This window comes from Physella acuta, unplaced genomic scaffold (genome assembly GCF_028476545.2).
Source record: "Physella acuta isolate Inbredline_101_S28 unplaced genomic scaffold, ASM2847654v3 ptg000934l, whole genome shotgun sequence".
Classification (NCBI taxonomy): Eukaryota; Metazoa; Mollusca; class Gastropoda; family Physidae; genus Physella; species Physella acuta.
Genome location: NW_026732451.1, coordinates 57209 through 201387, shown reverse-complemented (window position 1 = coordinate 201387; position 144179 = coordinate 57209). Strand labels below are relative to the sequence as shown.

At 43.0% G+C, this 144179-nt stretch overlaps 5 protein-coding genes across 8 annotated transcripts; 3 read left to right on the top strand and 2 right to left on the bottom strand.

The window, feature by feature from the left end:
* Positions 1-3401: 3401 nt before the first annotated feature.
* Positions 3402-19134, bottom strand: LOC131953632 (uncharacterized). The gene is made up of 4 exons (XM_059316912.1): positions 19002-19134; positions 18021-18083; positions 16698-16779; positions 3402-3678 (listed from the first exon to the last, which is right to left on the bottom strand). The coding sequence occupies exons 1-4, from the start codon at positions 19032-19034 to the stop codon at positions 3494-3496; spliced, it is 363 nt and encodes a 120-aa protein (XP_059172895.1). The 5' UTR covers positions 19035-19134; the 3' UTR covers positions 3402-3493.
* Positions 19135-21110: 1976 nt separating this feature from the next.
* LOC131953617 (organic cation transporter protein-like) lies at positions 21111-42417 on the bottom strand. The gene is made up of 14 exons (XM_059316885.1): positions 42348-42417; positions 39440-39729; positions 37810-37917; positions 35597-35720; positions 35294-35397; positions 34395-34549; positions 25220-25388; positions 24718-24856; positions 24114-24229; positions 22999-23221; positions 22952-22967; positions 22468-22643; positions 21770-21909; positions 21111-21270 (listed from the first exon to the last, which is right to left on the bottom strand). The coding sequence occupies exons 2-14, from the start codon at positions 39598-39600 to the stop codon at positions 21111-21113; spliced, it is 1791 nt and encodes a 596-aa protein (XP_059172868.1). The 5' UTR covers positions 39601-39729; positions 42348-42417.
* Positions 42418-43316: 899 nt separating this feature from the next.
* Positions 43317-45995, top strand: LOC131953624 (palmitoyltransferase ZDHHC15). Its single transcript, XM_059316894.1, has 2 exons — positions 43317-43737; positions 45162-45995. Exons 1-2 carry the CDS (start codon positions 43392-43394, stop codon positions 45755-45757), a joined length of 942 nt encoding a protein of 313 aa, XP_059172877.1. The 5' UTR covers positions 43317-43391; the 3' UTR covers positions 45758-45995.
* A 14949-nt stretch (positions 45996-60944) lies between these two features.
* LOC131953625 (uncharacterized) lies at positions 60945-120901 on the top strand. 4 transcript variants are annotated; one of them, XM_059316897.1, is made up of 10 exons: positions 60945-61096; positions 87733-87982; positions 110749-110920; positions 112118-112326; positions 112639-112781; positions 116363-116594; positions 117970-118185; positions 118828-118909; positions 119799-120771; positions 120852-120901. In XM_059316897.1, the coding sequence occupies exons 2-9, from the start codon at positions 87892-87894 to the stop codon at positions 120766-120768; spliced, it is 2115 nt and encodes a 704-aa protein (XP_059172880.1). In that variant the 5' UTR covers positions 60945-61096; positions 87733-87891; the 3' UTR covers positions 120769-120771; positions 120852-120901. The 4 variants fall into 4 exon arrangements, with proteins under 4 accessions (XP_059172880.1, XP_059172881.1, XP_059172878.1 ...); XM_059316898.1 differs by lacking the exon at positions 120852-120901 and having other exon boundaries at positions 119925-120809; XM_059316895.1 differs by lacking the exon at positions 120852-120901 and having other exon boundaries at positions 119799-120809.
* A 10105-nt stretch (positions 120902-131006) lies between these two features.
* On the top strand, positions 131007-141521 carry LOC131953633 (uncharacterized). Its single transcript, XM_059316913.1, has 8 exons — positions 131007-131131; positions 131624-131841; positions 132320-132489; positions 136366-136522; positions 137096-137467; positions 138767-138851; positions 139983-140141; positions 141076-141521. The coding sequence occupies exons 2-8, from the start codon at positions 131724-131726 to the stop codon at positions 141272-141274; spliced, it is 1260 nt and encodes a 419-aa protein (XP_059172896.1). The 5' UTR covers positions 131007-131131; positions 131624-131723; the 3' UTR covers positions 141275-141521.
* The last annotated feature ends 2658 nt before the right edge of the window (positions 141522-144179 follow it).

Here is a 144179-nt window from a genome sequence, read left to right as displayed (position 1 = left end):
CCCTCTCTTCCACGCACACACACGCACACACACACACACACACATACACATACACACACACACACCTTGCCGGGTTTTGTCAATTGGTACCTAAAAAGACTATTTAGCTTAAAGTTATGATTAATTAAACTGGAAATAGCATTTGTCCTCTTTATATTTAGCTATGTTTTGTCTTGGTGTCAATCTCCTTAATGTTGTCACCCGGTACAGTTCGCATTCCTGTACCCCCTCGCGACGCCATCTGTATAAGGGCAAGGGTTTAGTTCAATCAGAGATTTTGAAAGTAAGGAAATAGAAGTAGCATAAGACAGTAGTACATCGCAGCTACGATGTCTTATGTTCACCTACCCGGGCTGGAGTTTTACCGTTAAACCTGACACAGTTTCGTTACAGTTACAGTTTCACTGATGGAGTGTTACAGAACACGTAACACCAGCATCACGTAATTGTACACAGATAAATTGATGGCACACCAAAACAGGATGTTGAAATACTAGTTAAACTAGATTCACCATGTATTATGATAACTGCAATATTTATTTTGAATCGTACAGCTACGAGCACATACACGTTGCTTTGTTTGTCTAACAAGTGGTCAATCTATAACAGTAGGGTTCTACTACAGTGGAAACAAAATATCATACTTAACTGCGGCATACAATGTTTTATAATCTAGTTCTGTTCCTAGGCTTCAGACCTCTGACCATTGGTCAACCTGGCTCTGATTGGTGGACTTGAGTTTGGGTGATATTCAAGGTGCTGACCACACATCAAGGTGCTGACCACACATCAAGGTGCTGACCACACTACAAGGTGCTGAGCACACATCAAGGTGCTGACCACACATCAAGGTGCTGACCACACATCAAGGTGCTGACCACACATCAAGGTGCTGACCACACTACAAGGTGCTGAGCACACATCAAGGTGCTGACCACACATCAAGGTGCTGACCACACTACAAGGTGCTGAGCACACATCAAGGTGCTGACCACACATCAAGGTGCTGACCACACATCAAGGTGCTGACCACACAAGAAGGTGCTGACCACACTACAAGGTGCTGACCACACATCAAGGTGCTGACCACACTACAAGGTGCTGAGCACACTACAAGGTGCTGAGCACACATCAAGGTGCTGACCACACATCAAGGTGCTGACCACACATCAAGGTGCTGACCACACTACAAGGTGCTGACCACACTACAAGGTGCTGACCACACTACAAGGTGCTGACCACAATACAAGGTGCTGACCACACTACAAGGTGCTGACCACACTACAAGGTGCTGACCACACATCAAGGTGCTGAACACACTACACGGTGCTGACCACACTACAAGGTGCTGACCACACTACAAGGTGCTGACCACACTACAAGGTGCTGACCACACATCAAGGTGCTGACCACACATCAAGGTGCTGAACACACTACACGGTGCTGACCACACTACAAGGTGCTGACCACACATCAAGGTGCTGACCACACTACAAGGTGCTGACCACACTACAAGGTGCTGACCACACTACACGGTGCTGACCACACTACAAGGTGCTGACCACACTACACGGTGCTGACCACACTACAAGGTGCTGACCACACATCAAGGTGCTGACCACACATCAAGGTGCTGACCACACTACAAGGTGCTGACCACACATCAAGGTGCTGACCACACTACAAGGTGCTGACCACACATCAAGGTGCTGAACACACTACACGGTGCTGACCACACTAGAAGGTGCTGACCACACTACAAGGTGCTGACCACACATCAAGGTGCTGACCACACTACAAGGTGCTGACCACAATACAAGGTGCTGACCACAATACAAGGTGCTGACCACACATCAAGGTGCTGACCACACAAGAAGGTGCTGACCACACTACAAGGTGCTGACCACACATCAAGGTGCTGACCACACTACAAGGTGCTGAGCACACATCAAGGTGCTGACCACACATCAAGGTGCTGACCACACATCAAGGTGCTGACCACACTACAAGGTGCTGACCACACTACAAGGTGCTGACCACACTACAAGGTGCTGACCACAATACAAGGTGCTGACCACAATACAAGGTGCTGACCACACTACAAGGTGCTGACCACACTACAAGGTGCTGACCACACTACAAGGTGCTGACCACACTACAAGGTGCTGACCACACATCAAGGTGCTGACCACACATCAAGGTGCTGACCACACTAGAAGGTGCTGACCACACTACACGGTGCTGACCACACTACAAGGTGCTGACCACACATCAAGGTGCTGACCACACTACAAGGTGCTGACCACACATCAAGGTGCTGACCACACTACAAGGTGCTGACCACACTACAAGGTGCTGACCACACTACAAGGTGCTGACCACACTACAAGGTGCTGACCACACATCAAGGTGCTGACCACACATCAAGGTGCTGACCACACTAGAAGGTGCTGACCACACTACACGGTGCTGACCACACTACAAGGTGCTGACCACACATCAAGGTGCTGACCACACTACAAGGTGCTGACCACACATCAAGGTGCTGACCACACTACAAGGTGCTGACCACACATCAAGGTGCTGAACACACTACACGGTGCTGACCACACTAGAAGGTGCTGACCACACTACAAGGTGCTGACCACACATCAAGGTGCTGACCACACTACAAGGTGCTGACCACAATACAAGGTGCTGACCACAATACAAGGTGCTGACCACAATACAAGGTGCTGACCACACATCAAGGTGCTGACCACACAAGAAGGTGCTGACCACACTTCAAGGTGCTGACCACACATCAAGGTGCTGACCACACTACAAGGTGCTGACCACACATCAAGGTGCTGACCACACTACAAGGCGCTGACCACACATCAAGGTGCTGACCACACATCAAGGTGCTGACCACACTACAAGGTGCTGAGCACACATCAAGGTGCTGACCACACTACAAGGTGCTGACCACACATCAAGGTGCTGACCACACTACAAGGTGCTGACCACACTACAAGGTGCTGACCACACTAGAAGGTGCTGACCACACTACAAGGTGCTGACCACACTACAAGGTGCTGACCACACATCAAGGTCCTGACCACACTACAAGGTGCTGACCACAATACAAGGTGCTGACCACAATACAAGGTGCTGACCACACATCAAGGTGCTGACCACGCTTTAATGTGCTGACCACACTACAAGGTGCTGACCGTCGTGTAAACAGATGCACACAGCTTCATCTATCGAATAAACCGTTTCACTGTAGTAAAAATATACCACTGTGTTTTACTGCTTCCATTATAACAAAACACCTCTGTAATTCTTTATGTTGTTTTTTGATTTATGTAATAATCCTCCCCATCCCCTTTACCTTCTTATGTGTATATGATGTATTAACACACGCAAAACAAAATGTTCAAAAATAAATTTTAATGGACAATAATTAGCACAATTGTGGAATTGGTTATTTTGTGTCTCTGTGTAACTGTCAGTCGTAGCAACAGTTGTCAAAAATACAAACAGAACCTTCTGGACACTCGGTCATGTCCAGACACGTCATAGCCTCCATGTCGTCATACTGGTCAAGTCTCGTGCTCTTGAGGGGTGGGGCAGCCGCTGGGGCAAGCACAGCTAGGGTGGTATTGGGACACTGCTCGTCCACATACGGCCAGACTAGGGGGGGGGGGGCAGAAATATGGCATCGTAATTATTAAGGCCGTTTTAGTTTGTTCTGTTCATGCAAAATATGTAAAAATCGCTTTCATACAAACATACAACTATCACTTGCATACAAGTACAAAAATCACTTTCATACAAACATGCAACAATCACTTTCATACATTTACAACTATCACTTTTATACAAATATTCAACAATCCTTTTCTTACAAATATGTAACAATAACGTTCATGCAACAGTTCCTTTCTTACAAACATACAACAGACTCGTTTCAAAGAGTGTTTCTTCCAGACTTTTTTCTCCGGGGGGGGGGGGGGGGCACTTGCAATCTTCGGGGGGGGGGGGCGGACACTGTTAAAAGTATATATTTTCTATATAAATTATATAGAGATGCCTGGAAGAAACTCTGGTTTCAAACACACAACAATCATATGCATACGAACATACACCAATCACTTAAAAATAAAAACTTTCACTTTCCTGCTATCACTTTAATATGAAAGCATCAAATGACATTCACATGCATGTATACACAAACAGAAAACAATCCTGTTTTTACAACAAAAAATGACATTTCTATCAGTAAATGGTTGCATTCATTCATAAGTAAATTGATTGACCTATTACCTTTAGCAAAAAATGACATTTCTATCAGTAAATGGTTGCATTTATTCATAAGTAAATTGATTGACCTATTACCTTTAGCAAAAAATGACATTTCTATCAGTAAATGGTTGCATTTATTCATAAGTAAATTGATTGACCTATTACCTTTAGCAAAAAATGACATTTCTATCAGTAAATGGTTGCATTTATTCATAAGTAAATTGATTGACCTATTACCTTTAGCAAAAAATGACATTTCTATCAGTAAATGGTTGCATTTATTCATAAGTAAATTGATTGACCTATTACCTTTAGCAAAAAATGACATTTCTATCAGTAAATGGTTACATTTATTCATAAGTAAATTGATTGACCTATTACCTTTAGCAAAATATGACATTTCTATCAGTAAATGGTTGCATTTATTCATAAGTAAATTGATTGACCTATTACCTTTAGCAAAAAATGACATTTCTATCAGTAAATGGTTGCATTTATTCATAAGTAAATTGATTGACCTATTACCTTTAGCAAAAAATGACATTTCTATCAGTAAATGGTTGCATTTATTCATAAGTAAATTGATTGACCTATTACCTTTAGCAAAAAATGACATTTCTATCAGTAAATGGTTGCATTTATTCATAAGTAAATTGATTGACCTATTACCTTTAGCAAAAAATGACATTTCTATCAGTAAATGGTTGCATTTATTCATAAGTAAATTGATTGACCTATTACCTTTAGCAAAAAATGACATTTCTATCAGTAAATGGTTGCATTTATTCATAAGTAAATTGATTGACCTATTACCTTTAGCAAAAAATGACATTTCTATCAGTAAATGGTTGCATTTATTCATAAGTAAATTGATTGACCTATTACCTTTAGCAAAAAATGACATTTCTATCAGTAAATGGTTGCATTTATTCATAAGTAAATTGATTGACCTATTACCTTTAGCAAAAAATGACATTTCTATCAGTAAATGGTTACATTTATTCATAAGTAAATTGATTGACCTATTACCTTTAGCAAAATATGACATTTCTATCAGTAAATGGTTGCATTTATTCATAAGTAAATTGATTGACCTATTACCTTTAGCAAAAAATGACATTTCTATCAGTAAATGGTTGCATTTATTCATAAGTAAATTGATTGACCTATTACCTTTAGCAAAAAATGACATTTCTATCAGTAAATGGTTGCATTTATTCATAAGTAAATTGATTGACCTATTACCTTTAGCAAAAAATGACATTTCTATCAGTAAATGGTTGCATTTATTCATAAGTAAATTGATTGACCTATTACCTTTAGCAAAAAATGACATTTCTATCAGTAAATGGTTGCATTTATTCATAAGTAAATTGATTGACCTATTACCTTTAGCAAAAAATGACATTTCTATCAGTAAATGGTTGCATTTATTCATAAGTAAATTGATTGACGTATTACCTTTAGCAAAAAATGACATTTCTATCAGTAAATGGTTGCATTTATTCATAAGTAAATTGATTGACCTATTACCTTTAGCAAAAAATGACATTTCTATCAGTAAATGGTTGCATTTATTCATAAGTAAATTGATTGACCTATTACCTTTAGCAAAAAATGACATTTCTATCAGTAAATGGTTGCATTTATTCATAAGTAAATTGATTGACCTATTACCTTTAGCAAAAAATGACATTTCTATCAGTAAAATGGTTGCATTTATTCATAAGTAAATTGATTGACCTATTACCTTTAGCAAAAAATGACATTTCTATCAGTAAATGGTTGCATTTATTCATAAGTAAATTGATTGACCTATTACCTTTAGCAAAAAATGACATTTCTATCAGTAAATGGTTGCATTTATTCATAAGTAAATTGATTGACCTATTACCTTTAGCAAAAAATGACATTTCTATCAGTAAATGGTTGCATTTATTCATAAGTAAATTGATTGACCTATTACCTTTAGCAAAAAATGACATTTCTATCAGTAAATGGTTGCATTTATTCATAAGTAAATTGATTGACCTATTACCTTTAGCAAAAAATGACATTTCTATCAGTAAATGGTTGCATTTATTCATAAGTAAATTGATTGACCTATTACCTTTAGCAAAAAATGACATTTCTATCAGTAAATGGTTGCATTTATTCATAAGTAAATTGATTGACCTATTACCTTTAGCAAAAAATGACATTTCTATCAGTAAATGGTTGCATTTATTCATAAGTAAATTGATTGACCTATTACCTTTAGCAAAAAATGACATTTCTATCAGTAAATGGTTGCATTTATTCATAAGTAAATTGATTGACCTATTACCTTTAGCAAAAAATGACATTTCTATCAGTAAATGGTTGCATTTATTCATAAGTAAATTGATTGACCTATTACCTTTAGCAAAAAATGACATTTCTATCAGTAAATGGTTGCATTTATTCATAAGTAAATTGATTGACCTATTACCTTTAGCAAAAAATGACATTTCTATCAGTAAATGGTTGCATTTATTCATAAGTAAATTGATTGACCTATTACCTTTAGCAAAAAATGACATTTCTATCAGTAAATGGTTGCATTTATTCATAAGTAAATTGATTGACCTATTACCTTTAGCAAAAAATGACATTTCTATCAGTAAATGGTTGCATTTATTCATAAGTAAATTGATTGACCTATTACCTTTAGCAAAAAATGACATTTCTATCAGTAAATGGTTGCATTTATTCATAAGTAAATTGATTGACCTATTACCTTTAGCAAAAAATGACATTTCTATCAGTAAATGGTTGCATTTATTCATAAGTAAATTGATTGACCTATTACCTTTAGCAAAAAATGACATTTCTATCAGTAAATGGTTGCATTTATTCATAAGTAAATTGATTGACCTATTACCTTTAGCAAAAAATGACATTTCTATCAGTAAATGGTTGCATTTATTCATAAGTAAATTGATTGACCTATTACCTTTAGCAAAAAATGACATTTCTATCAGTAAATGGTTGCATTTATTCATAAGTAAATTGATTGACCTATTAACCTTTAGCAAAAAATGACATTTCTATCAGTAAATGGTTGCATTTATTCATAAGTAAATTGATTGACCTATTACCTTTAGCAAAAAATGACATTTCTATCAGTAAATGGTTGCATTTATTCATAAGTAAATTGATTGACCTATTACCTTTAGCAAAAAATGACATTTCTATCAGTAAATGGTTGCATTTATTCATAAGTAAATTGATTGACCTATTACCTTTAGCAAAAAATGACATTTCTATCAGTAAATGGTTGCATTTATTCATAAGTAAATTGATTGACCTATTACCTTTAGCAAAAAATGACATTTCTATCAGTAAATGGTTGCATTTATTCATAAGTAAATTGATTGACCTATTACCTTTAGCAAAAAATGACATTTCTATCAGTAAATGGTTGCATTTATTCATAAGTAAATTGATTGACCTATTACCTTTAGCAAAAAATGACATTTCTATCAGTAAATGGTTGCATTTATTCATAAGTAAATTGATTGACCTATTACCTTTAGCAAAAAATGACATTTCTATCAGTAAATGGTTGCATTTATTCATAAGTAAATTGATTGACCTATTACCTTTAGCAAAAAATGACATTTCTATCAGTAAATGGTTGCATTTATTCATAAGTAAATTGATTGACCTATTACCTTTAGCAAAAAATGACATTTCTATCAGTAAATGGTTGCATTTATTCATAAGTAAATTGATTGACCTATTACCTTTAGCAAAAAATGACATTTCTATCAGTAAATGGTTGCATTTATTCATAAGTAAATTGATTGACCTATTACCTTTAGCAAAAAATGACATTTCTATCAGTAAATGGTTGCATTTATTCATAAGTAAATTGATTGACCTATTACCTTTAGCAAAAAATGACATTTCTATCAGTAAATGGTTGCATTTATTCATAAGTAAATTGATTGACCTATTACCTTTAGCAAAAAATGACATTTCTATCAGTAAATGGTTGCATTTATTCATAAGTAAATTGATTGACCTATTACCTTTAGCAAAAAATGACATTTCTATCAGTAAATGGTTGCATTTATTCATAAGTAAATTGATTGACCTATTACCTTTAGCAAAAAATGACATTTCTATCAGTAAATGGTTGCATTTATTCATAAGTAAATTGATTGACCTATTACCTTTAGCAAAAAATGACATTTCTATCAGTAAATGGTTGCATTTATTCATAAGTAAATTGATTGACCTATTACCTTTAGCAAAAAATGACATTTCTATCAGTAAATGGTTGCATTTATTCATAAGTAAATTGATTGACCTATTACCTTTAGCAAAAAATGACATTTCTATCAGTAAATGGTTGCATTTATTCATAAGTAAATTGATTGACCTATTACCTTTAGCAAAAAATGACATTTCTATCAGTAAATGGTTGCATTTATTCATAAGTAAATTGATTGACCTATTACCTTTAGCAAAAAATGACATTTCTATCAGTAAATGGTTGCATTTATTCATAAGTAAATTGATTGACCTATTACCTTTAGCAAAAAATGACATTTCTATCAGTAAATGGTTGCATTTATTCATAAGTAAATTGATTGACCTATTACCTTTAGCAAAAAATGACATTTCTATCAGTAAATGGTTGCATTTATTCATAAGTAAATTGATTGACCTATTACCTTTAGCAAAAAATGACATTTCTATCAGTAAATGGTTGCATTTATTCATAAGTAAATTGATTGACCTATTACCTTTAGCAAAAAATGACATTTCTATCAGTAAATGGTTGCATTTATTCATAAGTAAATTGATTGACCTATTACCTTTAGCAAAAAATGACATTTCTATCAGTAAATGGTTGCATTTATTCATAAGTAAATTGATTGACCTATTACCTTTAGCAAAAAATGACATTTCTATCAGTAAATGGTTGCATTTATTCATAAGTAAATTGATTGACCTATTACCTTTAGCAAAAAATGACATTTCTATCAGTAAATGGTTGCATTTATTCATAAGTAAATTGATTGACCTATTACCTTTAGCAAAAAATGACATTTCTATCAGTAAATGGTTGCATTTATTCATAAGTAAATTGATTGACCTATTACCTTTAGCAAAAAATGACATTTCTATCAGTAAATGGTTGCATTTATTCATAAGTAAATTGATTGACCTATTACCTTTAGCAAAAAATGACATTTCTATCAGTAAATGGTTGCATTTATTCATAAGTAAATTGATTGACCTATTACCTTTAGCAAAAAATGACATTTCTATCAGTAAATGGTTGCATTTATTCATAAGTAAATTGATTGACCTATTACCTTTAGCAAAAAATGACATTTCTATCAGTAAATGGTTGCATTTATTCATAAGTAAATTGATTGACCTATTACCTTTAGCAAAAAATGACATTTCTATCAGTAAATGGTTGCATTTATTCATAAGTAAATTGATTGACCTATTACCTTTAGCAAAAAATGACATTTCTATCAGTAAATGGTTGCATTTATTCATAAGTAAATTGATTGACCTATTACCTTTAGCAAAAAAATGACATTTCTATCAGTAAATGGTTGCATTTATTCATAAGTAAATTGATTGACCTATTACCTTTAGCAAAAAATGACATTTCTATCAGTAAATGGTTGCATTTATTCATAAGTAAATTGATTGACCTATTACCTTTAGCAAAAAATGACATTTCTATCAGTAAATGGTTGCATTTATTCATAAGTAAATTGATTGACCTATTACCTTTAGCAAAAAATGACATTTCTATCAGTAAATGGTTGCATTTATTCATAAGTAAATTGATTGACCTATTACCTTTAGCAAAAAATGACATTTCTATCAGTAAATGGTTGCATTTATTCATAAGTAAATTGATTGACCTATTACCTTTAGCAAAAAATGACATTTCTATCAGTAAATGGTTGCATTTATTCATAAGTAAATTGATTGACCTATTACCTTTAGCAAAAAATGACATTTCTATCAGTAAATGGTTGCATTTATTCATAAGTAAATTGATTGACCTATTACCTTTAGCAAAAAATGACATTTCTATCAGTAAATGGTTGCATTTATTCATAAGTAAATTGATTGACCTATTACCTTTAGCAAAAAATGACATTTCTATCAGTAAATGGTTGCATTTATTCATAAGTAAATTGATTGACCTATTACCTTTAGCAAAAAATGACATTTCTATCAGTAAATGGTTGCATTTATTCATAAGTAAATTGATTGACCTATTACCTTTAGCAAAAAATGACATTTCTATCAGTAAATGGTTGCATTTATTCATAAGTAAATTGATTGACCTATTACCTTTAGCAAAAAATGACATTTCTATCAGTAAATGGTTGCATTTATTCATAAGTAAATTGATTGACCTATTACCTTTAGCAAAAAATGACATTTCTATCAGTAAATGGTTGCATTTATTCATAAGTAAATTGATTGACCTATTACCTTTAGCAAAAAATGACATTTCTATCAGTAAATGGTTGCATTTATTCATAAGTAAATTGATTGACCTATTACCTTTAGCAAAAAATGACATTTCTATCAGTAAATGGTTGCATTTATTCATAAGTAAATTGATTGACCTATTACCTTTAGCAAAAAATGACATTTCTATCAGTAAATGGTTGCATTTATTCATAAGTAAATTGATTGACCTATTACCTTTAGCAAAAAATGACATTTCTATCAGTAAATGGTTGCATTTATTCATAAGTAAATTGATTGACCTATTACCTTTAGCAAAAAATGACATTTCTATCAGTAAATGGTTGCATTTATTCATAAGTAAATTGATTGACCTATTACCTTTAGCAAAAAATGACATTTCTATCAGTAAATGGTTGCATTTATTCATAAGTAAATTGATTGACCTATTACCTTTAGCAAAAAATGACATTTCTATCAGTAAATGGTTGCATTTATTCATAAGTAAATTGATTGACCTATTACCTTTAGCAAAAAATGACATTTCTATCAGTAAATGGTTGCATTTATTCATAAGTAAATTGATTGACCTATTACCTTTAGCAAAAAATGACATTTCTATCAGTAAATGGTTGCATTTATTCATAAGTAAATTGATTGACCTATTACCTTTAGCAAAAAATGACATTTCTATCAGTAAATGGTTGCATTTATTCATAAGTAAATTGATTGACCTATTACCTTTAGCAAAAAATGACATTTCTATCAGTAAATGGTTGCATTTATTCATAAGTAAATTGATTGACCTATTACCTTTAGCAAAAAATGACATTTCTATCAGTAAATGGTTGCATTTATTCATAAGTAAATTGATTGACCTATTACCTTTAGCAAAAAATGACATTTCTATCAGTAAATGGTTGCATTTATTCATAAGTAAATTGATTGACCTATTACCTTTAGCAAAAAATGACATTTCTATCAGTAAATGGTTGCATTTATTCATAAGTAAATTGATTGACCTATTACCTTTAGCAAAAAATGACATTTCTATCAGTAAATGGTTGCATTTATTCATAAGTAAATTGATTGACCTATTACCTTTAGCAAAAAATGACATTTCTATCAGTAAATTGGTTGCATTTATTCATAAGTAAATTGATTGACCTATTCTTTAGCAAAAAATGACATTTCTATCAGTAAATGGTTGCATTTATTCATAAGTAAATTGATTGACCTATTACCTTTAGCAAAAAATGACATTTCTATCAGTAAATGGTTGCATTTATTCATAAGTAAATTGATTGACCTATTACCTTTAGCAAAAAATGACATTTCTATCAGTAAATGGTTGCATTTATTCATAAGTAAATTGATTGACCTATTACCTTTAGCAAAAAATGACATTTCTATCAGTAAATGGTTGCATTTATTCATAAGTAAATTGATTGACCTATTACCTTTAGCAAAAAATGACATTTCTATCAGTAAATGGTTGCATTTATTCATAAGTAAATTGATTGACCTATTACCTTTAGCAAAAAATGACATTTCTATCAGTAAATGGTTGCATTTATTCATAAGTAAATTGATTGACCTATTACCTTTAGCAAAAAATGACATTTCTATCAGTAAATGGTTGCATTTATTCATAAGTAAATTGATTGACCTATTACCTTTAGCAAAAAATGACATTTCTATCAGTAAATGGTTGCATTTATTCATAAGTAAATTGATTGACCTATTACCTTTAGCAAAAAATGACATTTCTATCAGTAAATGGTTGCATTTATTCATAAGTAAATTGATTGACCTATTACCTTTAGCAAAAAATGACATTTCTATCAGTAAATGGTTGCATTTATTCATAAGTAAATTGATTGACCTATTACCTTTAGCAAAAAATGACATTTCTATCAGTAAATGGTTGCATTTATTCATAAGTAAATTGATTGACCTATTACCTTTAGCAAAAAATGACATTTCTATCAGTAAATGGTTGCATTTATTCATAAGTAAATTGATTGACCTATTACCTTTAGCAAAAAATGACATTTCTATCAGTAAATGGTTGCATTTATTCATAAGTAAATTGATTGACCTATTACCTTTAGCAAAAAATGACATTTCTATCAGTAAATGGTTGCATTTATTCATAAGTAAATTGATTGACCTATTACCTTTAGCAAAAAATGACATTTCTATCAGTAAATGGTTGCATTTATTCATAAGTAAATTGATTGACCTATTACCTTTAGCAAAAAATGACATTTCTATCAGTAAATGGTTGCATTTATTCATAAGTAAATTGATTGACCTATTACCTTTAGCAAAAAATGACATTTCTATCAGTAAATGGTTGCATTTATTCATAAGTAAATTGATTGACCTATTACCTTTAGCAAAAAATGACATTTCTATCAGTAAATGGTTGCATTTATTCATAAGTAAATTGATTGACCTATTACCTTTAGCAAAAAATGACATTTCTATCAGTAAATGGTTGCATTTATTCATAAGTAAATTGATTGACCTATTACCTTTAGCAAAAAATGACATTTCTATCAGTAAATGGTTGCATTTATTCATAAGTAAATTGATTGACCTATTACCTTTAGCAAAAAATGACATTTCTATCAGTAAATGGTTGCATTTATTCATAAGTAAATTGATTGACCTATTACCTTTAGCAAAAAATGACATTTCTATCAGTAAATGGTTGCATTTATTCATAAGTAAATTGATTGACCTATTACCTTTAGCAAAAAATGACATTTCTATCAGTAAATGGTTGCATTTATTCATAAGTAAATTGATTGACCTATTACCTTTAGCAAAAAATGACATTTCTATCAGTAAATGGTTGCATTTATTCATAAGTAAATTGATTGACCTATTACCTTTAGCAAAAAATGACATTTCTATCAGTAAATGGTTGCATTTATTCATAAGTAAATTGATTGACCTATTACCTTTAGCAAAAAATGACATTTCTATCAGTAAATGGTTGCATTTATTCATAAGTAAATTGATTGACCTATTACCTTTAGCAAAAAATGACATTTCTATCAGTAAATGGTTGCATTTATTCATAAGTAAATTGATTGACCTATTACCTTTAGCAAAAAATGACATTTCTATCAGTAAATGGTTGCATTTATTCATAAGTAAATTGATTGACCTATTACCTTTAGCAAAAAATGACATTTCTATCAGTAAATGGTTGCATTTATTCATAAGTAAATTGATTGACCTATTACCTTTAGCAAAAAATGACATTTCTATCAGTAAATGGTTGCATTTATTCATAAGTAAATTGATTGACCTATTACCTTTAGCAAAAAATGACATTTCTATCAGTAAATGGTTGCATTTATTCATAAGTAAATTGATTGACCTATTACCTTTAGCAAAAAATGACATTTCTATCAGTAAATGGTTGCATTTATTCATAAGTAAATTGATTGACCTATTACCTTTAGCAAAAAATGACATTTCTATCAGTAAATGGTTGCATTTATTCATAAGTAAATTGATTGACCTATTACCTTTAGCAAAAAATGACATTTCTATCAGTAAATGGTTGCATTTATTCATAAGTAAATTGATTGACCTATTACCTTTAGCAAAAAATGACATTTCTATCAGTAAATGGTTGCATTTATTCATAAGTAAATTGATTGACCTATTACCTTTAGCAAAAAATGACATTTCTATCAGTAAATGGTTGCATTTATTCATAAGTAAATTGATTGACCTATTACCTTTAGCAAAAAATGACATTTCTATCAGTAAATGGTTGCATTTATTCATAAGTAAATTGATTGACCTATTACCTTTAGCAAAAAATGACATTTCTATCAGTAAATGGTTGCATTTATTCATAAGTAAATTGATTGACCTATTACCTTTAGCAAAAAATGACATTTCTATCAGTAAATGGTTGCATTTATTCATAAGTAAATTGATTGACCTATTACCTTTAGCAAAAAATGACATTTCTATCAGTAAATGGTTGCATTTATTCATAAGTAAATTGATTGACCTATTACCTTTAGCAAAAAATGACATTTCTATCAGTAAATGGTTGCATTTATTCATAAGTAAATTGATTGACCTATTACCTTTAGCAAAAAATGACATTTCTATCAGTAAATGGTTGCATTTATTCATAAGTAAATTGATTGACCTATTACCTTTAGCAAAAAATGACATTTCTATCAGTAAATGGTTGCATTTATTCATAAGTAAATTGATTGACCTATTACCTTTAGCAAAAAATGACATTTCTATCAGTAAATGGTTGCATTTATTCATAAGTAAATTGATTGACCTATTACCTTTAGCAAAAAATGACATTTCTATCAGTAAATGGTTGCATTTATTCATAAGTAAATTGATTGACCTATTACCTTTAGCAAAAAATGACATTTCTATCAGTAAATGGTTGCATTTATTCATAAGTAAATTGATTGACCTATTACCTTTAGCAAAAAATGACATTTCTATCAGTAAATGGTTGCATTTATTCATAAGTAAATTGATTGACCTATTACCTTTAGCAAAAAATGACATTTCTATCAGTAAATGGTTGCATTTATTCATAAGTAAATTGATTGACCTATTACCTTTAGCAAAAAATGACATTTCTATCAGTAAATGGTTGCATTTATTCATAAGTAAATTGATTGACCTATTACCTTTAGCAAAAAATGACATTTCTATCAGTAAATGGTTGCATTTATTCATAAGTAAATTGATTGACCTATTACCTTTAGCAAAATATGACATTTCTATCAGTAAATGGTTGCATTTATTCATAAGTAAATTGATTGACCTATTACCTTTAGCAAAAAATGACATTTCTATCAGTAAATGGTTGCATTTATTCATAAGTAAATTGATTGACCTATTACCTTTAGCAAAAAATGACATTTCTATCAGTAAATGGTTGCATTTATTCATAAGTAAATTGATTGACCTATTACCTTTAGCAAAAAATGACATTTCTATCAGTAAATGGTTGCATTTATTCATAAGTAAATTGATTGACCTATTACCTTTAGCAAAAAATGACATTTCTATCAGTAAATGGTTGCATTTATTCATAAGTAAATTGATTGACCTATTACCTTTAGCAAAAAATGACATTTCTATCAGTAAATGGTTGCATTTATTCATAAGTAAATTGATTGACCTATTACCTTTAGCAAAAAATGACATTTCTATCAGTAAATGGTTGCATTTATTCATAAGTAAATTGATTGACCTATTACCTTTAGCAAAAAATGACATTTCTATCAGTAAATGGTTGCATTTATTCATAAGTAAATTGATTGACCTATTACCTTTAGCAAAAAATGACATTTCTATCAGTAAATGGTTGCATTTATTCATAAGTAAATTGATTGACCTATTACCTTTAGCAAAAAATGACATTTCTATCAGTAAATGGTTGCATTTATTCATAAGTAAATTGATTGACCTATTACCTTTAGCAAAAAATGACATTTCTATCAGTAAATGGTTGCATTTATTCATAAGTAAATTGATTGACCTATTACCTTTAGCAAAAAATGACATTTCTATCAGTAAATGGTTGCATTTATTCATAAGTAAATTGATTGACCTATTACCTTTAGCAAAAAATGACATTTCTATCAGTAAATGGTTGCATTTATTCATAAGTAAATTGATTGACCTATTACCTTTAGCAAAAAATGACATTTCTATCAGTAAATGGTTGCATTTATTCATAAGTAAATTGATTGACCTATTACCTTTAGCAAAAAATGACATTTCTATCAGTAAATGGTTGCATTTATTCATAAGTAAATTGATTGACCTATTACCTTTAGCAAAAAATGACATTTCTATCAGTAAATGGTTGCATTTATTCATAAGTAAATTGATTGACCTATTACCTTTAGCACAGACTGGTTTGGGTAAACAACCTTGACCTACACAGGTCACAGCGACCCGACATTCTTGCCCGTCAGCACACACCTAGGGGAGACAAACACGTTTTTCTCAGGCGACAAGAAAACAAGTTCAAAAACACTCAAGAAACGTAACTCAGAGGAACATTAAATAGCTCTTGTTATGTCCCTTTATGAGCTCAAATCATGTTCTATTCGTCAAACCAGTGAATGATAATATAAATTTACGAACAGAATCACTTTCAACCTACGAACAAAAAGTAACAACTCGCAACTTACACAACTTATACATAGCTACAGCCAACTTAGAACTTTTACACAACTACAGCAACTTACAACTTATACACAACTACAGCCAACTTACAACTTATACAATTACAGCCAACTTACAACTTATACACAACTACAGCAAACTTACAACTTATACACACCTACAGCAAACTTACAACTTATACACAACTACAGCCAACTTACAACTTATACAACTACAATCAACTTACAACTTATACGCAATTACAGCCAACTTACAACTTATACAATTACAGCCAACTTACAACTTATACGCAATTACAGCCAACTTACAACTTATACAATTACAGCCAACTTACAACTTATACAATTACAGCCAACGTCCAACTTATACACAACTACAACAAACTTACAACTTATATACAACTACAACCAACTTACAACTTATACAATTACAGCCAACTTACAACTTATACAATTACAGCCAACTTACAACTTATACACAACTACAACCAACTTACAACTTATACAATAACACCCCAACTTACAACTTATACAATTACAGCCAACTTACAACTTATACAATTAAAGCCAACTTACAACTTTTACACAACTACAGCCAACTTACAACTTATACACAACTACAGCCAACTTACAACTTATACAACTACAACCAACTTACAAGTTACACAACTACAACCAACTTACCACTTATACACAATTACAGACAACTTACAATTTAAACACAGCTATTGCCAACTTACAACTTAAACACAACTATTGCCAATTTACAATTTATACACAGCTATCGCCAACTTACAACTTATACACATCTATTGCCAACTTACAACTTATACACAACTACAACTAACTTATAACGTATACAACTACAGCCAACTTACACCTTATACAACTACAACCAACTTACAACTTATACAACTACAGCCAACTTACACCTTATACAACTACAGCCAACTTACAACTTATACACAACTACAACCAACTTACAACTTATACACAACAACAGACAACTTACAACGTATACTAGAGCCAACTTACAACTTTGCTACATTGAGTTCGGACATCTCGAGACTTGTGTGAGTTGATCACGTGACCATTGACCTGTTGTCAGAGACAGGTTAAACAAGTTATGACAGTCATACAAACGTTATGACAGTCATACAAGTCATGACAGTCATACAAACGTTATTACAGTCATACAAGTCATGACAGTCATACAAGCGTTATGACAGTCATACAAGCGTCATGACAGTCATACAAACGTTATGACAGTCATACAATCGTTATGACAGTCATACAAGTCATGACAGTCATACAAGCGTTATGACAGTCATACAAGTCATGACAGTCATACAAGTCATGACAGTCATACAAATGTCATGACAGTCATACAAACGTTATGACAGTCATACAAACGTTATGACAGTCATACAAATGTCATGACAGTCATACAAACGTTATGACAGTCATACAAACGTTATGACAGTCATACAAAAGTCATGACAGTAATACAAACGTTATGACAGTCGTACAAACGTTATGGCAGTCATACAAGTCTTGACAGTAATACACACGTTATGACAGTCATACAAACGTTATGACAGTCATACAAACGTTATGACAGTCATATAAAAGTTATGATAGTCATACAAAAATCATTACAGTCATACAAAAGTCATTAAAGTTATACACAAGTCATGACAGTCCTTCAAAAGTTGTGACGCTCATACAACAGTCATGACAGTCATACAGCAGTTATGCCAATCCAACAAAAGTTATGGCAGTCATACATACCATGAGACTCGTGCAATTAATCACAAATCCTGACGTTTACAAGTTTATAAAAGTCTAACATAAAAGTCTAACATAAAAGTCTAACATAAAAGTCTAACATAAAAGTCTAAAAAAAAATATTACATAAAAGTCTAACATAAAAGTCTGACGTATAAAATCATAAAATATGTAATATGTCAAAACTTACCTAAGAGATATATAGACCAACTCATGTTGACAACTTACCATAGACATAGAGACAAGTAGAAAGAAAAACATAGTAGTAGATCACATCCATTCACATGAAACGAAATGTGTTTTTCTGGCTCTGTTGAATAAACCAGCCATATTTCACAGGATGACAGAGACGGCTAATCTACCCTGGCTTTATGGCTGTTAATTATGTTAATTGGTGGCCTAAGATAAAGGCGTGTTGCACACGTCACTGTTTGATTGCTATATTTTTACAGAAAGTCGACATGTTTTCAGTTATTACACTTTTAATTTCAAGAGAAGATTTTAACTTAAACAACAGATACTTATTAGGTACAAAAAAATTAATCAGTTTTAGTGAAATAGAGTCATGATTTGTTTTGTTTAAAAATTATGCAATGATGCTTAATTTTTAAAGGGCAAGCTATAAGTCGCATGACACTCTTTAAAGGCTCGTCAAATGGTTGTTAAAGGTGCGCCAAATGGTTCGTTAAAGGTGCGCCAAATGGTTGTTAAAGGTGCGCCAAATGGTTGTTAAAGGTGCGCCAAATAGTTGTTAAAGGTGCGCCAAATGGTTGTTAAAGGTGCGCCAAATAGTTGTTAAAGGTGCGCCAAATGGTTGTTAAAGGTGCGCCAAATAGTTGTTAAAGGTGTGCCAAATGGTTGTTAAAGGTGCGCCAAATGGTTGTTAGAGGTGCGCCAAATGGTTGTTAAAGGTGCGCCAAATGGTTGTTAGAGGTGTGCCTAATGGTTGTTAAAGGTGCACCAAATGGATGTTAAAGGTGCGCTTCAAAAGTCTATGTAATCGTACTAAAAATAAATTCTTTAAATCTTTTTTAAAAAAATGGCAAGCGATAAAATTGTATGTACATTTTTTTAAATTAAAGCCGTTTAACTATCGATTACACTCATTTTCATAATTGTGAATTGAATAGAAGCCGTTGAAAAGCCGTTTAGAACTATTTTATCGATTCAAATATTTTTTAAAACCGCTCTCAACCCTTCCTTGAAGTTAATTTTACGCAGTTGACTTTTTTCTCCGGAGGGGGGGGGGGGGGGGAGGGGGGCACTTGAAACTTTCGGGGGGGGGGGGGGGGGGAATCGGTAGATTTTCTTCGGGGAAGGAGGGGCGGATAATGTTAAATGTATGTATTTTCTATATAAATTCCATTTCGTTCGTTAAATATACCAATAAAAAGTAACATCTTACAACTTATACATAGCTACAGCCAACTTACAACACCCCCCTCCCCCCCCCCCCCCCCAGAAGAGATGCCTGGAAGAAACTCTGATTATACGTATCCATCCAATATTTTACCAAGTGTGCCAATTATGGCATTTCTTCTCTAATAGTCTCACACTGATTATCATGACGTATAGATCAACTCTTAGATTTGTATAAAACCATGTCTTTGATCTTTTGATTTTAGTTTTATTGTCTCACAGATTGTACAATACCAATATCATTTTTATAAAGATTATATCAAACATTTACCATTATATCACATATATAACAGTTATATCAAACACTCCAACAATATATCACAAATATAACAGTTATATCAAACACTCCACCAATATATCACATGTACACCAGTTATATCAAACACTCCACCAATATATCACATGTACACCAGTTATATCAAACACTCCACCAATATATCATATGAATATAAAAAACATAAAACAACTCGTCATAATAATACAATTAAAGACAATAATTAAAATACAACTAAGTAGCTTATAACTGCGATATCCAAATATTTTTTTTAAATTTACATTTGTGTAATCAATATTATTATTAACAAGAATAACCTTAACTACGATACACTGACAAGTTTACATCATATACACATATCTAACACGATACTTGTCCAAGGATATGCTTTTCCTCCATGTTAACTGCTGTCTCCCTTATATTTAAACAACATACTCCCTAGTATGTTTTGACTACAAAGGCGTTTATGATCTAGTTATTTATCATATAACTTTGACCTTTTGTGAATTAGAATCTCATTCAGATAAATCAATAATTAATTATGTTGATTCTAATTTAACTGATCAATAAATAATAGCGTTAATTCTAATTAGTCATCCATAATTAACTATAGATCCTGATTTGACTGCTACTAATCAGCCTGATCAATAAATGACAGCATCTTGTATGGTTGTAGATCGTGGCGGCCTTGTATTATCTCTCTGCTTGGGAAACAGGAGGCAGTCATCCTCCCATGGTGTTGTCTCTTCTGTACTCCCATAATTGGTGGGATGTGTCGTCTTCAGTACACTCACATCTGGGCACCTGTTGAAGGTCAAGGTCATTCTAGAGATTTCTGTCGGCATGTGGGGTGGGGACATAGGGACGGGAGATTTCTGTCGGCATGTGGGGTGGGGAGTGGGGACATAGAGACGGGAGATTTCTATCGGCATGTGGGGTGGGGACATAGGGACGGGAGATTTCTGTCGGCATGTGGGGTGGGGAGTGGGGACATAGAGACGGCAGATTTCTGTCGGCATGTGGGGTGGGGACATAGGGACGGCAGATTTCTGTCGACATGTGGGGTGGGGACATAGGGACGGGAGATTTCTGTCGGCATGTGGGGTGGGGACATAGGGACGGGAGATTTCTGTCGACATGTGGGGTGGGGACATAGAGACGGGAGATTTCTGTCGGCATGTGGGGTGGGGACATAGGGACGGGAGATTTCTGTCGGCATGTGTGCCTGATTAGTTAAACACAAATCTAACATACTAGGTAAACACTGCACCAACTTACCTGGCTAGGTACTCTACTAACCTACCTGGCGAAGTTAAGAGCCTCGGCTATGGTGTCTGGCAGCGCTCGTCTGTTGGTCTCAGGTAAAGCCAGGTCCAAGATGAATGCCAGAAATGTCGCCCCACACACCGTCACAAACGGTAGAGCGCCCCCTAGGTTTGTTGTCTGTAGGGACATGGACAGGCAGGGATTTATACCAGGTTAATGTATGCTAGGAATATGTGGTCTCGCCATATTCTTGTATTGTAGTTGGCCTTAATTTATGTTATATGAGTAAATGTATGACGTCAATAAGGATTGCATAGGACGGCGTGATCGAAAGTCAGAACGTAAAACTACTAGCCCATATATCTTGAGATCGATTCGGGCTTGAGTCAATGGAATGACTTAAGGTTACAGATTTATGATAGTACCTAACTTAGCAGGTGACTTATCCACAGGGATACGAACTCAAGACTTCCTGGCTAGTGGCTGTTTGCCGTACTATCAGACCACGCCGTACCATTGTGTGCTAATAAAGTTTGTAACTGCATTGCTTTAATGCTGTCTGTTTATGTGTGTATATGCCTGTGTATATGTTTATGAGTGTATATGCCTGTGTATGTGTGTATATGTGTATATGCCTGTGTATGTGTGTATATGTGTATATGCCTGTGTATGTGTGTATATGTGTATATGCCTGTGTATGTCTGCACGTGGTGACAGGGTTGGGGCAGGACTCACCATCCCCACCACGTAAGGTGCGACAATGGCCCCGGCACGAGCGCAGGACGAGCCTATCCCGAGGCCGGTGCTCCTGACCGAGGTGGGCCAGAGTTCTGTCATCCACAGGAAGCTGGTGCCCATCAGACCGGCAGCGCCAAACTTGCCCACCATTGCCAGGACTGTCACTGTCAGCTCTGGAACAAACACGTCAAGCCGTGGTCCTAACGTGGTCCTAACATGGTCCTAACATGGTCCTAACATGGTCCTAACATGGTCCTAACTTGGTCCTAACATGGAATTCTTTAGCCATATCTTAATGTAAACACCAGTTCACGTGTTTATATTTAGTGATACATACGCTTTATTACTATTGAATAACGAGACTTAGAATAATATGGTTAAAACACTGGAAATGAATAAGGCGACAGAGAATTTTAAAAACACACAAAACACACAGGCCGCACCTGATTTAACCTTGACTGACACAAAACACAGGTCACACCTGATTTGACCTTGACTGACACAAAACACACAAGCCACACCTGATTTGACCTTGACCGACACGCCTACAGCAGCACCTGAGGTCAGTGCTGCCAGCATGAGGTAGCCCAGGTGCACGGGTTTCCTGCCCACCTTGTCGACCAGCAGCAAGCTGACCAGGTGGGCGGGGACCTCCACGCATGCGCCGATGATGAAGGTGATGAAGACGTTACCTGCCCGTAGGTGTGCGGAGTTCAAGACAAACACGTAGAAGACGAAGTTGACCACCAGCCTGTTGATACACGACATGAATCTAGTTAGTTTGTTAATCAATTTATGACATCATTCCCTACCTCTCTCACCAGCATAACAAAATAATGACAATCCCTCCCCCCCCCCCCTCATGACAAATCAATGCCCCCCACAACCCTCGTAAAAAGTAAGTGACCACCCCCCACCCCCAAAAAACAATGACCGCCTCCATGACAAAACATGACCCCACTCACCAACAAGAAAAAACAATGACCCCCCCACACCATGACCTGACCTACACACCATGACCTGACCAACACAGCATGACCTAACACCATGACCTGACCTACACACCATGACCTGACCTACACACCATGACCTGACCAACACAGCATGACCTAACACCATGACCTGACCTACACACCATGACCTGACCTACACACCATAACCTGACCTACTCACCATGTTCTAACCTACACACCATGACCTAACCTACTCACCATGACCTGACCTACATACCATGACCTAACCTACACACCATGACCTGATCTACACACCATGACCTGACCTACACACCATGACCTGACCTACACACCATGACCTGACCTACACACCATGACCTGACCTACACACCATGACCTGACCTACAAACCATGACCTGACCTACACACCATGACCTGATCTACACACCATGACCTGACCTACACACCATGACCTGACCTACACACCATGACCTGACCTACACACCATGACCTGACCTACACACCATGACCTGACCTACAAACCATGACCTGACCTACACACCATGACCTAACCTACACACCATGACCTGACCTACACACCATGACCTAACCTACACACCATGACCTGACCTACACACCATTACCTAACCTACACACCATGACCTGACCTACACACCATGACCTACTCACCAGTTGAAGCATATGATAAAGGATCTCAGACACAACACTCGAGACTTGAACAGATCCAGAAACGTGTCGTGTGACGTCACACGCTGGGTGTGACCTTCACCTTCTGTTTCATAACTCTAAGCAGAAATAAAGCAAAAATGTTTATTTAACACGCGACACAACACAGTATAGCTATAACATAACACAAGTATAACTATAACACAAGCCAGTATAGCTATAACACAACACAGTATAGCTATAACACAACCAAGTATAGCTATAACACAAGGCAGTATAGCTATAACACAAGGCAGTATAGCTATAACACAAGCCAGTATAGCTATAACACAACACAGTATAGCTATAACACAAGCCAATATAGCTATAACCATAGCCAATAGAGCTATAACACAACACAGTTTAGCTATAACACTAGCCAGAATAGCTATAACACAAGCCAATATAGCTATGCCACAAGTCAGTATATCTATAACACAAGCCAGTATAGCTATAGCACAACCAAGTATAACAACCCACTATCCCATGTTGTTACAACATCAAAGTTTACTTCCCATCCCAAAGCAAACATGGGCGTGGCCTAGAAGAAACCACGTGACAGATATACCTGTAGAAGGTCGGACGTTGAACTCTCATAATCCACATCGAGATGCACGCCATTTGTAGCCGCTATACGCGCTAAAACTTTGGAAACTTGGTCGTATTTTTTCATGGTGATCAGCCATCTTAAAGATTCTGGCACTAACCTGTGTTGTAGGGGGGGGGGGCATATTAAACAAAGAACTTTGTTGAAGGAGGCTATCTAAAATAAAGAACTATGTTGTAGAGTAGCATGTTAAGTAAAGACTCGAGGCCTATGATTGATTAATAAGATTCTTTGATGCCATGGTACCATTCTACATCAGCATCAACAACAACTACAAAATACAAACCACTTGTTTTATTTTAAAAGTTGATACGTTTGTTAGTGATATGGAATTGCACAATTTTTTTTTTCTTTTTTTTTTTTTTTTTTGCGACCCAAAAAGAAAGTTAACAAAAATACACACGACGTAGAATGTGTTTAAAACGAAAACAAAGAAAGTTTATAAAACTAAACCGTAACAGACCAGTAATAAAGGAGGAACACGGCAGCAGGGGCGGTAATGACGACATTCACCCATCGCCAGTCTCTCAGCCCGTAGAAGGCGGCGGCCATGATGACCTCACCAGACGTAAAGAACACCTGGATGGTCAGACCTGGAATCTTCCTGTGTTTGCTGGTCACAAGTTCTAGAGCTGGTTACAGAAGGGGGGGTGTGAGGATTTTTGTATGTTCATTTTAACATAATCAAGTCTACAGCGCTAATGTAAAATCATTGAATACACTCCGACAATCATACACTCAATACAGGCGTAAACTATAACAATCACAACAACGATCCACACTGAGTGAAGATCTATACTACAATGGTACAACAAATTAGGTTACTTAAAATAGTTGAAACTGTTTTTATAAGGTTAAGGAGTGGTTAAAAGAATAACAAATTGCACAAACATTAAACGCTTGCTATTTAGGAATTATTCTATTTATTGTAAACATACAAAAAAGTGTACCAAAGGTAGGCTGTAAAAAGGGAGTCTTAACCAAGACTGTACTACACATAATCAAAATCTGCACCAATCATACACCAAAACTCTACCGAAAATACAGAAAATTGTACCACACATACACCAGACTGTACCTAACACGTGTTCTCACCTACCACCAAGACTGTACCACACATACATCAGACCAAGAATGTACCACACATACATCAGACCAAGAATGTACCACATATACACCACTCCAAGAATGTACCACACATACATCAGACCAAGACTGTACCACACATACACCACACCAAGAATGTACCACACATACATCACACCAAGAATGTACCACACATACACCACACCAAGAATGTACCACACATACAACACATCAAGAATGTACCACATATCAACTTCACCAAGACTGTACCACACATACACCACACTAAGACTGTACCACACATACACCACACCAAGAAATTACCACACATACACCACACCAAGAATGTACCACACATACACCACACCAAGAATGTACCCCACATACACCACATCAAGAATGTACCACATATCAACTTCACAAAGACTGTACTACACATACACCACACCAAGAATGTACCCACATACACCACATCAAGAATGTACCACATATCAACTTCACAAAGACTGTACCACACATACACCACACCAAGAATGTACCACACATACACCACATCAAGAATGTACCACATATCAACTTCACAAAGACTGTACCACACATACACCACACCAAGAATGTACCACACATACACCACACCAAGAATGTACCACACATACATCACAATGAGAATGTACCACAATACAACAATACTGTATTACACATACACCAAGACTGTTCCACAAAAACATCACATATACACCACACCAGAATGTACTCACACATACACACCAAGACTCTACTCACACACACCAGACTGTACTCACACACACACCAGACTGTACTCACACACACACCAGACTGTACACACACACACCAGACTGTACTCACACACACACCAGACTGTACTCACACACACACACCAGACTGTACTCACACACACCAGACTGTACTCACACACACACCAGACTGTACTCACACACACACACCAGACTGTACTCACACACACACACCAGACTGTACTCACACACACACACCAGACTGTACTCACACACACACCAGACTGTACTCACACACACACACACCAGACTGTACTCACACACACACCAGACTGTACTCACACACACACCAGACTGTACGCACACACACACCAGACTGTACTCACACACACCAGACTGTACTCACATACACCAGACTGTACTCACACACACACCAGACTGTACTCACACACACACCAAGACTGTACTCACACACACACACCAGACTGTACTCACACACACACCAGACTGTACTCACACACACACACACCAGACTGTACTCACACACACACCAGACTGTACTCACACACACACCAGACTGTACTCACACACACACCAGACTGTACTCACACACACACACCAAACTGTACTCACACACACACACCAGACTGTACTCACACACACACCAAACTGTACTCACACACACCAGACTGTACTCACACACACACACCAGACTGTACTCACACACACACACACCAGACTGTACTCACACACACACACCAGACTGTACTCACACACACACCAGACTGTACTCACACACACACACCAAGACTGTACTCACACACACACACCAGACTGTACTCACACACACACCAGACTGTACTCACACACACACACACCAGACTGTACTCACACACACACACCAGACTGTACTCACACACACACACACACCAGACTGTACTCACACACACACACCAGACTGTACTCACACACACACACACCAGACTGTACTCACACACACACACACCAGACTGTACTCACACACACACACCATACTGTACTCACACACACCAGACTGTACTCACACACACACCAGACTGTACTCACACACACACCAGACTGTACTCACACACTCACCAGACTGTACTCACACACACCAGACTGTACTCACACACACACCAGACTGTACTCACACACACACACACAAGACTGTACTCACACACACACCAGACTGTACTCACGCACACACACACACCAGACTGTACTCACACACACACCAGACTGTACTCACACACACACACCAGACTGTACTCACACACACCAGACTGTACTCACACACACACCAGACTGTACTCACACACACCAGACTGTACTCACACACACACCAGACTGTACTCACACACACACCAGACTGTACTCACACACACACCAGACTGTACTCACACACACACCAGACTGTACTCACACACACACACCAGACTGTACTCACACACACCAGACTGTACTCACACACACACCAGACTGTACTCACATACACACCAGACTGTACTCACACACACCAGACTGTACTCACACACACACACCAGACTGTACTCACACACACACACAAGACTGTACTCACACACACACCAGACTGTACTCACACACACACCAGACTGTACTCACACACACACACAAGACTGTACTCACACACACACCAGACTGTACTATAACACACACCAAACTGTACTCACACACACACACACAAGACTGTACTCACACACACACACCAGACTGTACTCACACACACACACCAGACTGTACTCACACACACACCAGAATGTACTCACACACACACACCAGACTGTACTCACACACACACACCAGACTGTACTCACACACACCAGACTGTACTCACACACACACACACCAGACTGTACTCACACACACACCAGACTGTACTCACACACACACACACCAGACTGTACTCACACACACACCAGACTGTACTCACACACACACCAGACTGTACTCACACACACACCAGACTGTACTCACACACACACACCAAACTGTACTCACACACACACACCAGACTGTACTCACACACACACCAAACTGTACTCACACACACACCAGACTGTACTCACACACACACACCAGACTGTACTCACACACACACACACCAGACTGTACTCACACACACACACCAGACTGTACTCACACACACACCAGACTGTACTCACACACACACACCAAGACTGTACTCACACACACACACCAGACTGTACTCACACACACACCAGACTGTACTCACACACACACACACCAGACTGTACTCACACACACACACCAGACTGTACTCACACACACACACACACCAGACTGTACTCACACACACACACCAGACTGTACTCACACACACACACACCAGACTGTACTCACACACACACACACCAGACTGTACTCACACACACACACCATACTGTACTCACACACACCAGACTGTACTCACACACACACCAGACTGTACTCACACACACACCAGACTGTACTCACACACTCACCAGACTGTACTCACACACACCAGACTGTACTCACACACACACCAGACTGTACTCACACACACACACACAAGACTGTACTCACACACACACCAGACTGTACTCACGCACACACACACACCAGACTGTACTCACACACACACCAGACTGTACTCACACACACACACCAGACTGTACTCACACACACCAGACTGTACTCACACACACACCAGACTGTACTCACACACACCAGACTGTACTCACACACACACCAGACTGTACTCACACACACACCAGACTGTACTCACACACACACCAGACTGTACTCTCACACACACCAGACTGTACTCACACACACACCAGACTGTACTCACACACACACCAGACTGTACTCACACACACACCAGACTGTACTCACACACACACCAGACTGTACTCACACACACCAGACTGTACTCACACACACACCAGACTGTACTCACACACACACCAGACTGTACTCACACACACACACCAGACTGTACTCACACACACCAGACTGTACTCACACACACACACACACCAGACTGTACTCACACACACACACCAGACTGTACTCACACACACACCAGACTGTACTCACACACACACCAGACTGTACTCACACACACACACACAAGACTGTACTCACACACACACCAGACTGTACTCACACACACACCAGACTGTACTCACACACACACCAGACTGTACTCACACACACACACAAGACTGTACTCACACACACACCAGACTGTACTCACACACACACCAAACTGTACTCACACACACACACAAGACTGTACTCACACACACACACCAGACTGTACTCACACACACACCAGACTGTACTCACACACACACACCAGACTGTACTCACACACACACCAGACTGTACTCACACACACACCAGACTGTACTCACACACACACCAGACTGTACTCACACACACACACCAGACTGTACTCACACACACACCAGACTGTACTCACACACACACCAGACTGTACTCACACACACCAGACTGTACTCACACACACACCAGACTGTACTCACACACACACCAAGACTGTACTCACACACACACACACACACCAGACTGTACTCACACACACACACACCAGACTGTACTCATACACACACCAGACTGTACTCACACACACACCAAGACTGTACTCACACACACACACCAGACTGTACTCACACACACACACCAGACTGTACTCTCACACACACACACACACCAGACTGTACTCACACACACACACCAGACTGTACTCACACACACACACCAGACTGTACTCACACACACACACCAGACTGTACTCACACACACACACCAGACTGTACTCACACACACACCAGACTGTACTCACACACACACACCAGACTGTACTCACACACACACCAGACTGTAATCACACACACACCAGACTGTTCTCACACACACACCAGACTGTACTCACACACTCACCAGACTGTACTCACACACACCAGACTGTACTCACACACACACCAGACTGTACTCACACACACACCAGACTGTACTCACACACACACACCAGACTGTACTCACACACACACACCAGACTGTACTCACACACACACACTAGACTGTACTCACACACACACCAGACTGTACTCACACACACACACCAGACTGTACTCACACACACACCAGACTATACTCACACACACACACCAGACTGTACTCACACACACACCAGACTGTACTCACACACACACACACCAGACTGTACTCACACACACACCAGACTGTACTCACACACACACACACACCAGACTGTACTCACACAAACACCAGACTCTGTACTCACACACACACCAGACTGTACTTACACACACCAGACTGTACTCACACACACACACACCAGACTGTACTCACACACACCAGACTGTACTCACACACACACCAGACTGTACTCACACACACACCAGACTGTACTCACACACACACACATCAGACTGTACTCACACACACACCAGACTGTACTCACACACACACCAGACTGTACTCACACACACACACACCAGACTGTACTCACACACACCAGACTGTACTCACACACACACCAGACTGTACTCACACACACACCAGACTGTACTCACACACACACACCAGACTGTACTCACACACACCAGACTGTACTCACACACACACACCAGACTGTACTCACACACACACCAGACTGTACTCACACACACACCAGACTGTACTCACACACACACACACACAAGACTGTACTCACACACACACACCAGACTGTACTCACACACACACCAGACTGTACTCACACACACACACAAGACCGTACTCACACACACACCAGACTGTACTCACACACACACCAAACTGTACTCACACACACACACAAGACTGTACTCACACACACACACCAGACTGTACTCACACACACACACACCAGACTGTACTCACACACACACACCAGACTGTACTCACACACACACCAGACTGTACTCACACACACCAGACTGTACTCACACACACACCAGACTGTACTCACACACACACCAGACTGTACTCACACACACCAGACTGTACTCACACACACACCAGACTGTACTCACACACACCAGACTGTACTCACACACACACACACCAGATTGTACTCACACACACACCAGACTGTACTCACACACACACACACCAGACTGTACTCACACACACACCAGACTGTACTCACACACACACCGGACTGTACTCACACACACACCAGACTGTACTCACACACACACACCAAGACTGTACTCACACACACACCAGACTGTACTCACACACACACCAGACTGTACTCACACACACACCAGACTGTACTCACACACACACCAGACTGTACTCACACACACACCAGACTGTACTCACACACACACACACCAGACTGTACTCACACACACACCAGACTGTACTCACACACACACCAGACTGTACTCACACACACACCAGACTGTACTCACACACACCAGACTGTACTCACACACACACCAGACTGTACTCACACATACACCAAGACTGTACTCACACACACACACACCAGACTGTACTCACACACACACCAGACTGTACTCACACACACACACACCAGACTGTACTCACACACACTCCAGACTGTACTCACACACACACCGGACTGTACTCACACACACACCAGACTGTACTCACACACACACACCAAGACTGTACTCACACACACACCAGACTGTACTCACACACACACACCAAGACTGTACTCACACACACACACCAGACTGTACTCACACACACACCAGACTGTACTCACACACACACCAGACTGTACTCACACACACACACACCAGACTGTACTCACACACACACACCAGACTGTACTCACACACACACCAAGACTGTACTCACACACACACACCAGACTGTACTCACACACACACCAGACTGTACTCACACACACACACACCAGACTGTACTCACACACACACCAGACTGTACTCACACACACACCAGACTGTACTCACACACACACCAGACTGTACTCACACACACACCAGACTGTACTCACACACACACACTAGACTGTACTCACACACACACACCAGACTGTACTCACACACACACACCAGACTGTACTCACACACACACCAGACTGTACTCACACACACACACCAGACTGTACTCACACACACACACCAGACTATACTCACACACACACACACCAGACTGTACTCACACACACACCAGACTGTACTCACACACACACACACCAGACTGTACTCACACACACACCAGACTGTACTCACACACACACACACACCAGACTGTACTCACACACACACCAGACTGTACACACACACTTCAGACTGTACTCACACACCAGACTGTACTCACACACACCAGACTGTACTCTCACACACACCAGACTGTACTCACACACACCAGACTGCACTCACACACACCAGACTGTACTCACACACACACACCAGACTGTACTCACACACACCAGACTGTACTCACACACACACCAGACTGTACTCACACACACACCAGACTGTACTCACACACACACACACACCAGACTGTACTCACACGCACCAGACTGTACTCTCACACACACCAGACTGTACTCACACACACACCAGACTGTACTCACACACACACCAGACTGTACTCACACACACACCAGACTGTACTCACACACACACACACCAGACTGTACTCACACACACCAGACTGTACTCTCACACACACCAGACTGTACTCATACACACACCAGACTGTACTCACACACACACCAGACTGTACTCACACACACACACACCAGACTGTACTCACACACACACCAGACTGTACTCACACACACACACCAGACTTTACTCACACACACACCAGACTGTACTCACACACACTTCAGACTGTACTCACACACACACACCAGACTGTACTCACACACACCAGACTGTACTCTCACACACACCAGACTGTACTCACACACACCAGACTGTACTCACACACACCAGACTGTACTCACACACACACACCAGACTGTACTCACACACACCAGACTGTACTCACACACACACCAGACTGTACTCACACACACCCAGACTGTACTCACACACACACACCAGACTGTACTCACACACACACACCAGACTGTACTCACACACACACCAGACTGTACTCTCACACACACCAGACTGTACTCACACACACACCAGACTGTACTCACACACACACCAGACTGTACTCACACACACACACCAGACTGTACTCACACACACCAGACTGTACTCACACACACACACACCAGACTGTACTCACACACACACCAGACTGTACTCACACACACACACCAGACTGTACTCACACACACACACCAGACTGTACTCACACACACCAAACTGTACTCACACACACACACACCAGACTGTACTCACACACACCAGACTGTACTCACACACACACACAAGACTGTACTCACACACACACCAGACTGTACTCACACACACACCAGACTGTACTCACACACACCAGACTGTACTCACACACACCAGACTGTACTCACACACACACCAGACTGTACTCACACACACCAGACTGTACTCACACACACACCAGACTGTTCTCACACACACACACCAGACTGTACTCACACACACCAGACTGTACTCACACACACACACCAGACTGTACTCACACACACACCAGACTGTACTCACACACACACCAGACTGTACTCACACACACACACCAGACTGTACTCACACATAACAAAGGCCGAAGCGAACATGCCAGTTGACGCCCCACCAACCAGGAACTGAAGAATCCCCAGGACATAGAAGACGTTTGACCAGGGCAGTGCCAGACCTGAGGCTAGCAAGATGAGTACAGAGAGGAGAAAACACAACTTCCGGCCAAATCTGCTGAGTCGACAATTTAATGGGTACATATGGCTGGCTCATGGTGGAGGGGGGGGGGTGACGGGGGAGGATGGGGTAATCGGCGAAGTACGCCGTTGACACTACGCAAAAAAAAACGTTGACACTCTGTATTAGGATGTTTTCAGTAATCAAAAGAATCCATGGTAGCTTTACAATGATAGAAACATTTGGTAAAGTGCGAATCAGACTATGTACAACTTTTATTCAGAAAATAAATCAAATAACAAAATTATTAACCTAAACAGCTGTTTCTAAATACATTTAAAAAAATTCTTGATTGTTCCAATCACTTGACTATATGTACACGTAGAATTATCATTTAGGTGCACATAACATTCAGGTAACAGAGGTTATATGAGGTAAATACGAAGGTAACCTGCAGGTAGTGCATCAAACTTACCTGTCTTGACACCTGCAGGTAGTGCATCAAACGTACCTGTCTTGACACCTGCAGGTAGTGCATCAAACGTACCTGTCTTGACACCTGCAGGCAGTGCATCAAACGTACCTGTCTTGACACCTGCAGGCAGTGCATCAAACGTACCTGTCTGAGACCTACAGGTAGTGCATCAAACGTACCTGTCTTGACACCTGCAGGCAGTGCATCAAACGTACCTGTCTTGACACATACAGGTAGTGCATCAAACGTACCTGTCTTGACACATACAGGTAGTGCATCAAACGTACCTGTCTTGATACCTACAGGTAATGCATCAAACGTACCTGTCTGAGACTAGGCCCAATAACGTGCTGCCCACCAGCGAGCCCACATAGATCAACATGGAGCCATGTGATCTGTATATCCGTCTGTCACACACTAGGTCCAGCTGGGGACAGAACATTTAGACTTAGGACAAACCTGTTACCTGGGACCTTATGGACATTTACATGAAAGTTAGCTAACTCCAGGGTTTAGTTAACTGAGATTAATATTCACTGAAAAAGAAAGTATAGCAACTTGCCAGAAAGTGTTCCTGAGCGTAAAATGCTGAGAGTAAAGTTACAGTAGAGTTGCCTCAGACTTACCTGAGTCAGCGCGTTCATGCGTATCAGCGACTTGTCGTAGACCCATCCGTTGGTGCAGGGCTGAATGTAATGCGAGCCGTTGATTGGTCGGTTGTACTCATCGTACTCAAAACTCTTGTTCAGACTGGCAACAAGAATAATTGATTCAAGTGACAGAAAGGTCATGTCAACAAGAATAATTGGTTCAAGTGACAGAAAGGTCATGTCAACAAGAATAATTGGTTCAAGTGACAGAAAGGTCATGTCAACAAGAATAATTGATTCAAGTGACAGAAAGGTCAGATTATGTCAACAAGAATAATTGGTTCAAGTGACAGAAAGGTCAGATTATGTCAACAAGAATAATTGGTTCAAGTGACAGAAAGGTCATGTCAACAAGAATAATTGGATCAAGTTACAGGAAGGTCAGATTATGTCAACAAGAATAATTGGATCAAGTTACAGAAAGGTCAGATTATGTCAACAACAATAATTGGTTCAAGTGACAGAAAGGTCATGTCAACAAGAATAATTGGATCAAGTTACAGAAAGGTCAGATTATGTCAACAAGAATAATTGGATCAAGTTACAGAAAGGTCAGATTATGTCAACAACAATAATTGGTTCAAGTGACAGAAAGGTCATGTCAACAAGAATAATTGGATCAAGTTACAGAAAGGTCAGATTATGTCAACAAGAATAATTGGATCAAGTTACAGAAAGGTCAGATTATGTCAACAACAATAATTGGATCAAGTTACAGAAAGGTCAGATTATGTCAACAAGAATAATTGGATCAAGTTACAGAAAGGTCAGATTATGTCAACAACAATAATTGGTTCAAGTGACAGAAAGGTCATGTCAACAAGAATAATTGGATCAAGTTACAGAAAGGTCAGATTATGTCAACAAGAATAATTGGATCAAGTTACAGAAAGGTCAGATTATGTCAACAAGAATAATTGGATCAAGTTACAGAAAGGTCAGATTATGTCAACAACAATAATTGGATCAAGTTACAGAAAGGTCAGATTATGTCAACAACAATAATTGGATCAAGTTACAGAAAGGTCAGATTATGTCAACAACAATAATTGGTTCAAGTGACAGAAAGGTCATGTCAACAAGAATAATTGGATCAAGTTACAGAAAGGTCAGATTATGTCAACAAGAATAATTGGATCAAGTTACAGAAAGGTCAGATTATGTCAACAAGAATAATTGGATCAAGTTACAGAAAGGTCAGATTATGTCAACAAGAATAATTGGTTCAAGTTACAGAAAGGTCAGATTATGTCAACAAGAATAATTGGTTCGACAGAAAGGTCATGTCAACAAGAATAATTGGATCAAGTTACAGAAAGGTCTGATTATGTCAACAAGAATAATTGGTTCAAGTTACAGAAAGGTCAGATTATGTCAACAAGAATAATTGGTTCGACAGAAAGGTCATGTCAACAAGAATAATTGGATCAAGTTACAGAAAGGTCAGATTATGTCAACAAGAATAATTGGTTCGACAGAAAGGTCAGATTATGTCAACAAGAATAATTGGTTCAAGTTACAGAAAGGTCAGATTATGTCAACAAGAATAATTGGTTCGACAGAAAGGTCAGATTATGTCAACAAGAATAATTGGTTCAAGTTACAGAAAGGTCATGTCAACAAGAATAATTGGTTCGACAGAAAGGAGCAATGACAACTCATTTAAATATACACAGGAAAGCCTCTAATGAGCGAAAGGGAGGGGGGGGTGGTTCTGCTTGGCTTATGGAGAGTGGAACAAGTTTGGTGCTGTATGAACAGAAGGTAACTACGGCGTTCTCTGTCCATGTTTATTAGAATACATGTACTGTATGATACATTCTATGTTTTTATTGAAGTAGTTGTGGCAAGTCCTTAACTAGGACTTTATCTGTAACAATGGCATTACCTGTAAACATTACCCGTGAATTTGACATTACCTGTAAATATGACATAACCTGTAAACATGACATAACCTGTAAACATAACATTACCTGTAAACATGACATTACCTGTAAACACGACATTACCTGTAAACATGACGTTACCTGTAAACATAACATTACCTGTAAACATGACATTACCTGTAAACATGACATTACCTGTAAACATGACATTACCTGTAAACATGACATTACCTGTAAACATGACATTACCTGTAAACATGACATTACCTGTAAACATGACATTACCTGTAAACATGACATTACCTGTAAACATGACACTGGTCGTCTGCTGGGATGGATCTGTTGACGGCTATCTGATGGTCCGTGGCTCTCACGTCAAACGTGTCGTTCACCCACCCCGGCAGAGCACATCTGTAGCATGAGACAATACATTACAGATACTTTCTTACTTTGTACTATCACGATTTAATACATTAACTGTGTTATCACAGGCTACTTATTTGATCTACAACCCACATGTGTTATCGACAACCTACCCGTGTTATCGACAACCTACCTGTGTTATCGACAACCTACATGTGTTATCGACAACCTACCTGTGTTATCGACAACCTACCCGTGTTATCGACAACCTACCCGTGTTATCGACAACCTACCTGTGTTATCGACAACCTACATGTGTTATCGACAACCTACCTGTGTTATCGACAACCTACCTGTGTTATCGACAACCTACCTGTGTTACCGACAACCTACCTGTGTTACCGACAACCTACCTGTGTTACCCTCAACCTACCCGTGTTATCGACAACCTACCTATGTTATCGACAACCTACCTGTGTTACCGACAACCTACCTGTGTTACCGACAACCTACCTGTGTTATCGCAGCCTACCTATTTGATCTACAACCTACCTGTGTTATCGACAACCTACTTGTGTTATCGACAACCTACCTGTGTTATCGACAACCTGTGTTACCGACAACCTACCTGTGTTATCGACAACCTACCTGTGTTATCTATAACCTACCTGTGTTACCGACAACCTACCTGTGTTATCGACAACCTACCTGTGTTACCGACAACCTACCCGTGTTATCGACAACCTACCTGTGTTACCGACAACCTACCCGTGTTACCGACAACCTACCTGAGTTACCGACAACCTGTGTTACCGACAACCTACCTGTGTTACCGACAACCTACCTGTGTTACCGACAACCTACCTGTGTTACCGACAACCTACATGTGTTACCGACAACCTACCTGTGTTACCGACAACCTGTGTTACCGACAACCTACCTGTGTTACCGACAACCTACATGTGTTACCGACAACCTACATGTGTTACCGACAACCTACCTGTGTTACAGACAACCTACCTGTGTTACCGACAACCTGTGTTATCGACAACCTACCTGTGTTACCGACAACCTGTGTTACCGACAACCTACCTGTGTTACCGACAACCTACCTGTGTTATCTACAACCTACCTGTGTTATCTACAACCTACCTGTGTTACCGACAACCTACCTGTTACCGACAACCTACCTGTGTTACCGACAACCTACCTGTGTTATCGACAACCTACCTGTGTTACCGACGACCTACCTGTGTTACCGACAACCTACCTGTGATACCGACAACCTACCTGTGTTATCGACAACCTACCTGTGTTACCGACAACCTACCTGTGTTACCGACAACCTACCTGTGTTACCGACAACCTACATGTGTTACCGACAACCTACCTGTGTTACCGACAACCTACCTGTGTTATCGACAACCTACCTGTGTTATCGACAACCTACCTGTGTTTCCGACAACCTACCTGTGTTATCGACAACCTACCTGTGTTATCGACAACCTACCTGTGTTTCCGACAACCTACCTGTGTTATAGACAACCTACCTGTGTTATCGACAACCTACCTGTACCTAGTCTCCAGCATGAAGAAAGCACCTGACGTCATGCGAGCCCCGTGTACCATGGCAGCGGGGAAGAGCAGAAGAAACATGAGCAGCTGGAACCTGCCCAACATCCCCACCTGCTCCAGGGCATCGTCCAGCTCCAGGTTCCTGATCCTGGTCATGTCAGTCGCTCGGTTCACTTGGTAGGGGAACAACTGAAGGTTGCTTGACTTTAATTGTAACAGTCACTCGGTTCACTTGGTAGGGGAACAACTGAAGGTTGTTTGACTTTAATTGTAACTGTTGCTTAGCTTTTCGATAGAAATAAGTAAAAAATAAGAAAAAAAAAGAATATATATATATATATATATATATATATATATATATATATATTTAAAAGCATAATCGATTTAAAAAAAATAATTAACTACAACTAACACACACTATCCCTATCCATAGCATCAACCTATATACAAAAGAAACACACTTTTGAAAAAGTTCAAGATACATGTATTCGTATTCTCAAACCGCTAATGGACCTTCACCTACAAAGGTATCCCACCTAAATATAATGTTGATTCATAGCTTCATCCAAGCATACAGAGTTTCTTCCAGGTATCTCTTCGGTGGGGGGGGGGGGCAGAGAAAGTCTACCGCCCCCCCCCCCCCGAACGAAATGAAATTTATATAGATAATATATACTTTTTACTGTGTCCGCCCCCCCCCGAAGAAAGTCTACCCCCCCCCCCCCCCGAAAACTTCAAGTGCCCACCCCCCCCCCCCCCCGGAGAAAAAAAGTCTGAAAGAAACACTACAAGCATAAATCTTAATTAAAACTGAAATGTATCATGAATAAATTGCCTTTAAAGATAATGTGTGGACTCAGAGGCGTAGCGAGGGGGTAGCGGGGGGTGCGGACCGCACCGGTGACACCATTTAGGGGGGGGGGGGGGGTGACACCAAGGCTTTGAGGAGGGGGGGTGCAAATCGAAAGTTTGAGGGGGGGAGTGCAAATCGAAAGTTTGAGGGGGGTGCAAATCGAAAGTTTGAGGGGGTACAAATCGAAAATTGAAATTTTGTCCCCGAGAAGGGTCGCTACGCCTCTGGGGGGTGACACCATTAAGTGCCGCACCGGGTGACACCCGACCTCGCTACGCCACTGTGTGGACTTAATCTTAAACTACCTAAAATAAAAATAAAAAATAAATTTGAATTTAAAAAAACATTGCAAATAAATCTAAAAATACAAGGGATCATGTACAACTATTACACACTTTCGATTCGCAACTAAATACATAATATAATAGTTTTTTTTTTTTAAATAGCTATTTCTTTTCAGTGCTATTGAAAATCGGTTAGTCTAAATAAAAATAAAATTTTTGTTTGAACATGTTTTATTCTCACACTTTGCATGAATAGCGGGAGAAATTGGAAGTTAAAATTCTTAACATATTTACTTCCCTTTAAAAAAGAGCGGCCAAACGAGTCTTTTTTTCAACCCTTAAAATATTTCTGAACATTTCTAAAAATCGAGCGTATTTCTAGAAGCTTACATCATAGCTATCATCTTACTGTTATCAACCGTGTACCGTATCCGCTAATGGTCTATCGAATTCGGTGACTTATAAAACATAAAGTTTATATAAGGCAACTGCTCAGATTTTGGTTATTGAGATGGTTGTAGTGTGTCTGTTGGTTTGAGAGTAAAGTTCGGGCTGATGCAAAAATGCTATCAAACAATAGCCTGTATATATATATATATATATATATATATATATATATATATATATATATATATATATATATATATATATATTTATTTATTTATTTATTTATATATATATATATATATATATATATATATATATTTATATATATGTGCGTGTGTGTGTGTATGTGTGTGTATGTATGTATGTGTGTGAGTAACAAAAAATTCTTTAGATCTACTTATAAACAAAATTAAACCAATCCATTACCAGAGCTTGTGTATGCTGCGAAAACAAATTTGAGGTATGGTTGGGTTGGGTATGGGAGGGGGGGGGGTGCAGAGAACCTACCACGTGACACCCACTGATCAGCTACAGGCTGACGTGACATCATTGTCCCATCCCTCTAAACACACACACAAGTGAACGCGGGTTTTCCTAGGGAATTGAACCGGATGTAATTACCCGACTTTGGTCTGTTAAACCCGGAGCTAATTAACCCGGCCACTTAAGTCACGCCTTCGTATCGCCGGCATGTTTTAATTGCTCGGCCCAGTTCTTTAATTAGTGATAGTTTAAAATGTATGTCGGATTATACAAAAAATATTATTATTATACAGTGTTAGCTAAAATTCAGTTAAAATGTTGTTTGCCCACGGTCAAGAAACCTACAATGTTTAACCATTTGAAGGAATCGGTTTAAAGAAAATCATGGCTAAAACTGTTTTAAATCAACGTAAACTATATATATATATATATATATATATATATATATATATATATATATATATATATATATATATAAAATTATTTACCATATTATTGTGTACGTATACAAGTATGGTATTTAAAAGATTACATTTCGCAACAATTTTTTTTAAATTTTATAATATCAACGCACCTGTAAGAAAATCAAGTTCAATAAAATGTGAACAAGTGTCCTCACCTGTGCACCTAAGATAATCAACCACACAAAACTCCAGTCAGTTTTGTCACGTGGTTCGTTGTACAAATAATTACTCCCTAAGTGAAACCTTAAGGGAAAGAAAGTCGGCTGGGCATAGTGCTGACCACACTATCCCTTCATATGCCGAGGTCAATGAATCTGATGAACTCTACTTCATCTGCCCCATGTGTCTAGGGCACGAACGGGGAAGAACGGGAAAGAAGAAATGAAGCCATACATCAGGTAACGAAAAAAAGAACAAATATACAACGCTTACCTCCCTGTAACCTTTGATGTTGTCTGATGGCTAGACTAAACCGTGAGCCTCATAGAAACTTGCAGTTATTTTAATCTCCGGGAAACCCCGTTGTAAAATTTTTCAGGGATTCCCAGCACCCAATTTGTCACGTGGTCTAGTGAAAGGCTGACAACACAGCTGAGACATTGACATGTTATCACACTAAGGTGGCGCATTATCTCCTCACAGCGGTGGTGATATGTGAATAGATGTTTACATATAAACTTGCCTGGGGTGGGGTGGGGGAGGGGTGGTAAGGTCGGCTTGACTTCCCACAATGAAAAATGAAAAATCCGTTCGCGTCGCTTTATGTGCTTAATTTTATATATATATATATATATATATATATATATATATATATATATATATATATATATATATATATAATGTATGTATGTGAATTTGCGTGCGTGTTGTTCGTGTGTAAAAAAAGTGATACGGCACCACTCCCACCCCTCAGCCATGAAACCCCTTGGCAACATCAATGAATACAAAAGCCGATGATTACATGTACACGTACAGTTACAGAATGGATCTAAACACTAAAGTCTGTACATAGTAGATGTAATTTAAACTTCTTTGTTCTATCAATATAACTACCATAATATCGAGGGTTTTTTTTTTACCACTCAAATTTAGATTTACCCAAAGAAATTTTTTTTTTAATAATAAAAAGCTTTAGCCTTTCATGAAGTCGAACACATTATAATGACTAGTGTTTCTACATATATATCAAAATAGAACTTCCTTTTTTAGTTCATTTATAGCTAGTTATTGTAAAGATTTTTTTGTTTTACCTAAAATTTCAAATTTATTTCGTTCTGTATATTGTTAAATTTACTTCAACTTTAAAGTGCGTATAACGTCATGAATTTTGTCATAACCTCTAAACACATTTTCCCCGGAAGTATCCCTACACTTCCTGATATTTGATTTCCTTTTGAAAAGACTCCAAGTTCCGCAGAAGATCCGTCAGCTTTGAAGATGAGATGAGATCCCCTACAGACTTGGTGAGCCCCCTACATGACACTGGCAAGGATTCTGTCTTGGGCGCCAGTTGTTGGAATCATTATCCTCGCCTGCTGGGTCTACTACGTCTACGTGATCGTCCTCTGTCTGCTCACTATCGAGTACCTGAGTGAGAAGCTCGCCTACCTGTTTTTCTTTCACCCCATCTTCTTCATGGCTCTCTGGAGCTTCTACAGGAGTGTCACGACCAAACCCCTCCAGCCCCCACTTCAGTACGCGCTGGACGAGGCTGAATGGACCCGCCTCACCCACAATTACAACTGGAAACATGAGACGAAGGAGGTCATTGAACTCCGAATTAAGCTTGGCTTAAAGACAACCCCAGTAGATTCAGGTTACGGCAAGTAACAGGCATTTTATTTTTAGATCTAGTGTGGTTTTAACATGGCCTTGTTATTGGTCAAACAATTTTTCTCGCGTCATACAAACGACGACAGGTCGTTTATAAGCAAATTTTTGTATGTGCTAATATTTTCAACAATATCTGTGTCCCAACCCAGCCTCTAATGTTGATATTATTCCTTATCATGATCCCATAACTGTTACTAAACCTACACCTAATGGTAAACCTACACCTAATAGTAAACCTACACCTAATAGTAAACCTACACCTTATACTAAACCTACACCTAATAGTAAACCTACACCTAATAGTAAACCTACACCTAATATTAAACTTACACTTGTTACGAAGCTTAACATTAAACCTACATCTAACATTCACCACCTCTCATAAACCTATACCTAACCGTGAAACCTACACTTTTCATTATACCTACACCTTACATTAAGCCTAACCTTAAATTAAACATAATCTACTCAAGGACTGCATATTATTATATCTACTTCTGTAAGGCTACACACTCTGCTCAAGGCTAAATTGTTTTCTATGGTTAATAAACTCGTCCAACGTTTTGATCCACGAGCAGATGAAGTAGAGTTCACCAGTTTAGTGTCCTTAATGACAGAACAGTGTCAGGACGTCCTGCGAGATCCAAACTCTAGGCTTTAGGAGTCGTACGCTCTACTATCACACCACACCGTCCACGGTTAGTGTAACATACAATAATCCGACTATCGTTATTATATGCTACACTGGTATCCGATAGTAACTTTACTATCGTATATGCACGTGTTAATTAATTGACCCCTATGTCCCCAGTCCCCAATGCACGTGTTAACAAATTGACCCCTATGTCTCTAGTGCACGTGTTAACAAATAGACCACTATGTCCACAGGCCTACCCTCCTACTGCTCTAGTGCACGTGTTAACAAATAGACCCCTATGTCCACAGGCCTACCCTCCTACTGCTCTAGTGCACGTGTTAACAAATAGACCACTATGTCCACAGGCCTATCCTCCTACTGCACGCGTTAAAAAATTGACCACTGTGTCCCAAATGCTCCTGTTAACAAATTGACCACTACGTCCCCAGTCCCCAGTGCACGTGTTAACAAATTGACCCCTATGTCCAGTGGCGTAGCCAGGATCGTCTCAAGGTGGGGTTCCAATTTTTACCCGGGGACAAACTTTCGATTTGCACCCCCCCCTCAAACTTTCGATTTGCACCCCCCGTCAAACTTTCGATTTGCACCCCCCCCCTCAAACTTTCGATTTGCACACCCCCCTCATACTTTTTCTATATACCGATGGGTCTATCGGGGGGGGGGGGGGTTATGACCCCCCCTAACCCCCCCCCCTGCCTACGCCACTGCCTATGTCCATTGTGCACGTGTTAACAAACTGACCCCTATGTCCCCAGGCCTACCCTCCTACTGCCACACGTGCAAGAACCTGAAGCCAGACCGCTGCCACCACTGCTCCAGATGCCGGACCTGCGTGCTGAAGATGGACCACCACTGCCCTTGGATCAACAACTGCGTCGGTTACCATAACTACAAGTACTTCCTCCTCTTCCTAGCCTACGTCATGACACACATTCTCTTCGTCTGCCTGACGTCATTCCGTTTTATCGTGGACACGTGCATCATGCTGCACGAGAAAGGTCTGGAGGCCGCACGTGACATCAACCGTCTGCAGGTCTTCGCCATGTTCTTCTTCTACGCGGCGGTGGGCCTGACCCTGAGTCCGCTCATCAAGCTCCACCGTGACCTGCTCTACACCAACGTCACCACCCTGGAGAGCAGCCGGCCCGTGGGGCTGGTGGGGACTGTCCCCAACTACGAGACCTTTGACCTCGGCTGGAAAGAGAACTTGAATCAGGTGTTTGGGGACAGGAAGTGGCTCAAGTTGCTACCCATCTTCTCCAGTAAAGGGGACGGCCTGAGCTTCCCCATCTTTATGTGCACAGAAGTCACAGACAAGGAGTCGGTCAACAAACAGAGCAATCCCGTGTGAAGGTCAATTCACAAGGTCAATCCTAGAATACTTGGATCACGAAATTTTTCTTGTTTCTTATTGCCATAAACCATGATCATAAACATGCTGTTAAAATTGTTTATTTATTGTCTGCTAAGGGGAGGTAATAATAAAAAAAACTTCTTAGAATCGTTATTTTTTAAATTACCTCCCCTTAATTTGATGTTATTTGTTAAAAGTTAAAAAAACAAAATAACAAGCTCTTAAAATGTACGTATAAAGCACAAAGAAAATAAAGATACATTTTCTAAAGCTTTAAGGTTAAAGCGCTGTTTGAGCAAAAAATGTCAATAAAAATATTAGCAGTCGCTGCTGTCACTTAAAATAAGTTTGTTTATTTTCTCACAACTGGTGCATTTAAAAGGTTGTTATATTAAAGGTTTCAATGCTTTGTACATTTTTTTGTCTTTATAGGATTGTTTAATATTACAACCGAAGTTGGTTATTAACTTCTAGAAACAATAACCACCATATGTATTTGCTCCATCACTGGCCATGTTAACACCCACCTATCTCCTTACAAATAACATCTACTATAAATCCAATGATTAACGGCTAGCATATTAAATAGCAAGTTGCTAATATTCCCTTCTAAATGAAACTTCCCACTAATTATCTCCTAACGACGGTCTCAACTCTCTAATCAGGTCAAATGGTTACAAATAATAAGTTATCTCCCTGGAATTATTTAATCGTCTAGTCCAGGGGTCGGCAACCTGCGGCTCGCGAGCCGCATGCGGCTCTTTTGATGTCAAGATGCGGCTCTCCAGTTCCTTAATAATTATATTATTTTATTTTCAAAACTCAAAAAAAATATGGTACTGTAAAAACAGAAACAACTTTAAACAAAAAAAGAAACCCACTGAGAGTAGGTGGAGTAGAGCGTATAAGGACAGCTGACCCACAGCAGGCCCAGCCCCACAACTGTGCTGTGGCCAGCCCCACAACTGTGTTGTGGCCAGCCCCACAACTGTGCTGTGGCCAGCCCCACAACTGTGTTGTGGCCAGCCCCACAACTGTGCTGTGGCCAGCCCCACAACTGTGTTGTGGCCAGCCCCACAACTGTGCTGTGGCCAGCCCCACAACTGTGTTGTGGCCAGCCCCACAACTGTGCTGTGGCCAGCCCCACAACTGTGTTGTGGCCAGCCCCACAACTGTGCTGTGGCCAGCCCCACAACTGTGTTGTGGCCAGCCCCACAACTGTGCTGTGGCCAGCCCCACAACTGTGTTGTGGCCAGCCCCACAACTGTGTTGTGGCCAGCCCCACAACTGTGCTGTGGCCAGCCAAACAACTGTGCTGTGGCCAGCCCCACAACTGTGTTGTGGCCAGCCCCACAACTGTGTTGTGGCCAGCCCCACAACTGTGCTGTGGCCAGCCCCACAACTGTGTTGTGGCCAGCCCCACAACTGTGTTGTGGCCAGCCCCACAACTGTGCTGTGGCCAGCCCCACAACTGTGTTGTGGCCAGCCCCACAACTGTGCTGTGGCCAGCCCCACAACTGTGCTGTGGCCAGCCCCACAACTGTGCTGTGGCCAGCCCCACAACTGTGCTGTGGCCAGCCCCACAACTGTGTTGTGGCCAGCCCCACAACTGTGCTGTGGCCAGCCCCACAACTGTGCTGTGGCCAGCCCCACAACTGTGTTGTGGCCAGCCCCACAACTGTGCTGTGGCCAGCCAAACAACTGTGCTGTGGCCAGCCCCACAACTGTGCTGTGGCCAGCCCCACAACTGTGTTGTGGCCAGCCAAACAACTGTGCTGTGGCCAGTTCCGTTGTGGCCAGCCCCACAACTGTGCTGTGGCCAGCCCCACAACTGTGATATGGTCAGCCCCGGGGCTATGGCTCCATGCTTTAAACTACCGAAGTGCACATAAAAATGTTTGTGGCTCTTTAAAATGTGTGAAATTTTGTAAATTGTAACTTTTGGCTCTTCCGTCTGAAAAGGTTGCCGACCCTGGTCTAGTCTAGTCTTTAAACTAAATTGTATCGACTATAACTTTCTGGTAAACATTCACAGTTTGACATCTGAGTGGCACTAGAAATCGCTGCTGTAGATATGAACGTTTATAATAACAAGCTTTAACTTATACACTAAAGTTATTTTTTTTTTAAAGTTTCACTACTTAGGTAGCTATAAAGAATGTAGGTGTAATTTGTAATTTATATTAAATACCCTTACCAAAATCTTATCAACAGCCAACGCTTTTCTTTATAGTACATATACAATTATTTTATAGTTAGTGCATTAATTAAAGCTTGTCATATTTCAAAAGATTAGTTTTATCTGTTTTAAAAAATTATATCACAAAAGTAAATACACTTGAGGACAGAATGTGTGATTGGACAGACGTGTGTAGGACAGTGTAGGACAGTGGAGGACAGTGGAGGACAGTGTAGGACAGTGTAGGACAGTGTAGAACAGTGTAGGACAGTGTAGGACAGTGTAGAACAGTGTAGGACAGTGTAGGGCAGTGCAGGACAGTGTAGGACAGTGTAGGACAGTGTAGGACAGTGTAGGACAATGTAGGACAGTGAAGGAAAGTGTGGGACAGTTAAGGACAGTGTAGGACAGTGCAGGACAGTGTAGGACAGTGCAGGACAGTGTAGGACAATGTAGGATAGTGTAGGACAGTGTAGGACAGTGTAGGACAGTGTAGGACTGCAGGATAGTGTAGGACAGTGTAGGACAGTGTAGGACAGTGTAGGATAGTGTAGGACAGTGTAGGTCAGTGTAGGACAGTGTAGGATAGTGTAGGACAGTGTAGGATAGTGTAGGATAGTGCAGGACAGTGTAGGATAGTGTAGGACAGTGTAGGACAGTGCAGGACAGTGTAGGACAGTGTAGGGCAGTGTAGGACAGTGTAGGATAGTGTAGGATAGTGCAGGACAGTGTAGGATAGTGTAGGACAGTGTAGGATAGTGTAGGACAGTGTAGGATAGTGTAGGATAGTGCAGGACAGTGTAGGATAGTGCATGACAGTGTAGGATAGTGTAGGACAGTGCAGGACAGTGTAGGACAGTGTAGGGCAGTGTAGGACAGTGTAGGCCAGTGTAGGACAGTGTAGGGCAGTGTAGGATAGTGTAGGATAGTGCAGGACAGTGTAGGATAGTGTAGGACAGTGTAGGATAGTGTAGGACAGTGTAGGATAGTGTAGGATAGTGCAGGACAGTGTAGGATAGTGCAGGACAGTGTAGGATAGTGTAGGATAGTGCAGGACAGTGTAGGATAGTGTAGGACAGTGTAGGACAGTGCAGGACAGTGTAGGACAGTGTAGGACAGTGTAGGACAGTGTAGGATAGTGTAGGACAATATAGGATAGTGCAGGACAGTGTAGGGCAGTGTAGGACAGTGTAGGATAGTGCAGGACAGTGTAGGGCAGTGTAGGATAGTGTAGGACAGTGTAAGACAGTGTAGGACAGTGTAGGACAGTGTAGGATAGTGTAGGACAGTGTAGGACAGTGTAGAACAGTGTAGGACAGTGTAGGACAGTGTAGGACAGTGTAGGACAGTGTAGGACAGTGTAGGGCAGTGTAGGGCAGTGTAGGGCAGTGTAGGACAGTGTAGGACAGTGTAGGACAGTGTAGGACAGTGCAGGACAGTGCAGGACAGTGCAGGACAGTGTAGGACAGTGCAGGACAGTGTAGGACAGTGTAGGACAGTGTAGGACAGTGTAGGACAGTGCAGGACAGTGCAGGACAGTGTAAGACAGTGTAGGACAGTGTAGGACAGTGCAGGACAGTGTAGGACAGTGTAGGACAGTGCAGGATACACATGTGTGAGCTGAATTCAATCTATGAATCGGTTCCCTGTACTTAACACACAAACAGACACGTGCAACATTTTCCGTTTTATTACAATCCAATCATTTGTCTTCCTTATAAAGAACACAGAGCCAAGAACGGTAACCACATTTAAATCATGAACATTCTGAGCTCAAGCCTAGAATGAGTTACAGTTCCTGATGGTTCTGAATGCATTTTTCCGCTAAGTTATGTTGTTGCTTTAGCACAACTACCAGCAAACTCCATTAGCAGACAACACGCGGCACACACGGCCTTCATTGTACTTATAATGCATGGATGTGAAAACAATGAACATGTTTTTTCATGTGGTGGAAGTGTAATTTGTTTTCTATTTATTAGTTTATAATTAGCTCATTAATTATAACTCTCATTAGATAACGATATTTGATTTGGTATACAATGAACCTTTAGTGTAGTTTTATACTGTGGTCATTAAGGAAAAAACCTACGTCACTAACTACAGTCTCAACCTACCTACGTCACTCACTACAGTCTCACCCTACCTACGTCACTAACTACAGTCTCACCCTCCCTACGTCACTAACTACAGTCTCACCCTCCCTACGTCACAACCTACAGTCTCACCCTACCTACGTCACTGACTGCAGTCTCACCCTACCTACGTCACTGACTGCAGTCTCACCCTCCATACGTCACAACCTACAGTCTCACCCTACCTACGTCACTGACTGCAGTCTCACCCTCCCTACGTCACTAACAACAGTCTCACCCTACCTACGTCACTCACTACAGTCTCACCCCACCTACGTCACTAACTACAGTCTCACCCTACCTACGTCACTAACTACAGTCTCACCCTACCTACGTCACTCACCACAGTCTCACCTCACCTACGTCACTCACTACAGTCTCACACTACCTACGTCACTAACTACATTCTCACCCTACCTACGTCACTAACTACAGTCTCACCCTACCTACGTCACTCACTACAGTCTCACCCTACCTACGTCACTAACTACAGTCTCACCCTACCCACGTCACTCACTACAGTCTCACCCTACCTACGTCACTAACTACAGTCTCACCCTACCTACGTACTCTACCTACGTCACTCACTACAGTCTCACCCTACCTACGTACTCTACCTACGTCACTCACTACAGTCTCACACTACCTACGTCACTCACTACAGTCTCACCCTACCTACGTCACTAACTACAGTCTCACCCTACCTACGTACTCTACCTACGTCACTAACTACAGTCTCACCCTACCTACGTACTCTACCTACGTCACTAACTACAGTCTCACCCTACCTACGTACTCTACCTACGTCACTCACTACAGTCTCACACTACCTACGTCACTCACTACAGTCTCACACTACCTACGTCACTAACTGCAGTCTCACCCTACCTACGTCACTAAATACAGTCTCACCCTACCTACGTCACTAACTACAGTCTCACACTACCTACGTCACTCACTACAGTATCACACTACCTACGTCACTCACTACAGTATCACACTACCTACGTCACTAACTAGTCTCACACTACCTACGTCACTAACTACAGTCTCACTCTACCTACGTCACTCACTACAGTCTCACCCTCCCTACACACATTCAGCCATCTGACTAATGTGGCCCTATCAGCGAGGTCAAGCAAGACTAGCATCAGTAGACATGTCTAAGTAGACTTGAGATAAGATAAGATGAAGGCACCTAGAGCCCGAGGGGAACTGAGTTATCTAACCTACCAAAGACTTCCGGTGTAAATAACAAAATTAGTACGTCGCTCCTGAGTCAAGTGTAAAGGTATGGTCAGCATGGGGTGTTACTGTATTAATGGGTGGTGGTGGTGGTGGTGGTTTATGCATGCTGATGGATAATAATTTTTTATTGCACACATATTAGTTGAAATCTGGAGCCGATAGTAAGGTTTGTGGACAAATTGATAATTTAGGGGTGCTAACAAGTTTAACTGGAGTAAGCAACAAAGGGGTGCTAATAAGTTTAACTGAAGTAAGCAACTTAAAGGTGTTGACAAGTTCAAGTGAAGTAAGCAACTTAAAGGTGTTGACAAGTTTAAATGAAGTAAGCAACATATAAGAGTTAGGTGCAAAAAAATTGAACTGAAGTAAGGAGCAGGGTTGGTAAGTTACTGGCAAGTTTACTAGTCAAGTAACCGTTACTTAAGTGCTAAGCTTGCCGTTACCTGGCCCAGTTGTCGGCCGGTGAGGACAGGTGTAGTCATTGCCCGACCCCGGGGATTCCACTCCAGGCTGGAGGAGATGTCAGAGAATTAATTTATGCCACGTGCGCTTCCGCTCTCGTCAGATGGACTAGACCGGTCCAGGCTAGACCAACACATTGATAGCTAGGTCAGGTCAAGGTCGTAGTTACTTAACACAGTGCTCACAGATCTCTTTTGATGTAAAGACATGGAGGATTCAATTTTGTAGTTATATCTTGTTGTATAAAATGTACGTAGTAAAAAAATAGTGCTTGAAAGTACTAGATCTAAAATACGTTAAAACACTCGATACATTACTTAATAGGAAATGTTAGTTTCATGTACTTTGTACATAACAAGTTAAAGTACTAGTAAAAAATATCTTGCAATACTTAAAAAAACAATATATTGAAAACGTACTCAGTATAAATAACATGTACCGTCACTGTGTATTCTAGGGTGATTGTATGGTTACGACCTTTAGACAGTGATTGTATGGTTACGACCTTTAGACGGTGATTGTATGGTTACGACATTTAGAGAGAGATTGTATGGTTACGACCTTTAGACGGTGATTGTATGGTTACGACATTTAGAGAGAGATTGTATGGTTACGACCTTTAGACGGTGATTGTATGGTTACGACCTTTAGACAGTGATTGTATGTTTACGCCTTTCAATAATCTGTTCACACCACGCTGCTTATGTTACCAACTAGTCGCGATACAATTGTACACTAACACAATTCTTTGGAAAATAATCTGCTCCTTAAATACATCACCGGATTTTTTTTTTAATTCAGCAGCTTTAACAGCGAGTTAATTAATATTGGACGTGGGAGGGGGAGAAGGGGGGTGGGAATGATTTAATTGGCTGCAGTATGGATATCCGTGGGAATAAAAACAGCAGACTGTTAATTACACCCCTCCACTGTCACCCCACCACTCCACTCAATCCCACACACACACACAAAGCAACACACACAACACACGATTGGGTATTAGGTTACATAGGGGTGGTCTATTAATGGCGTCACTCTTTTTAATTTTACGATGTGTACTCCCCTTTTCCAAATCATCATAAAATACCGACACCTCTTACAGTCACAAGACCGACCCCTCTTACAGTCACAAGACCGACCCCTCTTCCAATCACAAGCCCGACCCCTCAAAAAGTCACAAGCCCGACCCCTCTTACAGTCACAATACCGACCCCTCTTCCAGTCAGAAGACCGACCCCTCTTGATCTCTCTTACAGTCACAAGACCGACCCCTCTTACAGTCACAAGACCGACCCCTCTTCCAGTCACAAGACCGACCCCTTTTGACCCCTCTTACAGTCACAAGACCGACCCCTCTTGACCCTTCTTACAGTCACAAGACCGACCCCTCTTACAGTCACAAGACCGACCCCTCTTACAGTCACAAGACCGACCCCTCTTCCAATCACAAGCCCGACCCCTCAAAAAGTCACAAGCCCGACCCCTCTTACAGTCACAATACCGACCCCTCTTCCAGTCACAAGACCGACCCCTCTTGACCTCTCTTACAGTCACAAGACCGACCCCTCTTACAGTCACAAGACCGACCCCTCTTCCAGTCACAAGACCGACCCCTCTTACAGTCACAAGACCGACCCCTTTTGACCCCTCTTACAGTCACAAGACCGACCCCTCTTGACCCTTCTTACAGTCACAAGACCGACCCCTCTTACAGTCACAAGACCGACCCCTCTTGACCCCTCTTACAGTCACAAGACCGACCCCTCTTACAGTCACAAGACCGACCCCTCTTACAGTCACAAGACCGACCCCTCTTACAGTCACAAGCCCGACCCCTCTTGTCCCCTCTTACAGTCACAAGACCGACCCCTCTTACAGTCACAAGCCCGACCCCTCTTGTCCCCTCTTACAGTCACAAGACCGACCCCTCTTACAGTCACAAGACCGACCCCTCTTGTCCCCTCTTACAGTCACAAGACCGACCCCTCTTACAGTCACAAGCCCGACCCCTCTTGTCCCCTCTTACAGTCACAAGACCGACCCCTCTTACAGTTACAAGCCCGACCCCTCTTGTCCCCTCTTACAGTCACAAGACCGACCCCTCTTACAGTCACAAGACCGACCCCTCTTCCAATCACAAGCCCGACCCCTCAAAAAGTCACAAGCCCGACCCCTCTTACAGTCACAATACCGACCCCTCTTCCAGTCACAAGACCGACCCCTCTTGACCTCTCTTACAGTCACAAGACCGACCCCTCTTACAGTCACAAGACCGACCCCTCTTACAGTCACAAGCCCGACCCCTCTTGTCCCCTCTTACAGTCACAAGCCCGACCCCTCTTGTCCCCTCTTACAGTCACAAGCCCGACCCCTCTTGTCCCCTTTTACAGTCACAAGACCGACCCCTCTTACAGTCACAAGACCGACCCCTCTTACAGTCACAAGCTCGACCCCTCTTGTCCCCTCTTACAGTCACAAGACCGACCCCTCTTACAGTCACAAGACCGACCCCTCTTACAGTCACAAGCCCGACCCCTCTTACAGTCACAAGACCGACCCCTCTTACAGTCACAAGACCGACCCCTCTTACAGTCACAAGCCCGACCCCTCTTACAGTCACAAGACCGACCCCTCTTACAGTCACAAGACCGACCCCTCTTACAGTCACAAGTCAGACCCCTCTTGTCCCCTCTTACAGTCACAAGACCGACCCCTCTTACAGTCACAAGACCGACCCCTCTTACAGTCACAAGTCAGACCCCTCTTGTCCCCTCTTACAGTCACAAGCCCGACCCCTCTTACAGTCACAAGTCAGACCCATTATTACCTCCCCCCCCCCCTGTCCTCCTCCGTCTACATATCTACATAAGCAGGGACGGGACTCCAAAATAAAAGATAAACGGGTTATAAAAGATACTTTTTAAAATGCCAGTCTGACGTATACTTTTTTACATCCCCCACCCCTATCCTCCTCACACATCGGTACAAAATTCTCACCCCCACCCCCACGACCCCACACCCAAGAGCGTACGTTATTTATGGAAGGATTCATCGTCCTAAATACTGATTTACAAAAACAAAAGAAAATTAATTATATCGTAAAAATAGTGGGTTTTTTAATTAATTATAAGTATGTTTATATGTCTCTATTACTATAAGTAAGTATGTATATATTCCTCTAAATGTTTGTCAGTATGTATTTCTCTAAATATATAAAGGCGTATGTATGTGTTCCTTTGAATATAAGTAAGTATATGCTTCTCTATTACCACATAAGTATGTATGCATGTATGTATGTGTTTCTCCTAATGTAAGTATGTGTGTCCAACAGCTGATGCCCCATTCACCCGCCTCCTCCCCTCCCCCTAAGCGTGCCCCCCCCCCTCCCATGCGTGGATAAACCCAACAGATTATTGTTCAACTATTGATTGGTCCAACATGTGCCCCTAGTTAAGTGGTGGGTTGGGAAGAGGGGGGAGGGTTGAATTACCCCCACGTGCTTCATTGCTCTTTGTTCTTCGGGGTGTATGTGGGTGTGGGACGGGGGAGGGGTTGGGGGGGGGGGGGTGAGAACAGGTTCACCAAGTGAATTTTTAATTATTCAAATTTGTGTAGAAATGAAATTCTTTGATCTATTAATAAAAATTATTTGTGACCTTTGAACTTTATTGACGTTAATTAGTAAAAAGTTTTATTTCATTTCAAAATGTTAGTTGACAGCTGTTGAATAAACAATTGACTTTAGGCTGGAACCACAATAATGAAGAAACTTGTTTATTGTATGGGTGGAATAGTCTGGTGGGATTTTTAACGTCTTTGGTATGTTGTACTCGTGGATGTTGTATCCACTCGTGGATGTTGTAAGTTGTATCCACTCGTGGATGTTGTAAGTTGTATCCACTCATGTAAGTTGTTTCCACTCATGGATGTTGTAGGTCTATAACACTGATGAAAGCTGTAGGCTGATAAAAGGTGTAGGCTGATGAAAGATGTAGGCCTATATACTGCTTCTTTACTTCCGGTGTTAGATAATGTCATTTGATACGCTGCAACTTTTTTTCAATGAAAAGAGCATCAGACAATGACATAAGGTCGGGTACGTCTGTAGGCCCTGTGTGTATGTAGGGCCAGGTTGTTGGCCCTGTATGTAGGGCCAGGTTGTTGGCCCTGTGTATGTAGGGTCAGGTTGTTGGCCCTGTATGTGTAGGGCCAGGTTGTATGTAGGGCCAGGTTGTTGGCCCTGTGTGTAGGGCCAGGTTGTTGGCCCTGTGTATGTAGGACCAGGTTGTATGTAGGGCCAGGTTGTATGTAGGGCCAGGTTGTATGTAGGGCCAGGTTGTTGGCCCTGTGTATGTAGGACCAGGTTGTTGGCCCTGTGTGTGTAGGGCCAGGTTGTATGTAGGGCCAGGTTGTATGTAGGGCCAGGTTGTTGGCCCTGTATATGTAGGGCCAGGTTGTTGGCCCTGTGTATGTAGGGCCAGGTTGTTGGCCCTGTGTATGTAGGACCAGGTTGTTGGCCCTGTGTGTAGGGCCAGGTTGTTGGCCCTGTGTATGTAGGACCAGGTTGTTGGCCCTGTGTATGTAGGGCCAGGTTGTTGGCCCTGTGTATGTAGGGTCAGGTTGTTGGCCCTGTGTATGTAGGGTCAGGTTGTTGGCCCTGTGTATGTAGGGCCAGGTTGTTGGCCCTGTATGTAGGGCCACATGGTTGGCCCTGTATGTAGGGTCAGGTTGTTGGCCCTGTGTATGTAGGACCAGGTTGTTGGCCCTGTATGTAGGGCCAGGTTGTTGGCCCTGTGTATGTAGGGTCAGGTTGTTGGCCCTGTGTATGTAGGACCAGGTTGTTGGCCCTGTATGTAGGGCCAGGTTGTTGGCCCTGTGTATGTAGGGTCAGGTTGTTGGCCCTGTATGTAGGGTCAGGTTGTTGGCCCTGTGTATGTAGGGTCAGGTTGTTGGCCCTGTATATGTAGGACCAGGTTGTTGGCCCTGTATGTAGGGCCAGGTTGTTGGCCCTGTGTATGTAGGGCCAGGTTGTTGGCCCTGTGTATGTAGGACCAGGTTGTTGGCCCTGTATGTAGGGCCAGGTTGTTGGCCCTGTGTATGTAGGGTCAGGTTGTTGGCCCTGTATGTAGGGCCAGGTTGTTGGCCCTGTGTATGTAGGACCAGGTTGTTGGCCCTGTGTATGTAGGGTCAGGTTGTTGGCCCTGTATGTGTAGGGCCAGGTTGTTGGCCCTGTGTATGTAGGACCAGGTTGTTGGCCCTGTATGTAGGGCCATATTGTTGGCCCTGTATATAGGACCAGGTTGTTGGCCCTGTGTATGTAGGGCCAGGTTGTTGGCCCTGTATGTAGGGCCATATTGTTGGCCCTATGCAGGTGTCAATCACCATCTTTGTAGGCCCACACGCCACTCGCACCCCCCCCCCCCCCCCCCGCCCCTGTGTTGTTGGCCAGGTTGTTGGCCCTGTGTATGTAGGGCCAGGTTGTTGGCCCTGTATATAGGGCCAGTTTGTTGGCCCTGTGTATGTAGGGCCATATTGTTGGCCCTGTCCTGTATGTAGGGCCAGGTTGTTGGCCCTGTGTATGTAGGGCCAGTTTGTTGGCCCTGTGTATGTAGGGCCATATTGTTGGCCCTGTCCTGTATGTAGGGCCAGGTTGTTGGCCCTGTGTATGTAGGGCCAGGTTGTTGGCCCTGTGTATGTAGGGCCATATTGTTGGCCCTGTGTATGTAGGGCCAGGTTGTTGGCCCTGTGTATGTAGGGCCATATTGTTGGCCCTGTGTATGTAGGGCCAGGTTGTTGGCCCTGTGTATGTAGGGCCAGGTTGTTGGCCCTGTATGTATGGCCAGGTTGTTGGCCCTGTGTATGTAGGGCCAGGTTGTTGGCCCTGTGTATGTAGGGCCAGGTTGTTGGCCCTGTATGTAGGGCCAGGTTGTTGGCCCTGTATGTAGGGCCATATTGTTGGCCCTATGCAGGTGTCAATCTCCACCTTTGTAGGCCCACACGCCACTCGCCCCCCCCCCCCCCCCACGGCACTCGCCCCCCCCCCCCCCCCACCTTTCTATAGCCTTCCATTGAGCCTTTCAGGCAATAGCCACCCCAGCACAAACATGGGCCTTTATCAACCCACGGGACGTTCTAGACTGTTCTTTAATCGCACACGTTCTGGGCATGCCAAACAAAGCCAGACAGAATAAACTTTCACCTGCATTTTGTTCCAATCAAACATGTCTGTCAATGACAAGTCTGCTTCAGACCACTTGAAGCGATTCCTTAAAACATCAGACAAAACAAATTGTCCAAGTTGTTCTGTGGCTGATGTTAAACCACAGTATATCATGTCGCCTGTGTCCAAGTTTTGTAAACATTGCCTCAACTTCAATACAGCGCAACATGGCGTTAAGGGTTACTCGACTCAAACAAATCCTCTTTGTGGGGACTTTGATGTTTGATAACTAGAACCGTGGCTTAACACAACTACCCCATAGCTGTAGTTTTTTTAATGACGTAATAAATTGGGCCGTTACGGACACGATGCCAGTCAGCACGTGTAGATTACAAGCAGGTCAATGATTCATTCATCTGACACGAGCGGTTGGCTGGTTCAAGTTTGGTTCGCTGTGATTTAGTCATGGCCGTAGTTTTAATGGTCATTGTTCTATATGGCCGTAGTTTTATTGGTCATTGTTCTATATGGTCTTAGTTTTAATTGTCAATGTTTATTCAATGTTATCCTAGTTTTTATTGTGAATGTTTATTCTATATGGCCCTAGTGTAAATGATTAATCTTTATTCTTTATGGCCCTAGATTTAATGGTGAATTTTTACGCTATATGGCCTTAGATTTAATAGTGAATGTTTATTCTAAATGACCCTAGTATTTAATGTTAAAATACATTCTTCTTAGCCCTAATTTTGAAAGGTTGGCATACATTTTATAAAAGCCCATTTAGATTATGTTATTTTCTATACGGTCATAGTTATAAAAATAGCTCGAACTAAAATTGAATGAATCATGGAAATTATGGCTAAACGATGTTCACATAGAAGCAATTGTGAGCATGTCGGAAAAGATATTGTTATGTAATAGAATTCATCTTTTGTATACAGCCAGAACTGAGTCCCACTCGGCCTTGTACCACCAGCTCTGATGGAGGCCCATTCGGCCAACTATTGTTGGCACTGGGGGATAAATACCTTTTAAAAAATCGATGGTAAAAAAATTCTTTCTTTTTGATCTGCCACACACATCCATCACAGACGAGCATCGGTGGGGAGGGGAAGGGGGAGGGGGGCACGCGATGTCATGGAAAGGACAAAAAACCGAAATTAGCCAGGACCAAATGTTCACCTGGGCACGCGTCTCGTCAGTCAAGCGTGTCGCCATGCTTTTGTCCCCGTTCTTTGTCGGCTAGAGCCTTCGGTGTTGGCCCACTGGTTTTTGTTCCCACACCCAGACACACACGCAAACACACACCCAGACACACACCCAGACACACACCCAGACACACACCCAGACACACACCCAAACACACACCCAAACACACACCCAGACACACACCCAGACACACACCCAAACACACACCCAAACACACACCCCAGACACACACCCAAACACACACCCAGTGGGGCACGGTGGTAGTAGGCTAGATGGTAGCTACATATGTAGGCTAGATGGTAGCTACATATGTAGGCTAGATGGTAGCTACATATGTAGGCTAGATGGTAGCTATATGTGTAGGCTAGATGGTAGCTACATATGTAGGTTAATGTAGGCTAAATATGTAGGCTGGTGGTAGTCACATATGTAGGCTAGATGATAGCTATATATGTAGGCTACATGGTAGCTATATATGTAGGTTAATGTAGGCTACATATGTAGGCTGGTGGTAGTCACATATGTAGGCTAGATGATAGCTATATATGTAGGCTACATGGTAGCTATATATGTAGGTTAATGTAGGCTACATATGTAGGCTAGATGGTAGCTACATATGTAGGCTAGATGGTAGCTACATATGTAGGCTAGATGGTAGCTATATGTAGGCTAGATGGTAGCTACGTATGTAGGATAGATGGTAGCTATATGTAGGCTAGATGGTAGCTACGTATGTAGGATAGATGGTAGCTACATGTAGGCTAGATGGTAGCTATATGTAGGCTAGATGGTAGCTATATGTAGGCTAGATGGTAGCTATATGTAGGCTAGATGGTAGCTATATGTGTAGGCTACATGATAGCTACATATGTAGGCTAGATGATAGCTACATATGTAGGCTAGATGGTAGCTATATGTAGGCTAATGTAGGCTACATATGTAGGCTAGATGGTAGCTACCTGTGTAGGCTACATGGTAGCTACATATGTAGGCTAGATGATAGCTACATTAGTAGGCTAGATGGTAGCTATATGTAGGCTAATGTAGGCTACATATGTAGGCTAGATGGTAGCTATATATGTAGGCTAGATGGTAGCTACATATGTAGGCTAGATGGTAGCTACATAGACTAGTGCTGAATATATGCGCTAGATATGTTCACTAGTTAAGGCTATGATTTAACTATATGCTTAGCAACTAACAGTGCAAATATTTGCATTGGCCTACTTTATCAAAGAAAACAAATCTGACCAATGGTGACCAATTTTTTCTATTTTGTGATGTAAAACGTTAGGATGTAGAGATGTTGTGATGTAGAGATGTTGTGATGTAGAGATGTTGTGATGTAGAGATGTTGTGATGTAGAGATGTTGTGATGTAGCGATGTCGAGTGTTGAAACACATATTACCAATACATTTGAACACACAAAAACCAGGAGATGATGTGTGGACTAAACAGAAACAGGGAACAAACATTAAAGTAAAAACGATCCTTCTAAAAATAGAAGTCTAGAATATCCCGAGAGAATATTCAACAATGCGTATTGTTTGGTACAGTATTTAAAATTTCGCCGATATCATTGTAGAATCGTGGACGTAAAATTGGTTAGAGTAATTAAATTAATTACAAGCTTAAAGAGCGAGCCAGAAAAAATGTCTATTAGCTCTCTGTAAGCCTCGCGCGGGCCAGCGCGTGACGAATGCCTGAATTAACGCTCTAATCCTAGACGCTCAAGGACGGCTGGAACCACCCTCAGTTGCCAAACAGGCCCACAGCGCGCGTGCGTATCGTTGGTGCGTGAGTGGCCGAGTTTTTCCCTCCCGCATTTCTTGTTTATGTTGGTGAAATCACGTGCCAGCCAGATAAAACGGTCGGGGCTGGATGCGGCAACTGTGTCATTGGCTTAAAAAACTTTGTGGATGTTCTTTCAAACAGTGAGGTAAGTTTGGTATTTTGTTGGTATGGTCATTTTGTTTGCATGGTCATTCTGTTTGTAGGGATATACCGTCAAACTTTGTCTTGTGCCAGTGTCAAGTCTCGTCTGTCATGACACTATAGCAGTGTCACACATCCCCCACTGTCATGTGACTACTGCCACTAAAACTTCTATGGCTAACTTGTCTAGAATGTGATCTTCTGTATGATGAGTTTGTTGTCTATCAGTAACTGGTAAATAACATTTTATCCTTTAATTACTGGCACATAACATTAGTTTTCCCACATATCTGGTGTACCTATACTATATGACTATTCGGTGACCTACACATATTAGAATAACCACATGACCTTCCCACTGCGTTAACTAAAGAATGGAGGATTAGTTGGCTCGACACAAGAAGCTCCATGGGACCAAAGTACTCTTGGCTTCATCGTGTTTTCTTAAAGGATAGCGCTGCTCTCTCTCTCTCGGCGCTCTAGGAGTTCCAAACCTTGGTCCGTTTTACTCTCATGTGTAATCCTTAATCTGTTAGACTACTTGAGCGGATTAACTAACATCATGCTGTGGGGGGGGGGGGGAAAGAGGGAGGGGGTAGGGGTTTAAAACATGCGCAACACCGCTCACACGCAGTGCAGGTTACGAACATCTACAACACCTCAGCTATCTATAACAATTCTCATATGACCCCCACATAACTCCCACATAACTCCCACATGACCCCCACATAACCCCCACATAATCCCCCCACATAACTCCCACATGACCCCCACATAACCCCCACTTATCCCCCACATAACTCACATGAACCCCCCCCCCCCCCCCCACATAACTCCCACATGACCCCCACATAACCCCCACTTATCCCCCACATAACTCACATGAACCCCCCCCCCCCCCACATAACTCCCACATGACCCCCACATAACCCACATATAACCCCCACATAACCCCCACATGACCCCGACATAACTCCCCCATTACCCCCACATAACTCCAACATGACCCCCCCCCCACTTTTTAAAAACCGTTACAAATATACATCATCCACTGTCGCCTTATAACATTGGCAGCCCCCCCCCCCCCCCACTATACCCTCACCACCAAGTAAATGCACTAACCATGTGCTGTGGATATCAAAGCTGACTCAAAGCGTCTCTTCTGACGCTATTTTTAGAAATCTGAGTGGATCAGCCGTTAATCCTCAAGTATCCATGTCCGATGACGTCATCTCCTGACTGTTTGCTAACTGCTGACATTCATGACATTTGTGCAGGCAAATGCCACGTTGATGATTGTCATTGCAGGCAATTCACTCACCACTAGAACTTGCAGTTTGTCTTAATATTCTGTGATATAGCCAAATTCTTCCCTCGGCTGGAGGGCTATCATATGCCTGGTGTAGAGCCTGGGTCAGTTGTAGAGTCTGGGTCAGTTGTAGAGCCTGGATCATTTGTAGAGCCTGGGTCATTTGTAGAGCCTGGGTCTGTTGTAGAGCCTGGGTCTGTTGTAGAGCCTGGGTCAGTTGTAGAGCCTGGGTCAGTTGTAGAGCCTGGGTCAGTTGTATAGCTTGGGTCAGTTGTAGAGCCTGGGTCAGTTGTATAGTGTTACGCACCCCCTTCTCTAATCCTTTCGAACTAGTCAGGGGATCGTAAACAAGAAGAAGAAAAATAAAATTAAATAAAAGCCAACTTCAGTAATCTCTATTTATTCGCCACAAATCACAACACTTAAAGTTAAACCCGCCACCGAAGTACAACAATCGAAATATACACAACTAGCTATAACAATTAAAGTCCTTAATTTGACTAATCTACTTGTCCCTAACTGTCAAGCCTAGCCTAAGTCTAAAACATGTCGTGGCTTTCCACTAGCTCACAAAGACGACCCATGTCTCCTCTACCTAGCTATCCGAGACGAGTACGTCCGTCTCCGTGTGTGTGTCCCGACTGTCTGTCGAGTGTGTCCCCCTAGTCTCCGGTCTACCCTCCTAAAGTACTCAAGTCGTCCCTCGCTAGTGTGGGAACCTTGTTAATCGAGCCTGACCCCCAGGTCAGGTCAGGTCAGGTCAGGACATGACCGTCCATCTCGGCCCTGTGCGATCTGGAAGGTTTTCCCAGCCGTAAAACATGGACCGTCACTAGCCTAGATCAAGCATCAACGGTCAGCCCGTGGTGTCACCAGGTAATTTATGGGCTGTTGGCCACGTTAATAGCCGAGTCCCCCAAGTCTCCAAGTCTGCCACGCCTACACGCGTGGAATCTAATCCGGTGTGGCCATCACGGCCCAAAGATTCTCACGACCAGCACTGGTCAGTGCATTAACATGCCTAAGCATTTCATTTTAATTACCTGGCCCTCCTCGATGGGACCAAACCCAGGTAAAGATCGCTTGGGTTCGTAACACCCCCACCCTTCAAGAAATTAATTCGCCACCACATGGTGAATTAATTGAACATCTCTTACTAGACAACCATACCAATCTCACAATTCCTCAAAAGTCCCAGAATAAACCTAAATGGGACTAAAACAGTTTAACATCATCATCATCAAAAAGATAAGAAACGTGGATGATTTAGTCACAATAACAAGTTTGGCTAAATACACCAACCACAGTGTCATCAAACATAGACATCAAAGTAAATAAAACCGCAAATCTGCAACACATGCGTCACTGTCGCCAATAATCTTAATGTTGAAACCAACAGTCTTCGTTTTACTGATAGTTACGTCATCAGTCAACAAAACCTGTCAATACAATTAAAACTGTCACGAATTCATCATCATGTAAAACATCAATAACACACATTTTTTTTTTAAACAAGACATGTAAAAAGGTACATTCTTTAAGCCTGAAAACAGTTCATTTTGATTAGAACACTTGCATCCTGGGAAAACATGAAACAGTCTATCTTGGAAACAGTTCTAATAGGTTTGAAACACAAATTAGTTTTCCGTCTTTCGGGTCATCATGAGTTCGTAAATATAAATCTTTAGCCGAACTTTATAACGTCGCAGCACAATTTTAGTGACGGAGATATTATCCGCCCACAACAAATACACCGAGCCGCACAAAGAGAGGTCGATTTCACGCCCCGTCTCTGTGAAAGTGAGGTGATATGCGCTCACATGTACACATTCTCGGTTGACGGGAGAAGTGTGACCCGCTGAGGTCACATTACCGATCTTCCCCGGGTCGGTCAAAGAACAATAAATCAGCTCCGAGATAAGGGGAGGGAAGCCTGAGTTAGGCTCAACTCCAAAACAAGAGACAATGACTTGGCTCGTCGCCGACGCGGACAAAAGATTCACCGTCTCCTCGATCTCTGGATGTAAAACACCATCCACGTGACCTCCAGGTGAGGTCATGGCCTCCAGGTTGCTGGACTTGGTCGGGGAGAAATTAAACACTGTTGTGACAATGGGAGGACAGCCCGTGTTAGGCTCACCTCCAAGACAATGGGTAACGATGTTGTTCGTTACTGATGTTGGCAAAAGATTCGTTGACTCGTCTATCTCTGGATGTAGAACACCATCCACGTGACCTCCAGGTGAGGTCATGGCCTCTGGGTTGCTGGACTTGGTCGGGGAGAAATTAAATACTGCTGGGATCATGGGAGGACAGCCCGTTCTCATGGTTATTCACTCTCTCGGTGGTTACCGTGATTTCAGCGGTGGTTGTAACCACTGGTTCTGATATTGACTGCCCCTTTTCATGACTGGTCAACATCAGAGTGGTTGCCGGGATATCATCGGTGGTTGTATCCACTGGGTCAGATATTGACAGCCCCTTTTCATGACTGGTCAACACCAGAGTGGTTGCCGTGATTTTATCTAAACCGATAACTTGCTGAATGCCTTCAGTACTTGTCGGCACACAACTCTCAACTCGTAAGCTATCAGCACGTTTTGACGTTTGTGCTGGTTCTGCTAGGTTAAAGTCGACTTCAGGGACTGAGCCAAAGCTAGTGGCAGCCTTAGTCTGAGACTGACAAAACTCACTACCAACTCTGTCAGACAACAAACTATCTTCATCTCTATACCGATCCTCGGAAACTACTACACTAGCCTGAGAGAAAACAGAGACAGATTCTGGAAAGTCAAACAACCCACTAAGCTGCGCCTCTTCCCATAGCCTAAGTAAATCCCGTTCCCTCCTGATCTCTAATAGTTTAACTTCATGTCCGAACAGTTTCTCTAAACTTTTAATGTTAATTTCCTTCCAAGATTCTGACATGAATATATCCCTTCTAATCTCTAACAACTTCTCCTCTTTCTCTCTCGCGATCTCTAACAACTTAGCTTGATACTTCCTCTCAATTTCTTCAACCCTAATTCGTCCTATCTCATAATATTCTATCGAGTCTAGACACTCCTCCTCTAATCTACCTGTATTCACTAACTCAACACAAATATGATCTCGTAGAACTCTATCTCTATCCGACACATCAACCTCTAGTCCTAGCTCCTCAACTAGACGCAACAACTCTACGCGACAAAACCTGTCTAAAACTTCTAGAGTTGGACACTCAATAAAACTCATTACGTCCATGATTCACACTTACGGAACTTATCAAGCTAAATGGTGGCGGTTAACTACTACAAATGTGGCTCACAACAAACAACTTTAACTTAAACATTAAAAGTAGGGCTATCACCTTTGACACTTGAAACAGGTAGACACCAGCTATACTGGGCCAACCAAACTAAATATCCAGCTACACTGGATCACAAACGATTTACTCACGTATACTGGGAATTGACCCTCCAGCTATACTGAGCAAACCAAACAAAAATTACGAATTTATTCACGTACCTGGGAATTGACCCTCCAGCTGTACTGAATAAACCCGAACACTCCAGTTCCACTGGACCACACAAAAATATTCGAGTATACTGGGCATTAATCCCTCCAGCTATACTGAATCAACAAAAAAAATCAAGAAAAATAAACTCAGTGTCAATACAAAGGTGATAAGCTCGCTACTTACTCAATGTTTGGAAAACTCTCCTGATTCCGTGAACAACTTTACTCTCACTACTCATAAACTTAAAATTAAAACACAAGCTCGTGAGCCCCCAACTGAAAATGGCATCAAAAGAAACTATTCAACTCGTTGTCTGTCCTATCCCGGACTCTAGCCACCAATTGTTACGCACCCCCTTCTCTAATCCTTTCGAACTAGTCAGGGGATCGTAAACAAGAAGAAGAAAAATAAAATTAAATAAAAGCCAACTTCAGTAATCTCTATTTATTCGCCACAAATCACAACACTTAAAGTTAAACCCGCCACCGAAGTACAACAATCGAAATATACACAACTAGCTATAACAATTAAAGTCCTTAATTTGACTAATCTACTTGTCCCTAACTGTCAAGCCTAGCCTAAGTCTAAAACATGTCGTGGCTTTCCACTAGCTCACAAAGACGACCCATGTCTCCTCTACCTAGCTATCCGAGACGAGTACGTCCGTCTCCGTGTGTGTGTCCCGACTGTCTGTCGAGTGTGTCCCCCTAGTCTCCGGTCTACCCTCCTAAAGTACTCAAGTCGTCCCTCGCTAGTGTGGGAACCTTGTTAATCGAGCCTGACCCCCAGGTCAGGTCAGGTCAGGTCAGGACATGACCGTCCATCTCGGCCCTGTGCGATCTGGAAGGTTTTCCCAGCCGTAAAACATGGACCGTCACTAGCCTAGATCAAGCATCAACGGTCAGCCCGTGGTGTCACCAGGTAATTTATGGGCTGTTGGCCACGTTAATAGCCGAGTCCCCCAAGTCTCCAAGTCTGCCACGCCTACACGCGTGGAATCTAATCCGGTGTGGCCATCACGGCCCAAAGATTCTCACGACCAGCACTGGTCAGTGCATTAACATGCCTAAGCATTTCATTTTAATTACCTGGCCCTCCTCGATGGGACCAAACCCAGGTAAAGATCGCTTGGGTTCGTAACAATAGCTTGGGTCAGTTGTAGAGCGTGGGTCAGTTGTATAGCTTGGGTCGGTTGTAGAGCCTGGTGTAGAGCCTGGGTCAGTTGTAGAGCCTGGGTCAGTTGTAGAGCCTGGGTCAGTTGTAGAGCCTGGGTCAGTTGTAGAGCCTGGTGTAGAGCGTGGGTCAGTTGTAGAGCCTGGGTCAGTTGTAGAGCCTGGGTCAGTTGTAGAGCCTGGTGTAGAGCCTGGGTCAGTTGTAGAGCCTGGGTCAGTTGTAGAGCCTGGGTCAGTTGTAGAGCCTGGTGTAGAGCCTGGATCAGTTGTAGAGCCTGGGTCAGTTGTAGAGCCTGGGTCAGTTGTAGAGCCTGGGTCAGTTGTAGAGCCTGGGTCAGTTGTAGAGCCTGGGTCAGTTGTAGAGCCTGGTGTAGAGCGTGGGTCAGTTGTAGAGCCTGGGTCAGTTGTAGAGCCTGGGTCAGTTGTAGAGCCTGGTGTAGAGCCTGGGTCAGTTGTAGAGCCTGGGTCAGTTGTAGAGCCTGGGTCAGTTGTAGAGCCTGGGTCAGTTGTAGAGCCTGGTGTAGAGCGTGGGTCAGTTGTAGAGCCTGGGTCAGTTGTAGAGCCTGGGTCAGTTGTAGAGCCTGGTGTAGAGCCTGGGTCAGTTGTAGAGCCTGGGTCAGTTGTAGAGCCTGGTGTAGAGCCTGGATCAGTTGTAGAGCCTGGGTCAGTTGTAGAGCCTGGGTCAGTTGTAGAGCCTGGGTCAGTTGTAGAGCCTGGGTCAGTTGTAGAGCCTGAGTCAGGTGTAGAGCCTGGGTCAGTTGTAGAGCCTGGGTCAGTTGTAGAGCCTGGGTCAGTTGTAGAGCCTGGGTCAGTTGTATAGCTTGGGTCAGTTGTAGAGCCTGGTGTAGAGCCTGGTGTAGAGCCTGGGTCAGTTGTAGAGCCTGGGTCAGTTGTAGAGCCTGGGTCAGTTGTAGAGCCTGGGTCAGTTGTATAGCTTGGGTCAGTTGTAGAGCCTGGTGTAGAGCCTGGGTCAGTTGTAGAGCCTGGGTCAGTTGTAGAGCCTGGGTCAGTTGTAGAGCCTGGTGTAGAGCCTGGGTCAGTTGTAGAGCCTGGGTCAGTTGTAGAGCCTGGATCAGTTGTAGAGCCTGGGTCTGTTGTAGAGCCTGGGTCAGTTGTAGAGCCTGGGTCAGTTGTAGAGCCTGAGTCAGTTGTAGAGCGTGGGTCAGTTGTAGAGCCTGGGTCAGTTGTAGAGCCTGGGTCAGTTGTAGAGCCTGGGTCAGTTGTAGAGCCTGGGTCAGTTGTAGAGCCTGGGTCAGTTGTAGAGCCTGGGTCAGTTGTAGAGCCTGGTGTAGAGCCTGGGTCAGTTGTAGAGCCTGGGTCAGTTGTAGAGCCTGGGTCTGTTGTAGAGCCTGGGTCAGTTGTAGAGCCTGGGTCAGTTGTAGAGTCTGGTGAAGAGCCTGGGTCAGTTGTATAGCTTGGGTCAGCTGTAGAGCCTGGGTCAGTTGTATAGCTTGGGTCAGTTGTAGAGCCTGGGTCAGTTGTAGAGCCTGAGTCAGTTGTAGAGCGTGGGTCAGTTGTAGAGCCTGGGTCAGTTGTAGAGCCTGGGTCAGCTGTAGAGCCTGGGTCAGTTGTAGAGCCTGGTGTAGAGCCTGGGTCAGTTGTAGAGCCTGGTGTAGAGCCTGGTGTAGAGCCTGGGTCAGTTGTAGAGCCTGGGTCAGTTGTAGAGCCTGGGTCAGTTGTAGAGCCTGGGTCAGTTGTATAGCTTGGGTCAGTTGTAGAGCCTGGTGTAGAGCCTGGGTCAGTTGTAGAGCCTGGGTCAGTTGTAGAGCCTGGGTCAGTTGTAGAGCCTGGGTCAGTTGTAGAGCCTGGGTCAGTTGTAGAGCGTGGGTCAGTTGTAGAGCCTGGGTCAGTTGTAGAGCCTGGGTCAGTTGTAGAGCCTGGGTCAGTTGTAGAGCCTGGGTCAGTTGTAGAGCCTGGGTCAGTTGTAGAGCCTGGTGTAGAGCCTGGGTCAGTTGTATAGCTTGGGTCAGTTGTAGAGCGTGGGTCGACCTGTGAAATAAGGAATGTGAGGTAGATGGGGACGTGACTACTTAACGTCTGAGATGATCTACCTGGAGACACCAGGAAGAAAAGATAGAGGACGGACTTTTGTGGCTGATGTCTAGCGCCCCCCACCACCCTCCTCCAGGGGTGTGCTGGATCTGAAGTGGGCGTAGTCTCCGGTAACCGAATAAAGTAAATTAACTGGACTTGCCAGTAACTGAAACAGCTCACAACGTAGAGAACAGTTTACAATCACAACATACTGGACGTGTTTGTTTTACCAAATATAACGACATAATCCGTAGCGTTGGAGTCTCAAACCCAAGCCAAACATATACTCTGTAGGGTTAAAATACAACGTAGATGCGATTAGTAAAGATTACATTATTTTCTCACATCAAATTTCGTGAGTTTTATCAACGTTATGGTCAACACCAAACCTGTTGTAAATTACCATTTAAGATTTACAACTGAAATGTACACAGAAATATCAGTGAGTGCTTAAACTAATCGATTGGTTAACTTTCAAGTACTAGCTATTTAATAATAAAGCAGTTTTTTTGTGTGAGTTAAATATAGGTTAGTTTGTACTTCTGTGTGCATGTTGAAGTACGTGTAGGTGTAAGTGTTCGTGTGTTTGAGTGTTTGAGTACGTATGTGCGTGTCTGTGTGTGCTAGTATGTGTTGTTTGTGTGTGTATCTGTGTATATGTATAGCAAACAACACGTCACCTGATGGTGGATGAATGGAAGATTACAAACTTCCTCCCCCCCCCCCTCAAACCCCATGAAGCGGTCACGTGACGAAACCCTCCAGGCTTTCAGGCAGGATTAACTGGCACAGTGAGAGCCACAGTGGTTGTATGGGGCCAGTGGTTGTATGGGGCCAGTGGTTGTATGGGGCCAGTGGTTGTATGGGGCCAGTGGTTGTATGGGGCCAGTGGTTGTATGGGGCCAGTGGTTGTATGGGGCCAGTATGGGGCCAGTGGTTGTATGGGGCCAGTGGTTGTATGGGGCCAGTGGTTGTATGGGGCCAGTGGTTGTATGGGGCCAGTGGTTGTATGGGGCCAGTGGTTGTATGGGGCCAGTGGTTGTATGGGGCCAGTGGTTGTATGGGGCCAGTGGTTGTATGGGGCCAGTGGTTGTATGGGGCCAGTGGTTGTATGGGGCCAGTGGTTGTATGGGGCCAGTGGTTGTATGGGGCCAGTGGTTGTATGGGGCCAGTGGTTGTATGGGGCCGTATGGGGCCAGTGGTTGTATGGGGCCAGTGGTTGTATGGGGCCAGTGGTTGTATGGGGCCAGTGGTTGTATGGGGCCAGTGGTTGTATGGGGCCAGTGGTTGTATGGGGCCAGCGGTTGTATGGGGCCAGTGGTTGTATGGGGCCAGTATGGGGCCAGTGGTTGTATGGGGCCAGTGGTTGTATGGGGCCAGCGGTTGTATGGGGCCAGTGGCTGTATGGGGCCGTATGGGGCCAGTGGTTGTATGGGGCCGTATGGGGCCAGTGGTTGTATGGGGCCAGTGGTTGTATGGGGCCAGTGGTTGTATGGGGCCGTATGGGGCCAGTGGTTGTATGGGGCCAGTGGTTGTATGGGGCCAGTGGTTGTATGGGGCCAGTAGTTGTATGGGGCCGTATGGGGCCAGTGGTTGTATGGGGCCGTATGGGGCCAGTGGTCGTATGGGGCCAGTAGTTGTATGGGGCCAGTGGTTGTATGGGGCCAGTGGTTGTATGGGGCCAGTGGTTGTATGGGGCCAGTGGTTGTATGGGGCCAGTGGTTGTATGGGGCCAGTGGTTGTATGGGGCCAGTGGTCGTATGGGGCCAGTGGTTGTATGGGGCCAGTATGGGGCCAGTGGTTGTATGGGGCCACTGGTTGTATGGGGCCAGTGGTTGTATGGGGCCAGTGGTTGTATGGGGCCAGTGGTTGTATGGGGCCAGTGGTTGTATGGGGCCAGTGGTTGTATGGGGCCAGTGGTCGTATGGGGCCAGTGGTTGTATGGGGCCAGTGGTTGTATGGGGCCAGTGGTTGTATGGGGCCAGTGGTTGTATGGGGCCAGTGGTTGTATGGGGCTAGTGGTTGTATGGGGCCAGTGGTTGTATGGGGCCAGTGGTTGTATGGGGCCAGTATGGGGCCAGTGGTTGTATGGGGCCAGTATGGGGCCAGTGGTTGTATGGGGCCAGTGGTTGTATGGGGCCAGTGGCTGTATGGGGCCAGTGGTTGTATGGGGCCAGTGGTTGTATGGGGCCAGTGGTTGTATGGGGCCAGTGGTTGTATGGGCCAGTGGTTGTATGGGGCCAGTGGTTGTATGGGGCCAGTGGTTGTATGGGGCCGTATGGGGCCAGTGGTTGTATGGGGCCAGTGGTTGTATGGGGCCGTATGGGGCCAGTGGTTGTATGGGGCCAGTGGTTGTATGGGGCCAGTGGCTGTATGGAACCGTATGGGGCCAGTGGTTGTATGGGGCCGTATGGGGCCAGTGGTTGTTTGGGGCCGTATGGGGCCAGTGGTTGTATGGGGCCAGTGGTTGTATGGGGCCAGTGGTTGTATGGGGCCAGTGGTTGTATGGGGCCAGTGGTTGTATGGGGCCAGTGGTTGTATGGGGCCAGCGGTTGTATGGGGCCAGTGGTTGTATGGGGCCAGTGGTCGTATGGAACCAGTGGTTGTATGGGGCCAGTGGTTGTATGGGGCCAGTGGTTGTATGGGGCCAGTGGTTGTATGGGGCCAGTGGTTGTATGGGGCCGTATGGGGCCAGTGGTTGTATGGGGCCAGTGGTTGTATGGGGCCAGTGGTTGTATGGGGCCAGTGGTTGTATGGGGCCGGATGGGGCCAGTGGTTGTATGGGGCCAGTGGTTGTATGGGGCCAGTGGTTGTATGGGGCCAGTGGCTGTATGGGGCCAGCGGTTGTATGGGGCCAGTGGTTGTATGGGGCCAGCGGTTGTATGGGGCCAGTGGTTGTATGGGGCCAGCGGTTGTATGGGGCCAGTGGTTGTATGGGGCTAGTGGTTGTATGGGGCCAGTGGTTGTATGGGGCCAGTGGTTGTATGGGGCCAGTGGTTGTATGGGGCCAGTGGTTGTATGGGGCCAGTATGGGGCCAGTGGTTGTATGGGGCCAGTGGTCGTATGGGGCCAGTGGTTGTATGGGGCCAGTGGTTGTATGGGGCCAGTGGTTGTATGGGGCCAGTGGTTGTATGGGGCCAGTGGTTGTATGGGGCCAGTGGTTGTATGGGGCCAGTGGTTGTATGGGGCCAGTGGCTGTATGGGGCCAGTGGTTGTATGGGGCCAGTGGTTGTATGGGGCCAGTGGTTGTATGGGGCCAGTGGTTGTATGGGGCCAGTGGTTGTATGGGGCCAGTGGTTGTATGGGGCCAGTGGTTGTATGGGGCCAGTGGTTGTATGGGGCCGTATGGGGCCAGTGGTTGTATGGGGCCAGTGGTTGTATGGGGCCAGTGGTTGTATGGGGCCAGTGGTTGTATGGGGCCAGTGGTTGTATGGGGCCAGTGGTTGTATGGGGCCAGCGGTTGTATGGGGCCAGTGGTTGTATGGGGCCAGTATGGGGCCAGTGGTTGTATGGGGCCAGTGGTTGTATGGGGCCAGCGGTTGTATGGGGCCAGTGGCTGTATGGGGCCGTATGGGGCCAGTGGTTGTATGGGGCCGTATGGGGCCAGTGGTTGTATGGGGCCAGTGGTTGTATGGGGCCAGTGGTTGTATGGGGCCGTATGGGGCCAGTGGTTGTATGGGGCCAGTGGTTGTATGGGGCCAGTGGTTGTATGGGGCCAGTAGTTGTATGGGGCCGTATGGGGCCAGTGGTTGTATGGGGCCGTATGGGGCCAGTGGTCGTATGGGGCCAGTAGTTGTATGGGGCCAGTGGTTGTATGGGGCCAGTGGTTGTATGGGGCCAGTGGTTGTATGGGGCCAGTGGTTGTATGGGGCCAGTGGTTGTATGGGGCCAGTGGTTGTATGGGGCCAGTGGTCGTATGGGGCCAGTGGTTGTATGGGGCCAGTATGGGGCCAGTGGTTGTATGGGGCCACTGGTTGTATGGGGCCAGTGGTTGTATGGGGCCAGTGGTTGTATGGGGCCAGTGGTTGTATGGGGCCAGTGGTTGTATGGGGCCAGTGGTTGTATGGGGCCAGTGGTCGTATGGGGCCAGTGGTTGTATGGGGCCAGTGGTTGTATGGGGCCAGTGGTTGTATGGGGCCAGTGGTTGTATGGGGCCAGTGGTTGTATGGGGCTAGTGGTTGTATGGGGCCAGTGGTTGTATGGGGCCAGTGGTTGTATGGGGCCAGTATGGGGCCAGTGGTTGTATGGGGCCAGTATGGGGCCAGTGGTTGTATGGGGCCAGTGGTTGTATGGGGCCAGTGGCTGTATGGGGCCAGTGGTTGTATGGGGCCAGTGGTTGTATGGGGCCAGTGGTTGTATGGGGCCAGTGGTTGTATGGGCCAGTGGTTGTATGGGGCCAGTGGTTGTATGGGGCCAGTGGTTGTATGGGGCCGTATGGGGCCAGTGGTTGTATGGGGCCAGTGGTTGTATGGGGCCGTATGGGGCCAGTGGTTGTATGGGGCCAGTGGTTGTATGGGGCCAGTGGCTGTATGGAACCGTATGGGGCCAGTGGTTGTATGGGGCCGTATGGGGCCAGTGGTTGTTTGGGGCCGTATGGGGCCAGTGGTTGTATGGGGCCAGTGGTTGTATGGGGCCAGTGGTTGTATGGGGCCAGTGGTTGTATGGGGCCAGTGGTTGTATGGGGCCAGTGGTTGTATGGGGCCAGCGGTTGTATGGGGCCAGTGGTTGTATGGGGCCAGTGGTCGTATGGAACCAGTGGTTGTATGGGGCCAGTGGTTGTATGGGGCCAGTGGTTGTATGGGGCCAGTGGTTGTATGGGGCCAGTGGTTGTATGGGGCCGTATGGGGCCAGTGGTTGTATGGGGCCAGTGGTTGTATGGGGCCAGTGGTTGTATGGGGCCAGTGGTTGTATGGGGCCGGATGGGGCCAGTGGTTGTATGGGGCCAGTGGTTGTATGGGGCCAGTGGTTGTATGGGGCCAGTGGCTGTATGGGGCCAGCGGTTGTATGGGGCCAGTGGTTGTATGGGGCCAGCGGTTGTATGGGGCCAGTGGTTGTATGGGGCCAGCGGTTGTATGGGGCCAGTGGTTGTATGGGGCTAGTGGTTGTATGGGGCCAGTGGTTGTATGGGGCCAGTGGTTGTATGGGGCCAGTGGTTGTATGGGGCCAGTGGTTGTATGGGGCCAGTATGGGGCCAGTGGTTGTATGGGGCCAGTGGTCGTATGGGGCCAGTGGTTGTATGGGGCCAGTGGTTGTATGGGGCCAGTGGTTGTATGGGGCCAGTGGTTGTATGGGGCCAGTGGTTGTATGGGGCCAGTGGTTGTATGGGGCCAGTGGTTGTATGGGGCCAGTGGCTGTATGGGGCCAGTGGTTGTATGGGGCCCGTGGTTGTATGGGGCCGTATGGGGCCAGTGGTTGTATGGGGCCAGTGGTTGTATGGGGCCGTATGGGGCCAGTGGTTGTATGGGGCCAGTGGTTGTATGGGGCCAGTGGCTGTATGGGGCCGTATGGGGCCAGTGGTTGTATGGGGCCAGTGGCTGTATGGGGCCGTATGGGGCCAGTGGTTGTATGGGGCCAGTGGTTGTATGGGGCCAGTGGCTGTATGGGGCCGTATGGGGCCAGTGGTTGTATGGGGCCAGTGGCTGTATGGGGCCGTATGGGGCCAGTGGTTGCATGGGGCCAGTGGTTGTATGGGGCCAGTGGTTGTATGGGGCCAGTGGTTGTATGGGGCCAGTGGTTGTATGGGGCCAGTGGTTGTATGGGGCCAGTGGTTGTATGGGGCCAGTGGTTGTATGGGGCCGTATGGGGCCAGTGGTTGTATGGGGCCAGTGGTTGTATGGGGCCAGTATGGGGCCAGTGGTTGTATGGGGCCAGTGGTTGTATGGGACTAGTGGTTGTATGGGGCCGTATGGGGCCAGTGGTTGTATGGGGCCAGTGGTTGTATGGGGCTAGTGGTTGTATGGGGCCAGTGGTTGTATGGGGCTAGTGGTTGTATGGGGCCAGTGGTTGTATGGGGCCAGTGGTTGTATGGGGCCAGTATGGGGCCAGTGGTTGTATGGGGCCAGTGGTCGTATGGGGCCAGCGGTTGTATGGGGCCAGTAGTTGTATGGGGCCGTATGGGGCCAGTGGTTGTATGGGGCCAGTGGTTGTATGGGGCTAGTGGTTGTATGGGGCCAGTATGGGGCCAGTGGTTGTATGGGGCCGTATGGGGCCAGTGGTTGTATGGGGCCAGTGGTTGTATGGGGCCAGTGGTTGTATGGGGCCAGTGGTTGTATGGGGCCAGTGGTTGTATGGGGCCAGTGGCTTTATGGGGCCAGTGGCTGTATGGGGCCGTATGGGGCCAGTGGCTGTATGGGGCCGTATGGGGCCAGTGGTTGTATGGGGCCGTATGGGGCCAGTGGTTGTATGGGGCCGTATGGGGCCAGTGGTTGTATGGGGCCAGTGGTTGTATGGGGCCAGTGGTTGTATAGGGCCAGTGGTTGTATGGGGCCAGTGGTTGTATGGGGCCAGTGGTTGTATGGGACCGTATGGGGCCAGTGGTTGTATGGGGCCAGTGGTTGTATGGGGCCGTATGGGGCCAGTGGTTGTATGGGGCCAGTGGTTGTATGGGGCTAGTGGTTGTATGGGGCCAGTATGGGGCCAGTGGTTGTATGGGGCCGTATGGGGCCAGTGGTTGTATGGGGCCGTATGGGGCCAGTGGTTGTATGGGGCCAGTGGTTATATGGGGCTAGTGGTTGTATGGGGCCAGTATGGGGCCAGTGGTTGTATGGGGCCGTATGGGGCCAGTGGTTGTATGGGGCCAGTGGTTGTATAGGGCCGTATGGGGCCAGTGGTTGTATGGGGCCGTATGGGGCCAGTGGTTGTATGGGGCCAGTGGTTGTATAGGGCCGTATGGGGCCAGTGGTTGTATGGGGCCAGTGGTTGTATGGGGCCAGTGGTTGTATGGGGCCAGTGGTTGTATGGGGCCAGTGGTTGTATGGGGCCAGTGGTTGTATGGGGCCAGTGGTTGTATGGGGCCAGTGGTTGTATGGGGCCAGCGGTTGTATGGGGCCAGTGGTTGTATGGGGCCAGTATGGGGCCAGTGGTTGTATGGGGCCAGTGGTTGTATGGGGCCAGCGGTTGTATGGGGCCAGTGGCTGTATGGGGCCGTATGGGGCCAGTGGTTGTATGGGGCCGTATGGGGCCAGTGGTTGTATGGGGCCAGTGGTTGTATGGGGCCAGTGGTTGTATGGGGCCGTATGGGGCCAGTGGTTGTATGGGGCCAGTGGTTGTATGGGGCCAGTGGTTGTATGGGGCCGTATGGGGCCAGTGGTTGTATGGGGCCGTATGGGGCCAGTGGTTGTATGGGGCCAGTGGTTGTATGGGGCCAGTGGTTGTATGGGGCCAGTGGTTGTATGGGGCCGGATGGGGCCAGTGGTTGTATGGGGCCAGTGGTTGTATGGGGCCAGTGGTTGTATGGGGCCAGTGGCTGTATGGGGCCAGCGGTTGTATGGGGCCAGTGGTTGTATGGGGCCAGCGGTTGTATGGGGCCAGTGGTTGTATGGGGCCAGCGGTTGTATGGGGCCAGTGGTTGTATGGGGCTAGTGGTTGTATGGGGCCAGTGGTTGTATGGGGCCAGTGGTTGTATGGGGCCAGTGGTTGTATGGGGCCAGTGGTTGTATGGGGCCAGTATGGGGCCAGTGGTTGTATGGGGCCAGTGGTCGTATGGGGCCAGTGGTTGTATGGGGCCAGTGGTTGTATGGGGCCAGTGGTTGTATGGGGCCAGTGGTTGTATGGGGCCAGTGGTTGTATGGGGCCAGTGGTTGTATGGGGCCAGTGGTTGTATGGGGCCAGTGGCTGTATGGGGCCAGTGGTTGTATGGGGCCCGTGGTTGTATGGGGCCGTATGGGGCCAGTGGTTGTATGGGGCCAGTGGTTGTATGGGGCCGTATGGGGCCAGTGGTTGTATGGGGCCAGTGGTTGTATGGGGCCAGTGGCTGTATGGGGCCGTATGGGGCCAGTGGTTGTATGGGGCCAGTGGCTGTATGGGGCCGTATGGGGCCAGTGGTTGTATGGGGCCAGTGGTTGTATGGGGCCAGTGGCTGTATGGGGCCGTATGGGGCCAGTGGTTGTATGGGGCCAGTGGCTGTATGGGGCCGTATGGGGCCAGTGGTTGCATGGGGCCAGTGGTTGTATGGGGCCAGTGGTTGTATGGGGCCAGTGGTTGTATGGGGCCAGTGGTTGTATGGGGCCAGTGGTTGTATGGGGCCAGTGGTTGTATGGGGCCAGTGGTTGTATGGGGCCGTATGGGGCCAGTGGTTGTATGGGGCCAGTGGTTGTATGGGGCCAGTATGGGGCCAGTGGTTGTATGGGGCCAGTGGTTGTATGGGACTAGTGGTTGTATGGGGCCGTATGGGGCCAGTGGTTGTATGGGGCCAGTGGTTGTATGGGGCTAGTGGTTGTATGGGGCCAGTGGTTGTATGGGGCTAGTGGTTGTATGGGGCCAGTGGTTGTATGGGGCCAGTGGTTGTATGGGGCCAGTATGGGGCCAGTGGTTGTATGGGGCCAGTGGTCGTATGGGGCCAGCGGTTGTATGGGGCCAGTAGTTGTATGGGGCCGTATGGGGCCAGTGGTTGTATGGGGCCAGTGGTTGTATGGGGCTAGTGGTTGTATGGGGCCAGTATGGGGCCAGTGGTTGTATGGGGCCGTATGGGGCCAGTGGTTGTATGGGGCCAGTGGTTGTATGGGGCCAGTGGTTGTATGGGGCCAGTGGTTGTATGGGGCCAGTGGTTGTATGGGGCCAGTGGCTTTATGGGGCCAGTGGCTGTATGGGGCCGTATGGGGCCAGTGGCTGTATGGGGCCGTATGGGGCCAGTGGTTGTATGGGGCCGTATGGGGCCAGTGGTTGTATGGGGCCGTATGGGGCCAGTGGTTGTATGGGGCCAGTGGTTGTATGGGGCCAGTGGTTGTATAGGGCCAGTGGTTGTATGGGGCCAGTGGTTGTATGGGGCCAGTGGTTGTATGGGACCGTATGGGGCCAGTGGTTGTATGGGGCCAGTGGTTGTATGGGGCCGTATGGGGCCAGTGGTTGTATGGGGCCAGTGGTTGTATGGGGCTAGTGGTTGTATGGGGCCAGTATGGGGCCAGTGGTTGTATGGGGCCGTATGGGGCCAGTGGTTGTATGGGGCCGTATGGGGCCAGTGGTTGTATGGGGCCAGTGGTTATATGGGGCTAGTGGTTGTATGGGGCCAGTATGGGGCCAGTGGTTGTATGGGGCCGTATGGGGCCAGTGGTTGTATGGGGCCAGTGGTTGTATAGGGCCGTATGGGGCCAGTGGTTGTATGGGGCCGTATGGGGCCAGTGGTTGTATGGGGCCAGTGGTTGTATAGGGCCGTATGGGGCCAGTGGTTGTATGGGGCCAGTGGTTGTATGGGGCCAGTGGTTGTATGGGGCCAGTGGTTGTATGGGGCCAGTGGTTGTATGGGGCCAGTGGTTGTATGGGGCCAGTGGTTGTATGGGGCCAGTGGTTGTATGGGGCCAGCGGTTGTATGGGGCCAGTGGTTGTATGGGGCCAGTATGGGGCCAGTGGTTGTATGGGGCCAGTGGTTGTATGGGGCCAGCGGTTGTATGGGGCCAGTGGCTGTATGGGGCCGTATGGGGCCAGTGGTTGTATGGGGCCGTATGGGGCCAGTGGTTGTATGGGGCCAGTGGTTGTATGGGGCCAGTGGTTGTATGGGGCCGTATGGGGCCAGTGGTTGTATGGGGCCAGTGGTTGTATGGGGCCAGTGGTTGTATGGGGCCGTATGGGGCCAGTGGTTGTATGGGGCCGTATGGGGCCAGTGGTTGTATGGGGCCAGTGGTTGTATGGGGCCAGTGGTTGTATGGGGCCAGTGGTTGTATGGGGCCAGTGGTTGTATGGGGCCAGTGGTTGTATGGGGCCGTATGGGGCCAGTGGTTGTATGGGGCCAGTGGTTGTATGGGGCCAGTATGGGGCCAGTGGTTGTATGGGGCCAGTGGTTGTATGGGGCCAGTGGTTGTATGGGGCCAGTGGTTGTATGGGGCCGTATGGGGCCAGTGGTTGTATGGGGCCAGTGGTTGTATGGGGCCGTATGGGGCCAGTGGTTGTATGGGGCCAGTGGTTGTATGGGGCCAGTGGTTGTATGGGGCCGTATGGGGCCAGTGGTTGTATGGGGCCAGTGGTTGTATGGGGCCAGTGGTTGTATGGGGCCAGTGGTTGTATGGGGCCAGTGGTTGTATGGGGCCAGTGGTTGTATGGGGCCAGTGGTTGTATGGGGCCAGTGGTTGTATGGGGCCAGTGGTCGTATGGGGCCAGTGGTTGTATGGGCCAGTGGTTGTATGGGGCTAGTGGTTGTATGGGGCCGTATGGGGCCAGTGGTTGTATGGGGCCAGTGGTTGTATGGGGCCAGTGGTTGTATGGGGCCAGTGGTTGTATGGGGCTAGTGGTTGTATGGGGCCAGTGGTTGTATGGGGCCAGTGGTTGTATGGGGCCAGTGGTTGTATGGGGCCAGTGGTTGTATGGGGCCAGTGGTTGTATGGGGCCAGTGGTTGTATGGGGCCAGTGGTTGTATGGGGCCGTATGGGGCCAGTGGTTGTATGGGGCCAGTGGTTGTATGGGGCCAGTGGTTGTATGGGGCCAGTGGTTGTATGGGGCCAGTGGTTGTATGGGGCCAGTTGTTGTATGGGGCCGTATGGGGCCAGTGGTTGTATGGGGCCAGTGGTTGTATGGGGCCAGTGGTTGTATGGGGCCAGTGGTTGTATGGGGCCAGTGGTTGTATGGGGCCGTATGGGGCCAGTGGTTGTATGGGGCCAGTGGTTGTATGGGGCCAGTGGTTGTATGGGGCCAGTGGTTGTATGGGGCCGTATGGGGCCAGTGGTTGTATGGGGCCAGTGGTTGTATGGGGCCAGTGGTTGTATGGGGCCAGTGGTTGTATGGGGCCGTATGGGGCCAGTGGTTGTATGGGGCCAGTGGTTGTATGGGGCCGTATGGGGCCAGTGGTTGTATGGGGCCAGTGGTTGTATGGGGCCAGTGGTTGTATGGGGCCGTATGGGGCCAGTGGTTGTATGGGGCCAGTGGTTGTATGGGGCCAGTGGTTGTATGGGGCCAGTGGCTGTATGGGGCCAGTGGTTGTATGGGGCCAGTGGTTGTATGGGGCCAGTGGTTGTATGGGGCCAGTGGCTGTATGGGGCCAGTGGTTGTATATGCAGAAGGAAGCGTCGCGAGGCTGGGGCGGGGGAGGGAGGGTGCGCACCGTTTTGGAACGGGGGTGACACAAAGAGAAAAAAATTGAAAATATGTAGAACAAATATGCTTTTTGTCTGTTTAAAGAATGATTAGTTCGTTAAAAAGTATCCATGGTACCAACTGACAATCCCGGCAAGGGGCGGGGGAAGGGGGGGGGGGGGTGACACCATGTGGCCAGTAAAGGGATTTCTCGGTAGTGTGGAGTGGAAGGGTTGGATGGATTAGATTTATAACAAGGGATTATAAGATTAAGTTTCATGTGGGCAGGTGTGTAACACATCAGTGGGTGGCAGATGTTAAAGCGGTTAAAAAATAACGTCACAATCATCACGTCCTTTATGCCGGTACAAGACTTGGGACGTCAAACCACAATCATCACGTCCTTTATGCGGGTACAAGACTTGGGACGTCAAACCACAATCATCACGTCCTTTATGCGGGTACAAGACTTGGGACGTCAAACCACAATCATCACGTCTTTTATGCCGGTACAAGACTTGGGACGTCAAACCACAATCATCACGTCCTTTATGCCGGTACAAGACTTGGGACGTCAAACCACAATCATCACGTCCTTTATGCCGGTACAAGACTTGGGACGTCAAACCACAATCATCACGTCTTTTATGCCGGTACAAGACTTGGGACGTCAAACCACAATCATCACGTCCTTTATGCCGGTACAAGACTTGGGACGTCAAACCACAATCATCACGTCCTTTATGCCGGTACAAGACTTGGGACGTCAAACCACAATCATCACGTCCTTTATGCCGGTACAAGACTTGGGACGTCAAACCACAATCATCACGTCCTTTATGCCGGTACAAGACTTGGGACGTCAAACCACAATCATCACGTCCTTTATGCCGGTACAAGACTTGGGACGTCAAACCACAATCATCACGTCCTTTATGCCGGTACAAGACTTGGGACGTCAAACCACAATCATCACGTCCTTTATGCTGGGGCAAGACTTGGGACGTCAAACCACAATCATCACGTCCTTTATGCTGGGGCAAGACTTGGGACGTCAAACCACAATCATCACGTCCTTTATGCGGGTACAAGACTTGGGACGTCAAACCACAATCGTCACGTCCTTTATGCGGGTACAAGACTTGGGACGTCAAACCACAATCATCACGTCCTTTATGCGGGTACAAGACTTGGGACGTCAAACCACAATCATCACGTCCTTTATGCCGGTACAAGACTTGGGACGTCAAACCACAATCATCACGTCCTTTATGCCGGTACAAGACTTGGGACGTCAAACCACAATCATCACGTCCTTTATGCCGGTACAAGACTTGGGACGTCAAACCACAATCATCACGTCCTTTATGCCGGTACAAGACTTGGGACGTCAAACCACAATCATCACGTCCTTTATGCGGGTACAAGACTTGGGACTTCAAACCACAATCACGTCCTTTATGCGGGTACAAGACTTGGGACGTCAAACCACAATCATCACGTTCTTTAGGCTGAAGCCAGACTTGGAGAAGTGTCAGGCAGCCTATGAAAACAATGGCGCCACTTCAAGCGTATCCTGTTTCTAGCAGGTCACCGTGACACCCTACACAGCTGTCAGCCTCCGCCCGTCCCCCTCAATTCCTTATCCCCAACCCGCGCCATCTTGTGTAGGATGTCTGCAAAATAAAAACCGGTCAAATCTCGCGTTACATCATTTCCCGCGGCAACTAGATCACGTTATCTGCTCTTCTCTCTGCTCGCCAGACGTAGAACTTTCTTACCCAGACGTCACGGGGAAGATAACCGCTTAAAATAGTTTTATAATTGCCTCCCCTTATTGGGGCAAGTATGAAACAATTCCCTCCCTTACCAAGATCTTTCAGCACGTCGACTGTGGCTAATCAACCACGTGATTCCCGTATTGATTCCTACACGGGTTTACCTACTTCCTTTTTATCAAACACGTTTCTATACCTCCTATGAATGTATAGAATATGTGCTGCATATATGTCTGGGAGCTAATTCTGTGGGGCTAGGGGAAGGGGGGGAGGCGAGGGGCGATGTAGGAGCCGCCACAAGTCGAGGGTCAAGATTCAACAATTGACATGCATGATCAGCTTTTGTCGGACAACACAAAACACTCACGTGGTCAGGTTTAATTCAATTTCAGTTTGGAGAGGCGTCCAAAGCATTGCATGTAATACTCTAAGGCGGGGTGGAGAGAGAGAGGGGGGGGGGGGGGGGGGGGGGATGGGTCCATGCGGGTTCACGATTTATTACGTTAAGAATATGACGTGGTTAACTGGTATAATAAACTACATAATAAAAGGCTAGGTTCACCACAAGACATGACAAAAGACTAGGTTCTCTAAAGACAAAAGACTACGTTCTCTGTAGAAAAAAACCAGGTTCTCTGTAAACAAAAGACTAGGTTTCCCATAAGTAAAAGACTAGGTTCTCTATAGACAAAAGACTAGGTTCTCTATAGACAAAAGACTAGGTTCTCTATAGACAAAAGACTAGGTTCTCTATAGACAAAAGCCTAGGTTCTCTATAGACAAAAGACTAGGTTCTCTATAGACAAAAGACTAGGTTCTCTATAGACAAAAGACTAGGTTCTCCATAAACAAAAGACTAGGTTCTCTATAGACAAAAGACTAGGTTCTCTATAGACAAAAGACTAGGTTCTCCATAAACAAAAGACTAGGTTCTCTATAGACAAAAGACAAGGTTCTCCATAAACAAAAGACTAGGTTCTCCATAAACAAAAGACTAGGTTCTCTATAGACAAAAGACTAGGTTCTCTATAGACAAAAGACTAGGTTCTCTATAGACAAAAGACTAGGTTCTCCATAAACAAAAGACTAGGTTCTCTATAGACAAAAGACTAGGTTCTCTATAGACAAACGACTAGGTTCTCTATAGAAAAAAGACTAGGTTCTCTATAGACAAAAGACTAGGTTCTCTATAGACAAAAGACTAGGTTCTCCATAAACAAAAGACTAGGTTCTCTATAGACAAACGACTAGGTTCTCTATAGAAAAAAGACTAGGTTCTCTATAGACAAAAGACTAGGTTCTCTATAGACAAAAGACTAGGTTCTCTATAGACAAAAGACTAGGTTCTCCATAAACAAAAGACTAGGTTCTCCATAAACAAAAGACTAGGTTCTCTATAGACAAAAGACTAGGTTCTCCATAAACAAAAGACTAGGTTCTCTATAGACAAAAGACTAGGTTCTCTATAGACAAACGACTAGGTTCTCTATAGAAAAAAGACTAGGTTCTCTATAGACAAAAGACTAGGTTCTCTATAGACAAAAGACTAGGTTCTCCATAAACAAAAGACTAGGTTCTCCATAAACAAACGACTAGGTTCTCTATAGACAAAAGACTAGGTTCTCTATAGACAAAAGACTAGGTTCTCCATAAACAAAAGACTAGGTTCTCTATAGACAAAAGACTAGGTTCTCCACGTCTATTGACCCCCAGACAACGATGCACCACTCTAAGCCTGACATAAGTCTCTATGCTGTGAGCACCTGGGGGCGCCACAGGTAAGAGACGAGATCACCTGGCCGGCTGATGACGTCGGTGGTGTGAATACCCGCCAGGGATGAAGGTGGGGTGTATGGTAACAGCTCATTGCTTTAAGTGGGGTAGGGGAGGGGGGCTTAACCGTGCTCGGTGCATAAAGTGTTAACGTGCGTGTGTGACACTTAAGGTGTGTGTGTGTGTGTTTGTGTGAGTACTAAATTAGCCTTGACATTTATCATATATTTTCTAAAACCGTTTATTTTATAAGCGAGTGAGCCGGCTCCTATGTGTACAGTCACACCTTGTATGGTTTTCTTTAGGTTCGTAGTTAATAGCAGTCATGTATTCATCCTTAATGGCTGTCACTTTCATGTAGCCCTACTTTTGATAACCATTTGAGGTAGCTCTACTTTATGTAACAGTCAGTGCTAGCTCTACTTTATGTAACAGTCAGATGTAGCTCTATTTTATGTAACAGTCAGATGTAGCTCTACTTTATGTAACAGTCAGTGCTAGCTCTACTTTATGTAACAGTCAGATGTAGCTCTATTTTATGTAACAGTCAGATGTAGCTCTATTTTATGTAACAGTCAGATGTAGCTCTACTTTATGTAACAGTCAGTGCTAGCTCTACTTTATGTAACAGTCAGATGTAGCTCTACTTTATGTAACAGTCAGTGCTAGCTCTACTTTATGTAACAGTCAGATGTAGCTCTATTTTATGTAACAGTCAGATGTAGCTGTACTTTATGTAACTTTGGCTGACAGAAACAGGTAGCCAAGTCTTAGACACTTTACAATTAAAGTTCCAGCATGTTACTAAGATAAAGCATGATGAAGCCAGACGTTAATTAAAACTCTCTCTAATTAATCGAGACACCTATCTGCGGTAATTACACACATGTGACGTCATGGTGATTTACTTCTTGCAATCCATGCCATATTTTACGCTGTCTTCCCGGCTGATTAAGTTGGGTTAATTAATTAACTGCACGTTTTTGTCGTCTGTCAGAACGAGGCAATACCCTCGCAGACGTTAGCTGCAGCTCCCGACAAACGCCTGATTGATGGGACATGCGCATTACAATGTTTAGCGTTCATTTCCTGCCTCAAGTGTATTCCACACAGTTGATTTCCTACACTCGAGTTCTAGTTTGTTTTTTCGTTAAACAACAAACAATGCATGGGTTCAATGTACGCACATTCACGTAGTTAAACAATGCATGGGTTCAATGTACGCACATTCAGGTAGTTAATCAACAAACAATGCATGGGTTCAATGTACGCACATTCACGTAGTTAAACAATGCATGGGTTCAATGTACGCACATTCAGGTAGTTAAACAAACAATGCATGGGTTCAATGTACGCACATTCACGTAGTTAAACAATGCATGGGTTCAATGTACGCACATTCAGGTAGTTAATCAACAAACAATGCATGGGTTCAATGTACGCACATTCACGTAGTTAAACAATGCATGGGTTCAATGTACGCACATTCAGGTAGTTAAACAAACAATGCATGGGTTCAATGTACGCACATTCACGTAGTTAAACAATGCATGGGTTCAATGTACGCACATTCAGGTAGTTAAACAAACAATGCATGGGTTCAATGTACGCACATTCAAGCAGTTAAACAACAAACAATGCATGGGTTCAATGTACGCACATTCAAGCAGTTAAACAACAAACAATGCATGGGTTCAATGTACGCACATTCAAGCAGTTAAACAACAAACAATGCATGGGTTCAATGTACGCACATTCAAGCAGTTAAACAACAAACAATGCATGGGTTCAATGTACGCACATTCAAGCAGTTAAACAACAAACAATGCATGGGTTCAATGTACGCACATTCAAGCAGTTAAACAACAAACAATACATGGGTTCAATGTACGCACATTCAGGTAGTTAAACAAACAATGCATGGGTTCAATGTACGCACATTCAGGTAGTTAAACAAACAATGCATGGGTTCAATGTACGCACATTCACGTAGTTAAACAATGCATGGGTTCAATGTACGCACATTCAGGTAGTTAAACAAACAATGCATGGGTTCAATGTACGCACATTCAGGTAGTTAAACAAACAATGCATGGGTTCAATGTACGCACATTCAGGTAGTTAAACAAACAATACATGGGTTCAATGTATGCACATTCGGGTAGTTAAACAAACAATGCATGGGTTCAATGTACGCACATTCAGGTAGTTAAACAAACAATGCATGGGTTCAATGTACGCACATTCAAGCAGTTAAACAAACAATGCATGGGTTCAATGTACGCACATTCAAACAGGATGGGTTAATTCAACATACAAAATTAGAGTTCAATTGCTTTTGTAGATATCACAAAAAACCTAACATTTTTTTCCAAGTTGTTCTGTTGATGCCAACATCTGGTCTATAATATTACTCACTCGTCTCTGTGTTATGTTTACTCCATCCTTTCATCTACTCCCCACACTCTCAACTTACCCCCATCCCTATTTATAATTTGTCTCAACCAATAGTCTACCCCACCCCTATTAATAATGTGTCTCTCTTCATTTTAAATGTTGCACCCGTTCTCTACCCCCCCCCCCAAACACACCACATATGGTAATCGTCTAAGCCTCCATATTGTTCTGACCCCCCCCCCTACCCGTAGCGGTGTATCACCCCCCCCCCCCCTGTTGCCCATCACCTGCCTCCACCGACCAGCTTTGTCTACCTGTGGCCTAATTCAGTAGTTAATCCGTCATAATACCTCGAGACTCTGGCCATATGTAGCCACATGTCGCGGTTGCTACAAAGGTGTAACAATAGCCACATGTGGCGGTAACAAAGATGTAGCACACATCTGTAGTTACCAACAGCAACAAATACATTCATCTGCCTGGGTAACTCTGGGTTAGTCAAAGGTTACATCTGTATAGTCAAATTTCTTTTTAATGTGAGCGAATTTTACGTTTGTCTTTCTTACCTACCCCCCCCCCCCCATTCATACCCTCCCTAACCCCTAATAACGTTTTTCAATGTTTAAAACGACATCAAGGAGGGATGAATCGAGTCTTAGAACTCCACTACAAACGATGAGTAGATCGTATATCTGAATGTACGAAGAAAAACTGAGCCTTGAACTCTACATTAAAAACATAAGTGCTTGTAGAACACAAATATTAGTGACGTAGACAACACAATATCCCTGCTGTATTCGATTGGATATAGGGTTTGACATTCTCTACCGCTGTCGTTGCTTAACTCCATCTAGTTTATCCAGGTAGTCGTTTCAGCTGAATAAGTCAATGGCGGCAATTATTTACTCGTGTATATATATATATATATATATATATATATATATGCTTATTTATGTATATATATGTATATATCTATATATATATATATATAAACATGTATATATACATTTTCATATATATATATATATATATATATATATATATATATATATATATATATATATATATATATATATTTGTGTGTATGTATGTATGTATATGTTTAGCTAGCTCAGTACTACTAGATTGATCTAAATCGTTGACCGAATGAAGTTACTTTTGACATGACTCTTGACTCCTGTCCCCCAATGAAACTTATCCTTGACTCCTGACTCCTCTAGTTGCCACTATCTACTCGACCACCTATGTTCCCCCCTATTGAGCTAAAAATAGTTTCCGAAGCCATCAATTTCCGTCACGCGACTGGGTCTAATAGCACCAGCAGAAAATAATCCCGTGTCACGTGATTTCTGACATTTAGCGATGCCGATTTTTTCTGGAACTCACCATCAACTTAGTTAAAACTGCACTTTCCCCTCTGACCTTTGAATATTCCAGAATTCAAATCTCTCTCCCCAGCAGCCGACAGCCAGCAGTCTCGCGCTATCACCTGTCTATTGTGACGTCACTTCCTGGTTAGCCTCACCTGACTGCAAGTTTCTTCACGTATTGACGTAAGATGAAATCGTATGAGAGAGTTTTTCTTGAGGTCACGTGATAACCGTATCCTGGTATACACGGATGTCCGGGTGGTGGAGGCCAAGAGCTGACAGACAGACCGTCATGACTGGAGTCATGACGTCATCATGGCTGGGACTATTGCTGCTGGCAGGTAAATAACTAGGGTCAACACACAGGGTTTGGCAGGTGTATTGACAGGCGGGCAGGTTTTATTGACAGGCAGGCAGGTTTTATTGACAGGCAGGCAAGTCAACAGACAGGGTCTGGCAAGTTTATTGACAGGCAGGCGGGTTTTCAACTGTCTAGGTTCAACAATCTTAAATCAATTCTTGATGATAGAGAGTATCATCTCTTGTCTATCCACCCCACAAAAAGTCTATCTCAAGAGTACCTCACCCCCTAGCCTACAACCCCCACACATATTCTATCATCCCTAGCCTATCAACCCCACAAAAAGTCAGTCGTCTGTTAATAATATCACGCATACAGTGAGTCTGTCATCTTGAACCTCTAGGAGAATATGTTAAAATATGTTAACATCGATACTCTTATTTTATTTACAAAAGCTCTAATCTCTACTGCGCCTTTTATATTTATAAACAAACACACCATCACTCACACCTATACATCACTTCAACACCAACCACTATTTATCCCCCATCACCCACCCCTAAATACCCCCATCACCCACCCCTAAATACCCCCATCACCCACCCCTATACACCCCCATCACCCACCCCTATAACCCCCCTCACCTAATAATGTTACATTAACTTAACTTAATATTGAAACTGTCGCTGTTAAAATACGATTAAGACTAGTAATGTCACATTAACTTAACTAAAGATTGATAATGCTGCTAGTTTCAAAAAGTTTAAGATCCGCAAAACCTCCGTAAATAATCTAAATATTCACAAAACCTCCTTAAATAATCTAAATATTCACAAAGCCACATAAAATAATCTAAATATTCACAAAACCTCCTTAAATAATCTAAATATTCACAAAGCCACATTAAATAATCCACGCTGACAATGTCACCGATTTAAATAGCTAAAATTGACAATGTCGCTGGTTTGCAACAAAAATAAAGCCCCATATGAGCTTCTGTCCCTCCCCCCCCCCCTCCTCTAAATCCCCGCATGCCTTTTATTCGAGTTTTTACAAATTCATTTTTGCTGGGAAAAATCTCGAAATTTCAAATCAAAGTTGACAGCAACGAAAGGAAAAATTTCTTGAAAATTGTTCAATACGAGAAAAAATATTTTTATTGATTTTTTTTCCATGAACGATGGCGCTACATTTCCTTTTACAGGCATATTCTCTGATATCTGCAACCTGAACCCTAACCCTCACCGAGGATCTGCAACCTGAACCCTAACCCTAACTAAAGAGCTGTTACTTGACCCCAACATGAAAGCTGTAATTTAACCCCTGCTAAAATCTGTCTGTTTGACCCCTAAGCTGATTTGACCTCATTTTTCTCGCAACTTCAAATTTCACAACTGATGTTTTATAAAGCTAGTGAATGAACCAATAAAACTATACTAGCAATTAAAATTTATAAATTATATAATCAAGGTACATTAGAAAACTACAAAATAATTTCCATTAGAAATCTTCAATATCTTGTTCCATTAGAAAACTGCATGATCAAATTCTATTTGAAGACTTCACGATCAAGTTCCATTAGAAAACTACAAAATAAGTTCCATTAGAAAACTACAAAATTAAGTTCCATTAGAGAACTGTCATATTTATCGTTCCGACCACATCATCAAGTTTCAATACAAACCTGCATCATCATCATCTTTCATTACAAAACAAACAACATTTCTTCAGCTCCCTGGTTCAAGGTCGTTGCTTCCATCCAGTGACCCCATCCACAGATCCCTGAGAGCATTTATCTATCTCTTGTCTGGGCTTGTAAAAACAGGCTGGACGGCGCTAGAGCTTGCCGGACGGTGCTAGGGCCTGAGCCGTTGTGTAAGTGAATCGAATCCATCGCTCATGTGGTTAATGGATCGTTCTGATGTCAGGTTATGCTTGGTGGTTAATGGACCGTTGTCAGGTTAGGCTTGGTGGTTAATGGATCGTTCTGATGGTAGGTTAGGCTTGGTGGTTAATGGATCGTTCTGATGTCAGGTTAGGCTTGGTGGTTAATGGATCGTTCTGATGTCAGGTTAGGCTTGGTGGTTAATGGATCTTTAGGCTTGGTGGTTAATGGATCGTTCTGATGTCAGGTTAGGCTTGGTGGTTAATGGATCGTTCTAATGTTAGGTTAGGCTTGGTGGTTAATGGATCGTTCTGATGTCAGGTTAGGCTTGGTGGTTAATGGATCGTTAGGCTTGGTGGTTAATGGATCGTTCTGATGTCAGGTTAGGCTTGGTGGTTAATGGATCGTTCTGATGTCAGGTTAGACTTGGTGGTTAATGGATCGTTCTGATGTCAGGTTAGGCTTGGTGGTTAATAGATCGTTCTGATGTCAAGTTAGGCTTGGTGGTTAATGGATCGTTCTGATGTTAGGTTAGGCTTGGTGGTTAATGGATCGTTGTGATGTCAGGTTAGGCTTGGTGGTTAATGGATCGTTGTGATGTCAGGTTAGGCTTGGTGGTTAATGGATCGTTCTAATGTCAAGTAAGGCTTGGTGGTTAATGGATCGTTCTAATGTTAGATTAGGCTTGGTGGTTAATGGATCGTTGTGATGTCAGGTTAGGCTTGGTTGTTAATGGATCTTTAGGCTTGGTGGTTAATGGATCGTTGTGATGTCAGGTTAGGCTTGGTGGTTAATGGATCGTTCTGATGTCAGGTTAGGCTTGGTTGTTAATGGATCTTTAGGCTTGGTGGTTAATGGATCGTTCTGATGTCAGGTTAGGCTTGGAGTCACAAGCGCCCACTGTCGGCTGACTGGTCTACACGACAGTAGAGCCTCGTTTTGGTCGGAGGGAGGGGGTGGAGGGGCGGGGTTTTATTAGTTAACTTGTCAGAACAGTAATTACGATTACATCAATGTATTATGTAATCACAGTAAGGTATTATGTGATTACATCAATGCATCATGTGATTACACCAATGAATTATGTGATTACATAATTGTATTATGTGATTACATCAATGTATTATGTGAATTTTCTTTCCCCCAGTTTTAAACGAAAAAAAGGTTTCATAGATAATGGATTGATAGATAATGGGTCAATAGATTATGGGTTGATAGATAATGTATTAAAAGATAACAGGTTGATAGAAAACAGGTTGAGAGATAACAGGTTGAGAGATACTGATAAATGGTTGTTGGATCCTTGCATGCCGAAAGGGTATAAATAACACATAGGGTTTACACGCCAACCCCAACATGTACACAAACACACACTATACACAAAACAGCTTCTCCCTCCCCTCCCCCACTTTACCCACACATACTAACTTTTATACTCGTCTGTAAACACACATTCACACAAACACCAGAGCCTTTGCTATTGAATAACAAAAGATGGCCATTTAAAACAAGTCAACAAGTCGTGCGTTAAAAGTTTAAAAAAAAACCTCATGTGTACAATATGAGAGTAACCAAGGATATCAAATGTGGTATGTAAACAACATGATTTATTATCAGATCACAAGCTCAGCTTAAACATAAGGTGTTTGTTTTGACTTCAATCCCGCAAAATACTAGCCTCACATAAAATACACGCGACACATAATACACGCCACACATAATACACGCCGCACATAATACACGCCGCACACAAAATACCTGCCTCACACAATACAAGCCAAACAAACTAACCACACAACACTAACCACACACATCAACTTGATTCACACTAGTAATGTTTTACAACTTTTGTTTTAAAACCACTTCATGACTCAAGTACAATAATATTGCCCCTCCCCATCGCCACCCTGTCGGTACCCCCCTCCCCCTCAAATCTTCTCGCGTTAGGGAAGAGTACTCGAACCAACCCCTCGTGTATGACGTCATTGATTTGTTTTTGCCACTTCTGCAACTCAGGCTAGGAATTAGTTTTTCACCAGCGGAGAATGGCGCAAGTGTTTGCTTGCTTTCAAAACAAAACCCAGGCCACGTCATGCGCTGCATCCAACGTCTTATCACAACTGCAGATTATCGGCAACTAAATTTGATGGGCTAGGATTTATCTTATTTATTTCATATTTGTGACGCCATTTTTTTATGCCTCGCTTATCCCCCTTACCCTCCCCTTAAAACATTTTTTTTCGTCGAGTGAAAAATTTTCATTTCAAATATTCTCATGAACGAATCTATTTACGAATCATTTCTTCTGGGCTTGTCCTGTAGCCACTGATTTACACGTGCCTCGGTGGTTAGTGTTGGTGTGTTCATAGCTTCACGGACCTGGCACGGGAGATGTAGGTTAGGGTTAATTTGGGCTGTTTCATTTCCAAATTCCTTCATCAATATGGATTAGAGGGTCGCTGAATAAATCAATGCCTTAACACGACACATCGTAACCACGTTGTCGCTTTAAAACATTAACACGAACTCCAAACTTTTCACTAAACCCGCAAAACAAACCCCATAATATTTCATACTAAACCCACAAAACGAACCCCATATTTTCTACTAAACCCACAAAACTAACCCCCTATTTTCTACTAAACCAACAAAATTAACTGCATATTTCCTACTAAACCAACAAAACTAACCCCATATTTTCTACTAAACCCACAAAATTAACTCCATATTTTCTACTAAACCCACACAATTAACTCCATATTTTCTACTAAACCCACAAAATTAACTCCATATTTTCTACTAAACCCACAAAATTAACTCCATATTTTCTACTAAACCCACAAAATTAACTCCATATTTTCTACTAAACCCACACAATTAACTCCATATTTTCTACTAAACCCACAAAATTAACTCCATATTTTCTACTAAGCCCACACAATTAACTCCATATTTTCTACTAAACCCACAAAATTAACTCCATATTTTCTACTAAACCCACAAAATTAACTCCATATTTTCTACTAAACCCACAAAATTAACCCCATATTTCCTACTAAACCCACAAAACTAACCCCATATTTTCTACTAAACCCACACAATTAACTCCATATTTTCTACTAAACCCACAAAATTAACTCCATATTTTCTACTAAACCCACACAATTAACTCCATATTTTCTACTAAACCCACAAAATTAACTCCATATTTTCTACTAAACCCACACAATTAACTCCATATTTTCTACTAAACCCACAAAATTAACTCCATATTTTCTACTAAACCCACAAAATTAACTCCATATTTTCTACTAAACCCACAAAATTAACTCCAAATTTTCTACTTAACCCACAAAACTAACCCCATATTTTCTACTAAACCAACAAAATTAACTCCATATTTTCTACTAAACCCACACAATTAACTCCATATTTTCTACTAAACCCACACAATTAACTCCAAATTTTCTACTAAACCCACAAAACTAACCCCATATTTCCTACTAAACCCACGCCACAAACCCTAAACATCTCAACCCCTTGCACCAAGCCCAAACAGAACTCTAAACTTAAACCTCCGGGTAATCAGCACTATTGAAGTCCAGGACAGATAGCTTCTGTTGTATGGCTAAAACAAATAATTGCAAGAGTTGATAATACAATGCCTGACAGTTCTGTTGTATGGCTAAAACAAGTAATTGCTAGAGTTGATAATACAAGGCCTGACAGTTCTGTAGTATGGCTAAAACAAGTAATTGCTAGAGTTGATAATACAAGGCCTGACAGTTGTGTTGTATGGCTAAAACAAGTAATTGCTAGAGTTGATAATACAAGGCCTGACAGTTCTGTTGTATGGCTAAAACAAGGCTAGAGTTGATAATACAAGGCCTAACAGTTCTGTTGGATGGCTAAAACAAGTAATTGCTAGAGTTGATAATACAAGGCCTGACAATTGTGTTGTATGGCTAAAACAAGTAATTGCAAGAGTTGATAATACAAGGCCTGACAGCCTGAAGTAAATAAACATCTGAGTGAGCACATGATGGACGTGCACACTGCCGGCCTGCACCACTGGGTACTCACTATCTGCGTGCTGCGTTTTTTATTCTGTTTATTGTGTAACAGGTAGAGGCTAAATATAGCTCGCGTGTGCATTCTCCCGGTGGTTCCCGGATAAAGGTGTGGTCTCTGTTGTAATCTGTTGGCATCCTGGCTGAGAGTTGTGTGTCTGTTGCTGTGTTGGTCTGTGTGTTTGTTGGTCTGTGTGTCTGTTGCTGTGTTGGTCTGTGTGTCTGTTTGTGTGTTGGTCTGAGTGTTTGTTGGTGTGTTGGTCTGTGTCTGTTGGTGTGCTGGTCTGTGTGTTTGTTGGTGTGTTGGTCTGTGTGTCTGTCTATTGGTGTGTTGGTCTGTGTGTTTGTTGGTGTGTTGGTCTGTGTGTTTGTTGGTGTGTTGGTCTGTGTGTCTGTTGGTGTGTTGGTCTGTGTGTCTGTTTGGTGTTGGTCTGTGTGTTTGTCTGTTGGTGTGTCGGTCTGTGTGTCTGTGTGTGTTGGTCTGTGTGTTTGTTGGTGTGTTGGTATTTGTGTTTGTTGGTATGTTGGTCTGTGTGGTTGTTGGTCTGTGTGTTTGTTGGTGTGTTGGTCTGTGTGTCTGTTGGTGTGTTGGTCGGTGTGTCTGTTGGTGTGTTGGTCGGTGTGTCTGTTGGTGTGTTGGTGTGTCTGTCAGTTTGGTGTTGGTCTGTGTGTTTGTCTGTTGGTGTGTTGGTCTGTGTGTCTGTGTGTTGGTCCGTTTGTCTGTTTGTGTGTTGGTCCGTTTGTCTGTTGGTGTGTTGGTCTGTGCGTATTTCTATATAAGTGTGTAGATCTGTACGTTGATGGTCTATGTGTGTCTGTTTCTTTCTGTTTGTATAATCTTTCGTTTTCCTCTCTATGATAGCGTGTGTAAATCCCTCCTGTGTCTTTTAGGGTAGTATCTCTGTTCTATCTGTCTAGTATCTCCATTCTATCTGTGTAGTATCTCTATTCTATCTGTCTATTATCTCTTTTCTATCTGTCTAGTATCTCTATTCTATCTGTGTAGTATCTCTATTCTATCTGTCTATTATCTCTTTATTATATGTCTATTACCTCTATTCTATCAGTCTATTATCTCTATTCTATCAGTCTATTACCTCTATTCTATCAGTCTATTATCTCTATTCTATCTGTCTATTATCTCTATTCTATCAGTCTATTATCTCTATTCTATCTGTCTATTATCTCTATTCTATCAGTCTATTATCTCTATTCTATCAGTCTATTATCTCTATTCTATCTGTCTATTATCTCTATTCTATCAGTCTATTATCTCTATTCTATCTGTCTATTATCTCTATTCTATCAGTCTATTATCTCTATTCTATCAGTCTATTATCTCTATTCTATCAGTCTGAGCTGAGTTTATCTTTATTCCCTCAGAAATGACCTTCACCTTGTAATGTGCATCAATTTTACCATCCGTTTATTTGTACAATCATCCATACTCAGCTATTCGTTGGCTTAATTTTCCTTCTATCGTATTAATCATTTAGAACCCACTTATGAGTTTTCATCAGATAAAACCATAAGCTTAAAATGAAATTGACACACTAATCTTTAAAATTATCAAATTCATTTTTCATGTGTTAGCTTAACTACTTGACGGTGTTATTTTTTATCAGTTAACTTCACTTTAATACAAGCCAGAGAATTTCGTAAACATGAACAGAAGATCTTGATTACGGTAAACATTAATAGGAAATCTTGATTACAGTAAACATTAATAGGAAACCGTGATTACAGTAAACATTAATAGGAAACCTTGATTACAGTAAACATTAATAGGAAACCTTGATTACAGTAATTGTTGCCTGTACGTCTTGATTATAGTCAACATTACCAGATTGTCTTGGTTATAATTAGCAACAATTATTACCTCGAAACATTGCAATCAATGATTAACCATTTACCTCGGAATTTTGGAATCTTCATGACTACAAACTTGTATTACTGCGACATTTCATGACTGCGGATCTATATGACTGCTATATTTTATGACTGCGGCCGTTGATGACTGCAGATCTATATGATTGTGACTGTTGATGAGAGCAGACCTATATGACTGCGGACCTTTATGACTGCAGACCTCTATGACTGCAGACCAATATGACTGCGGCCGTTGATGCCCCTGTACAATCAATGAAGCACAATTAGAGAGACTATGCCAGTAGCACTGCCCACATAGTGATCTGCCCCTGTGGCCTAATGGATGATAATTTCCCTCCTCAAACGACAGATATTTATTTTAGATTAGGGAAAAATGTAAGAAAATGGTTTGAAAGCCCTAATAGCAGAAATTGTCATTTGGCCTTTCAAACTTTTAACAAAACGAAAAGAAAACAAAATTTTCGAGTAAAAATAACAAGAAAACAGAATAAAAATAAAATAAAAATAGAATGGCGAAAAAAAAAAAAATCAAGAATATTTTTTACCCCATTAGCTTTAAACCATTCAGACAAAATTTTTAAAGCCTAGTTTTGAGTTGCCATAATTTGGTAGAACTTCTATAAAGCTTTTAACTACGGAAGCGGTTCAACAGTTCCTTGTACTACTAATTCTTTCTGCTATTTGTTCCAAGTGCAACACAGTCTTTTTCGCTACTTCTTTTTACTATTATATTTATTTATTATTTTTTATTCTTTGTACTATTATATTTAAGAGTTGCTTGTAGCACAAAGTTCCGTGTTGATGTTGTAATGACTCCTTGGAGCACAAAGTTCCGTGTAGATGTTGTAATAATTCCTTGGAGCACAAAGTTTGTGTTCGTCTGTTAGATCATGCAGACACGCTATACATAAATCATCTTAATGTTGATGTCAACATTCTCTGTACAAATCATGTGATCAAGGTGGAATACGACATCTTATGGCACTGTACTACAGAACACATCACAATACAACACATCACAACACATCTCAACATAACACAGCACACCACGACACACGGTAACACAACACAATAAACAACAACACGCTACTACACAAAAGAACACACCGCAAAACGTAGCACAATACAGGACATACAACACAACAGAGCAGAGTACGACTCTATTCTTGTGTACTCATCTCACATGTTAGTTCTACGCCCTAGGTACTGTAAACTATAGTTCTACGCCCTAGGTACTGTAAACTATAGTTCTACGCCCTAGGTACTGTAAACTATAGTTCTACGCCCTAGGTACTGTAAACTATCTAGTTTAATCAACGCCTTATTAAACCCGTCAACTACGCCGTTTACTAGATTCTAGATCTGGGTAAAAAAGTTATAAAATAAATAATATCGATTTATAAACGCTCAGTTGTTGATGTTGTTTTTTTTTAAAAACTAATCCGGAACAAATACCCGTAACTCTCATAGGAAAATCCCCATAACTCTACTTGTAAAATTCCCATCATTCCTCTAATAGAATGGCAAAAACTGCTACCAGAATCCACAAAATTAAGAATTTCCTCCCTGCAAAGATTTCCCGTGACAGGATTAGACAAGAGCTAAGAGAAATCAAGTGAAACGTTTCATTAAATGAACATAAAACTGCTCAGGTTACCTGCCAGGTGCTCCCTCGGCTAGTAGAAGGTGAGCACATTCTGCACGCGACCAACCCCAACCATACACAGCCCGGCTTTTTTCTCTCGCTAAATGTGAACGTTTGAGTTAATAGTTCGTGGCCTGATTGCCTTGGCTGGAGTTAATGAAGTAATTGTAGGAAGGAGTAGCGTAGGAAAAGTTTCCAGAGATTTGAAAAGAATGTCTTCCACACTTCTGGCATCAACCAAACACAATTTCTCAAACTTTGACAGGACTTAAGGAGTGCTTAGGGTGTGTACGTTGAATGTGTATCAGGGTGTGTGCCAGAATGTGTACCAGAATGTGTACCAGAATGTGTAGCAGGGTGTGTACGTTGAATGTGTATCAGGTTGTGTGCCAGAATGTATACCAGAATGTGTACATTGAATGTGTACTGAGTATTTATATCGTGAAGATGTACATGGACTGTATACGTGGAGTCTGTGATTGGAATGGGGAACTTTGATTTATATACCTGGAATGTACTCCTTGAAAGGATACATAAATTTGTACGAGAATGTGTACCAGAATGTGTACCAGAATGTGTACCAGAATGTGTACCAGAATGTGTACCAGAATGTGTACCAGAATATTACGAGAAAGTGTACCAGAATGTGTACGAGAAAGTGTACGCGAATGTGTACGAGAATATGTAACACAATGTGTACGAGAATGTGTACCAGAATGTGTACGGGAATGTGTACGAGAATATGTACGGGAATGTGTAGAGTTTTGCCGGAAGTTACACGTGCCCTCCTCTACATCCCCTTCAGGTATCCGAAAGAAACCCTGTGTAGGCCTACATCTAACGCAAACTTAGAATGTTGAGCTTGAAAATGTATAAAACTTTACTTACACAGTCTTATAAAACTGTCTCATAGTATTTCTGTCTAAGTCGAATTGTTATTTACCAACAATGACATAGTTGTGGCTTTGTCATACGTTGTTGAGTCAGCATCAGACTTGACAGCAGAAGACCAACTTAGACATCACCATAGTCAAGTTTTAACCATTGGACGGACGCCTGTGATCACGTGATTGAGTATTGTGATCATGTGACTGGTCACCATGGTCACGTGACTGACCGCACCGATCACGTAACTGACCGCACCGATCACGTAACTGACCGCACCGATCACGTAACTGACCGCACCGATCACGTAACTAATCGCAACCATCACGTAACTGACCGCACCGATCACGTAACTGACCGCACCGATCACGTAACTAATCGCAACCATCACGTAACTGACCGCACCGATCACGTAACTAATCGCAATTATCACGTAACTAATCGCAATCATCACGTGACTGAAAACTTAAATCCCGTGACATACCAAACGTCTGTAGAAGATCGACCATCACAGTAGCCTATCCCTAGACGCCAGTACTTGCTTAAGACATCAAACCCTAGCTTAGCCCTACACCCAAACACAACTCGGAACAACATCTTTTATTTTTTTACCTTCAATAATTGGACTCACCCCGGAGCTATCCCCCACCCTGCCCTTCCCAATATTCTTTTAATATGCTTCGCTTCTTCCCAGAGGAATAACAATTAGCCCCTTCCCCCCTCCCCGTTCCCGTATAATTAGTAGTACTGTAAAGTTACCAGTTTAAAAGGTAATTTGAGAAGAACCGAATCATCCAATTACAGCAAATTGAATGTGAACATCGGCTGTGTTAACTATAATAATATATTTTATTAAGCATTTTACCAGATTAATATTATACTTGTCATGTACACGACAAATAGATAAAGTGTTTCTCACACAAAAATCGTTCATTTAATATCAAGTGGGACATACTTTCAGACAACAGTATTGTTTCTTGTATAATATCGTTAGTGTCTCCTAAATTTCAATTATATTGTCCCCTACAAATTATTGGTATCATTCCCTACATATTACTGGTATTGTCCACTACCTATCACTGGTATTGTCCCCTACATATTACTGGTATTGTCCCCTACATATTACTGGTATTGTCCCCTAAGTAGAGCCCCCCCCCATAATGTCCCCTTCATATCACTGGTATTGTCCCCTACCTATCACTGGTATTGTCCCCTACATATCACTGGTATTGTCCCCTACAAATTACTGGTATTGTCCCCTACCTATCACTGGTATTGTCCCCTACATATCACTGGTATTGTCCCCTACCTATCACTGGTATTGTCCCCTACATATCACTGGTATTGTCCCCTACCTATCACTGGTATTGTCCCCTACATATCACTGGTATTGTCCCCTACCTATCACTGGTATTGTCCCCTACATATCACTGGTATTGTCCCCTACCTATCACTGGTATTGTCCCCTACCTATCACTGGTATTGTCCCCTACAAATTACTGGTATTGTCCCCTACCTATCACTGGTATTGTCCCCTACATATCACTGGTATTGTCCCCTACCTATCACTGGTATTGTCCCCTACATATCACTGGTATTGTCCCCTACCTATCACTGGTATTGTCCCCTACATATCACTGGTATTGTCCCCTACCTATCACTGGTATTGTCCCCTACATATCACTGGTATTGTCCCCTACCTATCACTGGTATTGTCCCCTACATATCACTGGTATTGTCCCCTACCTATCACTGGTATTGTCCCCTACCTATCACTGGTATTGTCCCCTACCTATCACTGGTATTGTCCCCTACATATCACTGGTATTGTCCCCTACATATCACTGGTATTGTCCCCTACCTATCACTGGTATTGTCCCCTACCTATCACTGGTATTGTCCCCTACATATCACTGGTATTGTCCCCTACATATTACTGGTATTGTCCCCTACCTATCACTGGTATTGTCCCCTACATATCACTGGTATTGTCCCCTACATATCACTGGTATTGTCCCCTACATATCACTGGTATTGTCCCCTACATATTACTGGTATTGTCCCCTACATATCACTGGTATTGTCCCCTACATATCACTGGTATTGTCCCCTACATATTATTGGTATTGTCCCCTAAGTAGAGCCCCCCATATTGTCCCGTACGGTTAAGTCCAGTATGTAGCGCTGCTAGTGATATGAAAGCCAGAAACGTTTTGTGAAGGATCGTTGTTGCTGTGAGAATAAAGAATAGTCTCGTCTATGCCTCAGACAGGAGGGATAATGTCTAGTCTCTGATATTTAAAGGGCGGTAGTTATCGGTATTGTTTCAACAACTCAATAAGCAAAATGTGACGCAAGGACAGTGCTACAGTATTTAAATCAGTGGTTCTTATCCTGGGTTCCATCGAACCCCAGGGTTTCATCGAACCCAAGGGTTTCACTGCGTCAGTCTCAGGGGTCTAGACACACACCCGACTCATGATTTGCGAACGGATTTTGCTTTTCCTACTAACTAAGGTTTGGTGGATGCACACATGAAGTAACTGGGGCTTAGTACATTCAAAAAGTTTAAGAACCGCTGGTCTAGAAACTATGTTGTTGTGTATTTGCTCACACAACGGTTACTCAAAGTAGCCGGTTATCACGTGACTCACGACGAAGATTATTTTGTTAGTTAATTCTGCCCCGCTCCATTCAAGTATCAGGAAATAATTCTCATGATCAAATCAATCGATTTTTCCATCTTAATTGGATTAATTAAAAACGTTAGCCTAGAATCACTTGTCTGATTTCACGCTCAGAGATCAGGTCTTCTGATGGGTGTGGTATATGTGTGTTTAAGGTCTTCTGATGGGTGTGGTATATGTGTGTTTAAGCTCTTCTGATGGGTGTGGTATATCTGTGTTTAAGGTCTTCTGATGGGTGTGGTATATGTGTGTTTAAGCTCTTCTGATGGGTGTGGTATATCTGTGTTTAAGGTCTTCTGATGGGTGTGGTATATGTGTGTTTAAGGTCTTCTGGTGGGTGTGGTATATGTGTGTTTAAGGTCTTCTGATGGGTGTGGTATATGTGTGTTTAAGGTCTTCTGATGGGTGTGGTATATGTGTGTTTAAGGTCTTCTGATGGGTGTGGTATATGTGTGTTTAAGCTCTTCTGATGGGTGTGGTATATGTGTGTTTAAGGTCTTCTGATGGGTGTGGTATATGTGTGTTTAAGGTCTTCTCATGGGTGTGGTATATGTGTGTTTAAGGTCTTCTGATGGGTGTGGTATATGTGTGTTTAAGGTCTTCTGTTGAGTGTCTTATAATAATATGTGTGTTTAAGGTCTTCTGGTAAGTATGGTATATGTGTTATGTAATTCCTACTGGAATTGTTCTTTCCCATATTTTTATATACCGGTGAACTTATCAGATCGACGTTTTAAACTTAATCTGCATCTCTGAATCTTAGAATAAAATTTTCTTTACATTCTTTCTATTTCCATTGTCAAACATTTTCTATTTACAGCATAGAGAAGTAGATGTTTTACTTCCCATACAAATGTGTGTATAGCGATTATTAAATAAACACACAACCACCTAATCAAATTAAACAAACTGGATTCTTTATTTAATAGACAGAAGTAACGAAGAATTTGTAATATGCATTAGGCTAATACAATATGAATATGCTTTTGATAAACTCATTGATGACGTTGCAACAGTTTTAAAAAATCAATACATTCCCCCCCCCCCCTCTCCACCCATTTCAACAAATAAATCATCCTGCGGTGTGTAGCTTTATTGATGGGAATAATTCTGTTGTTCCAGACCGCTTTGATAAGATTGATGCTGCACTAACGTTTACCCCGGGCGTTGGGCCCGTTGGGTGGGGACGGGGGGACGGGGGACGGGGGGGGGGGGACAAATGTTTGATCAGAGTTTAACAGCAGCCAAGGGCGTCTGCATCAAACAGTCGACCCGATCATACACAGATAGAGGCTTTCATTACATTTATGTTGGTCCAGGGTTTCATTACATTTATAGAGATACAGGATTTTATTACATCCTACAGATACAGGCTTTCATGCTAGCACAGATTTTATAGCATCATACAGATAAGTGTTTACATTACATTCACGCACATACTAATTTTTGTTGCATTCGTACATATACCGGCCTTAATCGTATGTCTATACACATATCGAGTCTAACCAGCCTATGTTCTGAACCCAGCACCATATCAGAATGAGGCTACACTAGACTTAGCGATTGTTTTTAGATAAGGCTCGATAACTTGAGACAACAAACCATCTAGGGGAGACAACTCCAAAATCAAACAACTGCTGTCGCTTGTTCTGGGATGGACAAAGGCTACGGAAGCAAATCCTAAAAGCAAGCAGGCTGAAATCAGAGTCCATGGCCTAATATGGCGCACATGTTGATAAGTAATGCTTAATTGTGTTCCGTGAATTTCTGTCGAACATAATATTGAATGCGAAGAAGAAAGCTCAGACAAAATAATCTTCCTCAGACACGAAAGCACTGCACAGATATTTGTTTGATTATTGGCAAATCTTTCTCCTGCAGATAATCCGTCCTTATATCTTTATCTATCAATATAAGGTACTTTCCCGTGTAATACATGCTCAATAATTGTATGAGCATATCTTTTTATGTGCTGTACACACTTATATTAAACATATTATATGTATACTATATATATATATATATATATATATATATATATATATATATATATATATATATATATATATATATATATATATATGTATATTATATACAATATAAAACATACGAAATTATATACTATACACACACGCACACACACACACACACACACACACACATATATATATATATATATATATATATATATATATATATATATATATATATATATATATATATATAAACAAAACGATTAGTATGACGATCCAAACAAACCAATCGATACTTGTGTGATGTACCAACTAGATTGTACGAGTGCTGCCCTGTATCTGCCCATTGAGTCCATGTACGTCGTGTACTCCCCATGCACCCCTCCCGGCTCACGCCTGACGTTTGTAAGCCGCACGTGTTGGCAGGTTGACAAAAACACCTGTCAAACAGGACATCTGAGATACGAGAATGAAACAAAAGCCTAGCAACGACCTTGACCTCTAGCTACTAAAATGTATGCGATTCTGGAGGCGAGGGCTAATAATAGCTCAGAGCTCACGGAGCTGAGACTATTTTCTTCCACAAACAACTGACGGAGTCCGTGGCTGGGTGCTGGCAAGGTCATTCGGTGCAGCGGGACTGGTAGGTGCATGTCCGGTCACGTGGTGCTTGTCCGGTCACGTGGTGCATGTCCGGTCTCGTGGTGCTCGCCAGTTTGGTGGTGGGGTAACCACCACATGCTGTAGATGGTAGTTTGGTGGTATAATGTGTGTTAGGTATAGGGGTGTGCTAGGTATAGGGGTGTGCTAGGTATAGGGGTGTGCTAGGTATAGGGGTTTGCTAGGTATAGTGATAGAAGTGTGCTAGGTATAGATCTATTGTCTAGTATTATGCTATGTGTTTAGCTGTTGACGTGTTACATTGTGAGTTATGTTTATATAAATATTAAGTGAGAACTAAAGATCAAACAAGTATAAGAAAATAAACCCAATTGTATCATGTCACTCCCACACATCATCTAAATCTAGTGAATTGATCTATGACGTTGGATTGTATATATAAGATCAGTAGCATCTCGAGGTTGACTATTGTAAGTCTTTTATATGTAAGAACATCTGTAGTTGACACACCTTAAAGATGGTACTGCAACATTTAAAGTACCCAACACCCCCATGTCAAGCTTTGATGGTCCAAGAATCTGACCTTGACCCTCCCATTTATCCTTGTCATCAAGATCCAACCCATGGTCTAACCCAGGGTCAAGCTATGTCCACTCATTGAATGGCCAGCAGTGACTCAAATTGATTCGGGTGAATCACCCCATGTGTATTTACTCACTCTTCGCTACTGATTTGGGCGGAAATTTATTTCCGTGTGATAAACGTCATCGATAAATCTTTGTGATTAATCTCCTCTCTGCCGATCGCAGCCTGTAAAAAAAAGTACTTATAATTTAGACTGTAGTATAAGTTAGACATTCGTGTACACTAATTAGGAAATTAAATATTCGGAACTATATATAGATCTATATGTATGTATATATATATATATATATATATATATATATATATATATATATATATATATATATATATATATGTTTTGTGTGTGTGTGTGTAATTACGCACCGAACTCATAATATCAAAACATGGGCAATTTTTAAAAAATATAGGGAACAGCTCTATCCCAATCCTATCCACACACTAGTTTGCACCCTGCCCCCTACCCACACCTACCCATGCTTGCTCCATGTCCCCTACCCACCATCTGACCCACCTGACAACCAAGCCCTTGCTTCAACCCCCCCCCCCCCCCCCCTCATGTGTGACACCAAGTATCGAATTACTCTTTGTCCTCTTGAGGTTGCGGGACAAACTACTCCATCTTACCCCACAGAGACTAGGGTCGAGTCTAACCCTAGGATCCCTCAATGAACCAACTCCTACACGCCCCCTCCCCCCACCAGGAACTTAACGTTCCAACGATCTGCGTCACGCCTGCAAGTCTGGCCAAGTCCCGCATTGACCGATAAAAGAAGGTCAGATTTATGTCTGCTTATCTATGAGCGCATATTTGCCTGGGTTTATATATCAACAAGGAGCAGCTCTAGGAATAGCAACACGCAAACGTCCCAAACCATTTGACGGCAGCCCAGAGTTATCTGAACGTCTGCTCAGGATACGGTCCAGTCTGCTTGTCAAGTCCAACTATGGTGTTGCTAAGATTAGTTTTTAATGAGTTTACTTGCAAGGTCTAATCACTAGGTGTTCTTAGTACTCATTTTGTAAATGCTTGAAATATGAAGACTAACTCATTCTCATGATGGCTTTTGGCTAGCTTAGCTTTCATAGCTCTTGTAGTTGGGCTATTCTAGTGTAGCTGGGCTATTCTAGTGTAGCTGGGCTATTCTAGTGAAGCTGGGCTATTCTAGTGTAGCTGGGCTAGTGTAGCTGGGCTATTCTAGTGAAGCTGGGCTATTCTAGTGAAGCTGGGCTATTCTAGTGTAGCTGGGCTAGTGTAGCTGGGCTAGTGTAGCTGGGCTAGCATAGCTGGCTATTCTAGTGAAGCTGGGCTATTCTAGTGAAGCTGGGCTAGCATAGCTGGCTATTCTAGTGAAGCTGGGCTATTCTAGTGAAGCTGGGCTATTCTAGTGTAGCTGGGCTAGTGTAGCTGGGCTAGCATAGCTGGCTATTCTAGTGTAGCTGGGCTATTCTAGTGTAGCTGGGCTAGCATAGCTGGCTATTGTAGTGTAGCTGGGCTATTCTAGTGCAGCTGGGCTATTCTAGTGTAGCTGGGCGGTTATAGTGTAGTTGTGCTATTGAAGCTGGGCTAGCATAGCTGGGCTATTCTAGTGTAGCTGGGCTATTCTAGTGTAGCTGGGCTATTCTAGTGTAGCTGGGCTATTCTAGTGTTCTAGTGCAGCTGGGCTAGTGTAGCTGGGCTAGTGTAGTGTAGCTGGGCTATTGAAGCTGGGCTAGCATAGCTGGGCTCTGTTATAGAGCCCCAGTGAACTACTTGGCAAGTATTAATCATGCTCTGACGTCACAATTACCCACTCGATACGCTAACGATAAAAACAAAAATCACACGCTCGTGTGATATTACCGGGATTAATTAATTGTCATTTAATGACCAGGCTTAATTACTGCGGTTATTATTATGATTTGCAGCCCTGCATTGTGCACATGATGAGAATGTTTTACATTACAGGGGACTCGGTGGAGAGATATAGGACAATATAGCTGCTTTATAGAGGGTGGTAGGATATATAGACCTACGTGTATTGATGTGGATGGTAGGACATATAGGCCTACGTGTATTGATGTGGATGGTAGGACATATAGACCTACGTGTATTGATGTGGATGGTAGGACATATAGGCCTACGTGTATTGATGTGGATGGTAGGACATATAGACCTACGTGTATTGATGTGGATGGTAGGACATATAGGCCTACGTGTATTGATGTGGATGGTAGGACATATAGACCTACGTATATTGATGTGGATGGTAGGACATATAGACCTACTTGTATTGATGAGGGCGGAAGGACATATAGACCTACGTATATTGATGTGGATGGTAGGACATATAGGCCTACGTGTATTGATGTGGATGGTAGGACATAGGCCTACGTGTATTGATGTGGAAGGTAGGACATATAGACCTACGTGTATTAATGGCGGCGGTAGGACGTATAGACCTACGTGTATTGATGTGGATGGTAGGACATATAGGCCTACGTTTAAATAAGGTTGGTAGGACATATCCTTTTGATGATGAGGGTTGTGGGACATATCCCTATACCTCTAGTGGCGGTAGGACATACCGAAAACAACGTCCAGTTTATGTATCACAACGTATAGACTGTTTTTCTGGTGATTTTTTTTATTTTTTTACACACACAAAATGTTTGATTTTTTTTACTTTTAATTGAGAAAGATTTGAAATTAAATTAATGAAATAATTCGAGATTTAAAAATACATTAGAGAATTTATGTTTTCTTAAATGGTCCCGAAAACAAAAAGGATTGAAAAAAATATCTTAATTTTTTTTCTTATCTTCTTTTTGCTTAAAACATGTTTTCTATTTATTTCACATGTTTTTAAAGTTTGTCCAAAAATATAAGAAAATAGATGTGCACATGTATATCTCTCATGTATATTTCTCATGTACTGTATGGTATGGACGGCTAGCGGGAAAAAACTGGAGGGTAGGTTGTATGGGGAGTGGGGGCGAGAGGGGGGAGAGGGAGGGGCGAGATCCGACAGGATGTTGCTCAGATAAGAGAGATAACCCACTGTATTCGTTTCGTCATGTCAGGGGTTCCTGGTAATGAGTTGAGGTTATCGCCCCTGTCGGAATAGCTTCCTCCTTCTTTACGGCCATTTATATCACGTGCTATAATCGGCTGTCTTTAATTCTATTTTTGCATCCGTTTCAATATGCATGCACAGATTAATATTAGTGCACACACACACACACACACACACACACATATATATATATATATATATATATATATATATATATATATATATATATATATATATATATATATATATATATATCATGTCATTTGAATCTCCTCCCCCGTCACTCACCATTTCATCTCAGTGTGAATCTGTATTAAACAATGCGCGTGTATTATGAATGAGGCAATGTTGATCTCAATAGCAATGCGATAATGTATTGATTGGCGGGATGCTGTATAGCCTGAAAGGCATGCTGTAAATTACAAAAAAACTAATTACCACTTAAATTATGTATCATCTCATTAGTGAAGACAGCGTGAAGAAATCTGATTGAATAAAGCATAATCACGTTAAGATGATCACGTCTAGCAGATCACGTCTACGGGATCACGTCCAAGTGATCACGTCTAGCTGACCTTTCTGTATGATCAAGTACACAAACGTTTAGAGAAAACTATTATCTCCTTGAACCTAATGTATTAAAGACCTCCAGTGAGGGCTCTAAGTTAGGCTTAACTAGGGGTTGAATGTGGGGTTAAACAACAGTGGCCTTGTTCGTATTTATTTGTGGACTAAAGGAACAAAAGACCAACTAGCCTCTATGTGTGGTTAAAGTTAGCCTCTATGAGTGGTTAAAGTTAGCCTCTATGTGTGGTTAAAGTTAGCCTCTATGTGTGGTTAAAGTTATCCTCGATGTGTGGTTAAAGTTAGCCTCTATGGGTGATTAAAGTTAGCATCTATGTGTGGTTAAAGTTAGCTTCTATGTGTGGTTAAATTTAGCCTCTATGAATGGTTAAAGTTAGCCTCTATGTGTGGTTAAAGTTAGCCTCTATGTGTGGTTAAAGTTAGCCTCTATGTGTGGTTAAAGTTAGCCTCTATGTGTGGTTAAAGTTAGCCTCTATGTGTGGTTAAAGTTAGCCTCTATGTCTGGTTAAAGCTAGCCTCTATGTGTGGTTAAAGCTAGCCTCTATGTGTAGTTAAAGCTAGCCTCTATGTGTGGTTAAAATTAACCTCTGTGAGTGGTTAAATGAACAAAAGCCTCGTTAGCCACGACGTGTGCGTCCTTTATCGTCCAGTGTCTAGCACGCCGTGATTATTTCCCCTGCCCGGCGGTTACTGCCCTTATCTTGAGGCTGGCTCCCCTTATATTTTCTTACCAAACGGTGTCTGATAGACATGCCAGTGTAATCTAGCTCCCCCTACTCCACCCCGTCACTATATTCTACCACAACATAAACAATAACCCGGCTCTGACTAATCACTCCTTGCCTAGTTAACCAATAAGTAACTCTATGGGTGGTTAGGTCTGCCGGTAGGTTAACCTGGTTAGTTCTACTGGTAGGTTAACCTCAGCTACGCCATATTGCATCCTAATGTATCTCAGACTTTGACTGCCAACCCACCTAACCTGACCTTTGACTGCTAACCCACCTAACCTGACCTTTGACTGCCAACCCATCTAACCTAACCTTTGACTGCCAACCCATCTAACCTGAGACTGCCAACCCATCTAACCTGACCTTTGACTGCCAACCCATCTAACCTGACCTTTGACTGCCAACCCATCTAACCTGACCTTTGACTGCCAACCCATCTAACCTGACCTTTGACTGCCAACCCATCTAACCTAACCTTTGACTGCCAACCCATCTAACCTGACCTTTGACTGCCAACCCACCTAACCTGACCTTTGACTGCCAACCCACCTAACCTGACCTTTGACTGCCAACCCATCTAACCTGACCTTTGACTGCCAACCCACCTAACCTGACCTTTGACTGCCAACCCACCTAACCTGACCTTTGACTGCCAACCCACCTAACCTGACCTTTGACTGCCAACCCACCTAACCTGACCTTTGACTGCCAACCCACCTAACCTGACCTTTGACTGCCAACCCATCTAACATGAGACTGCTAACCCATCTAACCTGACCTTTGACTGCCAACCCATCTAACCTGACCTTTGACTGCCAACCCACCTAACCTGACCTTTGACTGCCAACCCATCTAACCGGACTTTTGACTGCCAACCCATCTAACCTGACCTTTGACTGCCAACCCATCTAACCTGACCTTTGACTGCCAACCCATCTAACCTGACCTTTGACTGCCAACCCACCTAACCTGACCTTTGACTGCCAACCCACCTAACCTGACCTTTGACTGCCAACCCATCTAACCTGACCTTTGACTGCCAACCCACCTAACCTGACCTTTGACTGCCAACCCATCTAACCTGACCTTTGACTGCCAACCCATCTAACCTGACCTTTGACTGCGAACCCATCTAACCTGACCTTTGACTGCGAACCCATCTAACCTGACCTTTGACTGCCAACCCACCTAACCTGACCTTTGACTGCCAACCCATCTAACCTGACCTTTGACTGCCAACCCATCTAACCTGACCTTTGACTGCCAACCCATCTAACCTGACCTTTGACTGCCAACCCATCTAACCTGACCTTTGACTGCCAGCCCATCTAACCTGACCTTTGACTGCCAACCCATCTAACCTGACCTTTGACTGCCAACCCATCTAACCTGACTTTTGACTGCCAACCCATCTAACCTGACCTTTGACTGCCAACCCATCTAACCTGACCTTTGACTGCCAACCCACCTAACCTGACCTTTGACTGCTAACCCACCTAACCTGACCTTTGACTGCCAACCCATCTAACCTGACCTTTGACTGCCAACCCATCTAACCTGACCTTTGACTGCCAACCCATCTAACCTGACCTTTGACTGCCAACCCATCTAACCTGATCTTTGACTGCCAACCCATCTAACCTGACATTTGACTGCCAACCCATCTAACCTGACCTTTGACTGCCAACCCATCTAACCTGACCTCTGACTGCCAACCCACCTAACCTGACCTTTGACTGCCAACCCACCTAACCTGACCGTTGACTGCCAACCCACCTAACCTGACCTTTGACTGCCAACCCACCTAACCTGACCTTTGACTGCCAACCCATCTCACCTGACCTTTGACTGCCAACCCACCTAACCTGACCTTTGACTGCCAACCCACCTAACCTGACCTTTGACTGCCAACACACCTAACCTGACCTTTGACTGCCAACCCACCCAACCTGACCTTTGACTGCCAACCCACCTAACCTGACCTTTGACTGCCAACCCACCCAACCTGACCTTTGACTGCCAACCCACCTAACCTGACCTTTGACTGCCAACCCACCTAACCTGACCTTTGACTGCCAACCCATCTAACCTGACCTTTGACTGCCAACCCACCTAACCTGACCTGTACATCCCCAGGTGTGGTCCGTGCTAGCCACAACATCCAGGTCAGTGGGTGTAACGGTCAAACCATTCGAGCCAAATGTCCAGACGGTCATCAGATCGCCATCAAGCGAATCTTTTTTGGTGTCAAAACTAACTCGGAGTGTGTCAACAGCCCACCCTATAGGGGTGTCAGTGGCAGAGGCGGGTAAGTGTCATCTCAGTGTCACTGTCACGTCATCACTGTCATGTCATCAATGTCATGTCATCAATGTCATGTCATCAATGTCATGTCATCACTGTCACACCGTCATTGTCGAGTACTGTTATAGTGTCCTTACCAATCCAACACTGCTTCACTGTTTAATGTCAAACACCTAAATGTCAAACAACTCACACAACGACCAAACACCTCACACAACTCACACAACGACCAAACATGTCACACAACTCACACAACGACCAAACATGTCACACAACTCACACAACGACCAAACATGTCACACAACTCACACAACTCACACAACGACCAAACATGTCACACAACTCACACAACTCACACAACTCACACAACTCACACAACGACCAAACATGTCACACAACTCACACAACGACCAAACATGTCACACAACTCACACAACGACCAAACATGTCAAACAACTCACACAACGACCAAACATGTCACACAACTCACACAACTCACACAACTCACACAACTCACACAACGACCAAACATGTCACACAACTCACACAACGACCAAACATGTCACACAACTCACACAACGACCAAACATGTCAAACAACTCACACAACGACCAAACACGTCACACAACTCACACAACTCACACAACTCACACAACGACCAAACATGTCACACAACTCACACAACGACCAAACACATCACACAACTCACACAACGATCAAACACATCACACAACTCACACAACTCACACAACTCACACAACTCACACAACTCACACAACGACCAAACACGTCACACAACTCACACAACTCACACAACTCACACAACTCACACAACTCACACAACTCACACAACTCACACAACTCACACAACTCACACAACTCACACAACGACCAAACACGTCACACAACTGACACAACTCACACAACGACCAAACACGTCAAACAACTCACACAACGACCAAACACGTCACACAACTCACACAACTCACACAACTCACACAACTCACACAACTCACACAACTCACACAACTCACACAACGACCAAACACGTCACACAACTCACACAACTCACACAACTCACACAACTCACACAACTCACACAACTCACACAACTCACACAACTCACACAACGACCAAACACGTCACACAACTCACACAACGACCAAACGCCTCACTTACCTGTAAAACCTGTATCGACCAGGCGCTATAACGTGAGTACCCCCAGCGACTGTTGCAAACACACGAGCGCCGACTGCATGATGGACGAGGACAGCAAGTACTCCAACTACAACATCAAGTGCTCAGGTCACCAGAAGTGCGACATCTCCGTGGAGAGGACACGGACCAAGGACCCGTGTCGCTCTAAGAGCTATACAGACATCCTCACTATAGTCTACTCATGTATAGCTGGTAGGTTTAGTCACACTATAGCTTGGTAGGTTTAGTCAGACTATAGCTTGGTAGGTTTAGTCACGCAACAGTCGATAGGTTTAGTCACACTATAGCTGGTAGGTTTCGTCAGTCTATAGGTTGAGTCATGGTAGGTTTAGTTACACTACAGTCGATAGTTTAGTCACACTATAGACGGTAGGTTTAGTCAAACTGTAGCTGGTAGGTTTAGTCAGACTATAGCTGGTAGGTTTAATCACACTATCGCCAGTAAGCAGATAGTTACACTTAATAAAGTAGAAAAGTTATCCTACCAATTCTCTCCCATGCCAGTTGAAGATATCGCCATCCTATGCTCCAACGACAGCAAGCGTGGCAAGGCCCTGTACCTCACCAACAGAGAATACCCAGACCAGATCAAAACACCGGCAGAGAGGATGAACTGTCAGTGTATGGTGAGGACAACAAACCCAGAGGTCAGTACCTGATGTCGCTTTAACATCCATCACAGGGTGCACTAAGCCAACATCCATCCCAGAGTGCACTCATTCAACATCCATCCCAGAGTGCACTCATTCAACATTCAGGGTGCACTAATCCAACATCCAGGGTGCACTAATCCAACATCCATCCCAGGGTGCACTCATACAACATCCATCCCATGGTGCACTCATACAACATCCAGGGTGCACTCATACAACATCCATCCCAGGGTGCACTCATATAACATCCATCCCAGGGTGCACTCATACAACATCCATGGTGCACTCATACAACATCCAGGGTGCACTCATACAACATCCAGGGTGCACTCATACAACATCCATCCCAGGGTGCACTCATATAACATCCATCCCAGGGTGCACTCATACAACATCCATCCCAGGGTGCACTCATACAACATCCATCCCAGGGTGCACTCATACAACATCCATCCCAGGGTGCACTCATACAACATCCAGGGTGCACTCATACAACATCCATCCCAGGGTGCACTCATACAACATCCAGGGTGCACTCATACAACATCCAGGGTGCATTCATATAACATCCATCCCAGGGTGCACTCATACAACATCCAGGGTGCACTCATACAACATCCAGGGTGCACTCATATAACATCCATCACAGGGTGCACTCATACAACATCCATCACAGGGTGCACTCATACAACATCACAGGGTGCACTCATACAACATCCAGGGTGCACTCATACAACATCCAGGGTGCACTCATATAACATCCATCCCAGGGTGCACTCATACAACATCCAGGGTGCACTCATATAACATCCATCCCAGGGTGCACTCATACAACATCCATGGTGCACTCATACAACATCCAGGGTGCACTCATAAAACATCCAGGGTGCACTCATACAACATCCATCCCAGGGTGCACTCATATAACATCCATCCCAGGGTGCACTCATACAACATCCATCCCAGGGTGCACTCATACAACATCCATCCCAGGGTGCACTCATACAACATCCATCCCAGGGTGCACTCATACAACATCCAGGGTGCACTCATACAACATCCATCCCAGGGTGCACTCATACAACATCCAGGGTGCACTCATACAACATCCAGGGTGCATTCATATAACATCCATCCCAGGGTGCACTCATACAACATCCAGGGTGCACTCATACAACATCCAGGGTGCACTCATATAACATCCATCACAGGGTGCACTCATACAACATCCATCACAGGGTGCACTCATACAACATCCCAGGGTGCACTCATACAACATCCAGGGTGCACTCATACAACATCACAGGGTGCACTCATACAACATCCAGGGTGCACTCATACAACATCCAGGGTGCACTCATATAACATCCATCCCAGGGTGCACTCATACAACATCCAGGGTGCACTCATATAACATCCATCCCAGGGTGCACTCATACAACATCCAGGGTGCACTCATACAACATCCAGGGTGCACTCATACAACATCCAGGGTGCACTCATACAACATCCATCCCAGGGTGCACTCATATAACATCCATCCCAGGGTGCACTCATACAACATCCATCCCAGGGTGCACTCATATAACATCCAGGGTGCACTCATATAACATCCATCCCAGGGTGCACTCATACAACATCCAGGGTGCACTCATATAACATCCATCCCAGGGTGCACTCATACAACATCCAGGGTGCACTCATACAACATCCAGGGTGCACTCATATAACATCCATCCCAGGGTGAACTCATACAACATCCATCCCAGGGTGAACTCATACAACATCCATCACAGGGTGCACTCATACAACATCCATGGTGCACTCATACAACATCCATCCCAGGGTGCACTCATATAACATCCATCCCAGGGTGCACTCATACAACATCCAGGGTGCACTCATACAACATCCATCCCAGGGTGCACTCATACAACATCCAGGGTGCACTCATACAACATCCAGGGTGCACTCATATAACATCCATCACAGGGTGCACTCATACAACATCCATCCCAGGGTGCACTCATACAACATCCAGGGTGCACTCATACAACATCCAGGGTGCACTCATATAACATCCATCACAGGGTGCACTCATACAACATCCATCCCAGGGTGCACTCATACAACATCCATCCCAGGGTGCACTCATACAACATCCAGGGTGCACTCATACAACATCCAGGGTGCACTCATATAACATCCAGGGTGCACTCATACAACATCCAGGGTGCACTCATATAACATCCATCACAGGGTGCACTCATACAACATCCATCCCAGGGTGCACTCATACAACATCCAGGGTGCACTCATACAACATCCATCCCAGGGTGCACTCATACAACATCCAGGGTGCACTCATACAACATCCAGGGTGCATTCATATAACATCCATCCCAGGGTGCACTCATACAACATCCAGGGTGCACTCATACAACATCCAGGGTGCACTCATATAACATCCATCACAGGGTGCACTCATACAACATCCATCACAGGGTGCACTCATACAACATCACAGGGTGCACTCATACAACATCCAGGGTGCACTCATACAACATCCAGGGTGCACTCATATAACATCCAGGGTGCACTCATATAACATCCATCCCAGGGTGCACTCATACAACATCCAGGGTGCACTCATATAACATCCATCCCAGGGTGCACTCATACAACATCCAGGGTGCACTCATACAACATCCAGGGTGCACTCATATAACATCCATCCCAGGGTGAACTCATACAACATCCATCCCAGGGTGAACTCATACAACATCCATCCCAGGGTGCACTCATGCAACATACAGGGTGCACTCATATGACATCCATCCCAGGGTGCACTCATACAACATCGTTCCCAGGGTGCACTCATACAACATCCATGGTGCACTCATACAACATCCATCCCAGGGTGCACTCATACAACATCCAGGGTGCACTCATATAACATCCATCCCAGGGTGCACTCATACAACATCCAGGGTGCACTCATATAACATCCATCCCAGGGTGCACTCATATAACATCCATCACAGGGTGCACTCATATAACATCCATCCCAGGGTGCACTCATATAACATCCATCCCAGGGTGCACTCATACAACATCCAGGGTGCACTCATACAACATCCAGGGTGCACTAATCCAACATCCAGGGTGCACTAATCCAACATCCATCCAAGGGTGCACTAATTCAACATCCAGGATGCACTAATCCAACATCCAGGGTGCACTAATCCAACATCCATCCAAGGGTGCACTAATCCACATCCATCCCAGGGTGCACTAATCCAACATCCAGGTTGCACTAATCCAACATCCAGGATGCACTAATCCAACATCCATCCAAGGGTGCACTAATCCAACATCCAGGGTGCACTAATCCAACATCCATCCCAGGGTGCACTTATCCAACATCCAACATCCAGGGTGCACTAATCCAACATCCAGGGTACACTAATCCAAGGTCCAGGATGCACTAATCCAACATCCAGGGTGCACTAATCCAACATCCAGGGTGCACTAATCCAACACCCAGATTGCACTAATCCAACATCCATCCCCAGGGTATCAGCGTCCACACCATCGATGTCCTACTGGCCAGTAGACACAGCGGTATGGAATGTACCAGAACCCTGAGCATACAGGACCCCATGTCCTACCAGAAGACCCTGCAGTGTTCTTCCATCGGCCTGTATGGTTTCAAGTCTGTCTACAGCCGCTCAGCTGAGAACGTCACCCTGACCCTAAACGTGCTGCCCGTGGAGGGGCTGGGCTACATTTTTCTACAAGTCAAACGTGAGCTCGTTATACAAGTTGGGATACATATATTTTATCCAACCACTAACACATGTATTTATCCCACCAGCCTATGACGCTAACACAAACCCACCAGCCCATGACTCTAACACATGTATTAACCCACCAACCCATGACTCTAACACATGTATTTCACTCACCAGCCCATGACTCTAACACAAACCCACTAGCCAATGACTCTAACACATGTATTTACCCACAATGACTCTAACACATGTATTAACCCACCAGCCCATGACTCTAACACATGTATTTAACCCACCAGCCCATGACTGTAACACATGTATTTAACCCACCAGCCAATGACTCTAACACATTTATTTCACTCACCAGCCCATGACTCTAACACATGTATTTAACTCACCAGCCCATGACTCTAACACAAACCCACTAGCCAATGACTCTAACACATGTATTTACCCACAATGACTCTAACACGTGTATTAACCCACCAGCCCATGACTCTAACACATGTATTTAACTCACTAGGCCATGACTCTAACACATGTATTTATCCCACCAGCCCATGATTCTAACACATGTATTTAACCCACCAGCCCATGACTCTAACACATGTATTTACCCACAACGACTCTAACACATGTATTTAACCCACCTGTCCATGACTCTAACACATGTATTTAACCCACCAGCCCATGACTGTAACACATGTATTTAACCCACCAGCCCATGCTCTAACACATGTATTTAACTCACCAGCCCATGACTCTAACACATATATTGAACCCACCAGCCCATGACTCTAACACATGTATTTAACCCACCAGTCCATGACTCTAACACATGTATTTAACCCACCAGTCCATGACTCTAACTCATGTATTTAACCCACCAGCCCATGACTCTAACACATGTATTTAACCCACCAGCCCATGACTCTAACACATGTATTTAACCCACCATGACTCTAACACATGTATTTAACCCACCATGACTCTAACACATGTATTTAACCCACCAGCCGATGACTCTAACACATGTATTTAACCCACCAGCCAATGACTCTAACACATGTATTTAACCCACCAGCCCATGAACCTAACACATGTATTAACCCACCAGCCCATGAATCTAACTCATGTATTAACCCACCAGCCAATGACTCTAACACATGTATTTAACCCACCAGCCAATGACTGTAACACATGTATTTAACCAACCAGCCCATGACTCTAACACATGTATTTAACCCACCAGCCAATGACTCTAACACATGTATTTAACCCACCAGCCCATGACTCTAACACATGTATTTAACCCACCAGTCCATGACTCTAACACATGTATTTAACCCACCAGTCCATGACTCTAACACATGTATTTAACCCACCAGCCAATGACGCCGATGGTCTAGTGGAGGTCCTGTGTGGGCAGGCACTAGACAACCTGTTGACCCAGATCAAGGACGAGGCTGAAGCCAGGGAGTTGGCCATCCAGACTGAGAAGAACCCAGTGGGGGAGGGGACTGTGAAGAACGAGACAGTGGCGCCATCTAACAGCACCAACGTCTCAGTGGCGGCCAGCTCACACGCTCTCAACTCGGACCTCGGTATATATTTTAAAGTAACTTCTAGCGCTAGCGCTATGGGCAATATTCCCTCTAAGGGGGGAAAAGCTAGTGTGCAAAATTTATTTTCTGTGCGCGCTCTTCTTAAAGTCTTATTCAAGTATATATTTATTTTACACAATCACTGCGCGGCAGCTCAAAACTACTGCGCGGTCGCGCAACCGCGCAGCTTAGCGGGAACATTGGCTATGGGAGGTGTGGACTAGCGCTAGTGGAGGTGTGGTTTAGTGTTAAGGGAGGTATGGCCTAGTACTAGGGGAGGTTTGGACTAGTGCTAGGGGAGGTGTGGACTAGTGCTAGGGGAGGTGTGGTCTAGTGCTATGTGAGGTGTGGACGAGTGCTATTGGAGGTGTGGCCTAGTGTTAAGGGAGGTATGGCCTAGTACTAGGGGAGGTTTGGACTAGTGCTAGGGGAGGTGTTGACTAGTGCTAGGGTGGTATGGCCTAGTACTAGGGGAGGTGTGGACTGGGTCTAGGGGAGGTGTGGACTAGTGCTAGGGGAGGTGTGGTCTAGTGTTAAGGGAGGTATGGCCTAGTACTAGGGGAGGTGTGGCCTTGTTGCTAAAGACTACTACTAAAATAACCAATAGTTTTTTTAATATTTATGTTACATGTCTATTTCTAGCTGCCATCATTGGAGGAATAGTTGCGGCAGGATTTTTACTGATTGCTATCGTCATTGTTGCTATGGCGCTACACTGTAGAAAGTAAGTTTTTCTGACCAATGGTCATTGGGCTAACAAACTTAGTACACGACAGTATAATGCATGTGACATTTAGATGGTAGAATATATGTGACATTTATAGGGCAGGATATATGTGACATCTACGATAGATGGTAGAATTTGTATGATATTTAAAATAAATAACAGAATGTGAGTGATATTTAATATAGATGGTAGAATATGTGTGATATCTAAAGTAGATAGTAAAATGCATGTGACATTTCGATGGTAGAATATGTGACACCTACAGTAGAAAATATGTGACATCTAAAGTAGAAAGTAGAATTTATGTGACATCTAAAGCAGAAGGTAGAATATATGTGACATTTATATGGTAGAATATATGTGACATTTATATGGTAGAATATATGTGACATTTATATGGTAGAATGTAAGTAACATCTAAAGTAGAAAGTAGAATATATGTGACATCAAAAGTAGAAAGAATATATGTGACATCTAAAGTAGAAAGTAGAATGTATGTGACATCTAAAGTAGAAAGTAGAATATATGTGACATCCAAAGTAGAAAGTAGAATGTATGTGACATCTAAAGTAGAAAGTAGAATATATGTGACATCTAAAGTAGAAAGTAGAATATATGTGACATCTAAAGTAGAAAGTAGAATATATGTGACATCTAAAGTAGAAAGTAGAATATATGTGACATCTAAAGTAGAGAGTAGAATATGGGTGACATCTAAAGTAGAAAGTAGAATATATGTGACAGCTAAAGTAGAAAGTAGAATATATGTGACATCTAAAGTAGAAAGTAGAATATGTGTGACATCTAAAGTAGAAAGTAGAATATATGTGATTCCGATGTCTTGGTAACCGTGGAACATAAAGTGCATGTGATATTCTCTTAACAGAATAGGCAAAGACAAACAGGCGAGGAAGCCCTTAGAACTGTATCCAGCGGTTAATTCCGAGCCCCTCGACCTGGCCTCCTACTGTAGATATGACTTTGACGATGACCACCTACCTACTATCAACAGGTCCCCCATGAAAATGGCGGCGCTGACCGACGAGGGAGCCGTGGCCAGCCAGCGCCGGCCCAACGGTTTCACCACGCTGTCCCGGGCAGAGGAGTACCGAGTACATCGTGACCCCACGCCCAGCCCGCCCCTCCCCTTGGGCATATCCACGCCCCCGCCCTCAGTACAGAACCAGCCCCTCTTGTCCCAGAGGTCGTACCGCGAGGTCTACTACCCCGGGGACCTGTCCCTGAGGTTCGTCAAGCCTCTCCACACCTGCACCGACCTTGACCCCTACTACATGAAGCAGGGGCACACCACTCTGCCCACCAACAGAAAGGCCGTCCTCATCAGCTCGGGCCCCAAGAGCCCACTCGGCAAACGCAGCAAAAGCGTCACCTTCTCCCAGCCCGTTGCTATGGTAACGCCGCTGAACGCCGAGTCTGAAGAATCGATGGAGAACAAGAACCACGTGACCGATGACCTGGACGAGCCCAACTACGACAACCTGAACAAACTGACGATCCCAGACCAGCCGGTTCTGGCCGGTCAGCCGGTTCTGGCCGGTCAGCCGGTTCTAGCCGGTCAGCCGGAGCTGGTCAAGATCCCGCGCTGGGACTACAAGGACTACATGGACGACACGCCCGCCAGGCCCATGTTCACCTTCCAGAACAGTCTAGAAGCCCCGGAGGACCTTCTGGGATATCCCGCCCCTCCCCCCGAGTTTAAGGCGTCATGTGACTCCGATGATCTGGCCTACATGTCTGACTCATCGGCCTCGTTCTGGTACACGTCCAAGCCAATCGGCAAGTCCCTGATGTTGCCCAAACCACAGAACGCGCAGCTCTTTGAGACGGGTGTATAGCAGGTCACATGACTGACACACAGGTGTATAGCCGGTCACGTGACACACAGGTGTATAGGAGGTGACACACAGGTGTATAGCAGGTGACGTGACACACATGTGTATAACAGGTCACGTGGCTGACACACAGGTGTATAGCAGATTGAATGACTGCCACACTGGTGCCTTTATTACGCCCATTTAATTATGTTTGAAGACTAGCAGCTATTACATAATCGTTGATGATGTGAACGATGTTTTTGTCGATGTAATTTTCTTCATAAAAGTTGGTTGTGTTCATCAGAGACCAGTTCTAGTACACAATATGTGTATGTGTGTTGTCGACTTGTGTAGACAACGTGATTTGTACAAAAACAAAAACTTCCTCTTTATCTCTATGCAATTTAGTCATCAAAGTTTTAAAATATTCTCAGACTAGCAGGGCAATCGGTGCAGTCATTTTACTGTACCAATAAGGGGTAGTAACTCTCGAGGATAAAGTAAAATAAAACAATATTTAGGGTTACTTCTCTTGAAATAATTAATTTATTGACTAATTTTCATTTATCAAAAATATTTTTATTGACATCGAAAAATGGGTAGGTTATCTTATTTGTTTATTTTATTTAAGATACAAATAAATGAGAATCTTGAAACACCTTAAATATTCGTTAGAGTCAAGAGTTAAGTATAAAATTAGCTAAAACTGTAGAGCAGGGGTCTCCAAACTACGGCCCGCGGGCCGCATGCGGCCCGCGAGGTCCTCTTATCCGGCCCGCGGAGATCTTTTTGTCCACGGAAAAAAACGTTTGTTTGTGATGGCTGAGGAACTTTGCCCAGAAAAATCAAAGACATGCCTGGAAGAATCTGGCCCCCGAACTGAAATTTGATACTTAATGCGGCCCTCGGACTGAAAAGTTTGGAGACCCCTGCTGTAGAGCCTAGCTTAAGCTTTAACCATCAAGGTCTTTTTTCCCCTTGAATGGCCACTGTCCACGTCTGCCCCACGTCTGTCCCATGTTGACTAAACTGGAAACTTAATAATTACAAATTTTATTCGTACATTTCCTTTGTGACGAATTTTCCATAATGCCAATCTTACTGATTATGGCACACAAGCTTTGTTGAATCATGTTTAAGTTCAATCCTTTCATTACTTCTCTATGTAATTAGTAACGTCGTTGTAAATATTATTCTGTATGTAAGCTAGTACCTTTGTTGTAAATATTATTCTGTAAGTAAGCTAGTAACTTTGTTGTAAATATTATTCTGTACGTAAGCTAGTAACTTTGTTGTAAATATTAATCTCAAGTTTTGATGAGGAATCTAGTCACGAGATTACGTCAAACCTGCCAATGAATTCCAGTGAAAAGTTTGATTGGAGACATCTAAGAATGGTCAGGCTAGCTGGTGTAGCATAAGTCATGTACATACTTCGTCTCTTACTGGCTTTGTTATCAAGTGCAATATATTATAGAATGTAAACTGCATTATTCACGTATTTATTACTTTGTATACACTGTATATATGTCAATGTTGTTTCACTGTTATATGTTAGTTTATTCTAAACCAATTTTTGAGCCATTGTTATTATACAAAAAATATACAGTATGATGTAGTATATATATATATATATATATATATATATATATATATATATATATATATATATATATATATATATATATATATATATATATATATATATATATATATATATATATATATATATATATATATGTATATGCTTCTATTGTGCATATTTTAATGATGACATATGTAGTGTTCTCATGTGGTTGCCCTTGTGGTTGTACGATTGCCTATTTGGTTGTCTACTGTTGTATCGTGTGGTTGGGTTGTCTCCTGTAGTTAAATGGGGTTGTCCAATTAGGCAGCCTCTAGTTATTGTCACGTGGTACTCCGGTCGCTAGTGTGAAGGCGTATTACTTTGATTACATAGTTATCACTATGTAAGACCTTGATTACATAGTTCTCACTATGTAAGACCTTGATTACATTGTTATCACGCTGTAAGTTAACAGTTTCTACCGGCGGTAACCATATTTGTTACATCCGTGCCTTTAGAATTTTTTGTATGTTTTCAATTTATGTTCAGATTATGGGATGTATGTTCTCTATGTATGTTCAGATTATGGGATGTATGTTCTCAACTATGTTCAGATTATGGGATGTATGTTCTCTATTTATGTTCAGATTATGGGATGTGTGTTCTCAACTATGTTCAGAAAATGTGGGCTGTATGTTCTCTATTTATGTTCAGATCTTGGGATGTATGTTCTCTATTTATGGTCAGATTATGGGATGTATGTTGTCAACTATGTTCAGATTATGGGATGTATGTTCTCTATTTATGTTCAGATTATGGGATGTATGTTCTCTATTTATGTTCAGATTATGGGATGTATGTTCTCAACTATGTTCAGATTATGGGATGTATGTTCTCTATTTATGTTCAGATTATGGGATGTATGTTCTCAACTATGTTCAGAAAATTTGGGGCTGTATGTTCTCTATTTATGTTCAGATCTTGGGATGTATGTTCTCTATTTATGGTCAGATTATGGGATGTATGTCGTCAACTATATTCAGATTATGGGATGTATGTTCTCTATTTATGTTCAGATTATGGGGTGTATGTTCTCTATTTATGTTCAGATTATGGGATGTATGTTCTCAACTATGTTCAGATTATGGGATGTATGTTCTCTATTTATGTTCAGATTATGGGATGTATGTTCTCAACTATGTTCAGATTATGGGATGTATGTTCTCTATTTATGTTCAGATCATGGGATGTATGTTCTCTATTTATGGTCAGATTATGGGATGCATGTTGTCAACTATGTTCAGATTATGGGATGTATGTTCTCTATTTATGTTCAGATTATGGGATGTATGTTCTTAATTTATGTTCAGATTATGGGATGTACGCTAACAATTTTATGTACAAATTATAAGGTGTATGTTATCAATTGTATGTCCAGATTATGAGGTGCGTTAAACATTATTTGTCCAGATATTTTTATTGACTATACGATGGTAGTTTAAACCAGACCACTTCAATAACGTAAGATTATATACCTCCACAATTATATATCCCTTCATAACTTTATTATTACGACCATATTTAGCCAAAAATTAAATACCCAAAAAGTCTAATACACATATAAAGTTTAAACCCCTAAAGCCTGATACAGATAAACATAAAATCTGTATTGTTGCTGTTACTTGAAATTAATTCAACCACCAATGGTTTCTCTTAACATTGATTCATTGATGCAACTGTACGATATGAATGCTTTTTTAAGTGATCTAACTAATCTCAATGTTCTCGCTACATTACACCACTACTACATTTGCACTCAACCTTGTCAACATTACGTCTCATGTCATAGCTCCACCCAGCCCAGCCCTGCCCCATTGTCGGTGGCCATGGGCGGTCATTAGATGCTGTGGGCCCTGGGTGTTCACTGGATGATGTGGGCCATGGGCTTACAGTGGCCACAGGGCCGTGGGCTTACAGTGGCCACAGTGTTGGCCGTGGGCTTACAGTGGCCACAGGGCCATGGGCTTACAGTGGCCACAGTTTGGCCGTGGGCTTACAGTGGCCACAGGGCCATGGGCTTACAGAGGCCACGGTGTTGGCCGTGGACTAACAGTGGCCTTAGTATGTCCGTTGGCCATCAGGTGACAAATAGAGCTCACTAGTCGTTCCACACTTGATTGTCTTTACACCCCCTAGTACTGTAGACCTGTCTGTTTTTATAACGAATCATTGAACAAACCAATAAAAATATTAAGAAATCTGACTTCCTTGTTATTCATTGGGTCATCAGCTGGTGGGCGCCATGATGTAATGTATTGCTACCCAATATGTTTTAACTTAGCATCAGCTTTCAATAGGGCTTGTAGCGATGTAGATTTTATGAACCTGGACTAGATCTTAAATGAGCACACGGTATGAAATGTATAAATAGAAGGGTGACGTTATTCAAACAAATGTGCAATCATTTCTTCCCAAGACGGGTCGTTCAAGTGTCGATGGATTGATTCCTCCTGCGTCATGGTAGGTAAATAGTGGCTGCTGACACACCTTGGTGCTGCTGGCGTCTTCAACTCTATTCACAGACACACAGACACATACATAGACAAACAAACACACATCATAAATTGGTGCTTTCGTGGAGATTAAAGTATTTAAAGCAAATCTTTAGCTTTCTTGATTGGTCGATATTAATTTTTTTTTAAATTAACAATTAAGTTTAGAAGAAAGCGGTGGATGTCAGCTTGTACTGGGTTCCCTTAGATGGCTTTGGTTCACGATGGTATGACGTCATCAGAAGCTAGGCCCAGCCGACACACGTGACATTCTGGACGTGTTTGTTTGATCTGGACGACACGGCTCGCCACAAGGATGGGAGGGTGGGGGGGGGGGGGGGGGGGGTCGGTTGGACATTTAGTCACTGGGACATAAAGTCACGGGACATAAAGTCACGGGACATAAAGTCACAAGATAAAAAGTCACCAGACATAAAGCCATAACTGACAAAGTCACGGCAAAAAAAAAATGTCGTTTATAAATTATGTATCAATAAATATTGTTTAAAATATTGTCATTCATGGAGAATGTGTCCTGCGACTATCCAACCCCCTCCCCGCACCCCTAATCCCCTAATCCCCTAATGTGGGTTAATCCCAGTGGCCACAAACTCTGGACAACGGTCCTTGTGTGACGAGTTTGGTCAGATCAACTGTCAGCACCCTCTCATCTCACTTCAACATGGGCGCACCATTTTCTGCACGGGGGGGGGGGGGGGTACAGGGGGAGTGCGGACATGTGAACTATTGGTTGAGTTCAGTTCAACATGGTACTAGACTTTTGTAGAAACATTATATAAGTGGGCGTGTAATGTTATGTCATGTCATGTCTTACATGTCATGTCATGTTTCACATGTCATTTTGGTACTAAAGGTTTGGCGTGGTCGGGGCGGGTAGAGCTCGTGGTTGCTTAAAAACGAAGTCTCGAGTTTAAACCAGGGGTGATGAGGCTCGATAGCTGGGAACAGCAACCCATCTAGGAGAGACAACTCGATAGCTGGGGACAGCAACCCATCTAGGAGAGACAACTCGATAGCTGGGGACAGCAACCCATCTAGGAGAGACAACTCGATAGCTGGGGACAGCAACCCATCTAGGAGAGACAACTCGATAGCTGGGAACAGCAACCCATCTAGGAGAGACAACTCGATAGCTGGGGACAGCAACCCATCTAGGAGAGACAACTCGATAGCTGGGGACAGCAACCCATCTAGGAAAGACAACTCGATAACTGGGGGCACCAACCATCTAGGAGAGACAACTCGATAGCTGGGGACAGCAACCCATCTAGGAGAGACAACTCGATAGCTGGGGACAGCAACCCATCTAGGAGAGACAACTTGATAGCTGGGGACAGCAACCAATCTAGGAGAGACTACTCGATAGCTGGGGACAGCAACCCATCTAGGAGAGACAACTCGATAGCTGGGGACAGCAACCAATCTAGGAGAGACAACTCAATAGCTGGGGACAGCAACCCATCTAGGAGAGACAACTCGATAACTGGGAACATCAACCAATCTAGGAGAGACAACTCAATAGCTGGGGACAGCAACCCATCTAGGAGAGACAACTCGATAACTGGGGACAGCAACCAATCTAGGAGAGACAACTCGATAGCTGGGGACAGCAACCCATCTAGGAGAGACAACTCGATAGCTGGGGACAGCAACCCATCTAGGAGAGACAACTCGATAGCTGGGGAGAGCAACCCATCTAGGAGAGGCAACTCGATAACTGGGGACAGCAACCCATCTAGGAGAGACAACTCGATAGCTGGGGACAGCAACCCATCTAGGAGAGACTACTCGATAGCTGGGGACAGCAACCCATCTAGGAGAGACAACTCGATAGCTGGGGACAGCAACCCATCTAGGAGAGACAACTCGATAGCTGGGGACAGCAACCCATCTAGGAGAGACAACTCGATAGCTGGGGAGAGCAACCCATCTAGGAGAGGCAACTCGATAGCTGGGGACAGCAACCCATCTAGGAGAGACAACTCGATAGCTGGGGACAGCAACCCATCTAGGAGAGACAACTCGATAGCTGGGGAGAGCAACCCATCTAGGAGAGACAACTCGATAGCTGGGGACAGCAACCCATCTAGGAAAGACAACTCGATAACTGGGGGCACCAACCATCTAGGAGAGACAACTCGATAGCTGGGGACAGCAACCCATCTAGGAGAGACAACTCGATAGCTGGGGACAGCAACCCATCTAGGAGAGACAACTTGATAGCTGGGGACAGCAACCCATCTAGGAGAGACTACTCGATAGCTGGGGACAGCAACCCATCTAGGAGAGACAACTCGATAGCTGGGAACAGCAACCCATCTAGGCGAGACAACTCGATAGCTGGGGACAGCAACCCATCTAGGAGAGACAACTCAATAGCTGGGGACAGCAACCCATCTAGGAGAGACAACTCGATAGCTGGGGACAGCAACCCATCTAGGAGAGACTACTCGATAGCTGGGGACAGCAACCCATCTAGGAGAGACAACTCGATAGCTGGGAACATCAACCAATCTAGGAGAGACAACTCGATAGCTGGAAACAGCAACCCATCTAGGAGAGACAACTCGATAGCTGGGAACATCAACCAATCTAGGAGAGACAATTCAATAGCTGGGGACAGCAACCCATCTAGGAGAGACAACTCGATAGCTGGGGACAGCAACCCATCTAGGAGAGACAACTCGATAGCTGGGGAGAGCAACCCATCTAGGAGAGACAACTCGATAGCTGGGGACAGCAACCCATCTAGGAAAGACAACTCGATAACTGGGGGCACCAACCATCTAGGAGAGACAACTCGATAGCTGGGGACAGCAACCCATCTAGGAGAGACAACTCGATAGCTGGGGACAGCAACCCATCTAGGAGAGACAACTTGATAGCTGGGGACAGCAACCCATCTAGGAGAGACTACTCGATAGCTGGGGACAGCAACCCATCTAGGAGAGACAACTCGATAGCTGGGGACAGCAACCCATCTAGGCGAGACAACTCGATAGCTGGGGACAGCAACCCATCTAGGAGAGACAACTCGATAGCTGGGGACAGCAACCCATCTAGGAGAGACAACTCGATAGCTGGGGACAGCAACCCATCTAGGAGAGACAACTCGATAGCTGGGAACATCAACCAATCTAGGAGAGACAACTCGATAGCTGGAAACAGCAACCCATCTAGGAGAGACAACTCGATAGCTGGGGACAGCAACCCATCTAGGAGAGACAACTCGATAACTGGGAACATCAACCAATCTAGGAGAGACAACTCAATAGCTGGGGACAGCAACCCATCTAGGAGAGACAACTCAATAGCTGGGGACAGCAACCCATCTAGGAGAGACAACTCGATAGCTGGGGACAGCAACCCATCTAGGAGAGACTACTCGATAGCTGGGGACAGCAACCCATCTAGGAGAGACAACTCGATAGCTGGGAACATCAACCAATCTAGGAGAGACAACTCGATAGCTGGAAACAGCAACCCATCTAGGAGAGACAACTCGATAACTGGGGGCACCAACCATCTAGGAGAGACAACTCGATAGCTGGGGACAGCAACCCATCTAGGAGAGACAACTCGATAGCTGGGGACAGCAACCCATCTAGGAGAGACAACTCGATAACTGGGGGCACCAACCAACTAGGAGAGACAACTCGATAGCTGGGGACAGCAACCCATCTAGGAGAGACTACTCGATAGCTGGGGACAGCAACAGATCTAGGCGAGACAACTCGATAGCTGGGGACAGCAACCCATCTAGGCGAGACAACTCCAAAATCAAATAACTGATGCATTGTAGTTTATTCTTGGCATACCAAGTTGACAAGTATTTGATTGTTTTGGATGAAATCACGTCTACCATGACAGTTAACAACAAAGTACAAAAAAACATCTTGGTACTAGAGACATTCGGTGTAGGTGCGTGGCATATCTTCCCGCTACACACACGACCTGTATACCAGTGTCGGCGCCCACCAAGTCTACGCCCATGATTTCTGCAGCTCCAGCTCAAGCTGATAAAACAGATGTGGTCAGTCTGACCAGCTGACCAGCGTGCTGTTGACTGGGCTAAAAATAGCTCTCTGTTGATTGTTGACAACGGCGTGTGACGCGAAAATTGAGCCGATTACATTCTTCATCCAGCAAGTTTGTCTGTCATACTTTGACAGACTGTCGTCAGTCTGATGATTCATCCAGCAAGTTTGTCCATCATACCTTGACAGACAGTCATCAGTCTAATGATTCATACAGCAAGTTTGTGCATCATAACTTGACAGACTGTCGTCAGTCAAATTCTTCCTCCTCTAATCGAGGTGACAGACAGTCCCAACACAAATGTTCCAAAACATTTTTTTTCTTCAAATATTTGTATTGCTCCTAGTTTTGCGTAGAATAAAATATTTCAGTAACTTCAACAATAAACCGGGAGTGATCTCCCCTAAACTTTCTCGAATATTCTAATATAACACTACGTGGGATGGCAACTCGGAGTATAGACATGATTTTTGTTTACTTAAACTTTTAAAAATAGAATAAAATCTAGTAGAAAAAAGAATTGCGCACCAAGCGAACGCCAAAACAAAATGTGCATAATAGTGCGCAATATTATTAGTACTTTATAAATTTACATGCGTTTTTTGAGAAACCGGAAATAGCGTAAATTAGTACTTCCGTTCAACGGAAATTACTCAAAATTTGAAAGAAGTTAGAGAATTAGATCTTTTACTTACATGTGAAATTTCATTTATCTATCTGAAATAGTACTCAAGTTATAGGCTTTTGAAAAAGTTATCGTGTTTACACACACACAGACACTCACACAGACACACACACAGAAATACGGACAAGATTGCAAAATTATTTTTTTCCGTATCAGTGAGGTGTAAAACGTCGAGATTTGCAAAAATCTCGATTTTTTTTTTGCACGATTACAAGACTTTCTCTATACTTCGTATAAACGAGAAAGTAAAATGTTATCAGCATCAAGTACAACATCACCTTAAAAACTGTTGTCAACGTTATGGACAATATCACCAAACAAAACTGGTATCAACATTAAGTTGTCTCCAAACAAAACGATCCTTTATAAATCTGTTTCATTCCAAAATTTAATTCTAAAATTGGCTGACCTAAACATTATAACACCTACTGACATACCTAAACCATCCCATGATTCTATCCACACACAGAACCATCCTTCGCCCGTTTACCCCACCCATAACCTGTTTTATAAACATACACCTTGTCTATTATACCAGCCCAGCCCTCATCGTATATTAACACTCCTAAACCAACCCCTTTTCTATTAGACTCTATCCCATCCCTCATTTTATAACACACCTAATCATCCACCAGCTATCAACACACCAAACCCAACCCTCGTCTATCAACACACTAAACCCAACCCTCATCCATCAACACACTAAACCCAACCCTCATCTATCAACACACCAAACCCAACCCTCGTCTATCAACACACTAAACCCAACCCTCATCTATCAACACACTAAACCCAACCCTCGTCTATCAACACACCAAACCCAACCCTCGTCTATCAACACACTAAACCCAACCCTCGTCTATCAACACACCAAACCCAACCCTCATCTATCAACACACCAAACCCAGCCCTCGTCTATCAACACACTAAACCCAACCCTCGTCTATCAACACACCAAACCCAGCCCTCATCTATCAACACACCAAACCCAACCGTTGTCTATCAACACACTAAACCCAACCCTCGTCTATCAACACACCAAACCCAGCCCTCGTCTATCAACACACCAAACCCAACCGTTGTCTATCAACACACTAAACCCAACCCTCGTCTATCAACACACCAAACCCAACCCTCGTCTATCAACACACCAACCCCAGCGACTCACCTATCCACACGATGTTTTCCCTTGATGCCCCTAAAGCTGCGTAATTCATTCAATTTTCTGTTTGATTTTACTCAATGTTCGGGCCTAGCGGCGCCTTCACATCACTCTGCTCCTGTGATGGTTACCCCAGCCAGGTAACGGCGATACCTGGGACTAGTTCGATGTGAACACGTCCTGAGCTGACCAAACACGGGCCGCTTGGTTTGTCTGCAGTCAACAGAGGACTGAGGTGGTGATGCTGCGGTCTAGCTACACCATCGGTGTCTGTCACTAGATGTCAACTGTCATTGGCACAATCTTAGCATGGCCGACACTACCATTTTCTCTTTCACTGGTGTAACATTAGTTTAAGTGTACGGACTTCATTTGTGATGTAACATTAGTTTAAGTGTACGGACTTAATTTGTGAAGTAACATTAGTTTAAGTGTACGGACTTCATTTGTGATGTAACATTAGTTTAAGTGTACGGACTTAATTTGTGAAGTAACATTAGTTTAAGTGTACGGACTTCATTTGTGATGTAACATTAGTTTACGTACTCAATTTGTGAGGTATCATTAGTTTAAGTATACGGACTCAATTTGTGATGTATCATTATTTTAAGTGTACCGATTTAATTTGTGAGGTAACATTAGTTTAAGTGTACTGATTCAATTTGTGAGGTATCATTAGTTTAAGTATACGGACTTAATGTGTGAAGTAACATTAGCTTAAGTGTAAGGACTTAATGTGTTATATTTCTGCTGGATATTGTGGACTATTCTGTGGGTCGATTAGACAGACCATCAACATCATCGACGGACAGAGATTAAATCACAGTATTGTCATTGTTTTTTTTTTTAAGACTAGTGTGTTGGATGACGGACGATTGTTAGACCATTAATCTGACGAGTGTGCTGGAACATTTGGTGGTGCTGAATGAAGCTGACCATGCGTGTTCTAGAATGATCTGTAGCCCCGTGTCTCCAGAAGCTCTGCCCCCTACCTCTGCTGTATGGCTGATACTTCTGGTCCTCACGTCCACCCTAAGTCCAGTAGCCAGTCAGTCGGGTCTCCTGATTGGTGAGTTCTAGCCACGTCATCAGGACGTTTTAATCAGTGATTGTATACATACAGCTAGCTTACAACATAGATCTAGATCTATCAGAATTTATCTGGTTCTCTGAGTAAATTCGTCTATGTGACTTACTGAATGAGTAGGCGTAGCTTCTGTTATTACATTGAAATGTGTATTACAAATTAAATACTGGAATAAATGTATAAATAAAATGAACAAACAAGACCAGATTTAAGATCTCGTACAATCTTTTATTTAAACTGCTACTACTGTTTGTGCTAAATATGTCCACCCATTTGTAACTATCCCCCCCCCCGATATGTGTGTATTGTGTCTACTTGTCCTTACACTCCCCCCTCACCCCAAATATGTGTGTATTGTGTCCACTTATCTTTACCTCCCCCCCCCCCCTCTGAATATGTGTGTAATGTGTCCACCCATCTTTACCTACCCCCCCCCCCCTACCCCCACGCGTGTCCCCAGCGGCTGCCTGCTATGGAAACATCAACAACTACCTACGACTGGACTGTGGGGAGAGCGGGAAGATCCAAGTCATCAATGTCTACCACGGCACGCGGGCCAAGTCCTACAACTGTACCAGTCCAGCTAGCGTGGACACTTACAACAAGGAGTGCTGCAACAGGATCCCCTCTGTAAGTAGCATGTCCGATCTAGACCAAAGGGCAACAGGATCCCCTCTGTAAGTAACACGTTCACTCACTCTAGACCAAAGGGCAACAGGATCCCCTCTGTAAGTAGCACGTCCACTTTAGACCAAAGGGCAACAGGATCCCCTCTGTAAGTAACACGTCCACTCTAAAGGGCAATAGGATCCCCTCTGTAAGTAACACGTCCACTCTAGACCAAAGGGCAACAGGATCCCCTCTGTAAGTAACACGTCCACTCTAGACCAAAGGGCAACAGGATCCCCTCTGTAAGTAACACGTCCACTCTAAAGGGCAATAGGATCCCCCTCTGTAAGTAACACGTCCACTCTAGACCAAAGGGCAACAGGATCCCCTCTGTAAGTAACACGTCCACTCTAGACCAAAGGGCAACAGGATCCCCTCTGTAAGTAACACGTCCACTCTAAAGGGCAATAGGATCCCCCTCTGTAAGTAACACGTCCACTCTAAAGGGCAATAGGATCCCCCTCTGTAAGTAACACGTCCACTCTAGACCAAAGGGCAACAGGATCCCCTCTGTAAGTAACACGTCCACTCTAGACCAAAGGGCAACAGGATCCCCTCTGTAAGTAACACGTCCACTCTAAAGGGCAATAGGATCCCCCTCTGTAAGTAACACGTCCACTCTAGACCAAAGGGCAACAGGATCCCCTCTGTAAGTAACACGTCCACTCTAGACCAAAGGGCAACGGGATCCCCTCTGTAAGTAACACGTCCACTCTAAAGGGCAATAGGATCCCCCTCTGTAAGTAACACGTCCACTCTAGACCAAAGGGCAACAGGATCCCCTCTGTAAGTAACACGTCCAATCTAAAGGGCAACAGGATCCCCTCTGTAAGTAACACGTCCACTCTAAAGGGCAATAGGATCCCCCTCTGTAAGTAACACGTCCACTCTAGACCAAAGGGCAACAGGATCCCCTCTGTAAGTAACACGTCCACTCTAGACCAAAGGGCAACAGGATCCCCTCTGTAAGTAACACGTCCACTCTAAAGGGCAATAGGATCCCCCTCTGTAAGTAACACGTCCACTCTAGACCAAAGGGCAACAGGATCCCCTCTGTAAGTAACACGTCCACTCTAAAGGGCAATAGGATCCCCCTCTGTAAGTAACACGTCCACTCTAGACCAAAGGGCAACAGGATCCCCTCTGTAAGTTACACGTCCACTCTAAAGGGCAATAGGATCCCCCTCTGTAAGTAACACGTCCACTCTAAAGGGCAATAGGATCCCCCTCTGAAAGTAGCACGTCCACTCTAGACCAAAGGGCAACAGGATCCCCCTCTGTAAGTAACACGTCCACTCTAGACCAAAGGGCAACAGGATCCCCTCTGTAAGTAACACGTCCACTCTAAAGGGCAATAGGATCACCCTCTGTAAGTAACACGTCCACTCTAGACCAAAGGGCAATAGGATCCCCCTCTGTAAGTAACACGTCCACTCTAGACCAAAGGGCAATAGGATCCCCCTCTGTAAGTAACACGTCCACTCTAAAGGGCAATAGGATCACCCTCTGTAAGTAACACGTCCACTCTAGACCAAAGGGCAATAGGATCCCCCTCTGTAAGTAACACGTCCACTCTAAAGGGCAATAGGATCACCCTCTGTAAGTAACACGTCCACTCTAGACCAAAGGGCAATAGGATCCCCCTCTGTAAGTAGCACGTCCACTCTAAAGGGCAACAGGATCCCCTCTGTAAGTAGCACGTCCACTCTAGACCAAAGGGCAACAGGATCCCCACTATAAGTAACACGTCCACTCTAAAGGGCAATAGGATCACCCTCTGTAAGTAACACGTCCACTCTAGACCAGGGGCGGAACTACCATACCGCCAGACCCCGCAATGCGGGGGGGGGGGGGGGGGGGGCCGAGGACGTTTAGGGGCCCAGTTCCGACCAAAAAACAATGAATTTTTTTTTCGAAAATTATGTTTTTCATGCATCTTGAACGTGGTTTTTGTAAAAAAAAAAATAAAAAAAAAAAAAAAACAAGTTATTTAAAAAGTCTAGTGACAATTTTAGCGCAATTTCCTTATGTTATCTAAAAATAGCTCTGTCGTAGCGTAAATCAAGAGCAGGGTTAGTAAAACCATTGGTTAGTTATTAGAACGTTTTTTATTTTAAAAAATTTCAGTATTTTACGTTTTATTTACAAAAGAGTTACATGACTAAAAACCATTGCGCGCCTACTGAACGTGATGGCGCAGCCATGGAACGCGATGGCGCAGCTATTGAACGTGATGACGCGTGTGGTGTGGTTGGAAAAAATGCCTACTAATTCGGTCCAAATTTTAATTAATTCAAAAAAATTTTTGTGACCGAACGAAAGGATATTTTTGAAAACTTTCTTCGGCAATATTGTTTTAAATTATGGCAGGAATCGATTGGTACATGTTTCAAGTCGCTAAGTGGTCTGGTCGCCGAGATATGGGCCAAAAACTGCTTTTTTTCGAGGTTTTTTGGCTTTTCCGGGAAATCCATGAAAGAAACCCGTAATTTTTATGGCCTATGTTCATCCTCGTAACTTGCTTAACATAATTGCTTTTGGAACTAGTCATCGATATTGCTTCGTTGAGGAGGAGATACGACTTAAAGCTGCGGACACACATCCATCCATTCATTCATACATTCATACATCCAGAAATGACGGGTTAATAAACGCAATTCTCCAGAATGGAAATTGCGCTAAAAAAAAAAAAAAAAAAAAAAAAAAAGTCTACTATAGCAGAGATTGTTGCGTAGAAAAATATTTTAAAATCTACAAGAGCTATAGTTTGAAAGGTAGGTAAACATTCACACTACTTCCATGACTTACTGCCCTTCTTTAAAATAGGGATGCCCACGAAGCTCATTTGAATAGTTTTGTACTATGTATATTAAAAAGTAATTGAATCTCTGAATTGTTATTTAAATAAGACGTACTATACAATAGTATAGCTATAAAAATCAATGTTTTCAAAATTGATATTACAAAAGCCAAAAATGAAAAAAATAAACATAACGCGAGAAACCATTCACGAATCAAGCTAATGTCTTTATATATTTCTGACCAGCATGTTTTGAAACACTTATAGCTTAAGAAGAGTTTTGACTAAATGTTTTCTATTTTGTTCTCTCAGAATGGTTATATATTGCAAAGAAGTAGACTAAATTACTCAGTTAGGACAGGGGTCGGCAACCTGCGGCTCGCGAGCCGCATGCGGCTCTTTAGATATCAAGATGCGGCTCTCCAGCTCCTTAAATAAATACTAATAATCTTAATAAAAACATAAAATATTTGAAATGAAAAAAATGTTAGTGGCTCTTTAAAACCAGGGAAATTTTGGAAATTGTAACTTTTGGCTCTTTCGCTTCAACAGGTTGCCGACCCCTGAGTTAGGATATAGCTTATATATATATATATATATATATATATATATATATATATATATATATATATATATATATATCATGTCTGATTGTAGAGTTTTTAAGTAACACTCGACTAAGTCGTTATTAATTAACATTTTATGGATATGTTTCTCGTTTTGTCGTTTGTCATAATGACACCACAAACATCAACAAATCTGCAGAGTTTACAATAGCCGTCATCGCTTACTGCTCGCAAGTTGCCTGCACAGAAACACTATCTCTCTAATACTAGCCAGAAACGTTCTCTCTAATACTAGCCAGAAACATATGTGTTATACTATCATCGAAATATTATCTCTACTAATATCAAAGTTTTTTTCTGATGAAAGTAAATTTGTTACGATATTTGAAGAAAATGTCGCCCTGAGTTAGTATTGGTTTTGCTTATGCAAAAAGATACATAACTAAACCAACGTGTTGACCTACATTGCAGGACTGTATGATGCGCGTGGCAGACAGCGCCTACGTCGTGTGCAACAACAATGCCAGGTGTACCGTGGCCTCCACCTGGTCCAACGCCAACAAGGAGTGCGACCAGGACACCTACCCACAGAACTCCAACTACATGCTGATGGAGTACAGGTGCCTAGGTCAGTGCTCTGGTTTTAGGGGGCATTTTGTTGGCGTTTACCTAACATTTAATTTTTTCTCTCATTTTGGCCTACTATTTATTTTTATTTTGGCTTACCTTTTATTTTAATAGTTTCCGTTTGGCTTATAATTTGTTTTCGTTTTATTTTCGTTTGGCTTATATTTTATTTTTGTTTTATTTACATTTGGTAGAGAATATACAATGTATTTACATTTTGTTTTCGTATGGCTTACAACTTTAGCTGGCGTGTTTTCGTTTGGCTTTAAATTAATTTTTAAAAATTCTCGTTTGGCTCACTTTAAAAAAAATTATTTTCGTTTGGCTTACGTTTTTTTTTTAAATTTTATTTTGGCTTACAATTTGTTTTTATTTGATTTATAATTTATTTTGTTTTTGTTTGTTACATTTTATTTTTATTAGGCTAAAAAGGTGTATCGTTTGGCTTCAAATTTATTTTCATTTGGCTTACAATTTTTTTTTAATTTTTTTTTATACAAGCGAGTTACGACCACTTTTCATTTTGTTTTGTTTGGCTTACAATCTTAGTTTCTTTTAACATTTTGTCTACCAGGTATAACAACGGCAGCTGAAACAACAACCACTAGTATTAAAACTATCGACAGAAATCAGCTGATCACAAACAGCACAACAGCATGGCCTACGACAGCCTGGCCAACAACTGCTGCATCGACAACTGAATCTACAACTGTCGCAACGAACAATAAGCCTACAGGCTATAAATCAACATTGTTACAGCCCCTTACAACCCAACCTCCCACACATCCGTTCCCCACTCCACTCCCCACAGACCAAACCCCCTCACAAGCCCCCACACAGCAGTCGACTGTGGCACGGAACAGCACAGGACGAGTGTACAACCACACCCAGCCAGCACTCAGTGCCTTCAGCACAGAGAGACAATCGGCCAAATCAGAGGAGGAATGTAAGGCAATCTTGACTGACACGTCAGTCTTGACCGGACATGTCAATCTTGACTAGACACGCCAATCTTGATTGACACGTCAATCTTGATTGACACGTCAATCTTGACTAGACACGTCAATCTTGATTGACACGTCAATCTTGACCAGACACGTCAATCTTGATTGACACGTCAATCTTGACTGACACGTCAATCTTAACTAGACACGTCAATCTTGATTGACACGTCAATCTTGACCAGACACGTCAATCTTGACTAGACACATCAATCTTGACTAGACACGGCAATCTTGACTAGACAATCTTGACTAGACACATGAATGTTAACTAGACACATCAATCTTGACCAGACACGTCAATCTTGAGCTGGCCTAGTGTTAGAATTCATTGGTTAGGGGTCATCCATTTATGACGTCGAGGTGGGGGGGGGGGGGGGGGAATCCAATGTCGAATTTTGTGGAAACGTGTGAACTGTGGTGGGAGGGGAGAAGTTTGGGGTCCATCCCTCGAACCTCACCTCCTGAGTGACAATTAGGGCATGGCGGCATGTTATAATGTTAACTACCCTACATAGATCGAAATGTTTCGGTCATGGATTACGATGTGAACGATTCACGTTTCTAACTATGGCGTGAGCTGTTGAAAAACTCAATCATGTGTAAACATTTGTTGTGGTGTGTTAAAAAGTCAATCATGTGTAAACATTTGTTGTGGTGTGTTAAAAAGTCAATCATGTGTAAACATTTGTTGTGGTGTGTTAAAAAGTCAATCATGTGGAAACATTTGTCGTGGTGTGTTAAAAAGTCAATCATGTGTAAACATTTGTTGTGGTGTGTTAAAAAGTCAATCATGTGTAAACATTTGTTGTGGTGTGTTAAGTAGTCATTCATGTGTAAACATTTGTCGTGGTGTGTTAAAAAGTCAATCATGTGTAAACATTTGTTGTGGTGTGTTAAAAAGTCATTCATGTGTAAACATTTGTTGTGGTGTGTTAAAAAGTCAATCATGTGTAAACATTTGTTGTGGTGTGTTAAAAAGTCAATCATGTGTAAACATTTGTTGTGGTGTGTTAAAAAGTCATTCATGTGTAAACATTTGTTGTGGTGTGTTAAAAAGTCAATCATGTGTAAACATTTGTTGTGGTGTGTTAAAAAGTCAATCATGTGTAAACATTTGTTGTGGTGTGTTAAAAAGTCATTCATGTGTAAACATTTGTTGTGGTGTGTTAAATAGTCATTCATGTGTAAATATTTCTTGTGGTGTGTTAAAAAGTCATTCATGTGTAAACATTTGTCCTCAGTGAGTAATGCCATGGTTGGTGCCATCATAGGGGGATCGCTAGGGATGTTCTTGACACTGGTAGCCTTCATCTTCTATTGGGGCAGGTGAGTACAGGGCAGCTAGCACACAGTCATGGCTACATGGGCTGTTATATCAAGCTACAGTCATGGCTACATGGGCTGTTATAGCATGCTACAGTCATGGCTACATAGGCTGTTATAGCATGCTACAGTCATGGCTACATGGGCTGTTATAGCATGCTACAGTCATGGCTACACAGTCATGGCTACATAGGTTGTTATATCAAGCTACAGTCATGGCTACATAGACTATTATATCAGGCTACAGTCATGGCTACATAGACTGTTATATCATGCTACAGTCATGGCTACACAGTCATGGCTACATAGGTTGTTATATCAAGCTACAGTCATGGCTACATAGACTATTATATCAAGCTACAGTCATGGCTACATGGGCTGTTATAGCATGCTACAGTCATGGCTACATAGGCTGTTATAGCATGCTACAGTCATGGCTACATGGGCTGTTATAGCATGCTACAGTCATGGCTACACAGTCATGGCTACATAGGTTGTTATATCATGCTACAGTCATGGCTACATAGGCTGTTATATCAGGCTACAGTCATGGCTACATAGGTTGTTATATCATGCTACAGTCATGGCTACATAGGCTGTTATATCAGGCTACAGTCATGGCTACATAGGCTGTTATATCACAGTTACACAGTCATGGCTACATAGACTGTTATATCATGCTACAGTCATGGCTACATAAGCTGCTATATCATGCTACATATATCATAGTTATATAGTTACAATAGCTTTTATATAATAGTTACATTAGACGTCTGATCACAGTTACATTATTATTGCTATATAGTCACAATAACTCTCAAACCCACTCACGTAACTCTCACAACGGCTGTAAATGGTGTATTACCATACACATGTGTTTGCTATTAGTTAAGCTTTAGTTCTTGAACATTAGGTAGCTTTCTAAAATCACAACTGTTTAATATACGTGAGTCGTGGGGTATGGGTCATGGGTCGTGGGGTATGGGTCGTGGGTCGTGGGGTATGGGTCATGGGTCGTTGGTCATGGGTCGAGTCTGCCTTAAGCAGCTGTCGTGTCTTACGTTGTATAAGGAGAAGATCATGAACACCCCACCAACCCCGCCCCCTTGCTAAATAAAACTCTATATCCTCCAGAAAACGCCACCTGAGGATCGTGGGCAAGCCCCAGCCCACTGTGTGGGACTACCTCCTGTCTCAGACCTTCACCGTGCGGGGCTCCAGGGGATACGACCACTTCTCCAGCGTCAGATCTTCGGCCAGTTCGGACGGTGAGGCCGGCAGTCCGGTCGTCAGGTGAGTGGTCAGACTAGTGCTAGAGCCGGCAGTCCGGTCGTCAGGTGAGTGGTCAGACTAGTGCTAGAGCCGGCAGTCCGGTCGTCAGGTGAGTGGTCAGACTAGTGCTGAAGCCGGCAGTCCGGTCGTCAGGTGAGTAGTTAGACTAGTGCTAGAGCCGGCAGTCCGGTTGTCAGGTGAGTGGTTAGACTAGTGCTAGAACCGGCAGTCCGGTTGTCAGGTGAGTGGTCAGATTAGTGCTAGAACCGGCAGTCCGGTCGTCAGGTAAGTGGTCAGACTAGTGCTGAAGCCGGCAGTCCGGTCGTCAGGTGAGTGGTCAGACTAGTGCTAGAGCCGGTCGTCAGGTGAGTGGTCAGACTAGTGCTAGAGCCGGTCGTCAGGTGAGTGGTTATACGTACTAGAACCGGCAGTCTGGTCGTCAGGTGAGTGGTTATACGTATTAGAACCGGCAGTCCGGTTTTCATGTGAGCTTTAACTTGACACCTTTAAACTTTAACTTGACATCTTCAAGCTTTAACTTGACATCTTCAAGCTTTAACTTGACATCTTCAAGCTTTAACTTGGCATCTTCAAGCTTTAACTTGACATCTTCAAGCTTTAACTTGACATCTTCAAGCTTTAACTTGGCATGTTCAAGCTTTAACTTGACATCTTCAAGCTTTAACTTGACATCTTCAAGCTTTAACTTGACATCTTCAAGCTTTAACTTGACATCTTCAAGCTTTAACTTAACATCTTCAAGCTTTAACTTGACATCTTCAAGCTTTAACTTGGCATCTTCAAGCTTTAACTTGACATCTTCAAGCTTTAACTTGACATCTTCAAGCTTTAACTTGACATCTTCAAGCTTTAACTTGACATCTTCAAGCTTTAACTTGACATCTTCAAGCTTTAACTTCAAGTTCTCTCCAACTGACCTGAAATTTCTCCACAGAAAAAACATGTGGCTGCCCAACATTGTACACAGGGAAGACACGGCTCAGGATGACGCCATCAGTAACTATGACAACGAGACTGACAGACACAGGGTGGAGGTGCACCCACGGGCCTCACCAACGCCCTACGCCTTTGTCAACCTTTACGTGGACGCCCCAAGCACATCCCAAGGTTATCAAGGTCATCACGAGGCTTAAGGGTAAACTCATTTACCCTTGTGGGGACAAATGCGGAGGTCTGAATGTTGCCCAGTCTATTGAGGTCATTCCAAGGTCATTTGGAGGTCTGAATGTCAACACATTCATCACTTTCGTTGAGACATTAAAGTCATTTTTAGGTCATTAAGAGGTGTGAAGGTCAACAGGTTCATCACTTTCGTGGAAACATTGACGTCATTCCAAGGTCATTAGGAGTCAGCATATTCATCATTTTGTAAGAGGCATTTAAGTCTAGCAGTTAGCAACTATGAACTGATGTGAGTAAAACGGGACAGACTCTAGGGTAGAGAGTACTGACTAGTGTCGATATATGAACGCAGACTCTAGGGTAGAGAGTACTGACTAGTGTCGTTGTGTGGACTACTGATGCAAGGACTGACTAAGATCTTAATTTCCCGATGGCCGAATCGCTATGTATTAAAATTGTTTTGTCATTTAAATATTTTTTAACTTCCTTTTTCTGGATTCTCATAAATTATGATTGTTAAGACAGTTCCGATTGTTAAGTTTATAAAGATTTGTTTGTAATGTTTTCTGAATGTCAGGATTGTTATGATTATAACTGGCTGTGTTGCTTGTGTTTGTTTACTATTTATTATATCAGTGTAGAATGTGTGTATTGTGTCGACACAGTGTTTATAGCTGTAAACCTGGTTGTTAAGTATCTTTCAACACGGATGCTTCTATTTACTGCTTATGATGGTTTATAATGGATTGTGATTGCTTTGTATTTACTTTTATGATGGATTACTATTATTGTGATTGTTTTATATTTACTACTAATGATGATTATAATTGATTGTGATAGCTGTATATAAGTTTACTGTTATCCATTCAGAGAGGGCTCACAAAACATTTTATAATTCTTAACTCTAGCCACTGTCAGCTTTGGTAAACGGTAATGTTGTAGGGAATTGGTTGGATAAAGATAGAAGTAGGAAAGACTTTAGCTGTACATCAGCTTGTATTAAAATGTGTAGCTTAGCATCAATCATTTACTTTTCTAATTTGAGATAACTTCAGAACATTTTGTTAGACTTGAGATTATCCTTACTAATGTATGTCAATACAATAGTATTTCTATCGATGAGTACGCTGGATCTACACAAAACTGATTACTGACACAATTCTAGCCTAAAACAACTGACTACTGACACAATTCTAGCCTAAAACAACTGACTACTGACACAATTCTAGCCTAAAACAACTGACTACTGACACAATTCTAGCCTAAAACAACTGACTACTGACACAATTCTAGCCTAAAACAACTGACTTCTGACACAATTCTAGCCCAAAACAACTGATTACTGACACAATTCTAGCCTAAAACAACTGACTACTGACACAACACTAGCCTAAAACAACTGACTTCTGACACAATTCTAGCCTAAAACAACTTACTACTGACACAGTTCTAGACTAAAACAACTGACTTCTGACACAATTCATACCTAAAACAACTGACTACCGACACAATTCTAGCCTAAAACAACTGACTACTGACACAATTCTAGCCCAAAACAACTGACTACTGACACAATTCTAGCCTAAAACAACTGACTACTGACACAATTCATGCCTAAAACAACTGACTACTGACACAATTCTAGCCTAAAACAACTGACTACTGACACAATTCTAGCCTAAAACAACTGACTACTGACACAATTCTAGCCTAAAACAACTGACTACTGACACAACACTAGCCTAAAACAACTGACTTCTGACACAATTCTAGCCTAAAACAACTTACTACTGACACAGTTCTAGACTAAAACAACTGACTTCTGACACAATTCATACCTAAAACAACTGACTACCGACACAATTCTAGCCTAAAACAACTGACTACTGACACAATTCTAGCCCAAAACAACTGACTACTGACACAATTCTAGCCTAAAACAACTGACTACTGACACAATTCATGCCTAAAACAACTGACTACTGACACAATTCTAGCCTAAAACAACTGACTACTGACACAATTCTAGCCTAAAACAACTGACTACTGACACAATTCTAGCCTAAAACAACTGACTACTGACACAATTCTAGCCTAAAACAACTGACTACTGACACAATTCTAGCCTAAAACAACTGATTACTGACACAATTCTAGCCCAAAACAACTGATTACTGACACAATTCTAGCCCAAAACAACTGACTACTGACACAATTCTAGCCCAAAACAACTGACTACTGACACAATTCTAGCCTAAAACAACTGACTACTGACACAATTCTAGTCCAAAACAACTGCCCACAGCTGACGCAACATTAGCCTAAAACAATTTTTTTTTAAAATGTTAATGGTATAATGAGACACTTGACCCAAAATGTAAAAAAAAACAACAGCTGGTGTTCACAAATCTTTGGGTGGAGGATGGCCGACATTCTGATGGTGAAAACTTGATTTTGTGTGGGAGACTTGTGTTCATGTATTCTTATTTCATTGGTTCAATTATATCTCAATAAAAGCTAGATTTTTGTAATCAGATAATTGTGTCTGTTTTTAATTACCTTTCAAACGGCCACGTGATGTTATGTATATCATATGACCGTATGGATGCCATATGTGTAGACTAGCAACAGTTATGTATTAATGTATATCCTGTGACCTTATGGATGCCATATGCACATATTCCCATGTAGAGTTTGTGTACATATTCCCATGTGGAGTGTGTGTACATATTCCCATGTGGAGTGTGTACATATTCCCATGTGGAGTGTGTGTACATATCCCCATGTGGAGTGTATGTACATATTCCCATGTGGAGATTGTGTACATATTCCCATGAGGAGTGTGTGTACATATTCCCATGTGGAGTGTATGTACATATCCCCATGTGGAGTGTGTGTACATATTCCCATGTGGAG

Excerpts from the sequence above, each read along its gene's own strand:
- LOC131953633 (XM_059316913.1), top strand. The coding sequence starts at position 131,724 with ATGATCTGTAGCCCCGTGTCTCCAGAAGCTCTGCCCCCTACCTCTGCT. Across the intron at positions 136,523-137,095 it reads GATGGAGTACAGGTGCCTAG|GTATAACAACGGCAGCTGAA; the intron begins GTCAGTGCTCTG and ends TTTGTCTACCAG. Across the intron at positions 137,468-138,766 it reads GGCCAAATCAGAGGAGGAAT|TGAGTAATGCCATGGTTGGT; the intron begins GTAAGGCAATCT and ends ATTTGTCCTCAG.
- LOC131953632 (XM_059316912.1), bottom strand. The coding sequence starts at position 19,034 with ATGTTTTTCTTTCTACTTGTCTCTATGTCTATG. Across the intron at positions 18,084-19,001 it reads TACTTGTCTCTATGTCTATG|GTCAATGGTCACGTGATCAA; the intron begins GTAAGTTGTCAA and ends CTCTGACAACAG. Across the intron at positions 16,780-18,020 it reads GAACTCAATGTAGCAAAGTT|GTGTGTGCTGACGGGCAAGA; the intron begins GTAAGTTGGCTC and ends TGTCTCCCCTAG.
- LOC131953624 (XM_059316894.1), top strand. The coding sequence starts at position 43,392 with ATGACACTGGCAAGGATTCTGTCTTGGGCGCCAGTTGTTGGAATCATT. Across the intron at positions 43,738-45,161 it reads CCCAGTAGATTCAGGTTACG|GCCTACCCTCCTACTGCCAC; the intron begins GCAAGTAACAGG and ends CTATGTCCCCAG.
- LOC131953617 (XM_059316885.1), bottom strand. The coding sequence starts at position 39,600 with ATGACCAGGATCAGGAACCTGGAGCTGGACGATGCCCTGGAGCAGGTG. Across the intron at positions 34,550-35,293 it reads TTGGGCCTAGTCTCAGACAG|ATTTGGCCGGAAGTTGTGTT; the intron begins GTACGTTTGATG and ends TCGACTCAGCAG. Across the intron at positions 24,857-25,219 it reads GTGTTCCTCCTTTATTACTG|GTTAGTGCCAGAATCTTTAA; the intron begins GTCTGTTACGGT and ends CCTACAACACAG.
- LOC131953625 (XM_059316897.1), top strand. The coding sequence starts at position 87,892 with ATGTCCGGGTGGTGGAGGCCAAGAGCTGACAGACAGACCGTCATGACT. Across the intron at positions 112,327-112,638 it reads AGTCTACTCATGTATAGCTG|TTGAAGATATCGCCATCCTA; the intron begins GTAGGTTTAGTC and ends CTCCCATGCCAG. Across the intron at positions 112,782-116,362 it reads TGAGGACAACAAACCCAGAG|GGTATCAGCGTCCACACCAT; the intron begins GTCAGTACCTGA and ends ATCCATCCCCAG.